This window comes from Coregonus clupeaformis, chromosome 21 (genome assembly GCF_020615455.1).
Source record: "Coregonus clupeaformis isolate EN_2021a chromosome 21, ASM2061545v1, whole genome shotgun sequence".
NCBI classification, from domain to species: Eukaryota; Metazoa; Chordata; class Actinopteri; order Salmoniformes; family Salmonidae; genus Coregonus; species Coregonus clupeaformis.
In genome coordinates this window covers 57648897-57761190 of record NC_059212.1, presented here as the reverse complement: position 1 = coordinate 57761190, position 112294 = coordinate 57648897, and the positions used below count along the sequence as shown (strand labels likewise).

General features: G+C 43.9%; 6 protein-coding genes and 1 long non-coding RNA gene across 10 annotated transcripts; 2 read left to right on the top strand and 5 right to left on the bottom strand.

Annotated features, from left to right (window-relative positions):
* The first annotated feature begins 9094 nt into the window (after nt 1-9094).
* Nucleotides 9095-21897, top strand: cplx2l (complexin 2, like). The gene is made up of 4 exons (XM_041843016.2): nt 9095-9370; nt 10264-10381; nt 14937-15115; nt 20661-21897. Exons 2-4 carry the CDS (start codon nt 10351-10353, stop codon nt 20853-20855), a joined length of 405 nt encoding a protein of 134 aa, XP_041698950.1. The 5' UTR covers nt 9095-9370; nt 10264-10350; the 3' UTR covers nt 20856-21897.
* Nucleotides 21898-23459: 1562 nt separating this feature from the next.
* On the bottom strand, nt 23460-41309 carry tmod1 (tropomodulin 1). 3 transcript variants are annotated; one of them, XM_041843013.2, is made up of 11 exons: nt 40996-41309; nt 38647-38857; nt 36862-37018; nt 34443-34559; nt 32429-32518; nt 28661-28791; nt 28273-28380; nt 27859-28002; nt 26721-26865; nt 24957-25081; nt 23460-24435 (listed from the first exon to the last, which is right to left on the bottom strand). In XM_041843013.2, exons 2-11 carry the CDS (start codon nt 38770-38772, stop codon nt 24433-24435), a joined length of 1146 nt encoding a protein of 381 aa, XP_041698947.2. In that variant the 5' UTR covers nt 38773-38857; nt 40996-41309; the 3' UTR covers nt 23460-24432. The 3 variants fall into 3 exon arrangements, with proteins under 3 accessions (XP_041698947.2, XP_041698948.2, XP_041698949.2); XM_041843014.2 differs by lacking the exon at nt 40996-41309 and adding an exon at nt 40821-40956; XM_041843015.2 differs by lacking the exon at nt 24957-25081.
* A 315-nt stretch (nt 41310-41624) lies between these two features.
* On the bottom strand, nt 41625-58511 carry tdrd7a (tudor domain containing 7 a). 2 transcript variants are annotated; one of them, XM_045206020.1, is made up of 20 exons: nt 58417-58511; nt 57434-57642; nt 56862-57009; nt 56364-56613; nt 56092-56174; nt 55569-55795; nt 54586-55362; nt 54243-54379; nt 53804-53993; nt 53100-53211; nt 52475-52680; nt 51955-52089; nt 51756-51839; nt 51411-51545; nt 51137-51241; nt 46968-47402; nt 45165-45286; nt 44735-44895; nt 42731-42852; nt 41625-42466 (listed from the first exon to the last, which is right to left on the bottom strand). In XM_045206020.1, the coding sequence occupies exons 2-20, from the start codon at nt 57632-57634 to the stop codon at nt 42368-42370; spliced, it is 3729 nt and encodes a 1242-aa protein (XP_045061955.1). In that variant the 5' UTR covers nt 57635-57642; nt 58417-58511; the 3' UTR covers nt 41625-42367. The 2 variants fall into 2 exon arrangements, with proteins under 2 accessions (XP_045061955.1, XP_045061956.1); XM_045206021.1 differs by having other exon boundaries at nt 56092-56144.
* A 785-nt stretch (nt 58512-59296) lies between these two features.
* stra6l (STRA6-like) lies at nt 59297-78161 on the bottom strand. The gene is made up of 18 exons (XM_045206018.1): nt 78021-78161; nt 77789-77861; nt 72423-72523; nt 71539-71669; nt 70932-71052; nt 69578-69623; nt 68829-68954; nt 68448-68521; nt 67964-68075; nt 67675-67828; nt 67237-67312; nt 67028-67109; nt 66873-66921; nt 63940-64057; nt 63481-63600; nt 61555-61718; nt 60689-60847; nt 59297-60073 (listed from the first exon to the last, which is right to left on the bottom strand). The coding sequence occupies exons 1-18, from the start codon at nt 78059-78061 to the stop codon at nt 59823-59825; spliced, it is 1998 nt and encodes a 665-aa protein (XP_045061953.1). The 5' UTR covers nt 78062-78161; the 3' UTR covers nt 59297-59822.
* A 6376-nt stretch (nt 78162-84537) lies between these two features.
* Nucleotides 84538-91909, top strand: LOC121535754 (beta-1,4-galactosyltransferase 1-like). The gene is made up of 7 exons (XM_045206017.1): nt 84538-85033; nt 89307-89387; nt 89505-89740; nt 90008-90195; nt 90910-91032; nt 91330-91434; nt 91547-91909. Exons 1-7 carry the CDS (start codon nt 84844-84846, stop codon nt 91704-91706), a joined length of 1083 nt encoding a protein of 360 aa, XP_045061952.1. The 5' UTR covers nt 84538-84843; the 3' UTR covers nt 91707-91909.
* Nucleotides 91910-92973: 1064 nt separating this feature from the next.
* LOC121535751 (probable pancreatic secretory proteinase inhibitor) lies at nt 92974-97444 on the bottom strand. The gene is made up of 4 exons (XM_041843009.2): nt 97330-97444; nt 96961-96995; nt 96280-96392; nt 92974-93086 (listed from the first exon to the last, which is right to left on the bottom strand). Exons 1-4 carry the CDS (start codon nt 97382-97384, stop codon nt 93041-93043), a joined length of 249 nt encoding a protein of 82 aa, XP_041698943.1. The 5' UTR covers nt 97385-97444; the 3' UTR covers nt 92974-93040.
* A 733-nt stretch (nt 97445-98177) lies between these two features.
* Nucleotides 98178-108865, bottom strand: LOC121535753. The gene is made up of 3 exons (XR_005994777.2): nt 108772-108865; nt 108540-108612; nt 98178-98418 (listed from the first exon to the last, which is right to left on the bottom strand). It is a non-coding gene; the product is annotated as an uncharacterized LOC121535753 (long non-coding RNA).
* Nucleotides 108866-112294: the final 3429 nt, after the last annotated feature.

Below are 112294 nucleotides of genomic sequence, written 5' to 3'. Positions count from 1 at the left end.
GCTGGCTGGCATGTGTCTTTTACTGAGGAGTGGCTTCCGTCTGGCCACTCTACCATAAAGGCCTGATTGGTGGAGTGCTGCAGAGATGTTATTATTTTTGTTTGTTTATTTAGTTTTTTTGTATTTTACCACCTTTTTCTCCCCAATTTTCGTGATATCCAATTGCGATCCAATTACGACCTTGTCTCATCGGTGCAACTCCCCAACGGGTTCGGGAGAGAAGAAGGTTGAGTCATGCGTCCTCCGAAACATGACCCGCCTAACCGCGCTTCTTAACACCCACCCGCTTAACTCGGAGGAAACACTGTTCAACTGACGACCGAAGTCAGCCTGCAGGCGCCCGGTCTGCCACAAGGAGTCGCTAGAGCGCGATGAGCCAAGTAAAGCGACCCCGGCCAAACCCTCCCCTAACCCGGACGACGCCCTATGGGATTCCAAACTTCTTCCATTGAAGAATGATGGAGGCCACTGTGTGTTCTTGGGGACCTTCAATGCTGCAGACATTTTGTGGTACCCTTCCCCAGATCTGTGCCTCGACACAATCCTGTCTTGGAGCTCTACGGACAATTCCTTCGACCTCATGGCTTGGTTTTTGCTCTGACATGCACTGTCAACTGTGGGACCTTATATAGACAGGTGAGTGTCTTTCCAAATCATGTCCAATCATTTGAATTTACCACATGTGGACTCCAATCAAGTTGTAGAAACATCTCAAGGATGTATCTATCTATCTATCTATCTATCTATCTATCTATCTATCTATCTATCTATCTATCTATCTATCTATCTATCTATCTATCTATCTATCTATCTATCTATCTATCTATCTATCTATCTATCTATCTATCTATCTTATATCAAACTCCACTATAGATCTATCAACTAGGCATCTGACTATAAAATAGACCTAGACTAGACCAGGGTTTCCCAAAACAAACCGTGAACCCAGGGGGAGCCCCAGCACCAAGTTTGAGAAACCCTGGACTAAACCATCTCAACATCTAACTTCATCATTTAGGTCTAGGCCAACTAAACCGCACCCTAAAACCAACTGTACCAACTAGACATCTAACTAGTCTATAGTACAGGTCAAGATCTAGATGAACTTACTTGACCTCTACCTAGACTTAATATTGTGGCCTTCTATTAGACTGTAGATCAAGACCAACTAGATTGTGTGCCAGTCTGTTTGTACCATAATGCCAATGCTTTAGTCACTCATTGTTGTCATGCCAGTCATGACCATGACAGCAATGGAGTTGGTAAGAGCACAAACAGATCTGGGACCAGGCTAGCTCTAATCTAGGCCAATACTTACAACTCATCTACTTACAACTAGACTACATACACTGTATCTAAAACATGTAGTAAAAGCTGTATATATTTTTTTTTATATTTTCTAGTTTCTGAAGGATTCTCATTGCCAGTTCATGGAGCTATTTCTCTGACTACCCCTAGCTTGGATGAGTTTCATTGAACAGGCCTGGTATCAAACGTGGGTCCTCACTCAACTCATAATATCCCACTAAGCTAAAGTCTAGGTGTTATCTCTAGGAGCTTCAGGTCTCCGGCAAAGTTACCCATCAGGCAAGTGAGAGCGCATAGCTCAGCGAACTACTAGGCTACCTCTGCTACGACACCTTTCATTGATAATAAGTTATTTTGGTCTTCTTAGGGTGGATATTACATAAAATATCTGATCAACTCTTTCTGCATTAAGATGTTTCTGAATTCTGCAAATCTGCATGCTTGCATACAGTCAGCAAAGGCAGCAATGAATTAGCCTACTGAAAAACAGAAGATTTGAAAAATCAGACATTTGATTTAATATCAGATCTTTCTTCTCTGAGTGTTCAATCTCCAACCCTCTCTTTAAAGGCAGCAACTGTGTGCTGGACCTCCCTCCCTTGCAGCCACTTCACTGAGCACATCTCTCAGCCCCCATCCTGAGCACAACCCAACAGCAGCAGTGCGGCTTGCTATTTTATAACTGTGCTGCATTGCAGGGCTATTTCCACAAATGAGGGCTGGATTGCATAAGAGCTGACTGGTGTTAAGCCTTGAGAGCTGCAGAGTGAGAGAGAAGAGGGGAGAGAGAGCGCGAGGTAGGGGGGTGATGGAGGGGGCGGACTGTGTGACGCAGTAGGACGTGCAGGGAGACCAGAATTCAGACACTCCTTCTTCTTCCCAACCCCCCTCCAACCCCTCCTCACCCCCCACCACTGAACCCCTCTCTACCACCCCCCCCACTCAAACCCAGACATCATGAAAGAACAGTGCTACCCCGGGGACTTGTCCAGGGAAGTGTTGAATGAACAAAAGGCTGTCACACTGCTGCAATGGGCTCCTTGGAACTGACTTTGTTTGACCCTATTTCATGCATTTTACACAGACAAACAGCACAAAAAGCGTTCTTCTTCTTCTTTGCACGCTTAGATTAAATTAGGTATTTACAAACACTTCTTTCAGTAGCCGTTCGGTAAACAAAGCAAGCTACTAGTCCCCAGGTTGACTCACTTAACTGTCGCCTTGTGAAGTAGGTACAGTATCTGGCTGACTATAAGGTAGCCCCTTAAAAGTGTTATAATTAGACCTTTACTTCACTGGTCTGCGTCACAACATAACCCCATTACATCTGCATTGTCCACAAGGGGCAGGTTATCTGGTATTCCCCTCTCCTATCCAGCTCCACTGCTCATGGGTTCCCCCACAAAACTGTGTTTCCTCCCCAGGGCCCCCGCCTCCACCACCACCCAGTATTAAACAGCCAAGCCAAGAGAGAATTTCCCTGTCCTCTTTCAACTCAGGTTTGCTTATGGGGCAGTACAGGAAGCACTTATCACAGTGCTTTGTGTTGTAGAAGGACTTATCTGGACCAATAAAGATGAGGTAAATATCCAAATAGATAGGCTACATAGACAATTTATGTACTTTCTATTATATTTGTACAAACAAATGTAGCTCTGTTCAACTTAAAATAAGTTTATCCCTCTCAGACACACAGTCTGAAAGCTGTTATGCTCAGGAGCCAGGGCATCTACGTTTGATTTGGATTATGTTTCAAATGTCTGTTGACTAATTGACATGACCATTTGGATAGTGTTTGACCGTAACAGCATTTTTAGGTGTAGGCTAAACAGTATATACGTTACAGGGTAGCAGCTAGGATAGCATCCAATTCACCCCTTTATAAGCAGTTTATCATTTTACTAATTAATGAATTAAGTAATTACAGGGGAAGGAAGCTGTTTGAACAACCCAGACGGTTGTGTGGACCAACAGTTCAGGCGTACAACTGCCTCCCTCGATCCACAACAGCATTTTTAAATGCCTGTGTGCTCGCTGCGCGTCTGATTCGGGTGCAGTTCCGTGGTTCAGTCAGAGGGGGGAGGTAGAGTGAATACAGTAGGGGAGAGTGCATTTCATCATCCCTGCATGCTAGTGAAGGTTTCTCAAGGGCAACCCATCATATCTGCAAAGTCATACACACACACGCAGCCTTGGAGGTATTTCTGTGGGACCACACAACGCATGTCAATTATGGCATTGTTTATGTACTATCATCATTTGAAGTGGAGATAATTTTTAAAGGAGAGGTATGACCCTGAAATATCTTTAGAAGATTCTGATATATCTGTCACTCACTGTTTTCTCCCTCGCCTATCCTTTAAAGCTGTAAAATATGCATGACCTCTTGAATGTATTACTACATGTATTCATGGACCTACACAGCGATTGAAAGACCACTTGAATGACTTGACCACTGAATGTTATACACAAATGTTTACACGGATATGGTAATATCATTGTTATACCAAAATATGATCAAATATCCTTTTGACTGTACTTCTCTTTTCAATACATGACTCAGTCGATGAGGGACACAAAGCACTACACAAACACACAGCAAAGCACTACACAAACACTACAGAATAAAAGTTCACTGTTCTATGAGGACACAGACAGAGAACAAACAACGCCCTTAATCAACAATGAACACAATATCAAATGTTCCCTCTGCCACTGAACTCCAGAGGATGTTAGGAGGCTGAACTAAAGACATGCCCCGCACCCTCTGCCTGTCTGCCTGCCTGTCTGTCTGGTCTGTCTCCTCCAGCCTACCTGGTCTCCCTGACTGGTCTGCTTCCCCCAGCCTGCCTTCCTCTCTGCTTCCCCCTGCCCCAAGCCAGAGCCTGTAAAGAGCGCTGGGTCAGCAGAGGGTGAGGGAGACCATAAAACAAAGTGGGCCGGCATGTCTGCCCTTCATAAAACGACTAACCATCAACCGTGCAGTATCGATCAACAGCCTTTAATCAATACAGGGCCTATACTGTGGCCCCCACATTCTTCACTTTCTGCAGAGGTAGCGAATCTAGAACCACGTTATTCAATGCTCACTGGGGGAAAAAACTAAGATGGTGGATGGATGTCTTTGTGATGATGGATATTTTTGTTTTATGTGAGGGAGGCCTTTGGGTATAGATTTAGAGGGCTCCGATGACCAGTGATGAATATCGCTGAGCGTTAAGTCATTTGGACTGTATTCGTTCAACCATTTGTTGAAGTAATGGGAAGTCTGATTCAGAGGTGTTCTGTGCATCTGTGTTTTGACAGCTTAAGCTAAAAGTCAAATAGGCGTTTTGTGATAGCAATGCAGGGAGAGGTGAATAGTGGATTGGGCTGCACATCAGACAAGGATGGTAGACTTTGGCTTGCAATGCTTTTCTTTGCACAATTTTAAAGATATATTTGAAGGCTATGGCACAGACAGTTCAGAAACACTCTGACACAATGGGGGGAAGAGGACAGTTGCAGTCTCTCTAACTAAGGTGTTATTTAACAAGGCATCACTGAATTCTTGCTTAATCAAACCAGCATTGACGTGCATGCAAAGATCAAAAGGTAACAGCATGAGCATACACGGAGAAAGCAAAAACCTGAACAGTGTTCCTCTAGTTTACTTAAGTGTGATTCCGTGAGAGCATTTTCCGTATGCACAGTAGCAAGGAGCGGAAGCCAGTTGGGGTCCACATCTGGTGCTAATATTCACATTTGGCACCAAGACTTTATGTATCACACACAGAGTACTGTCTCTCTACTAAATGAGTTAACGTTGCTTTCAGCCAAATATCCCTCACTGCACTAATTAGATGAACCCAAAACCCTTCAGGAGCAAAACACATCCAATGTCATGCACAAACGCTTTCTCTTAAAAACATGGAGTGAAAGGGTGTGTGTGTAGTGTGTGAAGTTATCTGGCTGCCACCGAGTAGTCTATGAACGGGAGTCGGGACGCAATCTGCAGTACATCTCCAGCTCTCTGTACTGTATACAGCACTTTGGACCCATTCCAACTCCCAACTCCCTTCCCTGTAGTCTGGGCTGTTTCCTTCGCCCAGCCCCAGCCCCAGTCCCAGTCCCAGCCCCAGCCCCAGCCCCAGCCCCAGCCCCAGCCCCAGCCCCAGCCCCAGCCCCAGCCCCAGCCCCAGCCCCAGCCCCAGCCCCAGCCCCAGCCCCAGTCCCAGTCCCAGCCAGAGTCAGGGCCCAGGTGCAGTCAGTGGGAGGGGAGATCACTCAAAGCTCTTAACATCACAATAGCTGCAGGACGTCCGGCCGAGCTGGACCCGCCCTCGCTGGGGAGTGAACCCTTTACGCATTGCAGTGGAAACCCAGCTAGGCAGACAGGCAGGCACACCTACTCCAGAGACCACAGAGTGCAGTTGATGGACACTAATATCAAAGCAAACCTGCCCTCCTCCTCGGCTCTGGAAAAGCACATAGAATATCATAGGGAGTACGACAGTAGGAAAATGTATGCATACATTATTGTAAGTTGCTCTGGATACGAGCGTCTGCGAAATGACTCAAATGTCAATGTAAAATGTATAACATTTACAATTTATTAACATTTGTCAGAATGTAATGATATTGAAAACTCTACAGGCCCCCACAACATTTTTCCACAATGTCAAATATCCTTTCCTGATAATCCGTTTTTTACCCATGACTAAAAGCAACATTTCTCACATAGCCAACCACTGTGTTAGCAGTCAATTAGTGAAATGGTTCAATCTCTTCCTCTCCTCCAACGTTCTTCAATACAGCTCAGTGGAACTCCTAGAACCCTCCTCTCTGGTGTGAGTTCCGTGATGGAGTGATGTCATTTTTACAGCATACGAGGGTTCTATATAGAGAATGATGGATGTTTGTGTCAGTGTGTTTCTCCCGGACACAGTCCCTGTGTCTTGATGAATTAATGGAATCTATGTCAGCCCTTCTTGTAACCCTCTACTGCAGTCAGTTATTAGTATAGCTGCCTGGCTCCAAATACTCACAGTGGGGCTGGGTATATAGGCTCTAGCACTAGGCAGTGGGGAGCAGGCAGCATGTCAAGCACGCCAAGACAAAGTCACCCTTGCAGGGGCTGTTAAATAATGCAAATGTCGTTTTAGAGAGAGAGGGAGGGAGAGGAGGGAGAGAGAAGTGAAGAGGGGGAGATTGAAGAGATTGAGGGAGAAAGGGGGAGAGACCGAGAGAGGGGGAGAGGATGAGAGAGAAAGAGAGCGAGAGAGAGCGAGAGAGGCTGAGATAAGTGTGTGTGTGTGTGTGAGTGAGTGAGTGAGTGAGTGAGTGAGAGAGAGAGAGAGAGAGAGAGAGAGAGAGAGAGAGAGAGAGAGAGAGAGAGAGAGAGAGAGAGAGAGAGAGAGAGAGAGAGAGAGAGAGAGAGAGAGAGAGAGAGAGAGAGAGAGAGAGAGAGAGAGAGAGAGAGAGAGAGAGAGAGAGAGAGAGAGAGAGAGAGAGAGCGAGAGAGAGAGAGAGAGAGAGAGAGAGAGAGAGAGAGAGAGAGAGAGAGAGAGAGAGAGAGAGAGAGAGAGAGAGAGTAGAAAAAGAGATAGAAAGAGTGGGCGAGAGAGAGAGAGAGAGAGAGAGAGAGAGAGAGAGAGAGAGAGAGAGAGAGAGAGAGAGAGAGACAGAGAGAGAGAGAGAGAGAGAGAGAGAGAGAGAGAGAGAGAGAGACAGAGAGAGAGAGAGAGAGAGAGAGAGAGAGAGAGAGAGAGAGAGAGAGAGAGAGAGAGAGAGAGAGAGAGAGAGAGAGAGAGAGAGAGAGAGAGAGAGAGAGAGAGAGAGAGAGAGAGAGAGAGAGAGAGAGAGAGAGAGAGAGAGAAAGAGAGATAGAAGTAGAAAAAGAGATAGAAAGAGTGGGCGAGAGAGAGGAAGAGAGAGTGAGAGAGAGATTGAGGGAGCAGCTAGGGGATGGCGGATGAATAGTTAATTCATACAGTAGCTTCTGGGCATGTGCAGTGTTTTAGGAGACCTCTTTCTCCTCTCTATAGGGTTATTTAGCTTTTTTCTAGATTTTTCTTATTTTCTGGTCGATTTTTCTGTCCATGTTCTCCCTTGAAAAATGGGATAACCTGGTGAAATAAAGATAAAATAAAACGTTTAGTAACCTTGTCTGGTTGTCTTAAACTCAATTTGTGTAATTTAAATGAGATGCACCAATGCATCAACTGAAATGTCATGCATTTTGTTTTGATGCTCACTTAACTTATGAACTGAAATGGTTTCAAATAACCCACTACAGACAATAGAAATGAAAAAGATGGTTGTTGACCCTGTGTATCCTTTTTGGAATGTGGAATGAATGTACCAAACCCAAACTCTGTCTATCATCACACAGAAGAAACACTTACTCCGTTTCAGATCAGACTAGGATAAAGGTAAGGTGAAGAAATGGTTTATGAAATGTTAAACAGTTTTCTGAGCAGCTTTGGAGCCTGGTGGGGAATAGAAATGAAAAGGTTGTTTTTTCAACTGTCTGCAGAGTGCCAAACATCTTCTCTCCATTTCCTATATTTGACAGTGTCTTAAGCCTTTACCAAATTCTTATTGGTCTCATATAGTGTTGTTTTCATGCAGGTTTGCACAGTCACAGTGACTGGAGGAAAATTCATTGAAATTACAATTTGTCGGGGCAATTGGATGGTTGACAAGAAAAGGAGCTTGTTTTATATCTAGTTTTATATTGGATATTCGGTGGACATTCGTTTTTTTATCTCGACAATAGCTATTGGACCAAGCATGCCTTGACTATGAAAATATTATATTCTGAATCAGGGGTGGATGGAGTACAATCCATGCCTTTTTTATTTTTCTAAACAAAAAATACGATTTTGGATTTCAATCTTCAATAGCTCTTAAACAAAGCTTGCCATGATTATGAAAATGATATATTCAGAATTATGTGAGGTTGGAGAAAAATCCACACCTTTTTGTTGTTGTATAATTTTGGGGGGGGTTTTCGATCTTCAATAGCTCTTAAACAAAATGGAAGTGTTGTTGGAAGGCCAGACTTCCCTCTGGTCTAAGAGGGTCTCAATGCCGCAGTGAAGGGGACATTGTCTTGCGTAGGGTGCCGTCTATGGGATGGGACATTAAACAAGTGTCCTGACTCTCTGTGGTCATAAAAAATCCCATGGCACTTATTGTAAGAGTAGGGGTGTTGACCCCTGTGTCATGGTTAAATTCCCAACATGGCCACCTAATCATCCCCTTCATTCTTAATTGGCATATATCACTCCTCACCTTTCTAGACTATGTGTGGTGAGCGTTGTGGCACAAAAACGGACGCCGTGCATTACCCAGGTGGGTGCTACACATTGGTGGTGGATAAGGTGTTTCCCCCTATGTAAAGCGATTTGAGTACCTCAATTGGTAGAAAAGCACTATATAAATCCAATCAATTATTATCCAATATAAAACTAATTTTATCTCGGTGCCGTACTGAACAATATAGACTATAATGGTGACTAAACATCTTGCAACCGTCTTAAAAGCAATCATCATATTCATTCCAATGAATGAAGGAGCTAACAAAATGGTGCATGACGTGAGTGACCTACAGAAGCCTACGTAAACTGAAGTGTGCATTCACCCTATTTGCGAAAACATTTAGGTCAGACTTTTGAGGAAAGCTATATCAGCGAGTTTATATCTAGCTAATCAATCAAAGTGGCGGTTTGCCAAACTGTGTAACCTAGTAGCCTATTCTTGGGTAATAGGGGCAGCAGACGTTGCAAGGCGGCAATATTTGCAGTAGGTTTTTGTCAGTGAAGGCGTGGGACGTTTGGGAGAAGGTTGGTAGAACTCCATGTGATTACCCTCCTCTCATCATCATCAGACAGCAACTGCAGTTCCCTCCTCTGACGCGCGTGCAGTCGTTGTGCAGAAGCCAGGAAGACGGTGGAAATACAGCAGGGATGCTCAAAGTGAGCATCTAAGGATCTCCACACCCTCTTTATTTTGCGACAACTTCCATATTTTGCCAGGATAAAGTCGCTCTTTTGACAGATCCAAGACGCTCGGAAAGGTAATCGCATGTCCCGACTCTGCAAGACAAAGGAGATGTTGATGTTGTGGGACGAATTGGGAGCTGTCCCTCCAAAAATGGTGCTGAAATCGCTGGCGTTCGAGAAAATAAGTGATTTTTGCCGTTGATTTTGTAGCTGTGTGTGGGTTCAGACAAGCTTATGTGTCGGGAATAAAGGGGAATATATATATATATATATATTTTTTTTTTACGTGATTGTAGGCCCTATTCATTTCAAATTAGCCATGATTGGGATTATGATTAGCCTACTTGGGACGTCGTAGGCTACAACTCACCGTGCATTTGGGTTTTAAACCATTTGACTGAATCCGGACAATTGAAAGTTTGACATTGAACGCGGATTATGTGCTCAAGGATTTGATTAGCCTTATATATTTCCCTGATCAAATGAACGCTGTTATCGGCATTGGGTTGCTATTTCTTGTCTGGTAGCCTATGCTTACATGAGGCTGCTTCTTCCCATTTGAAGTACAGTATAGGAAATACACTTGGTCCAACGCAACGTACTAGGCTACGCTATTGCAGGTTACCAACGTTGTGCTGGTTATTTACGACACCTTTGCGGTCAATTTATAGCCTTTTTACAAAATATGCCCCAAGAAAACAGCTCTACATTGACCTTTTTCTGTCATTCATGGGGCAATCTCCGTGGAATCCACCCCGTCAGAATAAATTCATAAGATAGAGTGGGCTATACATTTGAGGTTACCACTACCCCGAGGAGGTGTAGCCAACAACCCATCTTGTTTGTAAATCACAACACCATTCAATTTGTAAACTAAAAGGAGGGAGCAGAGACACACAGTCATTGATAGAGAAAGTGAGTTATGGGTCAATATAACCACTCAACCTCTACTGTCTTAATTTCTAAGGTTTCTTTCTCCTGGCACCTGGGCAGCATCTGTCCTGTCTGAAGTGAAACTGTGAATCTGAGGGGAGGCAAGACTTAAAGCATCATCATGAATTTTGTAATGAAGGCAGCTATGGGAGGTAAGTTGATTAATGCTTTGCACCATTACCAGGGTCGTGTCGGACACTCAAAGGCAATGCAGCATCTACTGTACATGGGATGGGAAAGGACATTACGTGTGCCATTCTTTCAATTCTATTAATTATTTCTAAGTTAATTAATAGGTATATAGTTATAGGCTATATCCATAACTTAGTATTTAGACTAATATTGTCCCTTTATCGTTAGATGGGTATGGACAAAACTGTTGTGGACTATATTATACAAAATGTTAAGGTCAAAATGTTAAGGTCAAATAGTTGATAAGTGAACACCTAGTCTAGATAAATATATTACTGTACATCTGTGGTACTTTTTCATCATATTTGCTGGGGTTTTCCACATTGTTATGGTCTTCTGCTGCACTGGCTGAATAGCCTATAGGAATGGTGTGTGGGAGTCGAGGTTGCGAGAGGTAGCTTACATTTCTCATTGAAATGCAGGACCAACCACCAACTTCTGCATAGCCGCGTGCTCTCTCCAGTCTCCACGATAAGAATCCTTAAACAAACAGTAGCATTGCCCCTTTTCACACACCAGCATCGAAGTGTTTGACTGTAGATGCACACAGCTACACTCTGTTCCTCTCCCCCTCCCTCTGTTTACACTCATGTCATCTGGCCTGTTATCTATTTGAATATCAACCAAATATTTTTGTATTAATTTCACTAATTCAGGCTTAACTAAATGAATTCACTTTGAGATACTTGTCACAAATATAATGTTGATTGTCAGCCAATACATTTAAACAAATAGCTTTAACTAATTTGTCCACTTTACTCCACTTGAACCACAGAGCCTGAATGCAGAGGAACAGTGACGACAGTAAAGCAAATGGGATGGACTTATCCTTCTCAACAGATACATCAGTGAATTAAATACAACAGTCAATAAATAATACTTTTTAAAACTTGATATTAACAACACAATCAACAACTAATTATTATTATGTTTTAAATATATATATATATATACATTTATCCACAAATCTCATCTCTGATTTCCATTCATCTGAACTCTTATACGTCCCTGCATGATGTCTATTTCACCTGATAAAAAAAGCAATTTCACACTGACAATCAAGCTCCGGGTAGCTGGTGACAGAGGCCTGTCAGAATCCACCACACTGACTGACTGCTCCATCATCCAGTGTGTTTCCCAAATGGCACCCTGTTCTCCACATATAGTGCCCTACTTTTGACCAGGGCCATATGGGAATAGCCTACCATTTCAGACACATTCCCAGTCTACTGCTGCTTGCAGTGTGCACTTGCACCCTTCCCATCATGGATCTAAAAGCAATGGATTGATGTGCTGTGTTTGGCTTTGGCTGGAGGGAGTTTCCACCATTGTAAAATCCATGATGGGATGTGTGAGAGGAAGGGTGGAAAATGGGGTGTAGGCTATGTAGCCTTTTTCACTGGAATGGTTAGGTGATGTCATCTTTTGGCTCAGGGCCTGATTTGATTGGAGTGCAGGGGGTGAAGGGGCGGGCCGAGAAGAAGTGCAGAAGGAGATGATTGACCAGCCTCTTTAGTATCAGATTTCTCTATAAACGCCAGATGCCGTTATGGCGCATGACTCATGCACACATTAGTACAACTCTCCTCAGTGTTATACTCCGCTTCTGATTACCTGGGACCGTATTTACAAAGCGTCTGTGCGCTGATTGATCTAGGATCAGTTTTGCCTTTTAAATCATAATGGATAAGAGGGCGGACCTGATCCTAGATCAGCACTCCTACTCTGAGACATTTTGTGAATTCAGGCCGTGAATGCCGAAACTGTATGAGTGGGATAGTGTCAAGCTATTTTATGATAGCACACATGCACTCAATGGGATTTAGGCCAAGGTGTGTCTCATTGCTGACTTGGCACAAACTTCATCAGACCGAGACCCAGTGTGTCATCATGGCCGAGGCGGCAGCTCAAGATTAATCTGAGGATCTAAACTTGAGCAAGACCAGTCTCTTCCAAATGAACCCCACAACATGCAACCACATAGTGGAGTCTAATGGTAAACAAGGAAAAAAGGAACATTACCACACAAGACTATAAAAGACTAACAGCCAATCTGAAAACAACCTCCTTTCCTCTAGCTAGCCCATTTCCCTTTTGGCGTTTGACGATCTGAAGGGACCAGATCTGATAGTTGTAAGTTACAGTATAATGGTGGGGCTGTAGTCCATTGAGGGGAGAATCAGCCATATTTCTCACCTCCAAGAAAACATACAGTTTAATTGAGCCTGCAGGGAATCTATCCTGCTTGTGAAGGGTACTTTATTGCCGGTGGCAACGGACAACGCAGTGGGGGCCTATTTCTCTTTCCTCAACAGAAAATAGAACGGAGGCATCTTCAGATGCTCTTCCAACTCGATAATTGACTAAAAGTAAAAGCTAATCTCATTATTCGAAAACACTTAGATGAGATTGTATCAGAGAGAGCGTGCACTCACTGCTTCCTGTATCTCCCTGAATCCCTCCCTCTGTACTGCAAAGCAAATCCTTTTCCTCAGTGAGTGTGTGACCTTGAGTTCCTCCAGTGCACAGCCCAGAATCTATAAATAATGAATTCTACCCCACCAATGTCAAAACGGTAGAGACAGTAGAACTGTAAGAGCCGAGTACGGAGAGGAGGAGGAGGACGAAGAAGAGGAGGGAGTACGGAGAGGAGGAGGAGGGGGAGGATGGAGAGGGGGGAGGATGGCGAGGAGGGGGAGGAGGAGGACGGAGAGGAGGAGGGAGGACGGAGAGGAGGAGGAGGGGGAAATGATGGAGAGGGGGGGGAGGGGGAGGACGGAGAGGAGGGGGGAGGACGAAGAAGAGGAGGAGGACGGAGAGGAGGAGGAGGAGGAGGGGGGAGGACGGAGAGGAGAGGAGGGGGGAGGGGGGAGGACGGAGAGGAGGGGGGAGGAGGGGGAGGAGGGGGAGGAGGGGGAGGAGGGGGAGGCCGAAGAGGAGGAGGAGGAGGACGGAGATGAGGGGGAGGAGAAGGACGGAGAGGAGGGGGTGGAGGAGGGAGAGCAAGACGTTTTATGAGATGATGCACAGTTACACAGTTTCATAAAAAGGGCCCTCTTTAATCCTTAATCTAATTTGCCCGACGACAACATAAAACACTTCTTCCTCTTCAAAGCACATGACGTGCAATGAAACAGAAAACACACACTGCAGTCATCATCAGAACACGCCACCAAGACACATAGATGGCTATTTATAACTATTACTGCTCATATCAACTCACAATACAAACTCAGAGAGAGAGAGACAGAGAGAGAGAGAGAGAGGGAGAGAGACAGAGGGAGAGAGAGAGAGAGAGAGAGAGAGAGAGAGAGAGAGAGAGAGAGAGAGAGAGAGAGAGAGAGGCAGACAGACAGACAGACAGACAGATTTGTTGATTCTGCCTATTACTAAGCAGAGCTGTTTTTTGAAACTGCTAATACTAACCTGGGCTGGATATAGCCTGGTTAAACCAGACTGAACACTCTGCTGAGTGTGCTCCCCAGTGAGTGTATAGTGTTGACTTTGGTTTAACCATACTATATAACCTGGATTCTATCTGATCAGAGAGAGAATGTAGATTTACAGTCAGCTCTATAAGCCCCGACCGACCGGCCGGCTAGAGGAGCAGCAGTCTCTCTCTCTCTCTCTCTCTCTCTCTCTCTCTCTCTCTCTCTCTCTCTCTCTCTCTCTCTCTCTCTCTCTCTCTCTCTCTCTCTCTCTCTCTCTCTCTCCGTTTTGCTGCAGTTCTTTTTTATGCTGATGAGCAAAAAGAGAAGAAAAAAACAGACTAGCAGCTCGCTCCAGGGGCACAACAGTCTCCTGGAATTCCCTCTTTCTCTCTCTCTCTCTCTCTCTCTCTCTCTTTTTCTTTCTCTCTCCCCCTCTCTCTCTCGCATGACCAAGCATGCAGTCGTGAGGCACAGTCAGGCAATACCTCGGACTGTAACAGTTCTGCTCCTTTGGCAGAAGGCTTGCGACTGTGACGTAACATTTTTCCTGACATTCAGCATTTCTCTGCATTGAAACGTGCAACTGAATTTTGTGTTACGAATGGATGGATACACAGAAAAACACGATTTAGTTTCTCATTGTATGAGGAACACCGAAACAGTTAATCTTGTTGCATATTCTGTGCTGAAAAATATGAAAATAATGCGACCTCCTTTAGTCCTGGGACCATGCCCATGTCCTTGTCCCAGTAATCTAAAAAAAAACTCTAAAGTGACTACATCACTGATTGTAAGTCGCTGTAAGTCGATAAAGTGTCTGTGACTAAAATGTATGTAAATGTCTGTTTGGGCCTACTCTACAATATTACAGTCTAAGTTAAAAGTAAGCAGGCCTGTCTGACAATTGTCAACAGCCGTGTTCGAGAGCGTCAAATCCATGATGCATTGTGGGTAAATGGTGACTGACTAATCTACAAAATAGTTATTTATGATGATGCAAGGTGATTTGTAGATCAGTCAGTCGGCAGTCGCCTGCACTGTTGGCTGCAATGTCCAACAAGCCCTTTGTCTCTGTGTTACCCAGGAGGGCCACCTGATGTTGGCAAGATGATGGGAGGAGACAAGGAGGAGCCCGACCCCGACGCAGAGAAGAAAGAGGAAGAAAGACAAGAGGCTCTGAGGCAGCAGGAGGAGGAGAGGAAAGACAAATATGCAAAGATGGAGGTGGAGAGGGAATCAATGCGACAAGGCATCAGAGATAAGGTAAACCAAATAATAAACAATGAATGTGACGTTGAACGGTTATACACACAACCTTTCTATCAGCTGCCGATTTTAGTTCACGGTTGGGCCCTGAGCTGTTTTCTTTACCTCTTGACCTGAGCTGGAGAAACTCCCCAGTTCTTATTAAAAACAAACAAAATGTGTTTTTAGTGAGAAGTAGGCAGATCTGAAGCCGAAAAAGAAAGGAAATTCACAAGGCCTACTTCACCCCATATTCTTATCAAGATTTTCCAACACACAGATTTCACCTAATAAAGTAGCTATGTTGGCTTATTGTACTTCAAACAACATGTAGGCAGGTTGCTTAGGATTCAAATATTCTCAAACAGCCTAAATACATTAACAAAAAAAACATTTGAAGTACTGTAAGGAAGTGAAAGTGAGTTTGGCCTGATGGTTTAGAGCTGCTAGCTATCCTGTTTCCACACTGGCAGAGGCCCCAGTGAGAGCAGGGGTTAGCTACTGGAGCTGCAGTCGAGGCCACTGTTCACTCGCTTGACAGCATCGGGAGGATACTGGAGGATGTGTTTTCTAAGACCTTGTTTTTTGGCTGCCCTCCAACAAAACAATTTTCCCTTTTCATGGCATGGCCCCCATTGTTTGGAAGTTTAGCGATGCGGCTTGCTCGAGGCGCTAAGCAAAAATGAAAGCTCCGTTTTAAATGAAAGAAAAGGGAAACTATTGTAAAATTATGTTTTCGCATATCAGGTCACCAGAAGGACTACATTTCCCATGATGCAACGTGTTTAAAGCGGTGCTCCTCTTCAGCTGCCTGATGCACTGCTGCTGCATGGTTGCTAGCGGAGGTTGCTATGTAACCACTAACCACCACAGGGCAGGAAGATAACAGCTAGGGAATAGAGACTCTGAAAAGCAGAACGGCAGAGGCAGCCAAAGACAGGATGACCTCTGCCTTCCAGCCCCCTCCCCCATATCCTCCATCCTTCCCCCTCTCACCTCTCTCCTCTCCCTCATCCTCAAGGTCGCTCTCTCTCCTGAATTCTCTCAATGGATTATAATATCAAGGTTGATGTCAGCTTGGTAGCACTGCCCTACACTCTTAGAAAAAAGGGTTCCAAAAGGGTTCTTCGGCTGTCCCCATAGGAGAACCCTTTTTGGTTCCAGGTAGAACTCTTTTGGGGTCCATGTAGAACCCTCTGTGGAAAGGGTTCTACATGGAACTCAAAAGAGTTCTACCTAGAACCAAAAGGGTTCTAGCTGGAACCAAAAATTTTATTTAAAGGGTTCTCCTATGGGGACAGCCGAAGAACCCTTTAAGGTTCCAGATAGCACCTTTTTTTCTAAGAGTGTAGTAAAACACAAATAAATATATATTTATAAGAGACTGGGAGAGGCAGAGGAGAAGTTGTAACAGCTCTGTTTTTGGAAGGAATGCATTTTTTTGGGGGGGGATAGATCCTAAAAATAACACAAAAAGCACCGAGGCGCTAATAACAGCTGTGCACAATATGTCAGAGGAAGAAGAGTTGGGTTTCTGTTCTGAGAGATGAATTAATTAGCACAGATTTGTGTTTTCACTCTCTCTGTCAAACACACCACACACACATACACAAAACTCTCTCTTACTTCCAACAGAGTGGGTGACATCAGATCTCCAAGTCTCTGTTATTCAAGTCAGAAAATCGATTTTTGTAACATGTTATTATGTAGGTCTACCGTACAAGAATGGCTCACACCACATTTGGTATTGAATCCTATCCCAATTTCCTGTAATATATATCCCTGTAATAGCCTTTATCCAGGGTTCCTCAGGGTGTGCAGGTTTTTCCTCCAGCCCTGCAATAATACACCTAAATCAAATAATCAAGGTCTTAAGTCTGGACCTTGACTAGCTGAATCGGGTGTGTTACTGCAGGGTTGAAACGAAAGCCTGCACTTCCCTCCCAGTAGTTCATTCAAAACTATTAAGCGGATTTGCAGAATATGTCAAAAAAACAACATTCTTCTTGTGCAGTAAGAGAGACAGTTTTAATACATATTTTACATTTTTAGTTTATTTTGGTCGCACAAGATGACATGCCATGCATTCTCCTAGCACAGTGAGTGCACAAAGGATGTTATTTTGATCTAACCCCAGAGGCCCGTTCCACTCAGTGATTTTGATTGAATTACAGCTAACATGCATTCAGCATCGAGGTCACAGACCCCAGTAATGTGCAGCAGCATTAGAACAGAATGGGTGTGTTCGAGCGGTAAGCCTAACGAAGCCGACTGTACACAAAAGTCAGCGAGTGAAGTCGGGGAAGGTGCATCTGCGACAGCCGAAAGTCAGACACTGTAGTGGTTTCCAACCGCAAGGCTCAGATCAACATGGTAGTTATGAAACCTTTGGACACTAAAGAGGCCTTTCTACTGAGTCTGAAAAACAACAAAAGAAAGATGCCCAGGGTCCCTATTCATCTGCGTGAACGTGCCTTAGACATGCTGCAAGGAGGCATGAGGACTGCAGATGTGGTCAGGGCAATAAATTGCAATGTCCGTACTGTGAGACGCCTAAGACAGCGCTACAGGGAGACAGGACGGACAGCTGATCGTCCTCGCAGTGGCAGACCACGTGTAACAACACCTGCACAGGATCGGTACATCCGAACATCACACCTGCGGGACAGGTACAGGATGGCAACAACAACTGCCTGAGTTACACCAGGAACACACAATCCCTCCATCAGTGCTCAGACTGTCCGCAATAGGCTGAGAGAGGCTGGACTGAGGGCTTGTAGGCCTGTTGTAAGGCAGGTCACCAGACATCACTGGCAACAACGTTGCCTATGGGCACAAACCCACCGTCGCTGGACCAGACAGGACTGGCAAAAAGTGCTCACTCACTTCACTCACTGTTTTGTCTCACTAGGGGTGATGGTCGGATTCGCGTTTATCATCGAAGGAATGAGCGTTACACCGAGGCCTGTACTCTGGAGCGGGATCGATTTGGAGGTGGAGGGTCTGTCATGGTCTGGGGTGGTGTGTCACAGCATCATCGGACTGAGCTTGTTGTCATTGCAGGAAATCTCAAAGCTGTGCGTTACAGGGAAGACATCCTCCTCCCTCATGTGGTACCCTTCCTGCAGGCTCATCCAGACAAGACCCTCCAGCATGACAATGCCACCAGCCATACTGCTCGTTCTGTGCGTGATTTCCTGCAAGACAGGAATGTCAGTGTTCTGCCATGGCCAGTGAAGAGCCCGGATCTCAATCCCATTGAGCACGTCTGGGACCTGTTGGATCGGAGGGTGAAGGCTAGGGCCATTCCCCCCAGAAATGTCAGGGAACTTGCAGGTGCCTTGGTGGAAGAGTGGGGTAACATCTCACAGCAAGAACTGGCAAATCTGGTGCAGTCCATGAGGAGGAGATGCACTGCAGTACTTAATGCAGCTGGTGGCCACACCAGATACTGACTGTTACTTTTGATTTTGACCCCCCCTTTGTTCAGGGACACATTATTCCATTTATGTTAGTCACATGTCTGTGGAACTTGTTCAGTTTATGTCTCAGTTGTTGAATCTTGTTATGTTCATACAAATATTTACACATGTTAAGTTTGCTGAAAATAAACACAGTTGACAGTGAGAGGACGTTTATTGCTGAGTTTAGCTGCCATGTCAAAACACCCTAATGATTGGTTGACAAATAGTGCCTCCCACAATGCAGGTGATGGCTGCATGGTGCAGTTGGTGAGAAGGCAAATTTATAAAAAACTGCATGACCTTTGATCAGTAGCGGTGCGTGGGTAAAATCACTGAGGAAGCCAAGCCAGTAAAAAAGGCATATTACAACCGATGTTGTGACAATTGCGTTGTTTGCTCTATAACCCATTCATTCATACACCATCGTTATATACAATAAGGCTGTGACAACAAAAAGACAAGTGGTCCTCTGTAGCTCAATTGGTAGAGCATGGCGCTTGTAACGCCAGGGTAGTGGGTTTAGTGGGTTCGATCCCCGGGACCACCCATACTTTAAAATGTATGCACACATGACTGTAAGTCGCTTTGGCTAAAAGTGTCTGCTAAATGGCATTATATTATACAAGTCACACAGTGGTGGAATAAATTCAACTACACATACTGTACGTTTGTTTCATCACAGAACCGGAGAGCAACATCTGTCTGGTGAAGTCCACAATGCAAATATTTACACTCACCCTCCTTGTAGACTAGTTGAATGTAGACTAGTTGAATGTAGACTAGTTGAATGTAGACTAGTTGAATGTAGACTAGTTGAATGTAGACTAGTTGAAAGCCTATGTCATCCTCCTCTCTTTCATGTTGGCAAAAGGGTCCATGACTCTGTCATAGAGTACACTTTAAGTTGTCATAGGCTACCTAGCTAAAATGCTTGCTAGGCTGACTTCCTCGCATGGGCAACAATGAACCATCTAAGTTAGCTAGCTAGTTAACGTGAGCCTACTATGCTACATCTAGGCTACATTTTGAACTTCAGTCATCTCAGGCCAGTGGCACAACATATTAATTTATGGTTAGATCAGAATTGACGTCATAATCATTGGACTGTAAAGAGAATTAAGTCAAAACCACAAGTTCAAATCCCCATCTCCATCCATGGCTTAGGAAAGGGCCGATTTAGCAAGCTAGCTACCGCAGGACATCAACACAAGCAGACGTTTTGCAAAGGAAGTGATTTGATTGGTCTGAAGCCAAATCCAAACTGGCCTCTATTGCGGGGCGTTTTGCTGCACCAGGACAACCCACAGTTGAGCTCAGCTCAATGCTGATTGGCTAATTATTTTATAATTGTCAAGGGTGGCCAAATGCTTGCTGGCATCAATCAATCAAATGCTTTTGGTCCAGACAGTATCAGATACATGGGCTACACATACTGTCACAGAGGGGCGCTGTTTCCCTCCCTCGGTTGATTTCTCCGGTGAGATTCAGCTACTTGCGAATTGACCGAAAATTATGAAAACACAGAGAGAGACAAAATACACTTATTTTATAATTGTATTTTTTTTATTGGTCAAATATTTGGGGAAGCCTGGCTTCCCTTGGCATCCATGAATACACGCCACTGCCTTTGATCACATGATTGTCAAGTTCATGCAGTCGACATCTAGTCGCAAGTCAGTTAATTTTCATAACCACAATGCAACACACTTTGAAAGGCGGTGACCAACGATGATCGGCGACTTAACAAAAGTGATTCGCTCGCACGCGCCCAATGTTTTTGTTGCCATATTATTGTTAATGCCATTATGAAGGACATAATTAAAAAATAACTCCACCCCCACTGTCTTTCTGTATTTCCTGACCTAATGCTTAAATGTTTTGTTATTCTTTACTTTATTATGGCATTAAAAAAGACGGAGACAATTCCTGTATCACTCCCCAGCTCCCTCCTAACCATGTGGTGTTCATAAGAAGTGTATTTTCTGAGATAATGTTATTATAAAGTTGTTACTTTACTATCCGTTTTCTCCAGAGGGCAGTCTGACACAATGTTATAATAGTAACGTTATTATAATGCTATTATCATGTTGTTTTTCCAGTACGGAATTAAGAAAAGGGAGGAGGCTGAGGCTGAGGCCCAGGCTGCTATGGAGCAGTCTGCAGAGGGCAGTCTGACCCGTCCTAAGTCGTCCGTGCCCAAGGGCTGCGGAGACGACGATGAGGAAGAGGTGAGCATCATGGACACGGTTATGAAATACCTCCCTGGTCCACTCCAAGACATGCTGAAGAAGTAGCCGAGCAACAACGTTGTTGGAGTTACATTAGATTGTTACGGTATCCTTCTAGGTGAGAGTTTTAGATTAATTTTCTGGCCCCTTGCAGCAGAGAGTTAGCACCGGAAATTAAAATAAAAAACATTCCACGCTTCACCTGTTTTATTTGTAAATAGCCTGAGGTTGGTTGGAAAAAATGATAAATGAAAAATAATCATACGTGCGTCTGTCTAAAAACAAAAACATCAGAGAATAATACTATAAGCCATATTTTATCTTTAAAGGAAATTTGAAGAATAATATCATGATGTTAGGGTAATGTTTGGTTTTGTCTATGAGGTTTATGTGAAAATGTTTGCACCCACGTATATATGTCCACATACTGTGTCGTCATGTCTAGCCCGGTGTAGCCAAACGGTCTTGGCGTAGGTCTAAACTAAATTTTATATTCCAATTCTGTGTACCTTATGTCTTTGCATGCCATTTGTCAAGTCAAGTTGTGAATATGTACAATATCCCTTTTTCCTCTCTTAGTCACGCAAAAATATATGGCAATAACTCTGATTTTGAATGTGGTTATATTATCATAAGGTATGATGTAATAATGGTTATAAAATGTATGCGTTCAGGAATTTCATTTACAGTTTTAGGACGGGGAGGATGACAATGGTGTAGCAGTACCACTTAAAACGTTATGCTTCGACATTAAACCGGAATTCAACAACAACGCTATCAGGATTTGCTATTTAAAAAATAATGATTTAATCATGATTTAAAAAGCTATTACAAAATCTGTGTTGACTGGAGGGCTAGCTTTTCCATCACCTGAATAAAAAGGGAAATCTGTTGTTTTCCCACTGGACTGCCAGAAGGTTGGTCAAAGTCTGAATTTCCTAAGAACTGTTAAAAAACGAAGAGGGTAATAATGCTTGATAATTATGTTGTACTTGGTTGTGGGTTGGTTGTAAGAATGATAAGTTGGTAATCAGAATGGAATGCTATCAGCAATAAAGGACCATCATGTATGTTCTGCTTGAGAATTAATAAAACTGGTTCAAATACACAACGTTTTTTCCCCCAATGTTGTGAGAGGTATGTCTTGTTCTTTAGATAAATTAAACACATTATTTTGAGAGGGTTAGGTTATTGTACAATAAATATTGACAAAGGACGCAACTTAAAAAGTTAGTAATATTTGGGTAGTCTTAGCAGGAAATATCCAGTCAGCCACCAACCCCAACCGACCAACGCTTCTTACTTTGGCTGCAGCGGTTGGTCCCATCATGGCACAAGTCTCATTGGGGGTCTGGCTGACTGGAATTACGTAGTTCTCTCAACCTTCCCCAAGAGGGCAGTGTTATAGGTGGTTTGGTGCATACGCCAAGAATTGTAAAAACAGTAAAAATATCACAGCACACAATACTTTCAAACCTGATTTATCCATGAACAAAAGAAAACAAAAAACATACTCAATACTCAAGCAAATACTGTAGAGAAAGAACAACAGCCAGGCTAGGGCGAGGAGAACACAGTCATATTCAGCAGTAGTTCATATTGGGATGGGTTGTTGTACACCAAAGTTGTCCTTTTTGACCATACAGTAATATACCGAATCAGTAGCATCATGCTCATTGAATCGGAGGGGACACGTATCCCCCTCATCCATCCTTCATCCAATATAATATACCTAGTTTATTTTACACAGATTTTATGATAGGATATTGAATTTAGTCATTAGTGCTCCCCTCAAAAACAACTGGTACATGACACATCTGATACCTGGCCACATAGCAACAATACCCAAAGGAGTGTTCATTAAGGAATCATCTCATAGGATCTTACAACAGGCAGGAAAAGTCGTTTGTCTTTATGCTTTTTCTTGGGCTTTGATAGGCTACAGAGTGATTACAGTGAATTCTTAGTTTGCACACTTTTGGGTTGCAGACACATTCAACTAACAGCATTTCTACCAGTGTAACTGAAAAGGGGGGGGGGGGATGCTGCAACTCCCTTTACTGTGTAACTAAAGTAATCATTTAACATAATCGATGATAACTAGCCATGATGACACATCATCACATCTGCCGGGTGTAAGTACTGATTCCAAATCAGTTTCAGTCAATCCACCCTCATAGAGACAGCCACTAAGAGCTTGTCCTAGATCAGTTTGTCCACCAGTGACCAACACACTGGTGAACAAACTTCAAGTATACACTGAGTGTACAAAACATTAGGAACACCTTCGTAATATTGAGTTGCACTGCCTTTTGCCTCAGAACAGCCTCAATTCATCTGGGCTTGGACTCTACAAGGTGTCGAAAGCGTTCCACAGGGATGCTGGCCAATGTTGACTCCAATACTTCCCACAGTTGTGTCAAGTTGGCTTGATGTCCTTTGGGTGGTGGACCATTCTTGATACACACGGGAAACTGTTGAGCGTGAAAACCCCAGCAGCATTGCAGTTCTTGACACACTCAAACTGGTGCGCCTGGCACCTACCATACACCGTTCAATGGCACTTAAATCTTTTGTCTTGCCCATTCACCCTCTGAATGGCTCACATACACAATCCATGTCTCAATAGTCTCAAGGCTTAAAAATCCTTATTTAACCTGTCTCCTCCCCTTCATCTACACTGATTTGAAGTGGATTTAACAAGTGTTAACAATAAAGGATCATAGCTTTCACCTGGATTCACCCGGTCAGTCTATGTAGATATCGACTTCGTCACAAAACTGATCTAGAACAAACGCTTAGTAGCAAACTCTCTGTGTAAGGTTTGACTGAGAAGAGTTAAACTGACTAGAGATCAGTAATACTACAGTACTTCCACCTTAAAATGTTTTTATTCTGCAACAATTCCTCTGAAGATAGCTTCTATGTACCATTATGTGCCTTTTGCTTACAGACAGTGCGAGCTGCAGACTAACAACTTATCTTATATGAACCTCACACTGAAAAACATTACGTTAAGTGGTTGCGAAATGCTGAAATACGTAACGTGGTATTAACGTCACAACTAAGTTAAGTCAAGGACAAAGACAGATTTATTTTCACCTAGTCGGCTCTGGGATTTGAACCAGCGACCTTTTGGTTACTGGCCGAACGCGCTTCACCGTTAGGCTACCTGCTGCCCATGGCCTGTGGTACAATATACATTATGGGTGTAACACCATTTCATCTTCAACCACAACAAGTTCATCTCCAGTAAACATACTAACAACAAAATAAATATTTTCTGTATAGGTGGGCTGCTTCTCTATGTCACAATTACCAGATATTATTATTACTGAAGATATCTAAACCAATATCAGTAGAAAACTGTGAAGGAAAAAAACACATGTACAATAGTAGATCAACTCCATACCACAGTAGGAACAAGAAAGCCCCTGACATTCTGAATGGAACCATTTCTGTCATGGCGGAGGGGTTCGAGGTTAGGGTTGGGGAAGCAGGGGTTGATGGGATATCTGTTGGAGGGTGTTTGGCTGAATACGGGGCGGTGCGGGGCAGTGCAGTGCTACCGCCTGGCACGGGCGGCGCTACACGCTTGTCCGACACTTGGGGAAGATGGGACCTCCTTCAAGCCTTCTCTTTCTTACTATGGTCAGACAGAGAAGAAAACAAGAGAAATTAGACTAACAATTAAAACATATCAGCACCTTCTGTGTCTTCTGTCAAATCATGTTTTATTCGAACACAACAAATACTTCACTCAAAGGAATGCCAATGAAGAAAGAATTGGAAGCAGTAAGAAAAACAGTTTGGAAGTTTGAAAGATTTGGGAAAAGATTAAGAAAAAGCAGAAAAAAAACCCTGTTCCAAAGGTTTGAAAGAGGCAGTTTAGAAGAAAATAGGTCAAAGACACTATCTTCTCCCATCTCGCTCTAACTGGAAAAAGCCCTTAAGCAAGCAGTCCCCTACAGTGAAGACCCACTTAAGAACTCAAGAGTTACTGAAGAAAGATTGCCAGATCTGCCACTGTTGGGAAGAGAAGAGATGACGAGAGATGAGGAGGAATGGAAGGCACAACGCAGGGAGCCGCGGGACTAACTCAAGGAAAAGAAGCAGGAGAAGGTTGACGAGGTTGGACGAGGAAGAGGATACAATGGCTGTCTTTACTTTCTTGGTCTTGGGCTTGGTGAGTTTTGGCTTGAACTTTTTACCAAATGCCCTCTCCAGTTCCGGCACGGACAAAGTGAGGGTAAAGGAACCGTCCGAGTGATGATCAGATCGGATTACCCGAGCTGCAACACAACAGTGGTAAACACATAAACAAACAAACATTGGCATACACACACACACACATGAGCACTATGAGTGAAGCACACACACACAGTGAGCTCACATACGTCCTCTTTCACTCACTCTAGAAGAGGAAAAATATTATGATTAAATAGACGTCAACCAAGACGAGAGTGGCTCATGCACATATTTTGCGGAAGTCACTGAGTAGATAGAACTGGCACCATGCTGTGTTCAAGAGAAATGTCATCGTTATGTAAAACAACACGATGACACATTGATGTTTGTGTGCAAACTAGGTCAATTATTTAATTCCAAGAGATTACCACAAGATAATTTATTTAATTTTTTACAGACTTTGTACAAGACCTGACATGTCTTTGATCATGTGTTTTGGACCCAAAATAAGTAGCCCGATGACTCACACTAAATTATTCCTCTACTCTGTCGTTTGCTACATACTTCAGTCTGAGACTGTCATCATTGAAGTCATATGTGGTGACAAGGGGCACGAGGGGCGTTGTACTAAACAAAGTCATCATCAATTGGATCATCGATTGGATCATCTCTAGCCAAATCAGATTATCAAAGCCAATTACACATTTTCAAACCGCCGCTTTATCCACGTGTGTTCTGGCTCTGGCCCAACCCATCGGTTTCTGGACCAATCAGACGGCCCCGAATGTGCTCGCATTCGGTGACGGGTCAGGGAGGTACTCAGATACAGACTCATTGTGGAGAAGATACGAACGCCCGGGAGCGTGGAGTGGCGTAGCGTTTGGCCGGAGCAAGGAGTCTGGGTAGCCAGGCAACACCACACGTCCCTGAATAGACCGATTTGAGGGTGCATCCCAAATGGCACCCTATTCCCTATATAGTGCACTACTTTTGACCAGAGCCTTACTGTATGGGTTAGTGAACTATAAATAGAATAGGGTGCCATTTGGGACGCAGCCCATGTCTCTAGTGGTGTCTCAGCTGTTGTGAGGGATCACATTGGGAAGTCTGGGAGCGTTTCACTGGAACACCACTTTAGTTCTAGTGATGTCATCTTCCAGGAAGGGATCTAAACAGCCGAGTGTTGTGATTGGCTTAGCTCCTCCCATTATTTAGATACGTAAAACAGTGATGGTGAATTAAGATGGTTTACAATAGGCTACTACTGGGTCTAGAGTTCCATCTGATGCATGCCCTGCACCTTCTCTAACAGGTTTTATTAGTTCAACGTTGTTTTGGAAAATGGAGTGAGTGGGTGGGTCGGTGATTGATTGAATGAATTAATGACCATCTCTAAGATTGTGAGTATGGATGGGAGAGAAACAGTGAGTATAAAAGAGAGATTTTAATCTCGAGTGAGGGAGTGAGTTAGTCTTTGAACCTCAATCTCAGTCTGGTTGTTAGTATTAGCGCTAACAGAACTTCCATCTCAGCCAGGTTGTTAGCATTAGCGCTAGCGCTAGCCAAACCTCCATCTCAGCCAAGTTGTTAGCATTAGCGCTAGCAGAACCTCCATCTCAGCCAGGTTGTTAGCATTAGCGCTAGCAGAACCTCCATCTCAACCAGGTTGTTAGCTTTAGCTCTAGCAGAACCTCCATCTCAGCCAGGTTGTTAGCATTAGCGTTAGCAGAACCATCATCTCACCCAGGTCGTTGTTGTTCATCATGGCGTTGGAGCCCCTCAGCCTGGGGCCCTGCTGGGTAAAGTGGTAGCTAAACTTCAACAACGTGGTGTTCTTCTCCAGCATGCTGGCTATCTCCATCTCCACCTTGTTACCTAGCGGCTGGCTCTAGAGGCAGACATGCAGGGGGAGAGGAAGGGGAGAGGGGGAATCAGACCTGGGTTCAAATAGTATTTTTTTCCTTACAAATTGAGTGTTTGATTGAGCCTGTCTGCACTGTCAGATAGGCAGCTTGAAATTAGGGGAAAAAACTGGACATAGAAGGAATCACCCAGCGGGTAAAACTGGTTGAAATGACGCCATTACAAACCAATTTACAACCAGACATTACGTCATGTAAACCAATGTAAACCAGTGAACCTAGGTGATTTCCCAATGTCCTGTTTGAAATAACTGCTTACAATAATGCCATTTCTGGTTGTAAAATGGAGTCATTTCAACCAGCTTGTCCTCTGGGTAATTTTCATCCATGATTAACCACAATGAATAAATGAAGACGACGTTGTTAGTCATGTGTATAAATATAAAACATTACGGAATCAAAGAGATTCAGCACAGTTTATGTTAGGAAAAATCATTCACTGGCAAGACATAGCCCAGTGTGGGCAAAACTGGTTGAAATGAGGTCATTTCAACAACCTGATTAACCAGATTGCAGCCAAAACTGGTTGAATCCTGGTAGTTGCAATGACCTCATTTCAACCAGTTTTGAGCACTGGGGAGGAATATGGGCTATTATGTGTTTGCACTAAGCACAAATGTCATACCACAATGAATTCATTTAATGCTATTAGCTTTTTACAATCTGACCCTGTTGACACAGTAGACTCAAGTGTTCCTTGTGACGTCTTATTGTGACTGGTTGGACTGGGTACTGTGACAGCAAAAATAGGGTGAATCCTCACGAAACCAGGGGGGATTTTCACGGAATGTAATCAATAGAATGATCCTTTGGAGGAAGGATTGTTGACATATAAATGTATTTGACATTTGTATCTTAAAGCATCCTTGAGAAATTATTATTAGAAGTTGGAATATTTGTGATATTTTGGCCTTACCCAGGCCTCCTTTCCATTGTCTCTCAGTAGAAGTTTACTGTACCTGGTTGTCGATCTTGAGTTCCTGCAGGGTTGTGTTGGACTGCAGTGAGGCGATGAGAGCCAGGATACCCGTCCCTGTGATGAAGTTGGATTCTATGTTCAGACTCTTCAGTGTGGTGTTCACCTTCAGCATCTCTGCCAGGGCCTGAGGCACAGAGACACAGCAAATGGGGACAGTATATTTATATGGGGTATAATTAGAGCCATGTCTGCGTCTGAAATGGCTCCATATTCCCTATATATATTTTTGACCAGGCCCCAGGCCCAGGTATCAAGGCCATGGGAGGTCATTTGTTTATTGAATTTCCAGATGACTTCGAATTAAGACTTGGAGACGTGTACATTCACATTGTCTGATGTGACGGTTACAGTATGTGGGTAGGTGATTTGTTACAGACATAACAGCAATACTCACAAAGGCTACGGGATCATTACTCCTGGTTCCCACGATGCTGAAGCGTTCCACTACAGTGTTCTCTATTAGGGCGTCTGCATAAGCCTTCAGTGTCTTCACTGGAATGTTCTGGAACACAAGAGGCAATACTTCAATCAATAAAGCTACACACACACCACTGTTTCAATCGGACTGACTACAAATGCATTTGAAAAGACTGGAGAATAACCGAAATAAAATGTTGACTCCAGAGTAGAGGTTTGCCCTGGCCTCCTGAAGTCAGACTGAGAATAGTGCGGTAAATGTGTGTCTCTTATGGGGTTCCCGTGTGGCTCGGTAGGAGGACAGAATGACATCATGTCAATCAATTATACTGACTGTGCGCGTGTACATCAATGTAATGTAGCACCTTGATGTTGTTGAGGTTGACCTCCAGCAGGTCAGGGTCGTTCCTCTGCATCCTCAGCAGCGTCTCCTCCACGTCAGTAGAGTTGGGCTGCTCATCAGGAACAGGCTTATACCGAGTACACTGGATAACACCTATAGGAAAACACAGGCTTATACCGAGTCCACTGGATAACACCTATAGGAAAACACAGGCTTATACCGAGTACACTGGATAACACCTATAGGAAAACACAGGCTTATGCCGAGTACACTGGATAACACCTATAGGAAAACACAGGCTTATGCCGAGTACACTGGATAACACCTATAGGAAAACACAGGCTTATACCGAGTACACTGGATAACACCTATAGGAAAACACAGGCTTATACCGAGTACACTGGATAACACCTATAGGAAAACACAGGCTTATACCAAGTCCACTGGATAACACCTATAGGAAAACACAGGCTTATACCGAGTACACTGGATAACACCTATAGGAAAACACAGGCTTATACCGAGTACACTAGATAACACCTATAGGAAAACACAGGCTTATACAGAGTCCACTGGATAACACCTATAGGAAAACACAGGCTTATACAGAGTCCACTGGATAACACCTATAGGAAAACACAGGCTTATACCGAGAACATTGGATAACACCTATAGGAAAACACAGGCTTATACCAAGTCCACTGGATAACACCTATAGGAAAACACAGGCTTATACCGAGTCCACCGGATAACACCTATACTGGATAACACCTATACTGAGTACACTGGATAACACCTATAGGAAAACACAGGCTTATACTGAGTACACTGGATAACACCTATAGGAAAACACAGGCTTATACCAAGTCCACTGGATAACACCTATAGGAAAACACAGGCTTATACAGAGTACACTGGATAACACCTATAGGAAAACACAGGCTTATACAGAGTACACTGGATAACACCTATAGGAAAACACAGGCTTATACCGAGTACACTGGATAACACCTATAGGAAAACACAGGCTTATACCGAGTACACTGGATAACACCTATAGGAAAACACAGGCTTATACCGAGTCCACCGGCTAACACCTATACTGGATAACACCTTAGTACACTGGATAACACCTATAGGAAAACACAGGCTTATACCGAGTACACTGGATAACACCTATAGGAAAACACAGGCTTATACAGAGTCCACTGGATAACACCTATAGGAAAACACAGGCTTATACCGAGTCCACTGGATAACACCTGTAAGAAAACACAGGCTTATACTGAGTCCACTGGATAACACCTATAGGAAAACACAGGCTTATACAGAGTCCACTGGATAACACCTATAGGAAAACACAGGCTTATACCGAGTCCACCGGATAACACCTATACTGGATAACACCTATACTGAGTCCACTGGATAACACCTATAGGAAAACACAGGCTTATACCGAGTCCACCGGATAACACCTATACTGGATAACACCTATACTGAGTACACTGGATAACACCTATAGGAAAACACAGGCTTATACTGAGTACACTGGATAACACCTATAGGAAAACACAGGCTTTTACTGAGTACACTAGATAACACCTATAGGAAAACACAGGCTTTTACTGAGTACACTGGATAACACCTATAGGAAAACACAGGTTTATACTGAGTACACTAGATAACACCTATAGGAAAACACAGGCTTATACCGAGTCCACTGGATAACACCTATAGGAAAGCACAGGTTTATACTGAGTACACTGGATAACACCTATAGGAAAACACAGGCTTATACTGAGTACACTGGATAACACCGGCAACAGAAAATATGTTATTAGCAATACATACAGTGCATTTGGAAAGTATTCAGACCCCTTGACTTTTTCCACATTTTGTTACGTTACAGCCTTATTCTAAAATTGATTAAATAAAAATCCTCATCAATCTCCACACAATACCCCATAATGACAAAGCGAAAAAAGGTTTTTAGACATTTTTGCAAACGTATTACAAATAAAAACAGATATACCTTATTTACATAAGTATTCAGACCATTTGCTATGAGACTCGAAATTGAGCTCAGGTGCATCCTGTTTCCATTGATCATCCTTGAGATGTTTCTACCACTTGATTGGAGTCCACCTGTGGTAAATTCAATTGATTGGACATGATTTGGAAAGGCGTACACTTGTCTATATAAGGTCCCACATTTGACAATGCATGTCAGAGCAAAAACCAAGCCATGAGGTCGAAGGAATTGTCCGTAGAGCTCCGAGACAGGATTGTGTCGAGGCACAGATCTGGGGAAGGGTACCAAAAAATGTCAGGAGCATTGAAGGTCCCCAAGAACACAGTGGCCTCCATCATTCTTAAATGGAAGAAGTTTGGAACCACCAAGACTCTTCCTAGAGCTGGCCGCCCGGCCAAACTGAGCAATCGGGGGAGAAGGGCCTTGGTCAGGGAGGTGACTAAGAACCTGATGGTCACTCTGACAGAGCTCCAGAGTTCCTCTGTGGAGATGGGAGAACCTTCCAGAAGGACAACCATCTCTGCAGCACTCCACCAATCAGGCCTTTATGGTAGAGTGGCCAGACGGAAGCCACTCCTCAGTAAAAGGAACATGACAGCCTGCTTGGAGTTTACCAAAAGGCACCTAAAGGACTCTCAGACCATGAGAAACAAGATTATCTGGTCTGATGAAACCAAGATTGAACTCTTTGGCCTGAATGCCAAGCGTCTGGAAAACACCTGGCACAATCCCTACGGTGAAGCACGGTGGTAGCATCATGTTGTGGGGATATTTTTCAGTGGCTGGGACTGGGAGACTAGTCAGGATCGAGGGAAAGATAAACAGAGCAAAGTACAGAGAGATCCTTGTTATAATCTCCACCGGACACCAGAAACTCCCCCTTTTAGTCTAGGGTTTTACTTTCTAGATATCACTATGATGAACATATAAAAAATTTTATTATTATTATGAAAACCTGCTCCAGAGCGCTCAGGACCTCAGACTGGGGCGAAGGTTCACCTTCCAACAGGACAACGACCCTAAGCACACAGCCAAGACAATGCACGAGTGACTTCGGGACAAGTCTCTGAATGTCCTTGAGTGGACCAGCCAGAGCCCAGACTTTAACCCGATCGAACATCTCTGGAGAGACCTGAAAATAGCTGTGCAGCGACGCTCCCCATCCAACCTGACAGAGCTTGAGAGGATCTGCAGAGAAGAATGGAAGAAACTCCCCAAATACAGGTGTGCCAAGCTTGTAGCATCATACCCAAGAAGTCTCGATGCTGTAATTGCTGCCAAAGGTGCTTCAACAAAGTACTGCGTAAAGGGTCTGAATACTTATGTAAATGTGATATGTTTTTTATTTGATATTTGCAAAACAAATGCACTTTTGGTGTTGAAAGTTGAAAGTTAATAAATATTTGCTGCACTTAAAAGTTTGTTTGGCTAAAACAGCAAATCTTTAAATTATATTATTTAACGTCAGAAATGTTGCAACGGAGGATTGTAAAAGTCTTCAGTTGAAACAGGAACATTTTGTCCAGTTCTCTTCGGACCTTTGACGTTGGTTTCGTTCATGTTTTATTATTAACTTCCCTGAACTGCCTGAAACACGTACGCTTTGGTGCCAGTCTTAACTCAAATCCACTTGAAAAACAAAACCCTAATACGTACAATACATGAAAGGATAAACAGATGAATCATTGTTAAAACGATGCCCGAGAGCTTTGGCACTGACAGGAGGGATTGAGACACACACACACACGGGACACTTACTGTTAAGGCCTTGCTTGTTGACTATATTGCTGCTGGCCAAAGCCTCGTAGTACTGCTGGTTACTCATCAGAGTGTGCATTCCCAGAATGGCTGGAGGGAGGGAAGAGAGGAGATGGAGAGATGGACAAAAGGAGAGAGATAGAGGGGGGCAGAGGGAGAGAGAGGGGAAACAGAGAGAGAGAGATGAGGAACAGAGAGAGAGAGAGAGAGGGGGGACAGAGAGAGGGGGGGACAGAGAGGGGGACAGAGAGAGACAGAGAGAGGGAGAGAGAGAGAGAGAGAGAGAGAGAGAGAGAGAGAGAGAGAGAGAGAGGGGAGAAGGGAGAGAGAGAGTATACATTGTGTCAAATGACGTGAACACTGAAGGATAAACACAGAAGAGTTGACGTGGGTGTGAGTGCCAATGCTCTCCTTAGTTCAGCATATGATGTTTCCTTGGCTAAGACAGCAGACAGGACACCCACAAGTGGGCCTTGAGAGCTGCCTTGTTCAAACTCGCAAACATCCAAGCCAAACTATCGGCTCGCAAAACATCTCACACACAGCAATAGATAGTCATCCATGTCATAGCCAGACATACAAAAGAACAACACTTGCGTCGATGCCAGCGTTTTCAAGTCATTATTAAATACATTGTTTAAGTAGCAAGTGTCACTGTTGCAGATTTGACACAATGCAGACATTATTCTGGCTTGCGTTTCCTCTGCTTCCACAGTTACAACGGTGTCTATAAATTGACCTCACTGGAGTAACCATGCTTGACTAGTCAATATGTTTTTTTTGATTATCGCAAAGATCCCCAGTTTTAGCTTTCTTTTACATTTTTAATTGTTTTATCTTTGCTTTTTTTCCCGCTCTTTTTTGCTGTACAGCGCCCTTGGGTTTTTGAAAAGCGCTTGAAATCAAATGTGTTATTATTATTATATTCCGTTTTATCTTGTGTCCAGTTTGATGGGAAAACTCAAATAAAATGTGCTTTCGAGACCACCATAGATGACTTCGAGCACAAATGAACAAAAGCGAGTGAAAAGATAATAGTTCAGCATAAAAGCAACAAGAAAAGAGCCAGCGTATTGTTTTCATCTGTCAGTATGACAGAGAGTGTGAGAACAGTTAGTTCTCTTTGAGATAAACAACGGAGAACGAGCCGTCTAAGAGTTAGTTGGTAACTCATCATGAGGAGGCTGTGGATTAATTACAAACCATTGGAAATGTCCGGGAGGACCAAACCAAACGCTGGCAAGCAAACCACTTGACACTAACACTTAGTGAAGCGGAGAGAAATGCAGTTAAGATAATGTGCAGCTAGTGTTTGGCCCGGGACGATACCAGTATTTGGTACCAGTAGTTCCATGGCAAAAATGAAAACATGAAGCAGATCAATCTCTTTGGTCCTTTAAGAACCTGCTGTATATAAAATATTGTGTGCTATAGCTTGGAAAACAAATAAATGTGACTCTGGATGACAACATAATGATGTTTGTTTCCAACATTAGGGCTGTTTTCCTAAAGAAGTTAAATTTACTTCGTGTTTTTTGTTTCCTTGCCACGATACTAACGAGTACTGGAATCGTCCCGGCCCTAGCTAGTGTGTGGGCTGGCAAATACCCGCGGCTGCTTGTCATAAGGCCCAGAGAGAGGGCAACCATGGTGTCCAACAGCAGTGAGGAGCAGTAATGGTGGTGATGACCATGGCAGGATATGGGGGAACAGGGAGAATGAGATGAAGGGTGGGGTCACTAGACGAGACAGAGGAGAGTTAGAGAGGAAAGGTGGAGGTTACTGATGGAGGAAAGGAGGAAGTTACTGATGGAGAAGTAAAAAGTGAAGTTGATTTAGTGTCAGTGATCGTTCTAAAGTGACTGTTTAGTTAGCACGAATTTAAACGTATTCGCTGAAGGTGAATAGACTGAAAATAAAAGAGGAACGGTGATAGCAAAAAGATGGCAAAAAGGGATCTGTTTCCATCTGTCTGTAAATGTATGTGTGTACATGCAGGTGCATGTCTTTCTACCGGCAATGTCGCAGATCTCAGCATCGCTGGCGTTGGCCAGTGCTTCCTCCAGCTCTGGCTCCAGAGTCACATTCTCCATGATGGGGTCCACCACTTTCTTAGGTATAAAGACTTTACCTGGAAGATAGTGGACAATCATTAATACAGTACATTACACTATATATATTCATCTCCACCTGGCACAGCCAGAAGAGGACTGGCCACCCCTCGGAGCCTGGTTCCTCTCTAGGTTTCTTCCTAGTTCCTGCCTTTCTAGGGAGTTTTTATGCTTCTGCCTCTGCATTGCTTGCTCTTTGGGGTTTTAGGCTGGGTTTCTGTAAAGCACTTTGTGACATCTGCTGATATAAAAAAATGGCTTTATAAAATACATTTGATTGTTTGAATTTGATATACTTATTAATACTACTATTCTTACTACTACCATCCCACTACTATACATGCTCGTATCTAACTGCATTTTTTAAATTGGTAATTTGACTCCAGGAAAGCAGAAACATCAATGCCTCGATCCTAAAATAGACTGGTCATTACCCAATCACCAGTAGCCAACTACCATTATACAGTGAACATGATCATACATTCTGTGAGGAAAACGTCCATTTTGTTTTCCATCTAAGTTACACCGACTGATAATGGAGAAATACAAGGCTGATATGCAATATCACAATATGTCATGGTGCGCTTCTCATATCGTCACTCAGAGTGAGCTCTAAAAAGCCAGGCAGCCTGTTGGGACAGATGGGGCGAAGACCTTCTTGTGTTATACCCAGAAATGTCTGGCATGTAGTGCCACACGTCATGCTGCCCCGGCCAAGCCTCAAAACACCGGAACAGGTTTATGTGAATGAACACTAGGGGGAGGAAGGCTGCAGTGACAGGCTGTGCCCTTCTCCCAAAGTCTGCAGACTGTGCACTTGTCTTGCACACTCCCTGTCGTGGATCTTAAAAGTAATCATTAGCTGGAGGGAGTAAATCCATAATGGGAAGTATGCAAGTGCAGACTTTGGGAAAAGATAATTGGGACGTAGCCACAGTCTACCGTTAGATCAGGGGCCATATGTATCGTGAATCTCAGATTAGTGCTGATCTAGGATCAGGTTCCTCCCTGTCCATGTAATCATATTAATTTGGATCTAAAAGGCTAAACTGATCCTAGATCAGCACTCCTATTCTGAGACTCTTTATGAATACATGCCCAGAGGTCTGAGGTCTTATTCATATCAGTCACAGGTCCAGGATCAGCTACAGCAGCGTCCGTCCTGCTGGCCTTGACTCTAGCCTGGATTATCTGTTCTGGGGTCTGTGGAAACAATGGAACAAGTGGAGCCGTTCCAACTTCCAACTGGAAAGTCACCTCACCTTCAAGCTAGCTGCTGGGTGCCAGGATGTAGCAGGATGTTCGTCTCTGTGGTTGGTCAGTACTTGTCACCTATCAGGCTTGGCTGAGACACAGTGCTTGCTTGAGTGTTTGAGATCGGCTACATTGCAGTCGGACTGCACAGAATCAGTGATCTACAAATCATCTTGCATCCCAAATAATACTTCTTATGTGATCAAGATTAGGGTTTCCGGACCTTACCTCGCTAAAGCGGATCCCCCCAGACTGTACACTGAGAGACAGGCTGATACCCAGCAGGCTACATCTACACCTGAGTGGATCTGGGATGAGTCAGCTGGCACCAGGCCCTGATTTCTACCTGGATATGTCCAGATATAAGGAAGGACGAAGTAGAGGACTCAGTTGTGGCAGGCCCAGTTTCCCAGAACCAGACTGTCTGAGGTAGGTAGGTAGGCAGTTTCGTAGCTCGATATGTCCAGATATATGCAAGAACAGATGAACCAGCATACAAACTGGGTTGCGACTGGGTCCAGTTTCCTGGAACTAGATGTTGTCTGAGACCACTGATTGGTCCTGATGGATGTAGGACATTAGGCCTTTATTTACATGGCTGTAATGTTCTGAAAATATTAGTATCTTGGCCTGCTGACAGTAGGGTTCACCTCACAAGGTTATTATCACTGCTTGTATGTCCCTGGCCACGGTCCATGTTGGCCTCAAGCCACTTCCCCTAGCCAAGCTAGCTCCTATCCCTTCTGTGTTCATAGATCTGACAGGATTACATGTCAACAATAGGGGGATGGCTTCACCCCACAAGTGGAGATTATGCCATATTGGTTACACCTATCTGGAGTATGAACCAAAATGGAACTGGGCCCCTACCACACTTCTCAATGAGTAAGCATGACATTTCAGATAACTTCCTTGACAGAATTGAAATAGAATTGACCCCAACCCTGGTTGGGGGTCGGCACAGCGCTATGGCAGTGCTCAGATCAGATCTAACTGGGTCCGTCTCTTCTCTCCAGTGAAGCACAGGCCTGTAGTGGTATTCTATCCTGCTGGGGCCTGCGGTCATACCTCTCTTCTCTCCAGTGAACGGAACCAGGTCCTCCTTGTCAGGGTGTTCCTTGGCCTGCTTCTCCAGGTGGGCTACCAGGTTCTCTCTCTGGAAGGTTCCGGTCGGAGCCTTCTTGGTCTGATCCTTCTGCCTCATCCCGGCCGGCAACAGGGCATTCTAAAGACAGGAAGGATTTATCATTGGCTGATAATGCTAACAATAGGTTGCACTTATACTAGGTACGAGGGTATTCTAACCACAGGGAAAGATTGTCATTGGCCAATAATGATAGCAATGGGTGGGATTGCACTTGTTTATATACTACATTTTCACCCACTCTCGAAATATTAAACATTGAGATAGTAACACACTTCCTAGTGTGACGTATAGCTGAACGCAAGTGAAAGGACACACACACAAACTGTGTTAAAATAACACTAACAGAAATAACAAAGGCAGTTCCCAGACCCAGATAGCTATTCTTAGACCGCAGCATGCCAAACCAGGTCCATATTATAGCGATAGACTAAAATCTTATCTTAGCTTTCAGCACCTACAGTGCACTGACCACTTAAAGACATAGTATTTATACCTGACATATCAGTTTGACTCTTTAACATGGCTCTGTGGAAGATCAGGATGATATTGTCAAGGAAAGACGGAGTAGCACCACTAGATGCACACACACACACACACACACACACACACACACACATACACACACACACACACTCCCCCAGTCATCTAAGCCTGGGATGGCTCTCCTGGTATTGTAGGCGTCCAGACTATATATGAGCTGTCGACCATTCATCATAACCCTATTACAGCTTCTGCCAACACCTCTACAGATGAACTGCTTATGGATACAGATGAGGTCAAGCACCGCCACATTATACAGTATCATAAATATATGATAGGCCTATAACTTAACATATATTATATTATAAATAACAGATGAGGTCTACACTCTGAGAAATTGCTGTTTTTCTCGACCTTCACTGGGAAGTTGGTTTTGGAAGATGGTTTCGGAAGTTGGTTTGGAAGTTGGTTTGAGGATCCTTGTATTGTTTAGACCTACTTGAATTGAATATACAGTGATATGATATATAGGCTAATATATGATATGAACGTGATATGATAGGTTAATATGTTCATGCTCTATAAGAATGTCAAAGGTTTCAAAATTAACATGAAATCTGAAATCAATCTGACAGACTTAGGCTACGTCATCATTCAACAACGCTTCCAGCTAAGATCTAGTCATGACTACTTTGGTTTGAGTATCCTTTGTCAGTCTTAGTCTGTGGGAGAATCTCAATAGCATATTCCTCACGTCCTCGCTCCTCGCCTCCTTCTTAAAACCCATTGGATGAGAAAGCCAGAGGTCCCGCCCCTCGGACCTTTTCCTCCAATGGGTTTTGAGAAGGAGGCGAGGAGAGAGGACGCAATTGAGATTCTCCCCATGTCTCAAATGGCACCCTAATGCCTATATAGTGTGCTACTTTTAACCAGGGCTCTGGTACACCTGTAAACTTTAATATCTGCGTGTTATACCATGATCTACTGCATAGAGGTTTGTATGTTTGGTTTAAGGATCCTTTTATAGTCCTAGACTTTTTAACGTGATAGCGTGATTTAATGCACTGTTCTGTTCCCGAACCTTCTCTCATCTCTGTTGAGCTTGTAAAAAGATAAACGTTTTAGACTCGCGTCAGGATCGAACTCCTAGCTCCAGATAACCATGTATGCATAACCACAAAGACACACACACACACACCCCAAGACGATCAGAGTTTTAGACTTACGTCAGGATCTAACTCCTCCAGCTCATCCTCCAGCCTCTGTAGCTCTTCCTCTGAGAGTTTCTTCAGCAGTTCATCTTCATCCACGTCCCTGTAGTTCACTACTTCCTTCTTGTAGGAGGTGTACATGGCGGCGCGATTGAATCCCAACAACTCCCCAAAAAACGAAAATAAAAAGGCAACTAAGTGCCCAGCAATGTTTTCAAAAGGAAGTCTGCAAGAATGTGGACGACAAAATCAAACGAGACAAGGTTTAGTCAATATGGTTTGATTGGTCAACCAGCTGGATCCTAAGTTAGACCTACTTTACATCCAGTTAGACCTACTAGCTGAGTCATAAGATGTAGACCTACCAGCAAAATCCAAACACCACATCTATCCAAGAAATTAGAGATTAGAGACTATTGGTAAACACCAATAACGTGATGTGTTGGATAAACACCGACAAGTGAGTCCTTGACTCACAGAAACTAACTTGTGTTGCTTAACGGTCTGGAATGTCCAGAGATGTTTGTGCCTGGTGAAAAAAATGCATTAAGAATGCTGTTTGCAGGTCCAACAACACTTAGCCAAATACCTTAAGGCAGTGTTTTTCCCAAATGCTGGGTGGGGTCGGGACCTATTAGTGGATTGTGTCCCAAGCCCAGAGCATGGCTAGAAACATCCCTTACCCTTCAATGTTTGCAGATCTGTAAGGTTTAATCTATATAGTGGAAGCTTCATCACTACATTGCTTAGGCCTATACCTACCCAGACAATTCAGATCTGCAAACATCAGAGGGTTAGGGCCAAGGGGTAGGGAGCAAATTGTGACCGGCTTGATGGGTCACGTAAAAACGCTACAATCTTCATGTGGGTCAAAATAAACATTTGGGAACAACTGCCATTGTACTTAACTTTCGACAGTACTGTCTACTTGGCTTTGCAACAACAACAACAACTAACTTTAGGCGGGAATCATGACATGTGTCATGACCCAAAAACATCTTGGAACCACTGCTTTAAGGAGATTGGCCTACAGTACTTTTCTTTCAACAGGGGTGTATTCTTTATGTTTTGCAACGGAAACAGTATACAGTTTAAGAAGCAAACAGAGCAAACGGAACAAAACGGGGAAGGACCTACCTGAATTTGTCCAATAGAAACTCGTTTTCATTGCAAAACGATTTCCATTTGGAGTAAACTGTTTCTGTTGCAAAACGTTTCGCAACAGAATCGGCGTAATGAATACACCCCAGTACTATATCTGTTGCTTGGCTTCACAACTAAACTAGCATCCTGCTGGTCAGAGAGGAGTTTAACGTTTGTGGGTCGAACTGCAGCGTAAAGGCTGGCCTGCCTCCTAAACCCCGATGGGGGACAGCTGATAAAAACAGCTCCCCTGTCACTCCCAGTCATCTGGGAAACAGGAACATATTTATAGAGAGGCCTGGTTTCTGCTGTAACAATGTTGTAACAATGCATGATTATGAACATAATGACGGTGTCTCGTAGTTTCCTAGCTCAAGGTTATCGTACTACATTACATTTAAGTCATTTAGCAGAGGTTCTTATCCAAAGCGACTTAATTAGAGCATTCATCTTAAGGTAGCTAGGTAAGACAACCACATACTATAAGTACTACTTACTTAGTACTTACTTACACATACAGCACAAATTGTAAGACATTAGGCTAATACAAGTGACATTCAAGAGCTGAACACTTGTTGCTGATCTAGGCCTAAAACCAAAATCTGTCGGAAAATGCCTAAATCGACAATCTTTTCACAATGTTCTCCAACGTTTCCATTTGATCCAATATAATAACATTTGTTATGTTAACTGCAAACAATGTTATACTATATTAGGAAAGACAAAAGTGGAGTGGGGAGATAAGTTAATGTTTAGAATGCTTGTAATTGTCCCTATCAATTTCTGGAGTTGATATAAAGCAGGCCAGGCAGCAAGATCATGTGAAAGGTTGTTGTTGTTATTGGGTAGCAGGCTTGCAATATTTTAGTATTATTTTTAAAAAATGTACACTTCGATTGTACTTTAAAAGCCATAGATCAACAAGATATAGGTCAGGAATTTATACAGGCAGACATATGTCTGTCATTCATAGACAGATTCGATGACAGTTGAAAATGCAAAGAATGCATAACTTCGCATTATAAATACAAAAAGTAAAACAATACTTTTCAGTCTTTTCCACACTTCGAGTGAACGCCGGTAACTTTGAAGCTTCAGTTAGGGTCTGGTCTCGGTTAAATCATGGGATATGGCAAAAGTTATTTATATGCGAAATAGTGAGTTTTAATATTTGTTAAGGACTAGTCCGCTAGAACAAGAACTTATTTCATATGCACGTACCTCCTCCACAGCTTATCCAGGGCTATTTATAGCGAACGGGTCCCGCTTTGTGACAGCTGAATACTTTGACCAGATATGGATTCTTTTCGGGGCAGTCGAGTCACACTAAAGGGTCGCTTCATACAAAGAAAGTAAAGTCCGGCGCAACCAATGGAGGAAAAAAAAGTTGGGAATCCGCACGGATATCCTCAAATGACCACCGCCGAGTTGAAATCCTTAACTTTGATTTCAACTTGTCTTTCAGTGGTTTGCGTACTGTAGTACAACACTCCCACGAAGGCAAAGTAAACTCTCCGACCGCTACTCCTCCTCACCCGGCGCTGCCAGTCATGTGATGTCACACTTGTTCTCCCCGCTACTACATGCCCCATGAAATGATACACGCGCCCTTTACATTACCAGTAGAGTAGACATTACCGGTAAATTAGAATAACAGCAAAAGCAATTGTGCGTTTTCATCGTAAAGAATGAAAACCTTTGTCTTTGAATACCATTTCGTATATTGTTTTAATTTGTTTTTAATTTTACAAAATGCATAACAACATTCTCCTTTCATATTCCACTCACGGTCTAAACAGCTTAGTAGTTATACATTGTAATATCATTCATTACTAATAACAACAAAGTAGTGCTTTTTAATGAACAATTTATTCAGTCTACATTCATCCATTTGAGCCATTTCCTTCAAAAGTAAAGTTAGTACTGTGAGATGTCACACACACAAAAAAAAAAAGTGTCAAAGTCAAATCAATTTCAAGCATTTCAAAAGTCAAGGTATTGAAAAACTAATTAAATACAGTTGACTTAAATACATTTAAACTTTTAAATAATTTAAGTAAAAGACAAATAAACAAATCACAAGTTAGAAGGACAAATGGCTTAAAACAGATCAACTGCAAAGACCAAAAGTGGTGCTGAATAATAACTAAAGTAAAGAACTTCCTATGCAAAGTATTTGATGGAAGTTTGAAACTGAACGATAAAGGACACTTTTTGTATATACACTTGAACGACATACCCTGCTAAGGAGATTGATGGGGTGGGTACTGTTTAATTCCTTTCTCTGTATATACACACACAACTGCAAATAGAGTCATCCCCCCATACGATAAGAAAAATCACAGTTCTATGCTTCAGACAGTGCTAAACTGATAGACCGCGGTTCTTCATAAATGCAGGCTCCCCAATGACCTGTGACACTCTGGCAGATCTTTGTGACCTGTGGAATAAGTGAAAGGAATACCAACAGTTGTATGCTGCAGTGCTGTGCATCATTTCAGCAAATGTGGTAGACTCTGGCAGAGTTCTACCTGTGTGGCATAAGAAAATGATACCACAACAGTATTACGCGGTCTGTCTGTCCAGTTCGGTTCTACGCGGCGGTACTCAACTCCTCTGGGAAGTCAGCCATGACGTTGTGGACCCAGATGTCTGTCTCCTCCTGAGCCGTGTCGACCAGGTACACCATCACCTAGGAGCACAACGGAAATAAGTCAGTGTCTGCATCCGAAATGGCACCCTATTCCCTATGTAGTTCACTACTTTTGACCAGGGCCCACGGGGCTCTGGTCGTCTGAAATGGGCCCTGGTCAAAAGTAGTGCACTATGTAAGGAATAGGGTACCATTTCAGACGCAACCAGGGACTTTATTGTTTTCTCCTTTTTTAAATGTTTGTAACTACCGGCTGTATATGTATTTTTGTAATTCTCAAATAAATTCAAATCAACCAATCACCTTCCTGTCCCAGGGAAGCTCCGCCTCCACCACACACTCCACCAGGGCCACCAGGGGCCTCTTCTCTACGTGGTTCCGGAACACAATGGACGCCGCCTCCGACCACACGCGCTGCTCCACACCTGGGGAGGGAAGTGGGAAGGGAGTGTAGAGTGGAGGGAAGGTAAGAGGGGTTATTCCATTTTATTAAACCTTTATTTATACAGGTTTGTCTGATTGTCTTTTTAAAAAATTATTTTGCAAGACTTGTTCAAGATAGCAGCAGAGGTAAGAGGTCAACCAGATAGAAATACACTGTTGATAAACTACAGTGGGGAAAAAAAGTATTTAGTCAGCCACCAATTGGGCAAGTTCTCCCACTTAAAAAGATGAGAGAGGCCTGTAATTTTCATCATAGGTACACGTCAACTATGACAGACAAAATGAGAAGAAAAAAAATCCAGAAAATCACATTGTAGGATTTTTAATGAATTTATTTGCAAATTATGGTGGAAAATAAGTATTTGGTCAATAACAAAAGTTTCTCAATACTTTGTTATATACCCTTTGTTGGCAATGACACAGGTCAAACGTTTTCTGTAAGTCTTCACAAGGTTTTCACACACTGTTGCTGGTATTTTGGCCCATTCCTCCATGCAGATCTCCTCTAGAGCAGTGATGTTTTGGGGCTGTCGCTGGGCAACACGGACTTTCAACTCCCTCCAAAGATTTTCTATGGGGTTGAGATCTGGAGACTGGCTAGGCCACTCCAGGACCTTGAAATGCTTCTTACGAAGCCACTCCTTCATTGCCCGGGCGGTGTGTTTGGGATCATTGTCATGCTGAAAGACCCAGCCACGTTTAATCTTCAATGCCCTTGCTGATGGAAGGAGGTTTTCACTCAAAATCTCACAATACATGGTCCCATTCATTCTTTCCTTTACACGGATCAGTCGTCCTGGTCCCTTTGCAGAAAAACAGCCCCAAAGCATGATATTTCCACCCACATGCTTCACAGTAGGTATGGTGTTCTTTGGATGCAACTCAGCATTCTTTGTCCTCCAAACACGACGAGTTGAGTTTTTACCAAAAAGTTCTATTTTGGTTTCATCTGACCATATGACATTCTCCCAATCCTCTTCTGGATCATCCAAATGCACTCTAGCAAACTTCAGACGGGCCTGGACATGTACTGGCTTAAGCAGGGGGACACGTCTGGCACTGCAGGATTTGAGTCCCTGGCGGCGTAGTGTGTTACTGATGGTAGGCTTTGTTACTTTGGTCCCAGCTCTCTGCAGGTCATTCACTAGGTCCCCCCCGTGTGGTTCTGGGATTTTTGCTCACCGTTCTTGTGATCATTTTGACCCCACGGGGTGAGATCTTGCGTGGAGCCCCAGATCGAGGGAGATTATCAGTGGTCTTGTATGTCTTCCATTTCCTAATAATTGCTCCCACAGTTGATTTCTTCAAACCAAGCTGCTTACCTATTGCAGATTCAGTCTTCCCAGCCTGGTGCAGGTCTACAATTTTGTTTCTGGTGTCCTTTGACAGCTCTTTGGTCTTGGCCATAGTGGAGTTTGGAGTGTAACTGTTTGAGGTTGTGGACAGGTGTCTTTTATACTGATAACAAGTTCAAACAGGTGCCATTAATACAGGTAACGAGTGGAGGACAGAGGAGCCTCTTAAAGAAGAAGTTACAGGTCTGTGAGAGCCAGAAATCTTGCTTGTTTGTAGGTGACTAAACACTTATTTTCCACCATAATTTGCAAATAAATTCATAAAAAATCCTACAATGTGATTTTCTGGATTATTTTTTCTCAATTTGTCTGTCATAGTTGACGTGTACCTATGATGAAAATTACAGGCCTCATCTTTTTAAGTGGGAGAACTTGCACAATTGGTGGCTGACTAAATACTTTTTTCCCCCACTGTACAAATCACCAGTTAGACTATTCAAACAGAGAATTGCATTTACTCTATACACATTCATTATATGCACAGTATTACACATTGTCCAGTACTCACCAGCCAGTTGTGCGGTGATTCCCTGGAAGGGCAGCTGTCTGAACGACTCGATGAGGGGCTGGAGCAAGGTGCTGCTAACCAGCTCGTGTTTACCATAGTCCAGCTCGTACACAGACACCAGGCCGTTGGACAGAACCCCATTCACCAGGACACGGTGCCAACTGTGGGCACAGAGAGAGGTCAGAGGTCATACACAGACACCAGGCGGTTGGAGAGAACACCCTTGACCAACACAGTCAACTATGACGGGAAAGGGTGAATGAACACATTTATTTGACACATTGCCTCAGCCATGTGAAAACAACACAAAACCCATAAATCATCTAGGACTAAAAACACAATGAAGTCAACAGACAAGTGTGTGACTGGCTTTTTCATTTGTATAAAATCAAAACTGTAGAGGCCTCCAAACCCTAAACTGTCCACTCACTTATTGTCCACCTTGGCGGCGTAGACCTCTCCTTTCTGTACATCTCTGGGCCCCGGCCTCTCCTCCATCTGGTTGTAGTAAAGGATCATCTCTCCCATCAGCACCACCAGCTTGTACAGGTCCTGAGTTTGAATTGACACATTTCAAATATACTGAACAAAAATTGAAAATGCAACATGCAACAATATCATTGATTTTACTGCGTTACAGTTCATATTAGGAAATCAGTCAATTGAAATAAATTCATTAGGCCCTAATCAATGGATTTCACATGACTGGGAATACAGATATGCATCGGTTGGTCACAGATACCTTTAAAAAAATGGGCCTCGTCACGGTATTTTTGTGCATTCAAATTGCCATCGATAAAATACAATTGTGTTTGTTGTCTGTGGCTTATGCCTGCCCATACCATAACCCCACCATGGGGCACTTTGTTCTCAACATTAACATCAGCAAACCACTCGCCCACACGACGCCACACGTGGTCTGCAGTTGTGAGGCCGGTTGGACGTACTGCCAAATTCTCTAAAACGATGTTGGAGGCAGCTTATGGTAGAGAAATGAACATGACATTCTCTGGCAAAAGCTCTGGTGGACATTCCTGCAGTCAGCATGCCAATTGCACACTCCCTCAAAACTTGACACATCGTGTTGTGACAAAACTGCACATTTTAGAGTGGCCTTTTATTGTCCCCAGCACAAGGTGCACCTGTGTAATGATCATGCCGTTTAATCAGCTTCTTGATATGCCTCACCTGTGAGGTGGATTATCTTGGCAAAGAAAAAATGCTCACTAACAGGTATGTAAACAACATTTGAGAGAAATAAGCTTTTTGTGCGTATGGAACATTTCTGTGATCTTATTTCAGCTCATGATACATGGGACCAACACTTTACATATTGCGTTTATATTTTTGTTCAGTCTACATAGAGTTGCCTCAGCCATGCAAGTTTCTTTCTGGATCAAAAAAGGGTTTAGGTGGTGGGCGTGACAGGGGGGGCGTGGTCGGCCCGGCTGACATTTTCTAACATTTGTCCATGGAGTTGAGACATTTTTGCAGTTTTAAAGCAAATTTCCTGCAATTCTATACATTTTACCATGCAGCTGAGAGAAATGTTGTACTGCAAATTTCATGCGATTATACATATTCTGCCATGGAGCTGAGAGAACATTTATAATAATATAATATGCCATTTAGCAGACGCTTTTATCCAAAGCGACTTACAGTCAAGCTAATTACCTGCAATTCTATGCATTTTGCCATGGCTAATCTGGTGTTCTTTTGCACAAACATAATAATAAAATATATACTGCTATATTCATTGTTTTTGGATCTTTCAATTCTCCCTGACTGTCTAGTTTTTATTTAGGTGATTGTCAGTCCTCAAAGATGATGTAGCTCCATTATCTTTTCTACATACTTTATATCTGGTTTTAGTCCTTTAAGTTCAAACTGAAAGCATTATTTTTTTACAGTTTGGACTTCGGCGACCTGAAAAAACGCTTAGGCGGCCCGCCCAAGGATTTCATTGGCAGAAAAATCCCTGTCACGGGAGTTCAACAATACGGACTAAAATATACAAATACACATGATCAACAAGACTAAACAAGATCAGCAAATAGCAGCAAGCCCTCAAATGTTTAAGACTAATCTACTCCATTAACCATTTCTCTGCAGAGTCACAAATGGCACCCTTTTCCTTACATAGTGTGCTACTTTTGTGCAAATGTGGTGCACCATGTAGGGAATAGGGTGCCATTTGGGATGCATCCCTTGACAGCTCTCTTGAACTGGTTACCTGCCATGGCTGCAGCACAAAGTGTCCCGGGTGACAGGCCACAGACACGTAGATGTCAATGTTCTGGCCCGCCTGGGGAAGCTCCATGAGAGGGGGCAGCGCCAGCTGCTTCTCTCCCCAAGCGGAGGTGACCAAAGTGGGGGTGAGCGCGTTTGACGTGTCCCCGGCACCATCCAGAGGACTGGGGGTCTTGGTGGAGTCAGGGATAGGGCTGCAGGCTGGGCTGTCGAGGGTTAGCTGATCCACCATGTTGGCGACCATGGTGTCGAGGAAACTGGGGGTAGGGAGGCCGTCCTTCTGGGGTCCGGGGGCGGTGGGGTGCTTCCATAGGTCAGAGGTCGCCATCTGGTGGTTAACACTGTTGGTGACATCCTGGGAGCCCTTAGAGGTAAACAGGTAGATGTGCACCAGCTTGGCCTCGTCCAGCTTCGAGATCTATAGAAAAGGAGAGGGTTAAAAATGCTTGGAGATCGACATGACATAGGAGAATCAATAACATTTCATTATAAAATACAGCTTGGAGATCTACAGTGCATAGAGGAGAGGGTTAGAAAGTTTGAAGATCTAACCGTACAGATGGAAACTCAATCGAAAACATGTTTACAAAGTGCTTTTACATAGAGGGGAAGAGAGGGTGAAAATCAGTCCAATTAGAGCCTTTCATGTAGTCTTACATTTAAAAATAATAATAATGCTTCACAAGTTCGACATCCAGTGTGCCTACTTTCAGTTGGTGGCTTTTGAAAGCTGATGAAAGCTATGCTAATGAGGACAACTGTGGCCCAATTCCTTCATTGCGCCAGCTGTGGATCACACCTGCTTCTAATGTCTAATCAACTCTCGTCCGTCTACGCCTCACTTTTTCAAGCATTATATTGCTGCTCTTGAAGCAAGCAAATTCAATAGTTCTTTGTCTAATTGAAAGTGTGCCGACTGCAATTTCTTCCCAAATTACATGCTGAACCAGCTGTTCAGCTAGCTGTTACCACACACCTGTAGTACAAAAACGGTTGATACAGTGCATTCGGAAAGTATTCAGATCCCTTGACTTTTTCCACATTTTGTTACATTACAGCCTTATTCTAAAAGTTTAAATTGTTTGTTTACCTCAATCTACACACAATACCCCATAATGACAAATCAAAAACAGGTTTTTGCAAATGTATTAAAAATGAAAAACTGCAATATTACATTTACATAAGAATTCAGACCCTTTACTCAGTACTTTGTTGAAGCACCTTTGGCAGCGATTACAGCCTCGAGACTTCTTGGGTATGACGCTACAAGCTTGGGACACCTGTATTTGGAGAGTTTCTCCCATTCTTCTCTGCAGATCCACTCAAGCTGTGTCAAGTTGGATGGGGAGCATCGCTGCACAGCTATTTTCAGTCCGGGCTCTGGCTGGGCCACTCAAGGACATTCAGAGACTTGTCCCAAAGCCACTCCTGCGTGGTCTTGACTGTGTGCTTTGGGTAGTTGCCCTGTTGGAAGGTGAACCTTTCCCCAGTCTGAGGTCCTGAGCGCTCTGGAGCAGGTTTTCATCTTTCCCTAGGTCCTGACTAGTCTCCCAGTGGTGCCAGGTTTCCTCCAGACATGACGCTTGGCATTCAGGCCAAAGAGTTCAATCTTGGTTTCGTCAGACCAGAGAATCTTGTTTCTCTTGGTTGGAGAGTCTTTTGGCAAACTCCAAGTGGGCTGTCATGTGCCTTTTACTGAGGAGTGGCTTCCGTCTGGCCACTCTACCATAAAAGCCTGATTGGTGGAGTGCTGCAGAGATGGTTGTCCTTCTGGAAGGTTCTCCCATCTCCACAGATGAACGCTGGAGCTCTGTCAGAGTGACCATCGGGTTATTGGTCACCTCCCTGACCAAGGCCCTTCTCCACCGATTGCTCCGTTTGGCCGGGCGGCCAGATCTAGGAAGAGTCTTGGTGGTTCCAAACTTTTTCCACTTAAGAATGATGGAGGCCACTATGTTCTTGGGGACCTTCAATGCTGCAGAATTGTTTTGGTACCCTTCCCCAGATGTCTGCATCGACACAATCCTGTCTCGGAGCTCTACAGACAATTATTTTGACTTCATGGTTTGATTTTTGCTCTGACATGCATTGTCAACTGTGGGATCTTATACAGGTAAAAGTCAGTAAATTAGAATATTTTGAAAAACTTGATTTATTTCAGTAATTGCATTCAAAAGGTGTAACTTGTACATTATATTTATTCATTGCACACAGACTGATGCATTCAAATGTTTATTTCATTTAATTTTGATGATTTGAAGTGGCAACAAATGAAAATCCAAAATTCCGTGTGTCACAAAATTAGAATATTGTGTAAGGGTTACATTTTGAAGACACCTGGTGCCACAAACTAATCAGCTGATTAACTCAAAACACCTGCAAAGGGCTTTAAATGGTCTCTCAGTCCAGTTCTGAAGCCTACACAAACATGGGGAAGACTTCAGATTTGACAGCTGTCCAAAAGGCGACCATCGACACATTGCACAAGGAGGGAAAGACACAAAAGGTTATTGCAGAAGAGGCTGGCTGTTCTCAGAGCTCTGTGTCCAAACACATTAATAGAGAGGCAAAGGGAAGGAAAAACTGTGGTCAGAAAAAGTGTACAAGCGATAGGGATCACCGCGCCCTAGTCAAGATTGTGAAAAAAAAACCATTCAAAAATGTGGGGGAGATTCACAAGGAGTGGACAGCTGCTGGAGTCAGGGCTTCAAGATCCACCACCAAGAGACGCTTGAAAGACATGGGTTTCAACTGCCGCATACCTCGTGTCAAGCCACTGTTGACCAAGAAACAGCGCGAAAAGCGTCTCACCTGGGCTAAGGAAAAAAAGAGCTGGACTGCTGCTGAGTGGTCTAAAGTCATGTTTTCTGACGAAAGCAAATTTTGCATTTCCTTTGGAAATCGAGGTCCCAGAGTCTGGAGGAAGACAGGAGAGGCACAGGATCCACGTTGCCTGAAGTCTAGTGTAAAGTTTCCACCATCAGTGATGGTTTGGGGTGCCATGTCATCTGCTGGTGTCGGTCCACTCTGTTTCCTGAGATCCAGGGTCAACGCAGCCGTCTACCAGCAAGTTTTAGAGCACTTCATGCTTCCTGCTGCTGACCTGCTCTATGGAGATGGAGATTTCAGGTTCCAACAGGACTTGGCGCCTGCACACAGCGCAAAATCTACCCGTGCCTGGTTTACGGACCATGGTATTTCTGTTCTAAATTGGCCAGCCAACTCCCCTGACCTTAGCCCCATAGAAAATCTGTGGGGTATTGTGAAAAGGAAGATGCAGAATGCCAGACCCAACAACGCAGAAGAGTTGAAGGCCACCAGCAGAGCAACCTGGGCTCTCATAACACCTGAGCAGTGCCAGAAACTCATCGACTCCATGCCACGCCGCATTAATGCAGTAATTGAGGCAAAAGGAGCTCCAACCAAGTATTGAGTATTGTACATGCTCATATTTTTCATTTTCATACTTTTCAGTTGGCCAACATTTCTAAAAAATCCCTTTTTTGTATTAGCCTTAAGTAATATTCTAATTTTGTGACACACGGAATTTTGGATTTTCATTTGTTGCCACTTCAAATCATCAAAATTAAATGAAATAAACATTTGAATGCATCAGTCTGTGTGCAATGAATAAATATAATGTACAAGTTACACCTTTTGAATGCAATTACTGAAATAAATCAAGTTTTTCAAAATATTCTAATTTACTGACTTTTACCTGTATAGACAGGTGTGTGCCTTTCCAAATCATGTCTAATCAATTGAATTTACCACAGGTGGACTCCAATCAAGTTGTAGAAACATTTCAATGAGGATCAATGGAAACAGGATGCACCTGAGCTCAATTTCAAGTCTCATAGCAAAGGGTCTGAAAACATATGTAATAAATAAGGTTTATTTTTTATTTTTAATAAATTTGCACACATTTTTTAAACCTGTTTTTGCTTTGTTATTATGGGGTATTGTGTGTAGATTGCTGAGGACTTTTAAAAAAATGTAATCAATTTTAGAATAAGACTGTAACGTATCAAAATGTGGAAAAAGTCAAGGGGTCTGAATACTTTCCGAATGCACTGTATATACTTTAATTGGGGCATTTCTTCTGTACAGGAAAACGACTAAATGAGATCTGTGTGTGTGTGACTGACGTACCTTCATGCTACAGTCCATAGAGTTGAGTACAGCATCTCTAAGCCAGAGAACTGCCTCAGGAGTCCAGACCCCCACCTCCAGGTCTGCCAGACAACACTTGATCGCCTAGGAAGAGAGTAGTATACTTTAATATCCCATAGGGACATTTGCTTGCGACAAAGTACAGGCACGCATGGCGTACAGATAACCTATCGCAACACAAACTGTACATCAGACGACAGGAGAGAAAACAAGGGATCAATCATCGATAAAGCCAGGAGTTTTTCCGTCCGACCTGTGTTGGGATGACCATGAGCTCGTGTAGGAACGGCGGAGGGATCTCTCTCAGCTCTATGACCTCTACAGAGGCCGGGACTCCCAGGTCCACAAACTTGATATCTAGCACTCTGCTACCGTGGAGGTTGGTGATCTGACAGGGGTGCACAGACATTCTGTTTGGTAAAAGCAAGCACAGTGCAGAATAACAGAGCACAGTATTGGTTTGAAACGCATAACATTTCTCTATTCATTTATTTTGGGGTGAACAGATGTATTGTCAAAGAACACCCCATTGGGAAATGTGTTCCTTCCATGTTCCCAAGTGTTCCCCATGTAGTTTATTCTCCAGACAGTCTCTTACCTCTACTCTGGACCACCTTCCTTTGTACCGGGCCAGGCAGCACTTCCCACAGAACGGAGTGGACACCAGAGACTCTGACGTCACCTGGCAAAGAGACGATCAATAACATATTGTAAATCCCATAACAATAGTATTAGGCTATATGTGGAACAGCAATTTGTCCGAAAAATGTATAGTGTGACCAACTGTCTTCATGTACCTGGGTTATGAAGAAGGCCTCGATCTTCTCCAGGATCTCATTGAGCTTGACCCGACCTCGGGAGGGCAGCTGGCAGAAGATGGTGCCGTCTGAACAAACATTGGTCACAGACACATTCATATAGGTACTGTTGACCTGGAGGAGAAACCACAGACATATTAAAACTCAATACTTCGGACATATGGGACAACATATTAATGAACACCTAATTGAGAATAAACCCTAATTCCAGTAAGAAACAGAGAGAGATCGAGGTAGATAAACACGGCAAGAGAAAACAGGATGGGAATGCATGCATTTCATTTCTGATGGATGAAGCACAGAACACAATATTGCATGTGCTACCTACTGCCGTTGTGCCATAGAGCAAGGCAATTGACCTTGAAATGTGCTCCACTCCGAAGCTGACCCTGTGCTGCTCCCAGCATGTCGTCTCTGTGCGTGTGGCGTGTCCTTTCCATGCAACTTGATCAAATGTGCATTGAAAAGAAAATGTCTACTCTATAAAATCTATAACAACCTGTAAAGGGTTCTCCATGGCCTTGTCCTGCAGGGCCTTGAGGCAGACAGCGTTGATGTTGACATCATCATCGTGCGACGTGTCGTAGAGCACCACCTGGGGCGGCTCCGCGTCGTGCTGCAGCAGCTCCACCAGGAGGATCTTCCCTACGGCCAGGGACTCCAGCGTCTGCAGCACAGAGAGCTCCGAGCTGAACTGCTCCAGACCTACAGACAGAGAGGAGGCGAAGAGACAGAAAGAGGGACAGAAGAGAGAGAGAGAGATGGTGACAGAAGCGTGTGAGGGACAGAAGAGAGAGAGAGATGGAGAAAGAGAGATGGTGACAGAAGCGTGTGAGGGAGAGAGAGAGAGAAGAGAAAGAGCGAGTGAGTAAGATGGGAGAGAAAGAGAGAGCGATTCAAATCAACCTCTTGCCCCATATTATATCCCCTAGCTCCTTAGATCTGAAAGGATCCCTAAAGGATAAAGACAGCCGATTAAACACACAAGACTGTAGCGACATGTCACGTGTAAATAAACGTTACAAATCCCAACTCGTCTTTCCAACGAATCCTTTTCATGGACACACTGTAGTTGCAAAGCTCAGAAGAGATGGGGGGGGGGGTGGGAGTTGAACTTGGGTTACCGGCTAGTTTACAAGTAGCCGCCTGGAAGGGCAGCTTGAGGAAGTCTTTCTGCAGCTCCAGTAGCTTGGTTCTACTGATGACCTCAGAGAAGCCATGGTCCACGTAGTACACCTGTAGAGCATCAACACAGTCTGGTTAGAAACAGGGCCTTGAACTTTGTGTCAACTGAAAACCTACAAGGTAAGTCCTCTAGTGGTACACTGTTAACCAAGTTACTGGGCTAGTGGTCCACGTAAAAACACCTGAGAGGCATCAAGACAAGTCTGGTTAGAAACAGGGCCATGTAGGTGATGTGGGCTTGACACCTGCTACTAAGTCTAGCATAGGAAGGGCAAATAAAGCATCCTTATTATTTCCTGCATCCCATGATTATTAGTTTTCACACTACACTGTAAAATCTAACTAAAAGGTTTGCAGGGAAAAAAGTATCCTCATAGGGCCATTCTAAACTATTACCACACAGCTTCCTTTTTATTGAGCTTCCTAAACACTTTCCTCTTTACTGCATTTATTTATGCATTTTAACAGGCCAATGTTTGTTCAACTTTCCACCACCTAATCGTGTTTTGGCTCACAGTTCCCTGCAGCACTTCAAAAACCTATAGGGGAGGTTTCCCGGACACCGATTAAGCCTAGTCCTCGACTAAACATCACTTTCAATGGAGGTTCTCCATTGAGCTTGCCTCTCCAAGTCCTTTCTTACCTTGACTTTGTCGGTCATGACCTCACAGACCTGGGCCCTGACGACCTCCTCGCCCCCCTCCACTTTGACGGCCGCCAGTTTGCCAGCCGAGGGGAAGGGGAGGAGCCTCTGAACACTGAGCTGGCTGTAGACCGTCTTCATGGATTCCTCCATTGCCTCCAGGGCCTGAGAGTAGCCCTTGCCTATGTACCTGAGTAAGAAGAGTACAATTCCAAACATTTTACGAAAGTTCTCAGGTTTTTCTGAAATCCAAGTTGGAGGATTTCCGGAAGCAGCAGTTAATATTGCAGGGGAGGGAATCTTCTAAACAGGAAATTAGAGGCTTTAGGCAGCAAAATGCCCTGAAAAGTTCATGAAATGCCCTCGAAATTGCAATGTCGAAGGTAAACATTTTTTTTTCCCTTAAAGAAATAATCAGAGGACCAAAGAAATAAGCTACCTGAGGATGACCTGGTTGGTGCTGCTTGCCTCCACCACCAGCACTGAGGGGAACTCCTCCTTGGGGAGCAGCAGAGGAGGAACCATGGTGGTGCTGTTGAGCTTATAACCCGACGGAGAGGACGGGGTGCTGCTCACCTGCATGTCCAAACAACACACACCTTACTACAGTTGTGCCAATGTGTTTTCTACCAGTTTCTTCTATTGGAGTGGGCTCAGGTTTGGGAGGGAATCGATTCCCGACTCCGGGAATTGAGGAATCAGAAATGACTCCGATATATGATATCCTGAATAAACGATGAATAAATGAAATAATATTTCTGGCGGGGAACAGGTAGCCCTACCTTGGCCTTGTACTCGGCGGCGGGGCCGTAGAGAATGGCCTTCTTCTTGTTGTCAGGCATGGGGTACTCCACGGTGCAGATGTCCAGTAAGAGAGACAGGTTGGCCAGGATGTCCTCTGGGAAGGGGACCTTGAAGGTCTCCTGGTAGAGCTTGGGGAGGGCGTGGGCCCACAGGCCGTGGCTGTACTTAGACAGCAGCTCCTTCAGTCTGAGGCGCGCCTCCGCAGGGATGCTCACCGCTGTAGGGGAAAGGGGGATCGGGGTGGTGGTGGTAGGGGAGGTCATCCATGTGGGGGAGGTGGGGGTGAGGGAGGGAGGAGTAGGGGAGGTGGGGGGAGTTGTGGGCTTCCATGAGGGCGAGGTGGAAGTAGTAGAGGGTTTCCACAAAGCACAGGTGGCTGTAGGGAGTAGAGGGGAAGAAGAGGGCTTCCACAAGGTAGAGGGGGCAGTTGGAGAGGTGGGGGTATGGGTCGGGGAGTGCTTCCACGAAGGGGCAGGGGGAGTGGGCGAGGTCCGACTCTGGTTCAGGGAGGGGCTCCTCAGTGAGAAGAATAGAGGGGCCAGTTTCACTGGGTTGGCGGTGGCTGGTTTGACTGGAGCGGTAGTGATGGATTTGACCGAACTGACAGTGATGGGTTTGGCTGGGAGGGTTGTGGCTGCTTTTCCTGTATAAGGAGCAGTTGGGGGTTTGAGCGGTGCGACAGCAGGGCTGGGGGGTTTGGCCTGAGGGGGGTAGACCAGCCGGTCTGCTCGATTGGTACTAACAGGCTTCTCAACCTGAAACACAAAGTGCCACTCGATGCATCAAAGTGAATATTTAAAGTGCATAAAACGTCTCAAAACACCACAGTAAAACAGCGTGACTATCTACTGTTCTGTGGGTGAAAAATAAAGTGGTAGCTATTCTATCATCTCAAAACATTTCCTTTTTGTTGCTGATAGAAGGGAAACAAAGATAATCTGATTTTCCACTAGATACTTACTGAGCAGATATGTGTCCAGTTCTCCAGGTCCATGACTGCTTGGCCAGGTAGGTCCTGGTTGTGCATCTCCCGGTACACAGAGGGCAGCTTGGACAGCCACAGACCACTGCAGTACTTCTTCAGCACCTCAGAGATCCGACTCTGGACCACCTGGGGGTTGTAGCCTCCCGGCTGAAGGGCTTTGGGCTTCGGGGGAGCGGGGACGTTACTGATGGTAACGGAGAGAGCTGGGAAATAGTAGGATGAACGGATGACACGTTATTAATACATAGTATACCAGCCACAGTCATGTTCAGTAGGGTGAAAACGTTTTGGACAGTAACACTACCACCCACCGCTAAAGTGTTCAGAGGACATACATGCACTGTAACCAGGTGGCCTCTAGGGGGTGACACAGCATACACTTCCTAGGTGAAATACTCTTGGTCTTCGGGATTTCAGACAAGATCTCCACTATGAATCTGCTGCCATGGAATTAGCCAAATCTCCAACTGGAGAAAGGTGGGTCCCACTTGAGACTTACCAGGAGCTCTCTGGGTGGTATTCGAAATGTGATGGCTGACTTCCTTCACCAGTCTAGAAGAAAAGGTACATGTATTGTCTGGCCTGAAGAAAGACAGAGGTGTAGTAACATCTGTTGGTACTATTTGAATGCAGAGAAGACATTTTGCAACGACATTACATCAAATGACATTGAACGCAGTATAACATCTCAAATCACCTATGCCTTACACAATGGGGTGTGTTTGTACCCTCCACACCTCTCATACTAAAGCATGTGTTCCTTCCACTCACCTCTCACACTGTACGGGCACCTTCGTCACCTGAGTGATGGGCTCCCTGTTCTGACTCTGCGGTGCCGGGGCAGGGGGGTTGACCCTCTCGTCATGCTGGTTGTACATCTTCCTGATGTCTCCCCCAGCGCTGAAGCCTCCATAGGAGTTGTAGCTCCGCGGCCGTGGGGCTCCCATGGAGGTGTAAGGCTGGCTCCAGCCAGAGCGCACTGGGGCACGGTCGGGCTGACGCAGGGACGTCCGAGGCTTCTCTGGAGGAAGACATGGAGAGATGGAAGCGGTAGATGTCAGTGATGATAGCATCCTGCATCACTTTTTCACTCACTGATTTTATTCATATGTGCAAAGAATCAGGGGAGAGATAAATATAATTTTGGTCTGAAAGGCCCTTATTCTTAGATTTTTGTTGAAATTCTAGTTCTCAAAGGAATACTGAACTGGGCCATCGAGGAAAGACACATTCAGAAAAGAGCCACTGTCAAGGACAGACGAGACCTACCATAGAACACAAAGTTGGAAGCCAATTTCGACCTCATCCGACAGTTCAGCATCTGGGAGCAGCCAGGTGCCCTCTTGCTGGACTTCTGACGGGCGACCAGCTGAGCGATGTGGGCCGTTTCTTGACAGACTGCAGCGAAGCACATTATCTACAGGAGAAATATAGAGAGTACCAGCTCATACAAAGTGGCACACACAGGCTTAAAGTCTAAATCGGACTAGCTCAACTCTCCTCAAACTCCAAATCTGTCCTTCCTCCTGAAATGTGCACGTCTTCACTTCCCTTCATGGATTTAAAAGGAACAGGCTGGTAGAAAGGAACGGGCAGGTATAAGGAATATGGTGCTTGCTATATGGAAAATGCTTACTCTAATCTGGTACTTCTCAAATGTGTGGGGAGGAGTGTGTATGAGTGCACACTTCAGGAGAAAGGACAGATCACATGACATTTTAGTCCTTTAGCAGACGCTCTTATACAAAGCGATTTACAGGAGTAACTAGGGTTAAGTGCCTTTTCCCTTGCTCAAGGGCACAGGCAGACCAGCTGCCCGTTTATTGGGACATGGGCCTTACCTCCCCCATGCGATTCTCCAACCTGACCACGGAAGGGATACTGCGGAGGAAGCACTCCAGTGAAGGGTAGCCCATCTTTCTGTCAGGGATGAACTCCCCCGTCAGCGACCTGTATTCCCCCTGCAGCCGCGTAATGGACACCCCGTTCTTATTGGCCTGGAGGACAGCCCGGAGCATCTTCTTCATCAGATCGTCAGACATCCTGACACCTGGTCAAGAACACAATGAAGAAGCTGTCAGTGTGAACACAAAATTAGTACCGTTAGCTGCTTTGTATTAAAGCGCCATTTTGTTCCTTAAATACAAATAAACAAATGGAGCCAACTTAAATTCTAAGTCAGTAATGTTCTAGTCACCAATCACACAATTATACACACTTACCAAGGCCTCAACTACTGAGAAATATGCTAGCTAAATAGCTGTAGATATGTAACGTTAACTAGCTAGATAATAACAACCAGCTCAATAACTAGCTAGCTATACGGTTGCCCATTTAGGCTACAGCTTCCCAGTGTTTGTTGTTAGCCAACTAAACTAAAGTGGTGATTGCAGCAGAGATGTTTAGAAAGGTTGTAAAAGTTTGTTTTGATTGAAGGGTTGAACTGGATAACTAACGTTAGTGTGTGTGTGGCACTTGTCATGGGAGGACGCCGATCTTTGGGCGGTCAAACATGTTTAAAGTAACTTTTCCTATAAACATCCATTGTCCTGAGCTACTGTATCCAATGTCAGTCCTTGCACTATATTACTGTCTACGAATAAGCTATAGCCTTAAAAATCATTAGCCAACGTTGTTGGCTAAAATATGCTAGCTAGCCAACGTCTGCTAACGTTAACTAGCGCCTAGCGGGCAAGTTCACTGGAAGTTCTTGTAACGAAAGTATCCAAGCTTCAAACTAACGTTAGCTACATGGCTATTGTTAAAAGTCCAAAGACGTATAATACTTTGTATTTCATATTGGTTGGTTAGCAATACAGATTACCTGGGACTGTTATTAGCTTCAATCAATTAACAAACTTTGCTGGGTCACTGGCTCCTCAGAATTGTTTTCAAATGAAAGTTCGCGTGCGGCGCGCCCACGTGCCCTCAAGTTCAGGGTGTCAAATGTAATAATGATCAGCATTCATGGCAGCTTTTAGTAAATATATTATTTATTTTATTGTACGACATTTACATAAATGTAATCATTCATTTTCAAGTCAAAGATACTCAATTACAATCATTGATGCAACCAGAATATCAACATATTGAAATACACTTGACTGTGGCCTATATACAATATGTGTGGCTTGGGGGGAGGGGAAGGGGGAAATGCAGAAAAATAAATGTTAGGTGCTGAAGACTTATATATCAGTCTGCTAATACAGGAGTAGTAAAGGCCCAGTGCACTACTTTTGTGAAAACTGAAATGGTCTACTCATTCCTTTTCATCGACATTCTTATCCAGAGCAACTTATGGTAGTGAGGGCATACATTTTCATACAGGTCCCCCATGGGAATCAAACCCACAACCCTAGCATTGCCAGCACCATACTCTACCAACTGAGACACATCACATCACAAACCACTTGATGTCTCAATGGTACATACCTAGATGACCAGCCTATGTACAATACAGTAATGTACATTTACCTTAAGTGGTTTGTAAGGATGGTAAATGAATATTGCACAAAAAGTGGTTGTTTTCCATGTTATTTGATCAATACAAATATTTCATTTGATGTGGATGTTTTGTGTCTTTGCCCATAACTTTGCACCTTTAATGTGAGGACAGGGTTTTGTTCTTTCTGGATTTCCATTAGAATGACAATCACAGACAAAGGGACAGGGCAACAACTCTTACAACTCCAACTATTGAATCCTGCAAGATACTGTTCTTAATTATACAACTAGCTTTTTTGCCAAAGCAGAGATGCTGATATTTTGTTGTTGTTGCTTGAGCTACAGACATATATATTGGTCCACTAATACTAGTAAAGGCCCAGTGCACTACTTTTGTGAGAATTTTTTTTTTAATACATTTTTTATTCTGATTTTTCAGGGAGTGCTGCAGCACCCTCAGCACCTCTACTTCCCACGGCTATGCGGCCTACTAAAAACAAATGGACCATTATGAGGTAAAAAGCATAACTGTGGCCCATTTGTCCTATCATCTTTCACAGTACGAGTAATTATGTAGGTATTTACGAATTCACATTAATCATATTATTCATCACATACAAAACAATACATTGTAAGAGCTTGGCCTACAGAATAATTGGCCTGTAGTAACAAATGTAGCACTCATTAGCCAAAAGGTGTCCTCAATGTGTGTAGGTCTACTAAATGCTATACCATATTATTGTACTACACTATTTCAGGCTGTGCGTGTATAAGCCATGAGAAGAATCAGTCAGTTAATGCCTGCCCATTGGTCATCGTCTGATCTGATGTAACTGCAGTGGCTGTGGCTGTGGTCTCTGGTGCCTGTCCCATATGTTCGGTCTGAGAGACCAGCAGCCAGGCTTGGACCACAGTGTCCTGGTGGTCATTGGGACTGGAGGAGGTCCGGTTCTTCCTCAGGAGGATCAGTCGTGGGTTCTTCATCAGGGTGTAGAGGAGCATCCATCGCCGCCTGGCCCGGCTTCCACAGGCTGAATCTACAACACAGTGGTGTTAGAGAGACTGACATTATCTACAAATATTTATTACGTGTCCTAGTGTTCATATTTCAGGTCTCAAATGTCACTTGCATGAGTTGTGAGGGGTCCAGGATCTGTTCATTTGTCTGTTTTGATCAACAGTCTGTTTTGGGCTACTGAGGTTTGCAGTGGTGGAAAAAGTACATAATTGTCATACTTGAGTAAAAGTAAAAGATACCGTAGTAGAAAATTACTCAAGTAAAATGGAAAGTCACCCAGTAAAATACTACTTGAGTAAAAGTCTAAAAGTATTTTGTTTTAAATATACTTAAGTATCAAAAGTAAATCTAATTGCTAAAATATAAATAGTAAAGTAAGGTACAGATACCCCCAAAAAACTACTTAAGTAGTACTTTAAAGTATTTTTACTTAAGTACTTTACACCACTGGAGGTTAGTTTGATTTGTGTGATTTCAATTTAGACTGATTTGTGCTCTCAGAACCTTCTGATTTCTCAAGGACTATTTAGTCTAATATAGACTCACATTATGAGAAACTTCAACCTAAATGACCTTTTAAACATCCCATTCTTTGATCTGCAGATGTGTTCATGACATCTTGCTGTTAACTGACCTGGCGAAGATGTGTTGTTGAACGTGGAGTACGATGCTGCCTCTGTGGTCCTCTGTTGTTTCTCCAGGGTGTTGGATAGGAGAAGATGGCAGAAACACACCATGACAGGGTTGTTGTGATAGTGGTCTGAGAAAATCATCCCGATCCAAGTGCTGTATCCTAAAATAGACAGTCAAAGAGTTACATTCTATTCTATGTAATTGCCACACAATCTTTGTCATAAAAATCCTGTGAAATGCGGCCACCTTATGTATAAAACATATATTACAGGTCCTATAATATTAAACTCATCATCATGCTTTGATTATTTGAATCAGCTGTGTAGTGCTAGGGCAAAAAACAAAAGGTTCACTCAGGGGGGGCCCCAGGAATGAGTTTGGGAAACCCTGGACTAGATTCCTGTCCGAGGGATGTACTTGTACAGCAGTGGTAGGCAACCCTGGTCCTGGAGTACCACAGTCACTTCATGTTTTGGATTTAACCAACCTGGAAGACCAGGTGTGTTGAATTTAGGCAATCACTGAACTGATCAATTGGCTCAGTTGGTCTGGTGTGGTGCCGAGTTGGAACAAAATCCTGCAGAACTTGCGGCATAACAGGGTTGCCTACCCCCGCTCTAGAGAAAGGAGAGATAGGCTCCTGCTCCTATGAGCTGTTCTTGCTTGCACAGGCAAAGGCTTGTGCAAGGCTACATACTTACAGTATATTACAGTGATTGAATCACCTGTTTGTGTATAGCTGCACCTGTATGAGTTTACAACAAAAAACTATGGGCTTTAGTTATCGCCTTTAATTAGGGTGCAGAGTTTTTCTTGGTCAGGTGGTCAGGGAAAACCTCTGGGCCCTAACTAGGTCACTAAACTGACCAGGGTCCATGGACTCGTATCCCCTCGGCATGATGGTACGGTCGATGCGCGACACCAGCCAGGTGCCCACCACGCAGCTGGTCAGCAGACGCATGATGCAGTTACTCAGGCCCATCACAACATTGTAGAAGAAAAAGAAGTAGTTGAAGTTGTGGAACGCCTTCCTAGAGGGGAGATACCATAGAGTGTCATGTCAACGTACACTGAGTATCCCAAACATTAGGAACGCCTTCCTAGAGGGGAGATACCATAGAGTGTAATGTCAATGTACACTGAGTATACCAAACATTAGGAACGCCTTCCTAGAGGGGAGATACCATAGATGTACACTGAGCATACCAAACATTAGGAACACCTTCCCAATATTTTTCCCTCAGAACAGTCTCAATTCGTCGGGGCATGGACTCTACAAGGTGTCGAAAGCGTTCCACAGGGATGCTGGCCCATGTTGACTCCAATGCTTGCCACTGTTTTGTCAAATTGTCTGGATGTCCTTTGGGTGTTGGACCATTCTTAATACACACAGGAAACTGTTGAGCGTGAATAACACAGCAGTGTTGCAGTTCTTGACACAAACCGGTGCGCCTGGCACCTACTACCATATCCCGTTCAAAGGCACTTAGATCTTCTGTCTTGCCCATTCACCCTCTGAATGGCACACATGCACAATCCATGTCTCAAGGCTTAGAAATCATTTTTTAAAATCGGTCTCCTCCCCTTCATCTACACTGATTGAAGTGGATTTAACAAGTGACATCAATAAAGGATCATAGCTTTCACCTGGAGCAGGTGTTCTTAATATGTTTCATACTCAGTGTATGTATTTCTTGATGTGTATGCGTGGTCCTCTGTAGCTCAGCTGGTAGAGCACGGCGCTTGTAACGCCAAGGTAGTGGGTTCGATCCCCGGGAAACACCCATACACAAAAATGTATGCACGCATGACTAAGTCGCTTTGGATAAAAGCGTCTGCTAAATGGCATATTATTATTATTATGGAGAACATGCACTGTCAAAGTGGGGTCACGGCATATGTGTGTGTGTCTGTGTGTGTGTGTGTTCTTGCATGTGTGTGCGAACAGCTTGACTGCACTTTGTCTGTGCTACACATTTATGCATAATGAGGGTCAACTAGCCCTGGTTTGGGGGAAATGCTGTGTGTCAACCCATAAAAATCTCCTCAAGTCTGTGACCAGAGACATGTAAGACTAACTTGTAAATACTGGTTGTGTTTTACGCTTCACATTAGCTTGGGGGCTTTAGCGTTCAGGTTAGAACCACTATTATTCATCCCTAGTGTTAGCCCTGGGTTAAGAAAAGCTTGTGTAACTAAGGTAAACTAAAATAAATAGCTCTGGGTAAAGAAAAGCTTGTGTAACTAAGGTAAACTAAAATAAATAGCTCTGGGTAAAGAAAAATACTTGTAAAAAGATCTTATTATGTAAATCAGAAAATCCAATACCAATATTTGTCAAAATGTTGACCTGTGCAGTATGATATGGACAGTACAGTGGAGGCTGGTGAGGGGACGATGGCTCATAATAATGGCTGGAAAGGAGCGAATGGAATGACGTCAAACACATGGAAACCATGTGGAAACCATGTGTTTGATACCATTCCAATAATTTTGCTCCGGACATTACCACGAGCCAGTCCTCCCCAATTAAGGTGCCACCAACCACCTGTGGTACAGTACACATCTAAATGTGGGTGTTTTATCATGCACCATGTCCTTACAGCATGCTCCTTGAAATCCTTTCATTAAGGAAATGTTAAGCGTTCTTATTTCTTTGTGTGAATATTCCAAAGAAGTGCACTTACCATAGATTGTAACTGGGTATAGTTGTGATGGGTGAATGACAGGTGACCAGTAGGCTAAGGTGAACGTTCGGTCAAGAGGTTTGGCCTTTATTACATAATACTGTACCTGTTGTTGAGTGCCAGAGGTTTCTTCCTGTCTGAAGGTGAGATCTTGTCCTGAAGGAAGAACACTTGGACCAGAACCCCCTGTAGTATAACCAATCCTATAACGATACCTATGGTCAAACTGATGGAGAGAACATTACTGTATACAGGATAAAGAAACTCACACTGCTTGGATATGCATACATACCAGGAAATATGTTACATTGACCCTCAACGAGTAAAGAAATACCAGTGATCAGTGACATGTTTGAATATGAACTGAGTGGCTCCTTGAAAATATGTTATTTCTGAATAGTTATATCCTGTTTAAAGCAGTTAAAGGGCCAGTTTCCCAAATCCAGATTAAGCCTAATCCTGGACTCAAAAACACTTTCAATGGAGATTCTCTGTTGAGAATGGTTTCTAGTCCAGGAGTAGGCTTAATCTGGGTCTGGGAAACTGTCCCATAGAGTACACTTACAGAACGGTTCCTAGGCTGGTCAACATTTCCAACACTCTTCCATTTTGGATGGGGAGGACCACTCCATAGGCAAAGAGCAACGCAAAGACGAACTGGACAAAGTGAACAATTAGAAAACCTGGAACAAATTAGAGAACTTTTAAATACACAGAATGCATTTCTTTATCTTTTACCTATCCAGTAAATAACAAGTTACAGTCACCTCCAAAATGATTTGCACCCTTGATAAAGATGAGCAAAAAAAGACTGTATAAAATAAATACAAATACTGAGCTATACTGTTTCCAAAAAAAAGGGACAATTATATATTTTTATACTAATACAATAGCTCTGAAAAATAGATTTTGCTTAAGAAGTTTTTTTTTTTATTCTAAAAGATAGCGGTCAATATTATTGGCACCCCTAAAGATGCTTAGAAATAAAATCAAAAGAAAATATGCATTAACATTCTACTTTTTAAAAGCTAATCTCAGTTTAAGGGACAGTATTGTGGCCTTCCATGGCTTCCTGTTTAACTTGGGTATAAAAATGAGGTAACACACATGTGAAATCCATTTGTCATCCATCACCATGGGGAAGGCAAATAACTCATAAATGAAAAGAGACAACTGGTTGTTGACTTTCATAAATCAGGCAATGGGTACCAAAAAAACAACTGAAAAAACAAATATACCACTTACCACTATTAGGGCAACAATTAAGACGTTTGAAACCACAGGAACAGTGGTAAACTTGCCAGGTAGAGGAACAAAGTGTATCTTGTCCCCACACACAGTGAGGAAGATGGTTCGGGAGGCATCAAAAAATCCAAGTGCCACAGTTGGAGAATTACAGAACTTGGTCACATCTTGGGGTCACCAAGTTTCCAACTCTACAGTTTCCAACTCTACGCCAACTCCATGCCAATAGGCTATTTTATTGAGAGCAAACAACAAATGTAAATGCCTGGAGTTTGTTAAACGGCATTGGCACTTGGATTGGAACCAGGTGCAATGGCCATCTCAGGCTCTGGACTTGAAACCCATTGAAAACCTGTGGTTTCAATTGAAGAGGGCAGTCCATAAGCGCAGACCAAAGGATATCAAGGATCTGGAAAAAGTCTGTATGGATAAATGATCTAAAATCCCTCCCAATCTATTCTTCAATCTCATAAAGCATTATAGGTGTCACGAATTCAGCTGAGGCTGCCCCTCCTTGCTCGGGCAGGTTTCGGCGTTCGTCATCACCGCCTTACTAGCCACTACCGCTCCATTTATCATCACTCCATTTGTCTTGTCTTGTCTTGTCTTGTCAATCACACACACCTGGTACTCATTCCCTCATTAGTCTGTGTATAAGCGTTCCCTCTGCCCCCTTGTCCTTTGTGAGTGATTGCTCGTTGTGAGAGGCAAATCCCCGCCTTATCTTAGATCAGGGTTCTTCAATTCCGGTCCTGGAGGGCCGAAACACTTCTGTTTTTTATTTCTACCTGGTAGTTAATTGCACTCACCTGGTGTCCCAGGTCTGAATTAGCCCCTGATTAGAAGGAGAGGATGAAAAACAGAGGTGTTTCGGCCCTCCAGGACCGGAATTGAAGAACCCCGTCTTAGATCATTGGTCACCATAGCAACACCCACCCGTAGTATGCATTCCAGCAGGTATATCTCACTGGTCATCCCCAAAGCCAACACCTCATTTGGCCGCCATCGCTTCCAGTTCTCTGCTGCAAATGACTGGAACGAACTGCAAAAATCTCTGAAACTGGAGACACTTATCTCCCTCACTAACTTTAAGCATCAGTTGTCAGAGCAGCTTACCGATCACTGCACCTGTACACAGCCCATCTGTAATTAGCCCACCCAACTACCTCATCCCCATATTGTTATTTACATTGTTATTGATTTTGCTCACTTGCACCCCAGTATCTCTATTTGCACATCATCTTCTGCACATCTATCACTCCAGTGTTAATACTAAATTGTAATTATTTTGCACTATGGCCTATTTATTGCCTTACCTCCATAACTTACTACATTTGCACACACTGTATATAGATTTTCTATTGTGTTGTTGACTGTATGTTTAGTTTTTGTTTATTCCATATGTAACTCTGTGTTGTTGTTTCTAATCGCACTGCTTTGCTTTATCTTGGCCAGGTCGCAGTTGTAAATGAGAACTTGTTCTCAACTGGCTTACCTGGTTAAATAAAAGTGAAATAAAATAAATAAATAAAATAAAGAGTGAGTAGCTCGGTTGAGCTACTCTTTACTTGTATACAGCCACGGTTGATTTTCCCTTGTGCTAGTTTAGTTCTGTCGCTATATGCGCTACATTATTGTACACTGAATAAACTTTTGATTTCGGTGTTTTACCTCCTGCGCCTGACTCCGTCATTCACACCTCATCACAATAGGAAAAGGGCTTAGTGCTGTTATCCTTGAAAAGGGAAGGTGCACAAAGTGTTGAAAACAGGCGTGTCAATAATTTTCACAGATATCTTTTTGAGATTTTGTTTTATTACTTCAACAAACAATTTCTCTGCGCATTTGTATTAGTATAATTTAGAATTTTTGGAGCATACAATATAGCTCAATATTTGTATTACTTATTTTACAGTTTTTTTTGCTCATCTTTATTAAGGGTGGCAATCATTTTGGAGGTGACTGTATATGTCTCATCCTATATATCCCCTATATGTATTATATGGGCTGAAAGAGCTCTTGCACTACATTTTACATTACATTTACGTCATTTAGCAGACGCTCTTATCCAGAGCGACTTACAGTTAGTGCATACATTATTCTTTTTTTATTTTTCATACTGGCCCCCCGTGGGAATCGAACCCACAACCCTGGAGTTGCAAACGCCATGCTCTACCAACTGAGCTACCTCCCTACCACTAGTAACTGTAAATTTAACAATTAGTTCACAAGGAAGACGAAAGGTTATCTTACCCCACAAAGTAAATGCTATTTGCCATCCGGAGTATCTTGTGATGGCAGCCTGTATGTAATGTTACAAAATATGACTCTTAAATATTTTGACACTACAACTAACATTCCCAATAATTCTGTGGAACATTCTGGAATTGGAATGCGCTGCTACTCACCACACTGACTGCTGAAGTGGGATTATGGAACTTCTCAGGAAGAAAGCCCTTCTTCCCCGCCCACAGTCTCTTCAGATGTTTCCTGTGACAGGGCCAGAATTATAACAGCAATACTAACAGATACTGTTAATAATATTAACAGACCATACCCAATTTACATAATGTATACTGTGTAGACATATGGAATAACTGCATCAAACAGGACATACCGGTAACATGCTAACACATGGAATGTGTATGACACAGACGTTAGGCTGGCAAAGATGGTTGTGGCTAGCCAGGACTCTGGAAAATCAATCAATCAAACAAACTAATACGTAAACTATGCAGAGTGATGAATGATAATGGTCCAGATATTCAGGCAAACTCTGCACTCTTAGAAAAAAGGGTTCCAAAAGGGTTCTTCGGCTGTCCCCATAGGAGAACCCTTTTTGGTTTCAGGTAGAACGATTTTGGGTTCCATGTAGAACCCTCTTTGGAAAGGGTTCTACATGGAACCAAAAAGGGTTCTTCAAAGTGTTCTCCTATGGAGACAGCCGGAGAACCGTTTTAGGTTCTAGATAGCACCTTTTTTTCTAAGAGTGTGGGTGCGGCAACACACGCACGCAAGCACGCACATACACAATAGTCTAAACCATGCTACTTACTTCTGGCAACGACAGCAAATTCCTCTATTTGGGGGATCATGGCTACAAACATCTCTGTCTCATTGCAGGAAGAAGCCAGCTTCTTCAGTTGGTCTTTCAGAACATCCAATCTATCAAACGCATAGTCACTGACACTATAGTCAGCCAAAGTCATCTGTTGAAGGACAGACGCACCCAAAGCACACAGTTAGAAGCACATTAAAATATGTCAAATAAAATACATCAAAGAGGTGTAAAATAACACATTCACTGAGGAAAAGCCTAATCCCTCCCATATAACAAGGCTAACCGTGTATAGGCCAATCAGGGATATGATGGATGTGCCGATCATTCTGTTAGGGAACTTGAAGTGGGGGTCCCAGTCATAGACCCTCCTCTGGAACCAACTGGCCTCCAGTGTCCTATCAAAAAGATTCCGGAATTTAACGAAACCATTCTTAACACTCCATGAAAAATATTTAAGACACACAACCAGTTCATACTGAATGTTTGCATGACCAACAATGAAATGTGAATGATTATGTCACATGTTGAACATAGTAGGCCTAATTTTGAAACCAGGCCAATGGTCGTGTATGTATCAAAGGCATGACAGGCTGTTACCAATGATTTACTTTTAAATAACCACGATATATATTATATTTATATGTCTGTAACTTGAGATGGTAATAACTGAAATGACTAGCCCTACATAGGACACCGTTAATGAATGTAGGGCTAATGCCCTATGTAGGGCAAATTAGGAGCCAGTATTTCTCCTACTGTTGTCCTACCGGTCAATAGGGCTCCTCCTCAACAACCTCTGTACATGCTTGGCCTGGTGACACTGGATTAGCTGCTCTTGGTCCTGAAAGAAGATTCTTGTCAACAGACAAACTCATCATTCATTGGATGATTGCTCCTCAAAGTCTGGCATGCCAAAGACCTTTTGGCATGCTAAAGACCAGTAATGCTAACCTAGACCTCTCCCCTTGTAGGGACGTCAAAAACATTTGCAGGGTGGCATAAACTGAAGCTCATGATATTCTAAATGAGTCGTGAATAACACAAGTATGTCTTTCATCATATCTGATATACGCTATTGGGATTCATTTCCCCATTTCACTGACACACATCCTCAAACGGATGTGGTAATCTCCAACTGAAATTCTCACCTCAGTTTCAAGCTGGAGGCGAATCCGAACAGCCTTGACCAGCATGTATGTGAACCGCCCCAGGAGGAAGATGAGAGACAAAATGGTCGGCCACTGGTAGACTAGCTTCTGGGGACTACCCAGTATCTGCAGAGTACAAGTTCATGTTCACATGGCAGTCATAGATGCAGAAATACATAGGCCTAACAGCCACACCTACTGTAAAGAGTGATGAATGACTTCGCAAATATGGTAAGGGATATAGCATTTGAATGTAGTAAGTGAGAGAAATAACTCATTTGACATGTGTGATAAATATATATTATGGAATGCAATGACATCACATACTGTACTATGAACTATGTGTGAGATGAATGGCTTGGCAAATATACTAAAGGATATATATTAGCATTTGAACGTCAGTCAACAACAGGTATTCAATGCCAATGACGTTAGGATAAGACATCTTTTGTCTGCTATTCAAACAGGCGTTTTCCCATTTTCACTTCTATGCTAACATGCCAGGATGCCGGTAACAGAAAAGGGATTCAACACATTCTATCACACAATCATCTTACGGGTAGTTGGTCATCCCTTCCCAGAAGAGTGGATCTCCATATTTATTTTCACCTTGCTACAGTACTCTTGCTTGCAGGCAGTATATGTTGCTAAACCACATTGCTATACCAGCCTGTTATACCGCATTGTTTAAAGTATTCTGTATGGAGGGGGTAAACGACTATGTGTTGGCGTGTTGAATACTCACCTACCTTACCAGTGGGACACGTCACTGTATCCCACAGTGTGATGATTATCCTGCAAATAAAAACCAAACAGGCTGTTATAGGGAGCCCTAAGATCAATACAACTCATATTCAGTCATATAGCTGGGCAATTCCTGTAATGACTAAATCAAGCTATCTACAGGTTCAGTGCTGTGAAAAAGTATTTGCCCCCTTTCTGATTTTCTCTATTATTGCATATTTTCTATACTCAATGTTATCACATCTTCAACTAAAACATATTAGATAAAGGGAACCAAATAACAAAAAAATATATACTTATTTTATTTATTTAATTAACAAAGTTATGCAACACTCAATTCCCCTGTGTAAAAAGGAATTTCCCCCTTACACTCAGTAACTGGTTGTGCCACCTTTAGCTTCAATGACTGCAACCAAATGCTTCCTGTAGTTGTTGATCAGTCTCACATCGCTGTGGAGGAATTTTGGCCAACTTCAGAACTGCTTTTTTTCCAGAACTGCTTTTTTTCAGCGACATTTGTGGGTTTTCAAGCATGAACTTCTCGTTTCAAGTCCTGCCACAATATCTCAATTGAGATTAGGTCTGGACTTTGAATAGGCCATTCCAAAACGTCAAATTTGTTGCTTTTTAACGACTTTCATGTGGACTTGATTGTGTGTTTTGGATCATTGTCTTGCTGCATGATCCAGCTGCACTTCAGCTTCAGCTCACAGACGGATGGCCTGACATTCTCCTGTAGAATTCTCTGATACAGACCAGAATTGATGGTTCCTTCTTTTAAGGCAAGTCATACAGATCCTGAGGCAGCAAAGCATCCCCAAACCATCACAGTACCACCACCATGCTTGACCGTTGGTGTAAGGTTCTTACTGTGGAATGCAGTGTTTGGTTTTCGCCAGGCATAATGGGACCCATGTCGTCCAAAAAGTTATACTTTTGACTAATCTGTCCATAGAACATTCTTCCAATAGTCTTGATGATCATCCAGGTGCTTACAGGCGCTTTTTGGTCGAGATGGGTCCCATTATGTCTGGCAAAAACCCTACACTTCATTCCACAGTAAGAACCTCATACCATGGTGGTGGTGGTAACTCAGGCTTACTTTATCTCAAATTAGGTTTTGGTTGAAGATGTGATAATATTCAGTATAAAAAATATGCACTAACAGAGAAAATCAGAAAGGGGGCAAATACTTTTCACAGCACTGTAAGTCCCTATAGAGCCAGGAGATATTCGTCCTGACCATGTGCCCTACCTGACCAGAAAAAAACTCTGGACCCTAACTTCAACCGGTCAGGTCTCAGGGTCGGTAAAAACTCCTGACCCTACGTCATGACATCACATCAAACGTGCACTGACCATGTCAAAGAGTAGAGGATTCCCAGAACAGCCCCAAACTCTCGGCAAGGGGTTGACAGACACGCAAAGAAAGGGAAAAAGGCCAGGCCCACCTCGAGAGCACCCACAAGGTACACAAACGCTGCAAAGACAAAGACAAAGTTATGCTTGTGTTGAGAGTGGTGCACATAGCATTGTCACTAGGACCATGTCAGGTTATCCTATGTGGTCAGGAAAAACTCCCAGCCCTAACCATTATCAATGCTACAGTCCACAATACAGCAAACAGTGGCATTCATGAATCAATCAAGTACTCTTCCTAGGTTCCTGCCATTCTAGGGAGTTTTTCCTAGCCACCATGCTCTTACATCTGCATTGCTTGCTGTTTGGGGATTTAGGCTGGGCTTCTGTATAAGCACTTTGTGACATCTGCTGATGTAAAAAGAGCTTTATAAATACATTTGATTTGATTTGATGCTAGGGAGATGAGAAACCCCGAAGGGACTGAGACCCGTCTGAGGCTCTAATGTTTCCTGACACTCCTGATCCACTGGTGTTCCACTCGCTAAACAACATTCTGACACACCCCTGTTCAGTGTTCCATTCACTCCGAAACATTCTTAATTACCTTTGGCCCAGGGTGGAACGTTAAAGGTTACGTAATGCTCTGAGAACAGAAGCAAGACATTGGAGGATACAGCTCCGAAGGCAAACCCATAGGACCATCTGTTACTGAGGTTCCCCATGAAGTCCAGAGGCCTGAGAGAGAGGGTGTAGTAATAGGAGTATGTTTGTATCGATGAAGAGTGTTCAAATCTTATATCACACCCTATTCCTCATGTAGTGCAACATTTAGGACCAGAGCCACACACCCTACTCCCCATATAATCTAGTACTTTTGATCAGAGCACATACCCTACTCCAGGGTTCTTCAATTCCGGTCCTGGAGGGCCGAAACACCTCTGTTTTTCATCCTCTCCTTCTAATCAGGGGCTAATTCAGACCTGGGACACCAGGTGAGTGCAATTAACTACCAGGTAGAAATAAAAAACAGAAGTGTTTCGGCCCTCCAGGACCGGAATTGAAGAACCCTGCCCTACATAAATTGCACTATATATAGAGGATTTCAGATGTAGGATCCTAATTTGATCACTCTTTTGTTGCTGAGAATTTTCCTGCACAGTAGGAAATACAAACTTGTAGTGTATTCAAGGTTTAAAAAGGCTTCTAAAGTTTGTAATTTCCACTTTAAAAATGTCTGACTTAATTGGCCCTAAAGAAAAATGTATCAACCCCTACAAAAAATGTCCATGGATTATAATCCACATAATAATTCACATTTCCTGTTGCTGCAGGATTATTTGTCTGTTGTAGCAAACTGGCTCAAATTAAGATCCTACATCTGTATATTGGGAATAGGGTGTGATTTGAGATAAAACCGGTGTCTGTCTCTATAATTAAGGGTCAGTAAGGGTTGACCGGTAAAGGGTCAGGGGTTACGGTGTGACTCACACAACAATGCCAAACCGGTTGTTGAGAAAGGGGAGCTTCTCATCGATGGGCAGGTGTCTGGATCTCCTCTGCAGGGCCGACAGCACAACCACGATGACGAACTATGTAGAATACACAAAAGAGAGCAGAGACTAGGGTTGCAAAATTTCGTGAACTTTCAAAAAATTCCCTGGTTTTCCTGAAATCCCGGTTAGAGGATTCCCAGAATCAGAAGGGAATAAGCAGGAAATCTGGAATTCTCCAACCAGAATTTCTGGGAAACCAGGGAATGTATTATTTAAATATAATTTATATTTGCTTTGTGGTCTCAGGGCACCATTGAAAATGAGACCCTGGTCTCAATTGGGCTCCCCTGATTAAATAAAAGTTTATTCAATAGTAGTAGTCCTATTTAGCCGTTTAACCCTTTTAACCCTTAAGCATAGCCTTAATCATTGCCTTCAGAAATTATTCCTACCCCTTGACATATTCCACATTTTGTTGTGTTACAGCCTGAACTAAAAATTGATTAAATATACTTTTTTTTCTCACCCATCTACACACAAAATCATATAATGACAAAGTGAAAACATGTTTTTAGAAATGTTTGCACATTTATTGAAAATGATATACAGAAATATCTCATTTATATACAGTGGCTTGCGAAAGTATTCACCCCCCTTGGGATTTTTCCTATTTTATTGCCATACAACCTGGAATTAAAATGGATTTTTGGGGGGTTTGTATCATTTGATTTACACAACATGCCTACCACTTTGAAGATGCAAAATATTTTTTGGGGTGAAACAAACAAGAAATACGAAAAAAACTGAAAACTTCAGCGTGCATAACTATTCACCCCCCCAAAGTCAATACTTTGTAGAGCCACATTTTGCAGCAATTACAGCTGCAAGTCTTGGGGTATGTCTCTATAAGCTTGGCACATCTAGCCACTGGGATTTTTGCTCATTCTTCAAGGAAAAACTGCTCCAGCTCCTTCAAGTTAGATGGGTTCCGCTGGTGTACAGCAATCTTTAAGTCATACTACAGATTCTCAATTGGATTGAGGTCTGGGCTTTGACTAGGCCATTCCAAGACATTTAAATGTTTCCCCTTAAACCACTTGAGTGTTGCTTTAGGAGTATGCTTAGGGTCATTGTCCTGCTGGAAGGTGAACCTCCGTCCCAGTCTCAAATCTCTGGAAGACTGAAACAGGTTTCCCTCAAGAATTTCCCTGAATTTAGCGCCATCCATCATTCCTTCAATTCTGACCAGTTTCCCAGTCCCTGCCGATGAAAAACATCCCCACAGCATGATGCTGCCACCACCATGCTTCATTGTGGATGGTGTTACATTTACATTTTAGTCATTTAGCAGACGCTCTTATCCAGAGCGACTTACAGTTAGTGAGTGCATAATTTTTTTTTTTCTCATTCTGGTCCCCCGTGGGAAACGAACCCACAACCCTGGCGTTGCAAACGGCATGCTCTACCAACTGAGCTACACGGGACTACAAGGGTGATGAGAGGTGTTGGGTTTGCGCCAGACATAGCGTTTTCCTTGATGGCCAAAAAGCTCAATTTTAGTCTCATCTGACCAGAGTACCTTCTTCCATATGTTTGGGGAGTCTCCCACATGCCTTTTGGCGAACACCAAACGTGTTTGCTTATTTTTTTCTTTAAGCAATGGCTTTTTTCTGGCCACTCTTCCATAAAGCCCAGCTCTGTGGAGTGTACGGCTTAAAGTAGTCATATGGACAGATACGCCAATCTCCGCTGTGGAGCTTTGCAGCTCCTTCAGGGTTATCTTTGGTCTCTTTGTTGCCTCTCTGATTAATGCCCTCCTTACCTGGGCTGTGAGTTTTGGTGGGCAGCCCTCTCTTGGCAGGTTTGTTGTGGTGCCATATTCTTTCAATTTTTTCATAATGGATTTAATGGTGTTCCGTGGGATGTTCAAAGTTTCTGATATTTTTTTATAACCCAACCCTGATCTGTACTTCTCCACAACTTTGTCCCTGACCTGTTTGGAGAGCTCCTTGGTCTTCATGGTGCCGCTTGCTTGGTGGTGCCCCTTGCTTAGTGGTGTTGCAGACTCTGGGGCCTTTCAGAACAGGTGTATATACAGTGGGGGAAAAAAGTATTTAGTCAGCCACCAATTGTGCAAGTTCTCCCACTTAAAAAGATGAGAGAGGCCTGTAATTTTCATCATAGGTTCACGTCAACTATGACAGACAAATTGAGATAAAAAAATCCAGAAAATCAGATTGTAGGATTTTTAATGAATTTATTTGCAAATTATGGTGGAAAATAAGTATTTGGTCACCTACAAACAAGCAAGATTTCTGGCTCTCACAGACCTGTAACTTCGTCTTTAAGAGGCTCCTCTGTCCTCCACTCGTTACCTGTATTAATGGCACCTGTTTGAACTTGTTATCAGTATAAAAGACACCTGTCCACAACCTCAAACAGTCACACTCCAAACTCCACTATGGCCAAGACCAAAGAGCTGTCAAAGGACACCAGAAACAAAATTGTAGACCTGCACCAGGCTGGGAAGACTGAATCTGCAATAGGTAAGAAGCTTGGTTTGAAGAAATCAACTGTCGGAGCAATTATTAGGAAATGGAAGACATACAAGACCACTGATAATCTCCCTCGATCTGGGGCTCCACGCAAGATCTCACCCCGTGGGGTGAAACAGATCACAAGAACGGTGAGCAAAAATCCCAGAACCACACGCGGGGACCTAGTGAATGACCTGCAGAGAGCTGGGACCAAAGTAACAAAGCCTACCATCAGTAACACACTACGCCGCCAGGGACTCAAATCCTGCAGTGCCAGACGTGTCCCCCTGCTTAAGCCAGTACATGTCCAGGCCCGTCTGAAGTTTGCTAGAGTGCATTTGGATGATCCAGAAGAGGATTGGGAGAATGTCATATGGACAGATGAAACCAAAATATAACTTTTTGGTAAAAACTCAACTCGTCGTGTTTGGAGGACAAAGAATGCTGAGTTGCATCCAAAGAACACCATACCTACTGTGAAGCATGGGGGTGGAAACATCATGCTTTGGGGCTGTTTTTCTGCAAAGGGACCAGGACGACTGATACGTGTAAAGGAAATAATGAATGGGGCCATGTATCGTGAGATTTTGAGTGAAAACCTCCTTCCATCAGCAAGGGCATTGAAGATGAAACGTGGCTGGGTCTTTCAGCATGACAATGATCCCAAACACAACGCCCGGGTAACGAAGGAGTGGCTTCGTAAGAAGCATTTCAAGGTCCTGGAGTGGCCTAGCCAGTCTCCAGATCTCAACCCCATAGAAAATCTTTGGAGGGATTTGAAAGTCCGTGTTGCCCAGCAACAGCCCCAAAACATCACTGCTCTAGAGGAGATCTGCATGGAGGAATGGGCCAAAATACCAGCAACAGTGTGTGAAAACCTTGTGAAGACTTACAGAAAACATTTGACCTGTGTCATTGCCAACAAAGGGTATATAACAAAGTATTGAGAAACTTTTGTTATTGACCAAATACTTATTTTCCACCATAATTTGCAAATAAATTCATTAAAAATCCTACAATCTGATTTTCTGGATTTTTTTATCTCAATTTGTCTGTCATAGTTGACGTGTACCTATGATGAAAATTACAGGCCTCTCTCATCTTTTTAAGTGGGAGAACTTGCACAATTGGTGGCTGACTAAATACTTTTTTTCCCCACTGTATACTGAGATCAGTTGACAGATCATGTGACACTTAGATTGCACAAAGGTGGACTTTATTTAACTAATTATGTGACTTCTGAAGGTAATTGGTTGCACCAGATCTTATTTAGGGGCTTCATAGCAAAGGGGGTGAATACATATGCACGCACCACTTTTCCGTTATTTATTTTTTAGAATATTTTGGAAATGTTTTTTTGTTTTTTTTACTTCACAAATGTGGACTATTTTGTGTATGTCCATTACATGAAATCCAAATAAAAATCAATTTAAATTACAGGTTGTAATGCAACAAAATAGGAAAAATGCGAAGGGGGGTGAATTATTTTGCAAGGCACTGTAAGTATTCACACCCCTGAGTCAATAATTGTTAGAATCACATTTGGCAACGATCACAGCTGTAAGTCTTTCTGGGTAAGTCTCAAAGACCTTTGAACACCTGGATTGTACAATATTTGCACATTATTCTTTAAAAAAATTCTTCAAGCTCTGTCAAGTTGGTTGTTGATAAGACAGCCATTTTCAAGTCTTGCCATAGATTTTCAAGACTGTAACTAGGCCACTCAGGAACATTCAATGCGGTATTGCTAAGCGACTCCAGTGTATATTTGGCCTTGTGTTTTAGGTTATTGTCCTGCTGAAGGTGAATCTGTCTCCGTGTCTGTTCGAAAGCAGACTGAACCAGGTTTTCCTCTAGGATTTTGCCTGTGCTTATCTCTATTCAGTTTCTTTTTTATCCCCCCAAAAACTCCCTAGTCCTTCCCGATGACAAGCATACCCATAACATGATGCAGCCACCATCATGCTTGAAAATATGAAGAGTGATACTCAGTGATGTGTTGTGTTTGTCCCAAACATAAGACTTTGTATTCAGGACATAAAGTACATTTCTTTACCACATTTTTACAGTTTTACTTTAGTGCCTTGTTGCAAACAGGGTGCATGTTTTGGAATATATTTTTATTCTGTAAAGGCTCCCTTCATTTTACTCAGTAAATTAGGTTAGTATTGTGGAGTAACTACAATGGTGCTTATGCTGATCCATCCTCAGTTTTCTCCTATTATTGTGGACTAACTACAATGTTGTTTATCCATCCTTAGTTTTCTCCTATTGCAGCCATTAAACTCTGTAACTATTTTAAAGTCACCATTGTCCTCATGGTGAAATCCCTGAACAGTTTCCTTCCTTTCCGCTAACTGAGTTAAGAAGGACGCCTGTATCTTTGTAGTGGCTGGGTTTATTGATACACCATCCAAAGTGTAATTAATAACTTCACCATGCTCAAAGCGATATTCAATGTCTGCATTTTTTCTACCAATAGGTGCCCTTCTTTGCGAGGCATTGGAAAACATTATGTGTGTTTGAAATTCACTGCTCGACTGAGGGACTTTACAGATGAGGAAGTCATGTTAAACACTATTATTGCACACAGAGTGAGTCCATGCAACTTATTATGTGACTTGTTAAGTACATGTTTACTCCTGAACTTATTTAGGCTTGCCATAAAAAAGGGGTTGAATATTATGTTTATTAATTAATTTGTAATAAAATCCAAAAACAGAATTCCACCTTGGCGTTATGGGGTATTGTGACACAATACAGGTGTCAAGTAAAGTGTTACCTTGATGTTAGTGTACTGTATGGTCACAGAGAGACCCCTTACCGATGGAATAAGAGAATAGTGCAGGAAGAGGTCCATGGATACACCACTGTCACAGGTCTGGTTAGGAGAGCCCCTTCACGACAAAAATAAATAAATAATTAAAAAAGGAAAGTGGACTTTCAGACTGAATAATTTCCTCCATGAACAAATTAGTAAGATGTACGGATTTACAGTTATCAAGCTTGCCTTTATAACTGATCCAGTAGTTAGCCATAATTAGAATTGTACTCACATGTTGCCTCTTATGTTGTTACCACTTTCAGGAAGTAACATAAAAGATAGTCGTTTCTGTTGTTGCTTTTAAGGACTATCTACTGATATCTCTCAAAGACCAGTTTCCTAGTTGCAGTCATGTGACGTACCTTTGACCCCAAAAGCCAACCTTCACAAGTGGCACCTTGTGCTACCGTATTGACTGATATGTTACCGTGCAATAGCACTGTCAACAGAGAGCCAGTAACAGATAACCAAGGGATCGATTCCCTTTAGGTTTTCTCCCTCCAAAGCATAGTTATTTTCCTGTGAGTTTATCATTACCAAGCTCGTCACTCGTCCTCACTGTAAAAGGAATTATTGTATGGGATATTTTTCAACAGTGCTTTGAGGAACAGTAAGAAACAAAAGGTTTTATTTTGAGGAAACAATGCTTTGACGGTTGAGTGCTTTCGATATACTCTGTCATTTAAGTTAGTACTGTGGAGTAAGTCCAATGTTCTTGATCTGTCACGCGACGTGTATGCGGCAGCGAAGTCAAAAGCAGGACACAGAGCGGCTGGCAACGTTTTTTACTGAACACAGTAAATCAACGTACAAAACAACAAACCTCCAAACAGGGAGGAAAGCACAAAGACCCATACATACAGAACTGCCGGAATGACAACAAACAATAACACACAAAATACCAATGAGAGACAGGGGTTAATATAGGGAATACAATCCAACATAATGGGAAACAGGTGTAAACAATAAAGACCAAACAAGACAAACACCGAAACATCGATCGGCAGCAGCTAGTACTCCGGGGACGACGAACGCCGAAGCCTGCCCGAGCAAGGAGGAGGAGCAGCCTCGGCTGAATCCGTGACAGTACCCCCCCCCCTTGACGCGCGGCTCCAGCCGTGCGCCGACCCCTGCCTCGGGGACGGCCAGGAGGACGCGGAGCAGGGCGAGTCGGATGACTCCGGTGGAAATCCCTCAACAGGGAGGGATCTAGGATGTCCCTCCTAGGGACCCAGCACCGTTCCTCTGGACCGTACCCCTCCCACTCCACGAGATACTGCAGACCCCCCATCCGACGCCTCGAATCCACGATGGAACGGACTGAGTACGCCGGAGCCCCCTCGATGTCTAGTGGGGGCGGAGGAGCCTCTCGTATCTCATTCTCCTGGAGTGGACCAGCTACCACTGGCCTGAGGAGAGACACATGGAACGAGGGGTTAATGCGGTAATTAATGGGCAGTTGTAACCTATAACATACCTCGTTCAATCTCCTCAGGACTTTAAATGGCCCCACAAACCGCCGACCCAGCTTCCGGCAGGGCAGGCGAAGGGGCAAGTTTCGGGTCGAGAGCCAGACCCGATCTCCCGGTGCATAAACCGGACCCTCACTGCGGTGGCGATCGGTGCTCGCCTTTTGACGTCTGATAGCCCGCTGCAGATGGACATGCGCAGCGTTCCATGTTTCCTCCGAGCGCCGAAACCACTCATCCACCGCAGGGGCTTCGATCTGGCTCTGATGCCAGGGTGCCAGGACCGGCTGATAACCCAGCACACACTGAAAAGGCGTAAGATTAGTGGAGGAGTGGCGGAGTGAGTTTTGGGCTATCTCTGCCCAGGGGATATACCCCGACCACCGGTCCTGGCAATAGGACCTCAGAAACCTACCCACATCCTGGTTTACTCTCTCCACCTGCCCATTACTCTCAGGGTGAAAACCCGAGGTAAGGCTAATCGAGACCCCCAAACGTTCCATAAACGCCCTCCAGACTCTAGAGGTGAACTGGGGACCCCGCTTAGACACTATATCCTCAGGCACCCCATAGTGCCGGAAGACGTGAGTAAACAGAGCGTTGGCCGTTTGTAGGGCTGTAGGAAGACCTGGCATAGGAATGAGACGGCAGGCCTTAGAAAACCGATCCACAACGACCAAGATCGTGGTATTCCCCTGGGAGGGGGGAAGGTCCGTGACAAAATCCACCGATAGGTGAGACCACGGCCGTTGTGGAACGGGTAGAGGTTGTAACTTCCCTCTGGGCAGGTGTCTAGGCGCCTTACACTGGGCGCACACCGAGCAGGAAGAAACGTAAACCCTCACGTCCCTAGCTAAGGTGGGCCACCAGTACTTCCCGCTAAGGCAGTGCACTGTCCGACCAATACCAGGATGACCAGAGGAGGGTGACGTGTGAGCCCAATATATCAGTCGATCACGGACCTCGAGCGGCACGTACCTCCGCCCCTCTGGACACTCTGGGGGAGTAGGGTCGGCACGTAACGCCCGCTCGATTTCCGCATCGACCTCCCACACCACCGGTGCCACCAGACAAGACTCCGGAAGTATGGGAGTGGGCTCAATGGAACTCTCCTCTGTGTCATATCGTTGGGACAGGGCGTCTGCCTTAGCGTTCTGTGACCCTGGTATATAAGTGAGCTTAAATACAAACCGGGTAAGAAACATGGCCCACCTAGCCTGACGAGGGTTCAGTCTCCTCGCTGCCCGGATGTACTCCAGGTTACGATGGTCAGTCAGAATGAGAAAAGGGTGTTTAGCCCCCTCAAGCCAATGCCTCCACACCTTCAGGGCTTGGACCACCGCTAGCAGCTCCCTGTTCCCCACGTCATAATTGCGTTCCGCCGGACTGAGCTTCTTGGAATAGAAAGCACAGGGGCGGAGTTTTGGAGGCGTGCCCGAGCGCTGAGACTGGCACCGATCCCCGCCTCGGACGCATCCACCTCAACTTGGAACGCCAAAGAGGGATCCGGATGTGCCAGCACCGGAGCCGAGGTGAACAGGTCCTTCAGATGTCTAAACACCCTGTCCGTCTCAGCCGACCACTGCAAACGCACCGGGCCCCCCTTTAGCAGGGAGGTGATGGGAGCTGCTACCTGTCCAAAGCCCCGGATAAACCTCCGGTAGTAATTGGCAAAACCCAAAAACCGCTGCACCTCCTTCACCGTGGTGGGAGTCTGCCAATTACGCACAGCTGAAACGCGGTCAATCTCCATCTCCACCCCTGACGCGGACAACCGATGTCCCAGGAAGGAAATGGACTCCTGAAAAAACAGACATTTCTCCGCCTTCACATACAGGTCATGCTCCAACAGTCTACCCAGCACCCGACGCACCAGGGACACATGTTCGGCTCGTGTAGCGGAGTATATTAGAATGTCATCAATATACACCACTACACCCTGTCCATGCAAATCCCTGAAAATCTCTTCCACAAATGATTGGAAGACTGAAGGAGCATTCATTAAACCGTATGGCATGACGAGGTACTCATAGTGACCCGAGGTGGTACTGAATGCTGTCTTCCACTCATCTCCCTCCCTAATGCGCACCAGGTTGTACGTGCTCCTGAGATCCAATTTTGTGAAGAATCGCGCCCCGTGTAATGACTCCGTCATACTAGCAATCAGAGGGAGAGGATAGCTGTATTTGATTGTAATCTGATTGAGACCACGGTAATCAATACACAGGCGTAAACCCCCACCCTTCTTCTTCACAAAAAAGAAACTTGAGGACGCAGGGAAAGTGGACGGCCGTATGTATCCCTGTCTCAGAGATTCGGTGACGTGTGTCTCCATAGCTGCCGTCTCCTCCTGAGACAGAGGATACACATGACTATGTGGAAGCGCAGTGCCTACTTGGAGGTCTATCGCACAATCCCCCTGTCGATGAGGTGGTAATTGAGTCGCCTTCTTTTTACAGAAGGCGAGTGTCAAATCGGCATACTCAGGAGGAATGTGCATGGTGGGAATTTGGTTCGGACTTTCCACCGTCGTTTGTCCTACGGAAACACCTACACACCGCCCGACACACTGATCAGACCATCCCTTGAGAGCCCTCTGTTGCCATGAAATGTTGTGGTCATGAGATGTTAACCAGGGAAGCCCCAACACCACGGGAAACGCAGGAGAGTCAATCAAATACAACTGTATAATCTCCTCATGGCCCTCCTGCGTCTTCATCTTAAGTGGCGCTGTGACCTCCCTAATCAATCCCGACCCCAAAGGGCGGCTATCTAGGGCATGGATGGGGAAGGGCACATCAACTGGTACAATAGGAATCCCTAACTTATACGTGAACCGGCGATCGATAAAATTCCCAGCTGCGCCTGAATCTACTAGCGCCTTATGCTGGGAGTGAGAAGAAACCTCGGGAACCACAACTTTAATACACATATGTACAACAGAGAGCTCTGGGTGAGTTGGGTGCTTACTCACCTGGAATGATTCATCAGTGCGTTGCCTACTGCCTCGATTCCTAGGAGACCCTCCCCAGCACTGAACCGCAGTGTGTCCTCTGCGGCCACAGTTGGTGCAGGGGACAGACTCTCTCCTGGTCTCTCTCCTGGTCTCCCTAGCACCAGCACCCCCGAGCTCCATAGGGCTCGGCTCGGAAGTGCTGGGGGATGGAATGGACGGCCCCGACTCCGGACGTCCGCGGGTAGCCAACAGGGTATCTAGGCGAATTGACATGTCCACCAGCTGATCGAAGCTTAGGTTGGTGTCCCTGCAGGCCAACTCCCGAGGAACGTCCTCCCTTAGGCTGCACCTGTAGTGGTTGATGAGGGCCCTCTCATTCCATCCCGCATTGGCAGCCAGAGTCCGGAAGTCCAGTGCGAACTCCTGCGCACTCCTCTTCCCCTGTCTGAGGTGGAACAGACGCTCACCCGCCGCCTTCCCCTCTGGGGGATGATCGAACACCGCCCTGAAGCGGCGGGTGAACTCAGCATAGTTGACTGTAGCGGCATCTATTCCCCCCCACTCGGCGTTGGCCCACTCCAGTGCCTTGCCGGACAGACAGGAGATGAGGGCGGACACGATCTCGTATCCCGAGGGCACCGGGTGGATGGTTGTCAGGTAGTTCCACTTGGAGCAGGAAACCCTGACACCCGGCCGCGGTGCCATCATAAGCCCTCGGGAGCGAGAGCCGAATCCCACTGGACTCCGGAGGTGAAGTGATGGGTATAGCTGATGGTGGTGGTATCGTTGGAGGAGGTGTGGGCAAACCTCCTCTTTCCCATCGCCTCAAGGTGTTCATCACTCCTTCCATGGCGGTGCCGAGATCCTGGATCATGGCCGCTTGTTGTATAACGCGCTCCTCCAGTGATCCAGCTGGCACCGCCGCTCCTGCTGACTCCATGTCTAGGTGTGTTATTCTGTCACGCGACGTGTATGCGGTAGCGAAGTCAAAAGCAGGACACAGAGCGGCTGGCAACGTTTTTTACTGAACACAGTAAAATCAATGTACAAAACAACAAACCTCCAAACAGTGAGGAAAGCACAAAGACCCATACATACAAGAACTGCCGGAATGACAACAAACAATAACACACAAAATACCAATGAGAGACAGGGGTTAATATAGGGAATACAATCCAACATAATGGGAAACAGGTGTAAACAATAAAGACCAAACAAGACAAACACCGAAACATCGATCGGCAGCAGCTAGTACTCCGGGGACGACGAACGCCGAAGCCTGCCCGAGCAAGGAGGAGGAGCAGCCTCGGCTGAATCCGTGACATGATCCATCCTCAGTTTTCTCCTATCACAGCAATTAAACTGTAACTATTTTAAAGTCACCATAGGAGTCAAGGTGAAACCCCTGAGTGGTTTCCCTCTCAGGCAACTGAGTTAGGAAGGACGCCTGTATCTTTGTAGTGACTGGGTGTATGGATACACCATCCAAAGGGTAATTAATAACTTCAACATGCTCAAAGGGATATTCAATGTCTGCTTTAAAAATAAATATGTACAGTACCAGTCCAAAGTTTGGACACACCTACTAATTCCAGGGTTTTTTCTTTATTTTTACTATGTTCTACATTGTAGAATAATAGTGAAGGCATCAAAACTATGAAATAACACATATGGAATCATGTAGTAACCAAAAAAGTGTTAAACTAATCTAAATATATTTTATATTTAAGATTCTTCAAAGTAGCCACCCTTTGCCTTGATGACAGCTTTGCACACTCTTGACATTCTCTCAAACAGCTTCATGAGGTAGTCACCTGGAATGCATTTCAATTAACAGGTGTGCCCATACAACTTATTATGTGACTTGTTAAGCACAGTTTTACTCCTGAACTTATTTAGGCTTGCCATAACAAAGGGTTTGAATACTTATTGATTCAAGACATTTCAGCTTTTCCTTTTTAATTAATTTGTAAAAATGTCTAAAAACACAATTTTACTTTGACATTGTGGGGGTATTGTGTGTAGGCCAGTGACACAAAATCTCAATTGAATCCATTTTAAATGTAGGCTGTAACACAACAAAGTGTGGAAAAATTCAAGTGGTGTGAATACTTTCTGAAGGCACTGTCATTACAACAGATAATTATAGACTAACAAGTGACAACTACTTAATTAAATGTGTTACTTAAACATACTTGGTTGACTCCTGTTTCCCTTCCCCCAAGGGAATGAATGCATCTGTCTGCGTCTTCCCGCACATACAATCATGTTTATTCCATATCAATCCATATCCACAGTAAGTCAAATACAGGAAAATAATTAATCAAATAATTTCCCATTACATCTACCATAGCCCAGTGGCGGCTAATGCCGCTAGAAACTCAGATGTCAAGATACCGATACTGTCAGTGGTGTTCAAGGGCTTGTCAACAGCTTGGTTTTTATGTGACGTTGAAGTGCTTCACAAAATATATAAGGTTGGTCAATTGTTGTTTTGTAATCTGACGTCAAATGTTGGCAGAAAAACTGGCAAGGCAGGTCAAGCACACCATTGAGTGAATGTGGTGTGGAAGCTTGTTACCAGTAAACTTTTGTTTTGTAGCCTTTGATTCACGGCACACAACGGTGAGATGCTGAAAAAACTATTCTGCTGCCTTTTGCTTTTAGGTCTCTTTTCTATCTCAGTATATTGCTGGTATCAACTGCTGCCCAGTTTAAATGATACCCAAAGTGAAGATGGATTAATTAAATCAGGAGTCTATTACAGAGTTATCCGCTTAGAGTCAGACTTCTGGAAAGAACAAATAATGAAAGAAAATGGTAAGTAATGTGCTGTATAGCTTCTAAATATATGCAAATATATGGACATTTTGACACTACTATGATATATTTTAAAAATAAGGTCACAAAAGACTGAAGACATTTGAAAAGAAGATTTTAATGATGTCATTTCATTGCACATGTATTGCATAGTACGCTAAAAGGCTATTATTGATGACATTATTTGAGCATAGCTTTCATATAGCGTTATATTTCTTAACTCACACAGTAGAAGTACATTAAATACATACATAGTGAAATTGGTATGACCAGCAGGTATGAATGATGTATCAGGGCAGGTAGCTTAGTGGTTAAGAGCGTTGTGCCAGTAACCGAAAGGTCGCTGGTTCTAATCCCCGAGCCGACTAGGTGAAAAACCTGTCGATGTGCCCTTGAGCAAGGCACTTAACCCTAATTGCTCCTATATGTCGCTCTGGATAAGAGCGTCTGCTAAATGACCAATTTATTTATCATGATTCTCAGGTTACCAATGTGTTAGTCTCACGTTACCATACCTCCAAAATCACATCATTGTCACACCTCCCTTGGAGATCTGGAGAATTATGTATTGCAAAAACGATTTGAATGGTCCGCTGCAAGATTTTGATTAGATGTTACATTTTAACAACCATCCCCCACACGCCCGTGGAAGCGGTGCTGTGCAGTGTTGCCAACTTAGCGACTTTGTCGCTATATTTAGCGAGTATTCAGACCCCTCTAGCGACAGATTTTCAAAAAAGCGACTAGCGACAAATCTAGTGACTTTTTCTGGTGTTATAGGGGACTTTTGGAGACGTGGAAGCACGTATCGTTCTTACTCTGCCGCCGCTGCTCGTTGGCCCTCCCCCGTCCCAAAACACTCACAGGCGGCCCATTCCTCGCAGCAGTCCCTCCCAGCTGCTGTCAGAGCAGGATATGTTCTGTATGACTGCAAATGAATCGCGCATGCGGGAAGCCACCGCTGGCTGATCCCGCACTGACTGGCATAAAAAAAAAAAGAATCGACAGAAGGAAGTTCATTTGTAGTTCTAAACATATTTAGGGTGTTTTTTACTCACTTTTAGTCTCTCCCACGACGTTATTCCTCTCCTACAGCATCCATCACAATTACATACGAATGGCAATTTATGCAAATTAGCGACTTTTAGGACAGCCAATAGCTACTTTCCTTACTGAGGAGTTCGCAACACTGTGACAGTGCATCACCGATGGTAAAATGACGTCCCTTGAGAGGGCAAGAACAAGTGTACAGCGCATTTTGTTACGTTACAGCCTAATTATAAAATGGGATTAAACAAACATTTTCCCTCATCAATCTACACACAATACCACATAATGACAAAGCGAAACCAGGTTTTTAGAAATTCTTGCACATTTATAAAAAATAAAAAAAACGTATTTACGTAAGTATTCAGAATCTTTGCTATGACAGTCGAAATTGAGCTCAGGTGCATCCAGTTTCCATGGATCATTCTTAACACGTTTCTACAACTTGATTGGAGTCCACCTGTGGTAAATTCAAATGATTGGACATGATTTGGAAAGGCACACACCTGTCTATATAAGGTCCCACATTTGACAATGCATGTCAGAGCAAAAACCAAGCCATGAGGTTGAAGGAATTGTCCGTAGAGCGCCGAGACAGGATTGTGTCAAGGCACATATCTGGTGACGGGTACCAAAAAGTTTCAGGAGCGTTGAAGGTCCCCAAGAACACAGTGGCCTCCATCATTCTTAAATGGAAGAAGTTTGGACCACCAAGACTCTTCCTAGAGCTGTCCGCCCGGCCAAATTGAGCAATCGGGGAGAAGGGCCTTGGTCAGGGAGGTGACCAAGAACCCGATGGGTACTCTGACAGAGCTCCAGAGTTCCTCTGTGGAGATGGGAGAACCTTCCAGAAGGACAACCATCTCTGCAGCACTCCACCAATCAGGCCTTTATAGTAGAGTGGCCAGACGGAAGCCACTCCTCAGTAAAAGGCACATGACAGCCTGCTTGGAGTTTGCCAAAAGGCACCTAAAGGACTCTCAGACCATGAGAAACAAGATTCTCTGGTCTGATGAAACCAAGATTGAACTATTTGGCCTGAATGCCAAGTGCCACGTCTGGAGGAAACCTGGCACCATCCCTACAGTGAAGCATGGTGGTGGCAGCATCATGCTGTGGGGATGTATTTCAGCGGCAGGGACTGGGAGACTAGTCAGGATCGAGCGAAAGATGAACGGAGCAAAGTACAGAGAGATGTTATAATAATAATAATAATAATATAATATGCCATTTAGCAGACGCTTTTATCCAAAGCGACTTAGTCATGCGTGCATAATTTTTTGGGTGTATGGGTGGTCCCGGGGATCGAACCCACTACCCCGGCGTTACAAGCGCCGTGCTCTACTAGCTGAGCTACAGAGGACCACCATCTTGATGAAAACCTGCTCCAGAGCGCTCAGGACCTCAGATTGGGTCAAAGGTTCACCTTCCAACAGGACAATGACCCTAAACATACAGCCAAGACAATGCAGGAGTGGCCACGGGACAAGTCTCTGAATGTCCTTGAGTGGCCCAGCCAAAGCCCGGACTTGAACCCGATCGAACATCTCTGGAGAGACCTGAAAATAGCTGTGCTGCGACGTTCCCCATCCAACCTGACAGAGCTTGAGAGGATCTGCAGAGAAGAATGGGAGAAACTCCCCATATACAGGTGTGCCAAGCTTGTAGCGTCATACCCAAGAAGACTCTAGGCTGTAATCGCTGCCAAAGGTGCTTCAACAAAGTACTGAGTAAAGGGTCTGAATACTTATGTAAATGTGATATTTCAGTATTTTTTAAAAATACATTTTGCAAACATTTCTTAAAACCTGTTTTTTTTCTTTGTCATTATGGAATATTGTGTGTAGATTGATGAGGGGAAAATAATGAAATCAATTTTAGAGTAAGGCTGTAACGTAACAAAATGTGGAAACAGTCAAGGGGTCTGAATACTTTCCAAATGCACTGTAGCTATTCTCTGCTTCAGATGACAGATGCCCATAAGGCCAGTAATGCCGTCATACTGAAGGCCTATGGCTGCACTGGCGATGCATGCCGTATGATAAGCTGCTAAATGGATTCAGATAGCTGATATACTGAGAGAGAGTGACAATCAAATAAAACAGATTGGAGATCTTACAACTAGACAAAAAGGAAATGTTCATTTGAGAATACACCAGACACATTAGACACAGAACCCCTTCCCTTCTTTATTGCAGGATTGTGATTAATCAACATTGACACTAGTTCATTTTGAATAATAGTTTAACAATTAAAACAAGTTTAAACACTTCACTTCAAAGAATCAACACTTTATCACTTAAAAATATACAAATATGCAGTGGTGATTTTAGCAGGTAAATCTTGGTGGGGCAAACTCAACCAATATTTTTTTTATGCATGCCAGCAAAGCCACTACACAACACAACACTAAACAATACATTAATTGCACAATAACGGTGACAAACAGTGCCCATAAACTGTTAGGGCCTACATAAAGCTGTCTCGACAACGGAGCTTTCCTTTCAGCAACATGGAGAGAATCCTTACCACTGCTACACCTGGCTATCAGTGGAGCCTCGTCTGGCAGCGAAACAGTTCATTCAGCCTCATTTACTGCCTTTTTAAAAGCCATTGCTGATATGGCTGACTTGCTTAAATTAATAAAGTTTCTACTGACTGCTTGTGGATTTGTGTAAATCGATAAGAACCGCATTCTCCAATAATCACAAATGCCGACATGAGTTTTGAACCATACACAAACTTCATTACATTTATGTTCAGTAAATTCATAATGTTTGTTCTTATATCATTAACACTTAGCTCTAAGTATAAGCAAGTGCAAGCAAACGAGCTGTGATGAGGTAGGCCTATTCGTTCAGCACTTTCAAAATGGACAGCGACAGAAATGGAATGTGAGTCCATTTAACTTATTATGTGATTTGTTAAGCTAAATTTTACTCCTGAACTAATTTAGGCTTGGCTAAACAAAGGGGCTGAATACTGATGCAACAACTATATTTTAGTTATACATTTTTTTATTTATCTTTAAATATATTTAAAATGTCTTCCACAGAGTATTTTGTATAGATTGTTGACATTTTTTTTTTACATGAATTCCATTTTAATCCCACTTTGTAGCACAATAAAATTAGAAGAAATCCAAGGGGTCTAGATAATACTTTTGCAAGGCATTCACATTTTCTTTTGTCCAGCACCTGAACCAATTGAATATTTTATTTTTCAGAAACTACAGAGACCAAAACCCACAAGACCCCCCTTGTGACCGAAGAATTAAAGAAATGCCCAGATCCCTCTCCACTTCTTGGTACATGGTAACATGGAAAACAATAAACACAATTCTCTATCAATACCATTTCTAAAGGCATCAAGTCGCCACATTAATAGATTTTAAGTTCATTTTCACTTTTTTCCTGATCTGCAGTGGGGCCTCTCAGGGTTGAGTTCTCTACGCCAGTCAGCTTGGACACAGTGAGGAAGGAGAACCCAGGTCTGCAGGAAGGAGGTCGCTACAAACCACATGACTGCGTCGCCCTCCAGAAGGTTGCTCTCATCATCCCCTTCCGCAATCGCGACAATCACCTCAAGTTCTGGCTCTACTACCTCCATCCCATCCTTCAGCGCCAACAGCTGGACTATGGTGTCTACGTCATCAATCAGGTACAGTACAACACACATTTGGAAATGTAAAACTTACATTTAACACTTACATTTAAACACTTGAATCAAACATGTAACGCCTGTTTCCGGGAAACAGATTAAGCCTAATTCTGGACTAAATAGCTATTACAATGGATATTCTCCATTCAGCATGCTATTAAGTCCAAGATTAGGACTAATGTGTTTCCAGAAAACTGTTCCTTAAATTATGTAGTTTACAGTAAGATGTTTCATCTTCATCTTGAGGACGCCTTTTACCTTTATTAGGATGGAGAGAACACGTTCAACAGGGCCAAGCTGATGAACATTGGCTATGCTGAGGCCCTGAAAGAGTATGACTACGACTGCTTTGTGTTCAGTGACGTGGACATCATCCCCATGGATGACCGCAACACCTACAAATGCTTCAGCCAGCCCAGACACCTGTCTGTCTCCATGGACAAGTTTGGTTTCAAGTACGTGTGATGTCCTATTGCAGTGCCACAGTACGGTGCAGACCTCAACCGATAACCTTTCTTTTGGAGTGAACTATCACTTTAAATGATTAAACGCTGACTCATTGTTATGATAAACGCTGACTCATTGTTATGATTACGGTAAATGCCAGAGTTGTTGTTAATGTTTCCTCATACCTACAGTATTACCCAGGGGGAAAGGACGCTAAGGGCTGGGTTCAATCTGTATCGCTGAAGCGTTACAGATTGCGCGATTTAAATGTAAAGGTATTTTCCGATTGAACCGACATATGCAGCGTTTACCGTAAATGCAGTCTCCACTAACACAGGAACATTGCTTCTAAATGTAATTCAGGCTACAACACGGAACTTAAGCGGTACGGATTGAATAGATCCCTCACACTTCTTCCATTCACACCTTCGGAGGCACAGCACAACAGAACAGGAAACTATAATATATCATAATATATGTCATTTAGCAGACACTTTTATCCAAACGTGACTTAGTCATGCGTGCATACATTTGTCCCCAGGAATCAAATCCACTATCCTGACATTGCAAGCTCAATGCTCTACTTACTGAGCTACAGAGGACAATCAAGAGAGAGCCCATCAAGTCCAATGCCACAACCACTCGTCCATCACAGCTAATAGTATATATGTATATCTGATTGAGCATATAGATTTTTTTGTTTGTCTTTGTCTCATTCATAGTTTGCCCTATAATCAGTACTTTGGCGGTGTCTCATCATTGAGTAAGGAGCAGTTCCTGAAAGTCAACGGCTTTCCCAACAACTACTGGGGCTGGGGTGGTGAAGATGACGACATTTTCAACAGGTAAGAAAATGTCTAACCCCATAAACATGTAGTATAGCATAACTCTTAATCTTACTAACTTTTGCCTGCTCATAAAATCACATGATCAGTATCTCCGGATGACGTCATCGGAAACACATCTTTCACTTAACACTTATCACTTATCTTTTCGACTACAAAACATAGAAACCTGCCGTTGTCACATTATGTTGACATTGCGGTGGTGCTGGAGATTATGCATTTTGTTCTGGAAAAGGGTGATATTTTTCCTTTAAAATCAATTTAATCAAATTCCTATCATTGGTTTGATTTCCGTAGGTTGAATAACAGAGGAATGTCCATCTCTCGTCCGGACGGCGTAGTCGGACAATGCCGGATGATCCGTCACAAAAGAGACCAAAATAACAACGCCAATCCTCAGAGGTAAAGCTTCAGAACAACCGCGTTCACTAGATTCCCCCTCACATTTCTTACTGCCACCTGTTCCCCAACTATCCTCCAAATGGTGTTGACAGTTGATTATTTTGCCCTGCAGGTTCAAGAGAATAGCTCACACGTTAAAGACGATGGATACCGATGGCCTCAACTCTCTCGGGTACAAAGTTGTCACAGTTGAAAAGCATGACCTGTTCACAAAGATTACAGTAGATGTGGGGACGCCACCCAAAGAAGAAGACATGGACAAAGATGAATGATGGAGAGATGAACAAGCAGGGCCAGATTCGGGGCCCCACACACAAAAACAAAATATGTATAATTATTTTAAAAAATTGGGGGGGGACAGCGAATTTCCTTAAATGAAACACAATTCACACAGAGAACAATGTGCAGTTTTATCATGCTATTCTACACATTTTCTCATGAGGCTGAGAGAAAACTTAGCAGATTCAAAGCTAATTTCCTGCAATTCTACACATTTTGCCATGACGCTGAGAGAAAATGTTGCAGATTTAAAGCTAATTTCCTGCAATTCTACATATTTTTCCATGGCTTATGACGCGTTAATATGCTGTCTGGGGGGACCCTGACCTCCAGGGGGCTTGGTGGCCCCGGGGCACATGCCCTGTGTGCCCGTTCGTAAATCCAGCCCTGTGAAGAAGGCAGGAACCACCTTGAATGAGTTCAAGGAAACTGCCCAGAACAGTGTTAACTGGAGATGCATCGTTGAGGCCCTTTGCTCCACTAGGAGCTGAAAGAAATAAGTCAAGCAAGTGCGGTCAAGGGGATGCCTGTGTTAAAAGTGTATGTAAATGTCTGTTGTCACCTGTGCATACAGTACGAGAGGTGCTGGGTAAAGAGGGCAGTGCACAATCTATTGCATTAACCAATAACCTATTGCAGAGGCTGCAGCGTTATATTGTAACACTATAAAACCTTAACATCTACTAACTGACTTAGTATGAATCTTTGAGGAGGTGTCATGATGTCCACTTACTAATTGGCACGTTTGTCCCTCAAGCTGCCCAATTGGCAGAGCTTTGTGTAGTACTGCCTTCAACTGCTTTCGCCGTAACTCAGAAATACAAGGACCCAACTCTGAAATAACCACTTAAAAGACCTTCCAAGTTCGAATTACAAGTGGGAAAGTCTGAGATGATTTTGATACCCAAGTTTACAAGTTGTGACGTTTCATCTCTGACCTTTCACCTTTTCAAGGAGCATTTGAAGGCAGCTTTACTTTCGGTTTACAAATACTGTATTTTTGCTCTACACTAGGGCTATGGAATGTAAAGGCTTCAGAGGTATGTAATATTTTGTTGGTAAAACTGTGTTGATTTTACTTTTTGATATTGTTGCCTTTCCTCCTTTTAGTTATTTTTTGTGTGAAAATCTTAACTTTAATTTTGTATTTATAGTTGTTATTGGGCTTTTATAGTGTGGCTACTGTGTGAGCCATGGAAACCTCCAATAAACAAAAACAAAATGTTCAACTGTTCAAAATGAAATGACAGAGACCTCTTCCTTTATTTTCTAATTGGTTTAATATCTGGTCATGATGATGTTATTTGTTTGGTGATGTCAGACCCAGCTAGCAGCTCTCCTCCTTCATGACCAAGATGTCCGTTCTGGTCTCCCTGTAGAGAGAGGAATGTTCATGCCATGATTTATTTATTATGTTGTTTGGTATGAATTATATTCAATATTGTTGTTTTGTACATACAGACTGAATTCAATGAAACCTGCTCTCATAGGGGGGAAATATATATAGATGTAGGATCCTAATTTGATCACACTTTTGTTGCTGAGAATTTTCCTGCACATCAGGAAATGCAAACTTGCAGTGTATTTGAGTTTTAAAAAGGCTTCTAAAGTTTAAAATTTCAGACTTGATTTGCCCTAACGAAAAACTGACCTACCCCTACAAAAATTTCCATTAATTACAATCCACATAATAATTCACATTTCCTGTTGCTGCAGGATTATTTTCCTGCTGTAGCAAACTGGCTCAAATTAAGATCCTACATCTGTAGTATCTGTGTGTCATGATCTAGGTTTCCATCCAATTGGCGACAGATTTTAAATTAATAAAGAAAATATGCACATTTTCCCACCAGTGGTGTGTTTCCACCAAACGGACTTGTTTCAGATCAAATTCAGTGCGCGATGACATAGTGCACACAAAATGTACTTTTCCGCTTAAGTTTTCATGTACCGAATAAAAATCTAAAGTTCAATGTGTTTCCATCGCATTTTCAACTCTACGGATAGTTTTGTCACAAAAACTGTTCCGTTAAATAGCAAATGGTCTTGGCACGTGCGCTCTAGCCAACAGATCGCAGATACAGTGCGGGAGGGCTGTGCGGGTAGGCTAGTCATCAACATGAGATTGTTATGGATAAGAGCGAGAATATTTGTATTTGTCAAATGGCAGTCAAGCATTGATCATCATGTCATGTCACCAGAATAAGACCCTCGATATGTATTGGAAAGGAGCATCAAGGTCACCTTGCACATTCACCACCCTGTGATGTTCATCATAACTTATTTCATCTGTAGCCTAATAAACTGCATGTTTTCCCGAGTTGTTGTGGGAGGACCACACAGCATATCATCGCGTGACTTCAAGTTTACTTTGATATGATGGTTATTATATCAATATTTGCGCTTACATTTGCACCACCATTTCTCGCATAATTCATTTTACCGACACAAAAAGATCCCACCATGTCGAACAAATTAGGCCCATCTGTCGGCATTTATAAAATGTTACCTAAACTACCTGTTTCCATCACAGCTGTCGTGATTTTCTAAAAATACGGTATGACTTTACTCACATAAACTGTGGATGGAAACGTGGTTACAGAAGCACTTTACTGGGCACAATTTTACATTGTAGGAGCCTTCAGTATGTGGATTTTCCTGAAATACTGGTTTGATTGAGTTCAGTCCCTTGTACTTCAGTATTTTACTGGAGGTGTTAAGTGTTGTTTCTGCAAACTGACTCTCAGCCTTATAGTGACAAGGTTAGACAGGGCAGTGAGAAAGGAGCAGCTGTGTCCCAGGGAAATTGTTCAAATACTTTTAGGGTGTTTTAACTTGTCTCGAGTGCCTGATGGCCAGGGTTAGCCATTTTGGAACTAGTATATTGGGGAAAAAAAAGTATTTAGTCAGCCACCAATTGTACAAGTTCTCCCACTTAAAAAGATGAGAGAGGCCTGTAATTTTCATCATAGGTACACGTCAACTATGACAGACAAATTGAGGAAAAAATCCAGAAAATCCCATTGTAGGATTTTTAATGAATTTATTTGCAAATTATGGTGGAAAATAAGTATTTGGTCACCTACAAACAAGCAAGATTTCTGGCTCTCACAGACCTGTAACAACTTCTTTCAGAGGCTCCTCTGTCCTCCACTCGTTACCTGTATTAATGGCACCTGTTTGAACTTGTTATCAGATAAAATACACCTGTCCACAACCTCAAACAGTCACACTCCAAACTTCACAATGGCCAAGACCAAAGAGCTGTCAAAGGACACCAAAAACTAAATTGTAGACCTGCACCAGGCTGGGAAGACTGAATCTGCAATAGGTAAGCAGCTTGGTTTGAAGAAATCAACTGTGGGAGCAATTATTAGGAAATGGAAGACATACAAGACCACTGGATAATCTCCCTCGATCTGGGGCTCCACGTAAGATCTCACCCCGTGGGGTCAAAATGATCACAAGAACGGTGAGCAAAAAATCCCAGAACCACACGGGGGACCTAGTGAATGACCTGCAGAGAGCTGGGACCAAAGTAACAAAGCCAACCATCAGTAACACACTACGCCGCCAGGGACTCAAATCCTGCAGTGCGAGACGTGTCCCCCCTGCTTAAGCCAGTACATGTCCAGGCCCGTCTGAAGTGCATTTGGATGATCCAGAAGAGGATTGGGAGAATGTCATATGGTCAGATGAAACCAAAATATAACTTTTGGTAAAAACTCAACTCGTCATGTTTGGAGGACAAAGAATGCTGAGTTGCATCCAAAGAACACCATACCTACTGTGAAGCATGGGGTTGGAAACATCATGCTTTGGGGCTGTTTTTCTGCAAAGGGACCAGGACGACTGATCCGTGTAAAGGAAAGAATGAATGGGGCCATGTATCGTGAGATTTTGAGTGAAACCCTCCTTCCATCAGCAAGGGCATTGAAGATGAAACGTGGCTGGGTCTTTCAGCATGACAATGATCCCAAACACACCGCCCGGGCAACGAAGGAGTGGCTTCGTAAGAAGCATTTCAAGGTCCTGGAGTGGCCTAGCCAGTCTCCAGATCTCAACCCCATAGAAAATCTTTGGAGGGGAGTTGAAAGTCTGTGTTGCCCAGCGACAGCCCCAAAACATCACTGCTCTAGAGGAGATCTGCATGGAGGAATGGGCCAAAATACCAGCAACAGTGTGTGAAAACCTTGTGAAGACTTACAGAAAACGTTTGACCTGTGTCATTGCCAACAAAGTGTATATAACAAAGTATTGAGAAACTTTTGTTATTGACCAAATACTTATTTTCCACCATCATATGCCAATAAATTCATTAAAATCCTACAATGTGATTTTCTGGAATTTTTTTCTCATTTTGTCTGTCATAGTTGACGTGTACCTATGATGAAAATTACAGGCCTCTCTCATCTTTTTAAGTGGGAGAACTTGCACAATTGGTGGCTGACTAAATACTTTTTTCCCCACTGTATATTGGTTCCATTGTACCAGGCAAGCTCAATCAAGCCCAGTATCTGAAATGATTTCAAATAGTACTTTAACCAAGGTATGTACAGTACTCACTGTCTCTGGACACAGAGTGCACACTCATTGGCGTAGGTGTTGCCATCAGTGCCACACACAGGAGCCAAGTTCATAGGGCAAGCCAAGATCTCCACCATCTCGCCACAAGATGGCTGCAAAACAATCTCACATTTACTCTGAAGACCAAGGGCATGGGCAATCAGGAGAGGAGTAACATTGCATAACGCTCAGATATACTTTTTTTTTTGTCATTTTAGTAGACGCTCTTATCCAGAGCGACTTACAGTTAGTGAGTGCATACATTTTTTTCATACTGGTCCCCCATGGGAATCGAACCCACAACCCTGGCGTTGCAAGCGCCATGCTCTACCAACTGAGCCACACGGGACTAGAAATGCATTGTGTAGAACAGGTATGATATTATTGCATGTCATATAGAATAGGGATCGATTGTGTCAGGCTCTATTGATTTCATTTCTATCTGCTGCCACATTCTGAATATTTCATCACACTGAATTCAAAGAATAGGGTGAAATTGTCCCTAGATGCTGAGCTTGTTTTTTTGCATTTTCCCTGCTAATGGTTAAGGTTATGATTGGGGAGGGGAATCTGATCCCTGATCTGTACCTGATCTGTAACTTCACCCCAAACTGAATTCACACCAGGTTTGGTTTAAGAAGCAGCATTCACATTAAATATTCAACATAAGATCAGCCGTACCTTTCTGTAAAGTCTAGAGTTCTCTTCTTCTGCGCCTGAAGAAAACAAATAGTATGTTACAATGTTTTTTCAAATCACCTCAAGAATGTTATTACAATGTCAGCCCATGGAGGTTTAGATAACATGATACACATTTAACCACCATCTCATGTACTGTACATTAAAACTGGTATATCATCTGGCCACCTAGCCATAATAGTCTCAACATAGTTTCATAGTCCCTTGACTCCAGCAGATGGCTGGAGCAAGCTTTCCTCACAGATACTGAAATACTCCATGGTTCAATCAATGCTTTCTCTGAATATTTAATTCAATTCAATAAACTTTATTAATCCCCAAGATATCACACAGAAAACAGGAGTACTTGACCTGTAAAGGCGGCAAGGAGCATCACACACAGCAGCATCACTACTTTTCCAGCCATGTTGTCAGTGAGTAGACAGTGAGAGTGCCCTATCTAACAGTCTCTCTGTGGTTATTATGAAGCAGCAGGTGTGAGAACTTTCACAGCTGACAGGAGTCAGGCTGTGTCCCAAATGGCACCCTATCTCCTATAATATAGTGTACTACTTTTCACCAAAGTCCTATGGACCCTGGTCAGAGCCTGGTCAAAAGTAGTGCACTATATAGGAGTAAGGGTGCCATTTGAGACACAAATGGACTTTACTCAGCTAACAGATGATGAAATACATGTTGAAGTGCTGTAGTTTTACATTCCTATGACTTCACCTTTGAGTGTTGGAGCGGATTATGGGGGTCCTGGGAGATATCCTGAACCTTTTTATTATTGCTTTATTATTGGAAGACAGCATTACTTTTGATTGACCAATACTGTATTATTGTTCTACATCAAACAAGGGCTATGGAATGTACATGGTTTCAGACCTAGAGATGTGTCATATTTTGTGAACTTGAATTGTATGTATTTTTGTTGTTGTTGAATGTCTATTGGGCTATACATTTTGTATTATAGTGTGGTGTTTTTGTAATGTGTGAGCCATAGGAATCTCCCCATAGACAAAAACAGAATGTTGTTCAACTGTTGTTCAATATAAAAATATAAAAACAGAGACCTCTTCCTTTATTTGCCAATGTATTTATCATCTGGTCATGATGATGTCATTTGTGTGGTGATGTTGCCTGACAACTCAACATGAATTTAATTTCGCTGCTCTATCGATCAGTCTGAACCTGGTATCCTAGAAGTTGTTTGCGCTACGTCAAAATGACGTGATTCATGATTCGTGTAGGCCAGCTCTGGACGAACCCATTGGTTTCTGGGACCAATCAGAACGGTTTGAATGTGTTCGCATTCCAGAAGTCGTCGGGGAAGAAGCATAGCCAGTCTCAACGTGGAGAAGAAACGATAGTGGCCGTGGCGTTTGGCCGGCGCATTGTGGATTGGTAGCCAGGCAAGCACGTCCCCCATGCCTGATCAAAATGTCCATTCCAGTTTCCCTGTAAAAAGACAAATGTTCATGTTTACACTTACTTATTTATTATGTCTTGGGGTATGAATAAAAACATAATTCATTGAATTTAATAGCGCGCTTTTCTTTGAAAAAAATCTCTAAGTGCTACAGCAGGGGTGTCAAACTCATTTTAGCTCAGGGGCCACATGGAGGAAAAATCTATTCCCAAGTGGGCCGGACCGAAAAAATCATGGTATATATAACTTGAAAACAACAACTTCAGATAGTTTTCTTTGTTTTAATACGATCAACATACAACATAAATCTGGAGCCTGAGGACAGTGTGTCCAAAATAGTACAAGCACAACATCACTATTAATCATAAAACACGTCAAGTTTATTTGAAAATTCTAAAGAAAAAGAACACACAAACACACAATGCCTCAGTGATTAACAGAACTGTTTCACAGATCACAGAACTATATCAGGGTGTCATTTCTCAGGCAGAAATGTAGATACAAATAATGAAATCCTGTTCCCCAAACAAGTGCAAGAACCACAGAGTCAAGAATAGGTTAAATATACAAATAAAATAAAATCAATTAAAAACATTTACATTTACATTTACGTCATTTAGCAGACGCTCTTATCCAGAGCGACTTACAAATAGGTGCATTCTGTCATAAGGTGCTGAAGGTGGGTGTGGTGTATGAATCAGGCGCAGGACGCAGAGGCTCAGTTCAAAGGCTTTAGTGCAAAAATCACACAAACAAAAGCACAATAAGCCTGAAGGCGAATACCAGGCGCACACAGGCGACAAAATAAACGGCGCACAAAACATGTGCAAAGTAACCACTCCAAACACTGGAGGGAAAATGTAGCTCCAACACGTAACAGAGGCGCAATCACACACAAACACAGACACACACAACGAGAACTAAATAGAACACTAACGAGGACTAACTAGACACAGGTGTACAACATTAAGACCAAAACAAACGAACATGAAACATAGATCGGTGGCAGCTAGTACTCCGGGACGACGACCGCATGCCTGCCCGAACCAGGAGGAGGAGCAGCCTCGGCCGAAACCGTGACACATTCACCTTATAGCCAGTGGGATAACCACTGTACAATGTTATTTTTTTTTTTTTTGGGGGGTTTGGGGGGAGTAAAGGGGGGTAGAAGGATTACTTTATCCTATCCCAGGTATTTCTTAAAGAGGTGGGGTTTCAAATGTCTCCGGAAGGTGGTGAGTGACTCCGCTGTCCTGGCGTCGTGAGGGAGCTTGTTCCACCATTGGGGTGCCAGAGCAGCGAACAGTTTTGACTGGGCTGAGCGGGAACTATGCTTCCGCAGAGGTAGGGAGCCAGCAGGCCAGAGGTGGATGAACGCAGTGCCCTCGTTTGGGGTGTAGGGACTGACCAGAGCCTGAAGGTACGGAGGTGCCGTTCCCCTCACAGCTCCGTAGGCAAGCACCATGGTCTTGTAGCAGATGCGAGCTTCAACTGGAAGCCAGTGAAGTGTGCGGAGGAGCGGGGTGACGTGAGAGAACTTGGGAAGGTTGAACACCAGACGGGCTGCGGCATTCTGGATGAGTTGTAGGGGTTTAATGGCACAGGCAGGGAGCCCAGCCAACAGCGAGTTGCAGTAATCCAGACGGGAGATGACAAGTGCCTGGATTAGGACTTGTGCTGCTTCCTGTGTAAGGCAGGGTCGTACCTCTCCGAATGTTGTAGAGCATGAACCTACAGGATCGGGTCACCGCCTTGATGTTAGCGGAGAACGACAGGGTGTTGTCCAGGGTCACGCCAAGGCTCTTCGCACTCTGGGAGGAGGACACAACGGAGTTGTCAACCGTGATGGCGAGATCATGGAACGGGCAGTCCTTCCCGGGAGGAAGAGTAGCTCCGTCTTGCCGAGGTTCAGCTTGAGGTGGTGATCCGTCATCCATACTGATATGTCTGCCAGACATGCAGAGATGCGATTCGCCACCTGGTTATCAGAAGGGGGAAAGGAGAAGATTAGTTGTGTGTCGTCAGCGTAGCAATGATAGGAGAGGCCATGTGAGGATATGACAGAGCCAAGTGACTTGGTGTATAGCGAGAATAGGAGAGGGCCTAGAACTGAGCCCTGGGGGACACCAGTGGTGAGAGCACGTGGGTGCGGAGACAGCTTCCCGCCACGCCACTTGGTAGGAGCGACCGGTCAGGTAGGACGCAATCCAAGAGTGAGCCGCGCGGAGATGCCCAGCTCGGAGAGGGTGGAGAGGAGGATCTGATGGTTCACAGTATCAAAGGCAGCAGACAGGTCTAGAAGGACAAGAGCAGAGGAGAGAGAGTTAGCTTTAGCAGTGCGGAGAGCCTCTGTGACACAGAGAAGAGCAGTCTCAGTTGAATGACTAGTCTTGAAACCTGACTGGTTTGGATCAAGAAGGTCATTCTGAGAGAGATAGCAAGAGAGTTAGGGCTAAAGATGGCACGCTCAATAGTTTTGGAGAGAAAAGAAAGAAGGGATACTGGTCTGTAGTTGTTGACATCAGAGGGATCGAGTGTTGGTTTTTTTGAGAAGGGGTGCAACTCGCTCTCTTGAAGACGGAAGGGACATAGCCAGCGGTCAAGGATGAGTTGATCAGCGAGGTGAGGTAAGGGAGAAGGTCACCGGAGATGGTCTGGAGAAGAGAGGAGGGGATAGGGTCAAGCGGGCAGGTTGTTGGGGCGGCCTGCCGTCACAAGTCGTAAGATTTTATCTGAGAGAGAGGGAGAAAGAAGTCAAGCATAGGGTAGGGCAGTGTGAGCAGGACCAGCAGTGTCATTTGACTTAACAAATGAGGATCGGATGTCGTCAACCTTTCTTTTCAAAATGGTTGACAAGTCATCCACAGAGAGGGAGGAGGGAGGGGGGGGGGGTAGGATTCAGCAGGGAGGAGAATGTGGCAAAGAGCTTCCTAGGGTTAGAGGCGGATGCTTGGAATTTAGAGTGGTAGAAAGTGGCCTTAGCAGCAGAAACAGATTAAGAAAATGTAGAGAGGAGGGAGTGAAAAGATGCTAGGTCTGCAGGGAGTCTAGTTTTCTTCCATTTCCGCTCAGCTGCCCGGAGCTCTGTTCTGTGAGCTTCGAATGAGTCATCAAGCCAGAGCTGGAGGGGAGGACCGAGCCGGCCGGGGGATAGGGGGACATAGAGAGTCAAAGGATGCAGAAAGGGAGGAGAGGAGGATTGAGGAGGCAGAATCAGGAGATTGGAGGGAGAAGGATTGAGCAGAGGGAAGAGATGATAGGATGGAAGAGGAGAGAGAAGCGAGAGAGAGAGCGAAGGTTGCGACGGCGCATTACCATCTGTGTAGGGGCAGAGTGAGTAGTGTTGGAGGAGAGGGAGAGAGAAAAGGATACAAAGTAGTGGTCGGAGACTTAGAGGGGAGTTGCAGTGAGATTAGTAGAAGAACAGCATCTAGTAAAGATGAGGTCAAGCGTATTGCCTGCCTTGTGAGTAGGGGGGATGGTGAGAGGGGTGAGGTCAAAAGAGGAGAGGAGTGGAAAGAAGGAGGCAGAGAGAAATGAGTCAAATGTAGACGTAGGGAGGCTGAAATCCCCCTGAACTGTGAGGGGTGAGCCATCCCCGGGAAAGGAACTTATCAAGGCGCAAGCTCATTGATGAACTCTCCAAGGGAACCTGGAGGGTCGAGTAGATGACAAGGATATTAAGCTTAAATGGGCTAGTGACTGTGACAGCATGGAATTCAAATGAGGAGATAGACAGATGGGTCAGGGGAAAAATTGAGAATGTCCACTGGGAGAGATGAGGATTCCTGTGCCACCACCTCGCTGACCAGATGCTCGGGTATGCGAGAACACATGGTCAGACGAGGAGCGAGCAGCAGGAGTAGCAGTGTTTTCAGTGGTAATCCATGTTTCCGTCAGCGCGGCAAGAAATCGAGGGACTGGAGGGTAGCAGAGGCTGGGATGAAGTCTGCCTTGTTGGCAGCAGAACGGCAGTTCCAGAGGCTGCCTGAGACCGGAACTCCCACATAGGTCGTGCGTCCAGGGACCAGCAGGTTAGAGAGGCAGCAGCCACGCGGTGTGAGGGGGCGTTTGTGTAGCCTAAAGCGAGAGGAGAGAACAGGGATAGGCAGAGGCATAGTTGACAGGCTGCAGCAGATGGCTACAATAATGCAGAGGAGATCGGAATAAATGAACTAAACATCTGGGAAAGGAGAGAGACACAACTCCCAAATATAACTCTCCCAACTTCCACCTCAGAAACTATAATTGTTGTAAACTACAGCGGTTCAATGTTTTCTAGGAATATACTAACCTAGTTTATTCAGCTAGCTAACTAGGTGCAGTATTATTCCGTGAAAACGTCCCGGGCACCTCGCGTCATAACACACGGCACGAACACACAGAGAGAGCCAAACTAACGTTAGCTAGTCACCCATGTCCCGAATTCCTTGAGCGACTCGGGCTATCAATATGTAAAAACAAAACACAAGTGTAGGTTATGACTTACCCTAGCAGCTACTATTAGCTAGCCAAGTGCAAAGCTAGCCACTGAATTGACTCAGCCAGTTTGCGCTCTGTTCGCTCGGTCGCTCCAGCTATTGTTTACAAGTAGCTATCCAGGTTGCAACAAGCTTGCTAATTTTCAAGCACAGTAGCCACTTGCTACCTAACGTTAACGGTTCAGACAATGAGGTTAGAAAACAGCTGAATGGTAGGCAATTATTGTATGTGATTATAGTAGGCAGCCAGCTGGCGTAATTACAGGCACTCTCAGGCGTGAAACAACTATACCGTTGCTAATAACTAGTTAGTTAGCTAGCTAGAATAGTTAGCAAACTAGCTAGCCATTGCTTTCAGACAAAGAAGAACCTCTCCTTTCACGGCACGAATACACAGAGAGAGCCAAACTAACGTTAACTAGTCACCCATGTCCCGAATTCCTTGAGCGACTTGGGCTATCAATATGTAAAAAACAAAACACAAGTGTAGGTTATGACTTACCCTAGCAGCTACTGTTAGCTAGCCAAGTGCAAAGCTACACTGAATTGACTCAGCCAGTTCGCGTCTGTTAGCTCGGTCGTTCCAGCTATTGTTTACAAGTAGCTATCCAGGTTGCACAAGCTTGCTAATTTTCAGCGCAGTAGCCACTTGCTACCTAACGTTAACGGTTCAGACAATGGGGTTAGAACACAGCTGAATGGTATGCAATTATTGTATGTAATTATTGTAGGCAGCCAGCTGGCGTAATTATAGGCACTCTCAGGCGTGAAACAACTATACCGTTGCTAATAACTAGTTAGTTAGCTAGCTAGAATAGTTAGCAAACTAGCTAGCCATTGCTTTCAGACAAAGAAGAACCTCTCCTTTCACGGCACGAATACACAGAGAGAGCCAAACTAACGTTAACTAGTCACCCATGTCCCGAATTCCTTGAGCGACTCGCTATCAATATGTAAAAAACAAAACACAAGTGTAGGTTATGACTTACCCCTAGCAGCTACTGTTAGCTAGCCAAGTGCAAAGCTAGCCACTGAATTGACTCAGCCAGTTCCGGCTGTTATCTCGGTCGTCCAGCTATTGTTTACAAGTAGCTATCCAGGTTGCATCAAGCTCAATTTTCAAGCGCGAGTAGCCACTTGCACCTAACGTTAACGGTTCAGACAATGGGGTTAGAACACAGCTGAATGGTATGCAATTATTGTATGTAATTATTGGAGGGCAGCCAGCTGGCGAATTATAGGCACTCTCAGGCGTGAAACAACTAAACCGTTAAGCTAATAGCTACTCGCCAGCTAGTCCAGGTGGTGAGTTAGCTAGCTAGTAGCTTTAGTGCTACACCCGGCACCGCCAAACAATACTTAACCTACAATAATTACATACAAAACTACCTACAACAACCCACGATACCTACCACAATACCTAACTACAATCAAAATACATAGTTTTAAGCCTTACTCGACAAAGCCAAAGCTATGTATAAAGCCTAGCTTACCCGACGACCTCCGACGACCTCCTCCTCCTCCCTGCTGCTAAAACAATAGCACATCAACATAAAAACATATAAACATAAAGCTGGAGCCTGAGGACAGTGTCCAAAAGCACAACATCACTATTAATCATAAAACACCTCAAGTTATTTGAAAGTTCTGAGGACAAAGAACACACAAACACACAATGCCTCAGTGATTCACAGAAGTATATCACAGATCTGTCACGCCCTGGCTCTGGGGACACTGTTATGTTGAGCCAGGGTGTGTAGATTTCTGTGTTGTAGTTCTAGGTGTTTCATTTCTATAGTTGGCCAGTGTGGTTCCCAATCAGAGGCAACGAAGTGTCAGCTGTGGCTGGTTGTCTCTGATTGAACCACATTTAAACAGGCTGTTTTCCCACAGTAGTTGTGGGGATCTTGTTTCTAGTTGGTTTGTGTTAGACCGTGAACTGTCACGTTATCGCTTTGTTTATTTTGTCGTATAATCAAGCTAAATAAAGAGTATGTTTGCCTGCAACGCTGAGCCTTCGGTCCTCTCTGTTCCCAACGCATCGTGGACAAGATCACAGAACTATATCAGGTGTCATTTCTCAGGCAGAAATGTAGATAAAAATAATGAAATCCTGTTCCCAAACAAGTGCAAGAACCACAGAGTCAAGAATAGGTTAAATATACAAATAAAATAAAATCAATGAAAAACAATAGCACATCAACATAAAAACATATAAACATAAATCTGAAAGCGTTGCTCAAACTCCCGAACAGTCCCGTTATTTTATCTTTGAACCGCCATGTTGCCAACATGTTGGGTCGCGCACACATTTTTCAGACAGGGGGAAGTGAGCTGCATCACCACCGGCAAGTTGGCGCCTCCCACAATGACAGCTTCAACTTGAAAGAACGATGCTGTCATAATACTGCGCGACAACTTTGTTGCGCCCTTGCAGCTGTTTGTTCAGGCTATTCAGGTGTCTGTAACATCCACCATAAATGCAAGGTCCTGCATCCATTCTGCGGAATGAAATTTTAACACTGGTTTGCCCTTTTCTTCCATGAACTGTTCAATTTCTTCTCGTGAATCAAAGAAACGCCTCAGCACAGCACCTCGGCTTAACCATCTTACCTCAGTGTGGTATGGCAGGCCATAGATGTGGTTTTCTCTGAGAAGGCTGTCAAACTGACGGTGATTCAGGCTTCTGGATCGATGAAATTAACAGCTTGGATGACCACCTTCATGACGTTATCCATCTTTAATGACTTGCAACACAAAGCCTCCTGGTGCAGAAAATACAGTGAAAAGTCCAAAAATCATGTCATCCATTTGCAGATTGCACTTTCTCTCTGAACTTTGTCACAACGCCTCTTTTTTCCCCGATCATTGAGGGCGCACCATCTGCAGCCAGGCTGACAGCGCACCAGTCCACTCCGGCTCCTGTCCAGCGCGCCCACAGTGCGGTAAAAATATCAGCTGCTGTCGCGGTATCTGTCATCGGCACCAACTCCACGTAACTCCTCGTGACGGCCAATGTCATCAACTCGCTGATGAAAATGGCCAGCTGCGCAACACCGTAATGTCCGCGTTTTCACCAACTGCAACCAAAACGCGAATAAATGACTTTACTTTTTGCTTCAACTGGCTGTCCAAATCCACTGAAAGATCGGAAATCCTGTCTGCAACTGTGTTTTTTGTCAGGGCTGATATTTGCAAAAGCCCGCCGCTTTCAGGGCACACAATCGCCGCTGCCTCATCATGCATGTTTTTACAAATTCACCTCACCAAATGGTTTTGAAGCCACTGCGATTTCATTAGCAATGAGGTAGCTAGCTTTCACTGCAGCGCCACTGATGTCTCGGCAGTGAGTAAACACAGACTGCTGCTTCTTCAGACCCGCCAACAGTTCATTCACCTTCTCTCATCTCCGCTGTCCTGGGAAAGTTGTCATATTTGTCGACATGAAGACTCACATAGTGGCGTACTTAAGGTTATATTCTCAGCACTGCAACACGCTCTGAACACACCAAACATACAGCTTTTCCATTCAATTCGGTGAATAAATAGGGATGACCATTTTTTTGAACACTCTGCACTCTGCGTACCACTTTTCTTTTTGACAGAGACATATTGGGCAATGAGGGTGCCAAAGCACATAATGTTAAAAGTAGAAGCCGCAATAAATATCGCGGCAAAAACAAAGTAGCTGCATTGGCTGCACGTGCTTGACCTCACTTGCTCTGCCCCGCATAAACAGCTTGCTTGCTTACACACACTTGCTATTGCGCCATCCAGTGGACGCAATTGGAACAGCAGTTTATTTTATAGAAAAAATTGCAGCGACATTTTTATACTTTCTTTACAAATATATATATATATATATATATATATTTTTTTCAAAAATCATCTCGGGCCGGATTAAAACCCGCTTGCGGGCCTGATCCGGCTCCGCGGGCCAGACGCTTGACACCCTGGCTTAGGGTCATTGTCCTGCTGGAAGGTGAACCTCCGTCCCAGTCTCAAATCTCTGGAAGACTGAAACATGTTTCCTCAAGAATTTCCTGAATTAGCGCCATCCATCATTCTTCAATCTGACCAGCATGATGCTGCCACTACCATGCTGCACTGTGGGGATGGTGTTACATTTACATTTTAGTCATTTAGTAGACGCTCTTATCCAGAGCGACTTACAGTTAGTGAGAGTGCATACATTTTTTTTTCTCATACTGGTCCCCCGTGGGAAACGAACCCACAACCCTGGTGTTGCAAACGCCATGCTCTACACTGAGCTACACGGGACTACAAGGGTGATGAGAGGTGTTGGGTTTGCGCCAGACATAGTGTTTTCCTTGATGGCCAAAAAGCTCCATTTTAGTCTCATCTGACCAGAGTACCTTCTTCCATATGTTTGGGGAGTCTCCCACATGCACTTTCCGAACACCAAAGGTGTTTGCTTATTTTTAATTATAATTATAATTTTAATTTTAATTATTCTTTAAAAAATTATTCAAGCTCTGTCAAGTTGGTTGTTGATAAGACAGCCATTTTCAAGTCTTGCCATAGATTTTCAATACTGTAACTAGGCCACTCAGGAACATTCAATGCGGTCTTGCTAAGCTGACTCCAGTGTATAGTTGGCCTTGTGTTTTAGGTTATTGTCCTGCTGAAGGCGAATCTGTCTCCGTGTCTGTTCGAAAGCAGACTGAACCTGGTTTTCCTCTAGGATTTTGCCTGTGCTTACCTCTATTCAGTTTCTTTTTTATCCCCCAAAAAACTCCCTAGTCCTTCCCGATGACAAGCATACCCATAACATGATGCAGCCACCATCATGCTTTGAAAATATGAAGAGTGATACTCAATGATGTGTTGTGTTTGTCCCAAACATAACACTTTGTATTCAGGACATAAAGTACATTTCTTTACCACATTTTTACAGTTTTACTTTAGTGCCTTGTTGCAAACAGGGTGCATGTTTTGGAATAGTTTTATTCTGTACTGGCTTCCTTCTTTTTACTCAGTAAATTAGGTTAGTATTGTGGAGTAACTACAATGGTGCTGATGCTGATCCATCCTCAGTTTTCTCCTATTATTGTGACTAACTACAATGTTGTTTATCCATCCTTAGTTTTCTCCTATTGCAGCCATTAAACTCTGTAACTATTTTAAAGTCACCATTGGCCTCATGGTGAAATCCCTGAGCGGTTTCCTTCCTTTCCGCTAACTGAGTTAAGAAGGTCGCCTGTATCTTTGTAGTGGCTGGGTTTATTGATACACCATCCAAAGTGTAATTAAAACTTCACCATGCTCAAAGCGATATTCAATGTCTGCATTTTTTTCTACCAATAGGTGCCTTTCTTTTCGAGGCACTGGAAAACATTATCTGTGTTTGAAATTCACTGCTCGGACTGAGGGACTTTACAGATGAGGAAGTCATGTTAAACACTATTATTGCACACAGAGTGAGTCCATGCAACTTATTATGTGACTTGTTAAGTACATGTTTACTCCTGAACTTATTTAGGCTTGCCATAAAAAAGGGGTTGAATATTATGTTTATTAATTAAATAATAAAATCCAAAAACAGAATTCCACCTTATCGTTATGGGGTATTGTGACACAATACAGGTGTCAAGTAAAGTGTTACCTTGATGTTAGTGTACTGTATGGTCACAGAGAGACCCCCTTACCGATGGAATAAGAGAATAGTGCAGGAAGAGGTCCATGGATACACCACTGTCACAGGTCTGGTTAGGAGAGCCCCTTCACAACAAAAATAAATAAATCATTAAAAAAGGAAGGTGGACTTTCAGACTGAATAATTTCCTCCATGAACAAATTAGTAAAATGTACGGATTTACAGTTATCAACCTTGACTTTATAACTGATCCAGTAGTTAGCCATAATTAGAATTGTACTCACATGTTGCCTCTTATCATGTTGGAACCACTTTCAGGAAGTAACATAAAAGATAGTCGTTTCTGTTGTTGCTTTAAGGACTATCTACTGACATCTCTCAAAGAACAGTTTCCTAGTTGCAGTCATGTGACGTACCTTGACCCCAAAAAGCTCAACCTTCACAAGTGGCACCTTGTGCTACCATATTGACTGATATGTTACCGTGCAATAGCACTCTCAACAGAGAGCCCAGTAACAGATAACCAAGGATCGATTCCCTTTAGGTTTTCTCCCCTCCAAAGCATAGTTATTTTCCTGTGAGTTTATCAATACCAAGCTCGTCACTCGTCCTCACTGTAAAAGGAATTATTGTATGGGATATTTTTCAACAGTGCTTTGAGGAACAGTAAGAAACAAAAAGGTTTTATTTTGAGGAAACAATGCTTTGACGGTTGAGTGCTTTCGTATATACCTGACATTTAAGTTAGTACTGTGGAGTAAGTCCAATGTTCTTGATCTGTCACGCGGTAATTAATGGGCAGTTGTAACCTATAACATACCCGCTCAATCTCGTCAGACTTTAAATGGCCCCACAAACCGCCGACCCCAGCTTCCGGCAGGGCAGGCGAAAGGGGCAGTTTCGGTCGAGAGCCAGACCCGATCTCCCGGTGCATAAACCGACCTCACTGCGGTGGCGATCGGTGCTCGCCTTTTGCGGTCTGATAGCCGCTGCAGATGGACATGCGCAGCGTTCCATGTTTCCTCCGACGCCGAAACCACTCATCCACCGCAGGGGCTTCGATCTGGCTCTGATGCCAGGGTGCCAGGACCGCTGATAACCCAGCACACACTGAAAAGGCGTAAGATTAGTGGAGGAGTGGCGGAGTGAGTTTTGGGCTATCTCTGTCCAGGGGATATACCCCAACCACTCCTCCTGCCGGTCCTGGCAATAGGGACCTCAGAAACCTACCCACATCCTGGTTTACTCTCTCCACCTGCCCATTACTCTCAGGGTGAAAACCCGAGGTAAGGCAATCGAGACCCCAAACGTTCCATAACGCCTCCAGACTCTAGAGGTGAACTGGGGACCCCGATCAGACACTATATCCTCAGGTACCCCGTAGTGCCGAAGACGTGAGTAAACAGGGCGTTGGCCGCTTGTAGGGCTGTAGGAAGACCTGGCATAGGAATGAGACGGCAGGCCTTAGAAAACCGATCCACAACGACCAAGATCGTGGTATTCCCCCTGGGAGGGGGAAGGTCCGTGACACAAAATCCACCGATAGGTGAGACCACGGCCGTTGTGGAACGGGTAGAGGTTGTAACTTCCCTCTGCAGGTGTCTAGGCGCCTTACACTGGGCGCACACCGAGCAGGAAGAAACGTAAACCCTCACGTCCCTAGCTAAGGTGGGCCACCAGTACTTCCCGCTAAGGCATTGCACTGTCCGACCAATACCAGGATGACCAGAGGAGGGTGACGTGGTGAGCCCAATATATCAGTCGATCACGGACCTCGAGCGGCACGTCACCTCCGCCCCTCTGGACACTCTGGGGGAGTAGGGTTCGGCATGACGCCCGCTCCGATTCCGCATTGACCTCACACACCACCGGTGCCACCAGACAAGACTCCGGAAGTATGGGAGTGGGCTCAATGGACCTCTCCTCTGTGTCATATCGTGCGGACAGGGCGTCTGCCTTAGCGTTCTGTGACCCTGGTATATAAGTGAGCTTAAATACAAACCGGGTAAGAAACATGGCCCACCTAGCCTGACGAGGGTTCAGTCTCCTCGCTGCCCGGATGTACTCCAGGTTACGATGGTCAGTCAGAATGAGAAAAGGGTGTTTAGCCCCCTCAAGCCAATGCCTCCACACCTTCAGGGCTTGGACCACCGCTAGCAGCTCCCTGTCCCCACTGCCATAACTGCGTTCCACCGGACTGAGCTTCTTCGAATAGAAAGCACAGTGGCGGAGTTTTGGGAGGCGTGCCCGAGCGCTGAGACTGGCACCGATCCCCCGCCTCGGACGATCCACCTCAACTTGGAACGCCAAAGAGGAATCCGGATGTACCAGCACCAGAGCCGAGGTGAACAGGTCCTTCAGATGTCTAAACACCCTGTCCATCTCAGCCGACCACTGCAAACGCACCGGGCCCCCCTTTAGGGGAGGTGATGGGGAGCTGCTACCTGTCCAAAGCCCCGGATAAACCTCCGGTAGTAATTGGCAAAACCCAAAAACCGCTGCAACCTCCTTCACCGTGGTGGGAGTCTGCACCAATTACGCACGGCTGAAACGCTGTCAATCTCCATCTCCACCCCTGACCCGCGGACAACCGATGTCCCAGGAAGGAGATGGACTCCTGGAAAAACAGACATTTCTCCGCCTTCACATACAGGTCAAGCTCCAACAATCTACCCAGCACCCGACGCACCAGGGACACATGCTCGGCTCGTGTAGCGGAGTATATTAGAATGTCATCAATATACACCACTACACCCTGTCCATGCAAATCCCGGAAAATCTGTCCACAAATGATTGGAAGACTGAAGGAGCATTCATTAAACCGTATGGCATGACGAGGTACTCATAGTGACCCGAGGTGGTACTGAATGCTGTCTTCCACTCATCTCCCTCCCTAATGCGCACCAGGTTGTACGCGCTCCTGAGATCCAATTTTGTGAAGAATCGCGCAGACCGTGTAATGACTCCGTCATACTAGCAATCAGAGGGAGAGGATAGCTGTATTTGATTGTAATCTGATTGAGACCACGGTAATCAATACACAGGCGTAAACACCCACCCTTCTTCTTCACAAAAAAAAACTTGAGGACGCAGGGGAAGTGGACGGCCGTATTTATCCCTGTCTCAGAGATTCGGTGACGTGTGTCTCCATAGCTGCCGTCTCCTCCTGAGACAGAGGATACACATGACTATGAGGAAGCACAGCGCCTACCTGGAGGTCTATCGCACAATCCCCCTGTCGATGAGGTGGTAATTGAGTCGCCTTCTTTTTACAGAAGGCGAGTGCCAAATCGGCATACTCAGGAGGAATGTGCATGGTGGGAATTTGGTTCGGACTTTCCACCGTCGTTGCCCCTACGGAAAAACCTACACACCGCCCGACACACTGATCAGACCATCCCTTGAGAGCCCTCTGTTGCCATGAAATGTTGTGGTCATGAGATGTCAACCAGGGAAGCCCCAACACCACGGGAAACGCAGGAGAGTCAATCAAATACAACTGTATAATCTCCTCATGGCCCTCCTGCGTCTTCATCTTAAGTGGCGCTGTGATCTCCATAATCAATCCCGACCCCAAAGGGCGGCTATCTAGGGCATGGATGGGGATGGGCACATCAACTGGTACAATAGGAATCCCTAACTTATACGTGAACCAGCGATCGATAAAATTCCCAGATGCGCCTGAATCTACTAGCGCCTTATGCTGGGAGTGAGAAGAAACCTCGGAAACACAACTTTAATACACATATGTACAACAGAGAGCTCTGGGTGAGTTGGGTGCTTACTCACCTGGAATGACTCATCAGT

What these genes read in the sequence shown, in the direction of transcription:
- cplx2l (XM_041843016.2), top strand. Translation starts at nt 10,351, where the DNA reads ATGAATTTTGTAATGAAGGCAGCTATGGGAG. An exon ending in AATGAAGGCAGCTATGGGAG is followed by an intron (nt 10,382 to 14,936) that starts GTAAGTTGATTA and finishes TGTGTTACCCAG; the next exon opens with GAGGGCCACCTGATGTTGGC. An exon ending in GACAAGGCATCAGAGATAAG is followed by an intron (nt 15,116 to 20,660) that starts GTAAACCAAATA and finishes TTGTTTTTCCAG; the next exon opens with TACGGAATTAAGAAAAGGGA.
- tmod1 (XM_041843013.2), bottom strand. Translation starts at nt 38,772, where the DNA reads ATGTACACCTCCTACAAGAAGGAAGTAGTGAACTACAGGGACGTGGAT. An exon ending in TGAGATCTGCGACATTGCCG is followed by an intron (nt 32,519 to 34,442) that starts GTAGAAAGACAT and finishes CCCTCCCTCCAG; the next exon opens with CCATTCTGGGAATGCACACT. An exon ending in GATGAACAACAACGACCTGG is followed by an intron (nt 25,082 to 26,720) that starts GTGAGATGATGG and finishes GTTGTGTTGCAG; the next exon opens with CTCGGGTAATCCGATCTGAT.
- tdrd7a (XM_045206020.1), bottom strand. Translation starts at nt 57,634, where the DNA reads ATGTCTGACGATCTGATGAAGAAGATGCTCCGGGCTGTCCTCCAGGCC. An exon ending in GCCGCCAAGGTGGACAATAA is followed by an intron (nt 44,896 to 45,164) that starts GTGAGTGGACAG and finishes CTGTGCCCACAG; the next exon opens with TTGGCACCGTGTCCTGGTGA. An exon ending in AGCTTCCCTGGGACAGGAAG is followed by an intron (nt 42,467 to 42,730) that starts GTGATTGGTTGA and finishes TTGTGCTCCTAG; the next exon opens with GTGATGGTGTACCTGGTCGA.
- stra6l (XM_045206018.1), bottom strand. Translation starts at nt 78,061, where the DNA reads ATGTTACTTCCTGAAAGTGGTAACAACATAAGAGGCAACAT. An exon ending in CCCTGATTGGCCTATACACG is followed by an intron (nt 67,829 to 67,963) that starts GTTAGCCTTGTT and finishes GTCCTTCAACAG; the next exon opens with ATGACTTTGGCTGACTATAG. An exon ending in ACCAGCCTAGGAACCGTTCT is followed by an intron (nt 63,601 to 63,939) that starts GTAAGTGTACTC and finishes TCTCTCCATCAG; the next exon opens with TTTGACCATAGGTATCGTTA.
- LOC121535754 (XM_045206017.1), top strand. Translation starts at nt 84,844, where the DNA reads ATGCTGAAAAAACTATTCTGCTGCCTTTTGCTTTTAGGTCTCTTTTCT. An exon ending in ACAAATAATGAAAGAAAATG is followed by an intron (nt 85,034 to 89,306) that starts GTAAGTAATGTG and finishes TTTATTTTTCAG; the next exon opens with AAACTACAGAGACCAAAACC. An exon ending in ATGGACAAGTTTGGTTTCAA is followed by an intron (nt 90,196 to 90,909) that starts GTACGTGTGATG and finishes TCTCATTCATAG; the next exon opens with TTTGCCCTATAATCAGTACT.
- LOC121535751 (XM_041843009.2), bottom strand. Translation starts at nt 97,384, where the DNA reads ATGGCTGGAAAAGTAGTGATGCTGCTGTGTGTGATGCTCCTTGCCGCC. An exon ending in GCTCCTTGCCGCCTTTACAG is followed by an intron (nt 96,996 to 97,329) that starts GTCAAGTACTCC and finishes TGTTTTCTTCAG; the next exon opens with GCGCAGAAGAAGAGAACTCT. An exon ending in ACTCTAGACTTTACAGAAAG is followed by an intron (nt 96,393 to 96,960) that starts GTACGGCTGATC and finishes ATTGTTTTGCAG; the next exon opens with CCATCTTGTGGCGAGATGGT.